At 45.7% G+C, this 127,845-nt stretch overlaps 2 protein-coding genes across 7 annotated transcripts; both read left to right on the top strand.

Moving 5' to 3' along the window:
- Positions 1–14,576: 14,576 nt before the first annotated feature.
- Positions 14,577–95,042, top strand: SLC38A10 (solute carrier family 38 member 10). 6 transcript variants are annotated; one of them, XM_056549721.1, is made up of 18 exons: positions 14,577–14,638; positions 30,429–30,520; positions 33,216–33,333; positions 40,142–40,187; positions 41,048–41,141; positions 42,895–43,038; positions 46,980–47,104; positions 53,979–54,081; positions 57,077–57,259; positions 57,991–58,102; positions 61,518–61,624; positions 75,094–75,247; positions 79,644–79,811; positions 82,462–82,902; positions 86,319–86,408; positions 88,830–88,853; positions 91,936–92,085; positions 93,373–95,042. In XM_056549721.1, exons 2-18 carry the CDS (start codon positions 30,431–30,433, stop codon positions 94,461–94,463), a joined length of 3,240 nt encoding a protein of 1,079 aa, XP_056405696.1. In that variant the 5' UTR covers positions 14,577–14,638; positions 30,429–30,430; the 3' UTR covers positions 94,464–95,042. The 6 variants fall into 6 exon arrangements, with proteins under 6 accessions (XP_056405696.1, XP_056405697.1, XP_056405695.1 ...); XM_056549722.1 differs by lacking the exon at positions 14,577–14,638 and adding an exon at positions 29,465–29,482; XM_056549720.1 differs by lacking the exon at positions 14,577–14,638 and having other exon boundaries at positions 29,971–30,520.
- An 11,025-nt stretch (positions 95,043–106,067) lies between these two features.
- On the top strand, positions 106,068–121,765 carry TEPSIN (TEPSIN adaptor related protein complex 4 accessory protein). Its single transcript, XM_056550058.1, has 13 exons — positions 106,068–106,144; positions 108,996–109,068; positions 110,855–110,946; positions 111,654–111,747; positions 114,180–114,247; positions 114,452–114,533; positions 114,625–114,687; positions 115,979–116,167; positions 116,243–116,420; positions 118,388–118,501; positions 119,096–119,174; positions 120,412–120,546; positions 121,014–121,765. Exons 1-13 carry the CDS (start codon positions 106,109–106,111, stop codon positions 121,485–121,487), a joined length of 1,677 nt encoding a protein of 558 aa, XP_056406033.1. The 5' UTR covers positions 106,068–106,108; the 3' UTR covers positions 121,488–121,765.
- Positions 121,766–127,845: the final 6,080 nt, after the last annotated feature.

A 127,845-nucleotide genomic window follows, 5' to 3' on the forward strand; every position in this document is an offset into this window, starting at 1 on the left:
GTTGGTTGCCTTCAAAACTTAGTAACCAGTCACTTTCTATAAAAAATTTAAAAAAATCATACGTTTTAGAAAATTTTGTCCACTTTTAATGGGGGGAGTGTTGGGTGGGGACTTTAGGATGCAAATGAGCATGTGCAAAGTAAAAACTGTATACGGTTTCCCGTATGGAACCATATACATGTCCGTTTCCCATTGAAGTCCATGTTAAAAGAAAAACTTTGCGGTTGCAGTACGGTTTTTAAACCGGAGTCAAAACCGTGGTTGACACATGTGGCTTCTATAGGGGTCAGGTGGGGTCTGTGTTGCAGATGTGGCATGGATGCCTCAGCCAATATTCATCTGGCCCTGATTGTGAACATATCAAGGGCTAACCAAGGGCGTCTGTGGCATCTCTTTGGGGCTCTGACTAATGGCTGGTGCTAATGGGTGGTAAGAATTTACCAGGAAATGTCCTTTTCTGCTTTTTTTTTGTGCCCATACCCCCTGATAGACAAATCCTTAGCTGACATTCTACAGATTTTAAAAATACCAGACGCGTTTTACGGGAGAATGACGCATAAACATTAATCCAAGCAAAACACTTCCCTAAATTTCAGTTAAACTGAGTAAACATTGTTCTTACACAAAACACACAGGATTTTTTTTCAGACTGACTTTAATTGTGGGAAGGGAACAGCATAGAAACCATGTCTCCAGTGTGGGCTGCGGCTTTCATACCAAGCTGCTGTATGAGTGATTTGTTCATTGCAATGAAATCAATCACGTGTTGCAAGGCTCAGCACATCACTGATGTCCTTGTGGACTCACTCCCTTCTTCTTATGAATCCTGAACACTGCTAGAATTAATGATTCCTCCACTGGCAAGGAACGGCTTAAGAGTGTTGATGTATTACACATGTGGAACACAATTATCAGGTTGTGGAAAGTGAATACACAATAGGACTTGTATCAATCTTATCTATGAGCTTCTGTAGACCAGTATGGAATCTGTCTCTAGATCTGTTAGAATACCCCAAGGATGTAAAGCATGATGAGTAGAATCTTGGTCACGGTGGATATGTTCTTACACTAAGAAAAGTAACTTCTCAGAGACTTGACTTTGAATTGCCTTTCTATATGGAGACCCTACATTGTCTCTCCCAGAGCTGGTTCTGGATGGTCTTAGCAAGACATGACTTTGGACAGTCTTTCCAAGAGTTGTCCCTTTATAAATGATCTCTTGGTTGTTTTGTAAAGGCTTGCCTCTGGTTGTTTCTACCATGTCTGACTCCAGGTGTCTCTCCTGATGCCTTTTGGTTGTCTTCCCAAGAGTTGACTCTTCAAAGAGATATGGGGATAAGTTTCAGATTACGGGGGGCCTGACCGTTGGTGCCCCCCCCCCCCCGATCTCCTGTACGGGGCCCCGACAGTCCGTGGGAATGGGGCGTGTTGACCAATGCCGGCTATGCCATAGCAATGTACTGAGGGGGCGTGTCAGCTGCCGCTTCGTGCGGTGGTCGACACCCGCTATCTGGCCAGAGAGCCAGGGTCCCGTACAGAGAGATTGCAGGGGGGCCCCAGTGGTCAGACCCCCCGCAATCCGAATGACTTAGTAGGCTGAACTTAAAGGGGTACTCCACTGGCCAGCATGAGGAACATTTAGTTCAGAACGCTGGGTGCATGATGCGGACGTCGGCCACTACTTCCCCCCCTAGACATCTTATCCTCTGTCCAAAGGATCTCGGCTGCGTCACCCCAGACATCCGGTGCTCCTTGCCGGATGACTGGCGATGCGGGGCGGAGGCTCGTGACATCACGGTCATGCCACACTCATGAAGTCACACCACGACCCCTTAATGCAAGTCTATGGGAGGGGCATGACAGCAGTCACTCCCCTCCCATAGACTTGCATTGAGGGGTGTTGTGTGACATCACGAGGGGCGTGGCTGAACCCCGCATCGCGCACACAGCGTTCGGAAATAAATGTTCCTAACGCTGGCCAGTGGAGTACCCCTTTAAGTTCTTTTGTACCCTGATTATGTCAATATGAAACTGGACAATCTGGAAGAAATCCAACCATAGAGGGCACAATGAAGGTCAAAATGTCCTCCAGCATTTTATTCACAAAAAAAGTAGATCGGAGTTGGTTAATGGGACAGCAAAAATATTTAGGGTGTCTTGACAACTGTTAGTGTAGTCCCTTCCATCCTAACAGAACTGTGTAAACTAAAATTCTGTAAAACCAGAATTAATGGAGCCTTTGGCTAAGTTTATAAGGCCAATGCCATGCAGAATGTCCGCATGGAAAATCACGGACGGACATTCTACACATCTGAATGATCTGGCGGGCACTAGGACTGCTTGGAAATGCACTGTCTTATAGATGGCAATGCGTTTGGGAGCGTAATCTGTAGAAAGAACAGGCATGATTGTTCTTTCTGTGGACGCCGGAATCGGGATTATGCCGCAGAAATTTTGCCGTGTTCACAGTGCAGCAGAATCCCATTGAAATCAAACCAGCAGAATGCGGACATGGATGTGATGATGGATTATGAGATATTAGTAATGAAACACTATTAGATTCTGGATTAAAGGGGTACTCCACTGGAAAACATTTTTTTTTTTTTATCAACTGGTGCCAGAAAGTTAAACAGATTTGTAAATTACTTCTATTTAAACATCTTAATCCTTCCAGTAATTATAAACTTCTGTATGCTCCAGAGGAAGTTCTTTTCTTTTTGAATTTCCTTTCTTTTCTGACCACAGTGCTCTCTGCTGACACCTCTGTCCAGTTTAGGAACTGTCCAGAGTAGGAGATAAATCCCCATAGCAAACCTCACCTGCTCACACAGAGGTGTCAGCAGAGAGCACTGTGGTCAGACAGAAAGGAAATTCAAAAAGAAAACCACTTCCTGTGGAGCATACAGCAGCTGATAAGTACTGGAAGGAGTAAGATTTTTTTAATAGAAGTTAGGGATCGACCGATTATCAGTATGGCCGATATTATCGGCCGATAATCACGATTTTGGGCATTATCGGTATCGGCAATTACCTTGCCGATAAGCCGATAATGCCCCGCCCCCCGCACCACCCCCACCGCACCGCGATCGCCCCCCTGACCCGCCGCACCGCGACCACCCCCCCGACCCACTGCACAGCGTCGCACCCCCCACCGGTGTGGATTTTTGCCCATACCGCTATACCGGTCGGGCCCCTCCCCCACCCTCCGAGTCAATAAAAAATTTTTTAACTTACCCGTAATGGGGGTGGTCCGGGCCATCCATCCTTCCTTCCTGTAGTGTCCGGTGGCATTCCGGGTCGAGGGTGAACCGGTCCGGGCTGTCCTTCTCCGGGGGTCATCTTCTCCACTCCGGTCAGGCTCCGGCCTAGTACGCTGCATAGACTCTGCTACGCCGTGACGTCAGGTGCGTCGTTGCGCACGGGCGTCACTGCACAGAGGCGTCTATGCAGTGTACTAGGCCGGAGCCTGACCGGAGTGGAGAAGATGACCCCCGGAGAAGAAGGACAGCCCGGACCGGTTCACCCTCCACCCGGAATGCCGCCGGACACTACAGGAAGGATGGATGGCCCGGACCACCCTGACAGGCAGGGGGAGAGAAGCGGGTGGCGGCGGCGGCCTATGGCACCGCAAAAGCCACTGCAGTGCATTGATTTAAAGCGCCCGCTTTAAATCAATACTCTGAAGCGTTGTCGCGGGGGGATAAATAGCCGATAACTTATACCGGAATATCGGTATAAGTTATCGGCTATCGGCCCTAACCTCCACCGATTATCGGTATCTGCCCTAAAAAAACGATATCGGTCGATCCCTAATATATATATATATATATAAATGTTAAAATAATTCAAAACGGTGAAAGTTGACAAAAAAATAAAAACATTTCTTCTATTAGAACTGCTTTTAATTTTTGCAAAAGTGTTAAAAAAAAATGCATGTTCTATACTTGGATTTTTCAACATTTTCAAAGCCTCTGCTTGCTGTCAGTGAATGGTGACAGAGGCCAAACACGGATACTACTCTAATGTGGTCTGACAGCTGAGAGTTTATTAAAATTGTATCCAGACTAGACAGTCTTCTGTGAGCTAAACAGGCGGGACTCCAGACAGATACATTATACCTGCGCTGATACATTGTAGCACACCCTCGGGACAGAAGATATATTATACTGATATATTTAGATCACTGATGACTGCCTAGGCTGGATACAATTGTATCAGTGGTCTCCAATCTGTATACTTCCCAATAGTGCAAAACTACAACTCCCAACATGTCCGGACGTTACTGGAAGTTGTAGTTTTCCAACAACTGGAGGCCCACAGTTAGGAGACCACTCCTTTAGATTTAAAGGGGTACTCCGGTGAAAACCTTTTTTCTTTTAAATCAACTGGTGGCAGAAAGTTAAACATATTTGTAATTTACCTCTATTAAAAAATCTTAATCCTTCCTGTACTTATTAGCTGCTGAATACTACAGAGGAAATTCTTTTCTTTTTGGAATGCTCTCTGATGACATCACGAGCACAGTTCCCTCTGCTGACGTTATTATAATAATAACACTTTATTTATTGTTGTACTTAGTGGGATTTGAACCCAAGTCCCCAGAACTGCAAGGCAGCAGTGCTAACCACTGAGCCACCATGCTGCCCTTAGCCTACATCTGCTATGCATGGTTGCTAAAATGGGCAGAGATGTCAGCAGAGAGCACTGTGCTCGTGATGTCATCAGTGTTTCAAAAAGAAAGGAATTTCCTCTGTAGCATTCAGCAGCTAATAAGTACTGGAAGGATTAAGATTTTTTTAATAGAAGTAATTTCTTTCTGCCACCAGTTGGTTTAAAAGAAAAAAGGTTTTCACCGGAGTACCCCTTTAATGTAGATTCCTTGTGTATGTCCACACGGCAGGACATCTGCCCAGAAAATTTTGTGGTGGAAAACAATTTTTTTTTTTTTAAATCAACTGGTGCCAGAACGTTAAACAAATTAGTAAATTACTTCTATTTAAAAATCTTAATCCTTCCAGTACTTATCAGCTGCTGTATGCACCACAGGAAGTTGTCTGACCACAGTGCTCTCTGCTGACACCTCTGTCCATGTCAGGAACTGTCTAGAGTCCATGCAAGTCCCCATAGAAAACCTCTCCAGCTCTGGACAGAGGTGTCAGCAGAGAGCACTGTGGTCAGACTGGAAAGAATTCCAGAAAGAAATACAACTTCCTGTGGAGCATAAAGCAGCTGATAAGTACTGGAAGGATTAAGATTTTTAAATAGAAGTAATTTACAAATTTGATTAAAGGAAAACTCACATATTTTCTCCCACACTATCCACTGGTACTGTTGTATAGTGCGGGAGACGCTTTTTAAAACGAGCCCTACCTTGGTCTAATCCTCGGCCGTTCACCCGCAATTGTAGTTTTAATCTCTATGTATATCCTGCTGTAACTGGCACGGGCGGGGCTTCTGCGGGTTAACTGGCACTGACATCAGCGCTGCTCATGAATATTCATCCCCCCTCCTGGTTAGGAGCGGCGAAGAGAGGGAGAACAGGAGGGAGGGGGGATGAATATTCATGAGCGGCGCTGACGTCAGTGCCAGTTAACCCGCAGAAGCCCCGCCCGTGCCAGTTACAGCAGGATATACATAGAGATTAAAACTACAATTGCGGGTGAACAGCCGAGGATTAGACAGGGGTAGGGCTCGTTTTAAAAAGTGTCTCCCGCACTATCCACCAGTACCAGTGGATAGTGTGGGAGAAAATATGTGACAGCTTTCCTTTAACTTTCCGGCACCAGTTGATTTAAAAAAAATAGTTTTCCACCGGAGTACCCCTTTAACGCAACAAGCCAGCGCTGGGACCGCTCTGAAATGCGCCATCTCCCTGGACGGCAATGCATTTCCATTATGATTTTGCAGACTTGACAATCACAAGGCGGAAACTCCATCGTGTAAATGGGGCCTTAAAGGGGTACTCCACTGGAAAACATTTTTTAAATCAACTGGTGCCAGAAAGTTAAACAGATTTGTAAATTACTTCTATTATAAAATACCAGAATATCGGTATACGTTATCGGCTATCGGCCTGAAAGTTCACAGATTATCGGTATCGGCCCTAAAAAAACAATATCGGTCGATCCCTACTATGTTCACGCGTAAAATGCGTAGAATATCTGTCCTGAAAGCATGGGCGGACATTCCACACATTTTCATGTTCCATCAGCGCTAGAACCGCTCCGAAATGTTCTGTCTACATAGACGGCATTGCATTTCCCAGCGGTGTCCGCAGAAACAATTAACGGGTTCATTGTTTCTGCAAACGGCAAACTTGGGATATCTGCGTCACATTCCAACATGCACAGAATTCCGCTTGAAAATTCCGCTGTGTAAACATGGCTTCACTCAAAGGATAGGGGATAAGATGCCTGATCGCGGGAGTCCCGCCGCTGGCGACCCCCGTGATCTTGCTCGCGGCACCCCGTTTGTTATCAGTCCCCGGAGCGTGTTCGCTCCGGGTCTGATTACGGGTGACCACAGGGCGGGCGGCGTGTGACGTCACGCCTGCGCAGGGGCGGATCCAGAGTCGAGGCTCGGGAGGGGCACTATTAGAGTATTTTGTGTTGGCGGACAGAAAACAAGGTGTTGCTTACGGAACTTACAATATTATTAAATGTATCATACAGTCCTAACCTTGTTTAAGACTCTTAGGCCGTGTTCACATGTCAGAATAATTATCAAATATACCAATTGCCACAGAATGGGAAAGTGCTAAAGAAGTTTTTACCATTTAAAACTACAGCTCCCAGTATGACCTAAGTAGTGGTAAGGGGATGCTGGGAGTTGTTGTTTCACCCATCATTACTGCAGAACTTCTTCAGTGACTACAGCTCTGATGGGACACACACAGGAGGATACAGAATGATATCAGTGACTACAGGTGACGTCTTCTCTATAGTCTTGCCTTATCTAATTCAGATGTACATACCATGGGACTTGTTCCAGCTAAATGCTCTCTCTGCAGAACTTGATGCCCAGACGTCTCCTCACTATGTCAGCGGATTCTGATCCTCTATATGAAAACAATAATTATTATAATACTGCCAAACACTGTATTCTTCGAATATAATACTGGCACATACCTTCTGAATATAATTCTGACACACTGTACCTCCTGAATATACAACACACTGTACCCTCTGAATATAATACCGCCACACACCGTACCCTCTGAATATAATACTATCACACACCGTACCCTCTGAATATAATACCACCACACACTGCGCCATCTAAATATACTACCACACATTGTGCCCTCTGAATATAACACTACCACACACTGTGCCCTCTAAATTTAATACTAGCAAACACTGCACTCTCTGAATATAATACTACCACACACTGCACTCTCTGAATATAATACTACCACACTGTGCCCTCTAAATTTAATACTACCACACACTGCACTCTCTGAATAGAATACTACCACACACTGTACCCTCTGTATATAATACTACCAAACACTGCACTCTCTGAATATAATACTACCACACACTGCACTCTCTGAATATAATACTACCACACACTGTGCCCTCTAAATTGAATACTACCACACACTGCACTCTCTGAATAGAATACTACCACACACTGTACCCTCTGTATATAATACTACCACACACTGCACTCTCTGAATATAATACTACCACACACTGTACCCTCTGAATATAATACTACCACACACTGTACCCTCTAAATTTAATACTACCACACACTGCACTCTCTGAATAGAATACTACCACACACTGTACCCTCTGTATATAATACTTCCACACACTGCACTCTCTGAATAGAATACTACCACACACTGTACCCTCTGTATATAATACTACCACACACTGCACTCTCTGAATATAATACTACCACACACTGTACCCTCTAAATTTAATACTAACACACACTGCACTCTCTGAATATAACTTGCTGTGCAGTGCACCCTCTGAATAAAATACCCAAATGTATTGTGGCCCATAAAAAAACGTACCACCCCAGAAATTCCTCATAATCTACAATATACTTCTGAAATGCAGAACACTCTGTGCCTTCACATATAGTAATAATGCCCCATCTTGTACCCCTACATGTAATAATTATGACCCGTCCTGTTCCCCCCACATAATAATGCCCTGTGCCCCTAACATATATTGCCCCCTGTGCTGTGCCCTTCACATATAATTCCCCGTTCTTTGCCCCTCACATATAATGCCCCCATCATGCGTCCCTCACATATAATGCCCCCTGTGCTGTGCCCCTAACATATAATGCCCCCGTGCTGTGCCCCTCACATATAATGTCTCCTGTGCTGTTCCCCTCACATATAATGCCCCCTGTGCTGTGCCCTCACATATAATGCCCCCCATGCTGTGCCCCTCACATATAATGCTCCTGTCATATGCCCCACACATATAATGCCCCCTGTGCTGTGCCCTTCACATATAATGCCCCCGTTCTTTGCCCCTCACATATAATGCCCCCATCATGCACCCCTCACATATAATGCCCCGTGCTGTGCCCTTCACATATAATGCCCCCGTTCTTTGCCCCTCACATTTAATGCCCCCATCATGCGCCCCTCACATATAATGCCCCCTGTGCTGTCCAGTCAGGGGGCATTATATGTGAGGGGCACAGCACAGGGGGCATTATATGTTTGGGGCACATGACAGGAGCATTATATGTTAGGGGCACAGGACAGGGGGCATTATATGTGAGGGGCGCATGATGGCGCATTATATATGAGGGGCACAGGATGGGGGCATTATATATGAGGGGCGCATGATGGGGGCATTATTTGTGAGGAGCACAGGGGGCATTATATGTGTGGGGCACAGCACAGGGGGCATTATATGTGATGGGCACAGAACAAGGGGCATTATATGTGTGGGGCACAGCACGGGCATTATATGTGAGGGGAACAGCACAGGGGACATTATGTGTGGGGCACAGCACAGGGGGCATTATATGTGTGGGGCACAGCACAGGGGGCATTATATGTGTGGGGCACAGCACAGGGGGCATTATATGTGTGGGGCACAGCACAGGGGGAATTATGTGTGGGGCACAGCACAGGGGGCATTATATCATATAATGCCCCCGGTGCTGTGCCCCACACATATAATACCCCCTATGCTGTGCCCCACACATATAATACCCCCTGTGCTGTGCCCCACACATATAATGCCCCCTGTGCTGTGCCCCACACATATAATTTATATGTGTGGGCACAGCACAGGGGGCATTATATGTGAGGGGCACAGCACAGGGGGCCCCCCTGTCATGTGCTCTTAACATATAGTGCCCCCAGTGCTTTGCCCTGCAGCACCTCACATTAAGAATTCCCCTTTCTCCCCCCCCCCCCGCCTAAGTTTTTAAATCCCCCTCCCCCTCCGATACAGTGCCCTTAACAATGGCACATATTCGGTCCCCCAAATCCCCTGGGCCCTGAGCATACTCTAAGTACTTACAGTATGCAGGCCGCGGGGACGGGATTTCCGGGCGCCGGCGCGATGATGTGACGTCATCGCGCCGGCCTGCAGAGGATCGCGTCCCCGCAGCTCACACGCTGTGTACTCACAGCGTGTGACAGCCAGGGTTAGTGAATGGTGGAGCGGAAGCTTACAGCTTCGGCTCCACCATTCTAGGGGCGGGGGGCAGCAATCTCGGGGGGGGGGGGGGGGGCAATTGCCCCGTTGCCCCTCCCTGGATCCGCCACTGCGCCTGCGCCCCCGTGTGACTTCACGCTCCGCCCCTCAATGCAAACCTACGGGAGGGGGCATGATAGCTGTCACGCCCCCTCCCATAGGCTTGCATTGAGGGGGTGGGGTGTGACGTCACGAGCTCCCGGTGCCTTCTCCAGCTTTCGGAACAGTTTGTTCCAAACGCTAAGCAGCGGAGTACCCTTTTAATTAGTAATCAGTAGTGTTGGGCGTGAATATTCAAAATGCTAATTTTTCCCGCGAATATCAGCACTTGACAATTTCGTGAATATCTAGAATAGAGTCATATATATTCGTTATGCGAATATCGGCACTTTCAGACTGGATACTGATCCCTCCCTTCTTTGAGGTGAAAGATATAATCGCGCCTGCGCACTATGCGAATTTCATTCCGAATTTTCGCATAAAAAAAAAAGAACGAACATAGCGAATATGTAAATTTCGTGAACATAGGACGAATATTTGTCCATTTATTCGTGAAATATCGCGAATTCGAATATGGCCCCTGCCGCTCATCACTAGTAGTCAGCCCCTTCCACCACTTTACCATTGAGCTTCCTACCTTAGAGGGTGGTCAGGGTGCCTGGGTAGGACTGTCAGAACTACGCCACCGCTTGTGAGTTCCGGAAAAGAGCGATGTGATGGTGCGTACCAGTACTTAGAATCCAAGATGGCACCCTCTGCCCAGCGCTGTGTCCACTGCGGGGTAGGCACCAACACTGAAACGCATCTGGACTTCGCGGGCCACATAAAACGACATGTTGGGCCAGATTCAGCCCTGCGGGCTTTGAGCTTGACGCTAGGGATTCCACCTTTCTTGCAGAAAAATACCGGCCATGGTAATTTGCATAATTAAAGGGGTACTTCGGCGCTTAGACATCTTATCCCCCATCCAAAGGATAGGGATTAAGATGTCTGATCGCGGGGGTCCCGCCGCTGGAGATCCCCGTGATCTTGCACGCCACACCCCGTTACAATCAGTCCCCGGAGCGTGTTCGCTCCGGGTCTGATTACTGTCGATCACGGGGCCGGAGCACGCCCCCTCCCATAGGCTTGCATTGAGGGGGCGGAGCGTGACGTCACTATGCTCCGGGGACTGATTATAACGGGGTGCGGCGTGCAAGATCACAGGGGTCCTCAGCGGCGGGACCCCCGCGATCAGCCATCTTATCCCCTCTCTTTTGGATAGGGGATAAGATGTCTAAGCGCCGGAGTACCCCTTTAACTATATATGTATGATCTCACAGGAAGCTCCGGCCGTGCCCATACACGTCGCGTCTCATACAAGCGAGCGTCAGCAAATTGACCCCTCAGCCACCCGAGTGAGGTCGGAGCGGTCAACAGCGGGGTGCAGGGGTAGATTGACAACTCATGGGGACCCTGGGCAAGAGTGGATCATGGGGGCTCCATGTGCTGCTCATCCATGTGTGAGCCACACCTATATACTGTAGGTACACTTCCCACATCCAATAAGATGTATTTCTACTACCTTAAATAATACTGTAACTGAATATCCCTACACCATGACTGGATAACACCGTCATAACACTGCTGAACAATACCACCATACCAAGACTAGATAAAACCGCCATACCAGAATTTAAAAATACCACCATACCAAGACTAGATAACACTGCCATACCAGAACTAAGCAATACCACCATACCAAGATAACACCGCCATACCAAAACTGGATAAACACCACCATACCATGACTGAACAATACCACCATACCATGACTGAACAATACCACCATACCAAGATAACACCACCATACCATGACTGAACAGTACCACCATACCAAGATAACACCACCATACCATGACTGAACACTACCACCATACCAAGATAACACCACCATACCATGACTGAACAATACCACCATACCAATATAACACCACCTTACCATGACTGAACAATACCACATACCATGACTGAACAATACCACCATACCAAGATAACACCACCATACCATGACTGAACAATACCACCATACCATGACTGAACAATACCACCATACCATGACTGAACAATACCACCATACCATGACTGAACAATACCACCAGACCATGACTGAACAATACCACCATACCATGACTGAACAATACCACCATACCATGACTGAACAATACCACCATACCATGACTGAACAATACCACCATACCATGACTGAACAATACCACCATACCATGACTGAACAATACCACCATACCATGACTGAACAATACCACCATACCATGACTGAACAATACCACCATACCCTGACTGAACAATACACCATACCCTGACTGAACAATACCACCATACCATGACTGAACAATACCACCATACCATGACTGAACAATACCACCATACCATGACTGAACAATACCACCATACCAAGATAACACCACCATACCATGACTGAAAAATACCACCATACCATGACTGAACAATACCACCATACCATGACTGAACAATACCACCATACCAAGATAACACCACCATACCATGACTGAACAATACCACCATACCATGACTGAACAATACCACCATACCATGACTGAACAATACACCATACCATGACTGAACAATACACCATACCCTGACTGAACAATACACCATACCATGACTGAACAATACCACCATACCATGACTGAACAATACCACCATACCATGACTGAACAATACCACCATACCAAGATAACACCACCATACCATGACTGAACAATACCACCATACCATGACTGAACAATTCCACCATACCAAGATAACACCACCATACCATGACTGAACAATACCACCATACCATGACTGAACAATACCACCATACCAAGATAACACCACCATACCATGACTGAACAATACCACCATACCATGACTGAACAATACCACCATACCATGACTGAACAATACCACCATACCATGACTGAACAATACCACCATACCATGACTGAACAATACCACCATACCATGACTGAACAATACCACCATAACAAGATAACACCACCATACCATGACTGAACAATACCACCATACCATGACTGAACAATACCACCATACCATGACTGAACAATACCACCATACCATGACTGAACAATACCACCATACCATGACTGAACAATACCACCATACCATGACTGAACAATACCACCATACCATGACTGAACAATACCACCATACCATGACTGAACAATACCACCATACCATGACTGAACAATACCACCATACCATGACTGAACAATACACCATACCCTGACTGAACAATACCACCATACCATGACTGAACAATACCACCATACCATGACTGAACAATACCACCATACCATGACTGAACAATACCACCATACCATGACTGAACAATACCACCATACCAAGATAACACCACCATACCATGACTGAACAATACCACCATACCATGACTGAACAATACCACCATACCATGACTGAACAATACCACCATACCATGACTGAACAATACCACCATACCATGACTGAACAATACCACCATACCATGACTGAACAATACCACCATACCAAGATAACACCACCATACCATGACTGAACAATACCACCATACCATGACTGAACAATACCACCATACCAAGATAAAACCGCCATACCATGACTGAACAATACCACCATACCATGACTGAACAATACCACCATACCATGAATGAACAATACCAACATACCAAGATAAAACCGCCATACCATGACTGAATAATATCACCATACAAGGTTACATTGACACGTGTATATTTTACTGCTGATTTTCATACTCATTAAAGTTAAAGGCAAGCGAAATCAACTGCAGAAAATCAGCAAAGGGCAGCAAAATATGTGTTCACACGGGTGGATTTGTTTTCACACTTGTACCGTGTTTCCCGCTGTGAGTGTGAATGGGGACGGGCTCTCTGAGGGTTGTCTGCGGAAAATTTACAGCGGCGGAATTTCCACTACGGAAAAAGTCCACCACAGACCTCATTGCAGTCAAGTCAGTAGGGTCTGTGGCGGATTTTCCACAGAGGAAATTCTGTTGAGGACGCAGAGAGCCCGTCCCCATTCACACTCACAGCGGGAAACACAGTACGAGTGTGAAAACAAATCCGCTCCTAAGGGGCAGTTCACACTGTGTAATTTCCGCAGCAGATTTTGCCGCCAAAAGGCAGCAAAATCTGCAGCATAAATAAGGCTGTGTGAACTGACCCCAAGGCTGAACCTCATAATTCTACAGAAGCTGCAGAGTCAGAGGGAAGTACTACAACTCCCAGAGTGCTCTGTCTGTGCTCCCCTAAGGCTCAAGGCTGGAGGAGGCACAGGCTGAACAGACACACCACAATGGGAGTTGTAGTCCTGAAGTTGTAGAACAGTGGTCTCCAACCTGCGGACCTCCAGATGTTGCAAAACTACAACTCCCAGCATGCCCGGACAGCCGTTGGCTGTCCGGGCATGCTGGGAGTTGTAGTTTTGCAACATCTGGAGGTTCGCAGGTTGAAGACCACTGTTGTAGAAGATCCTGAACACAAATCTCTGCCATCTCCCCCCTTTTCAGACACTGTGTGAGGACTTACAGGGACTGCAGTCACTTAGTGTAGGATCAGGGTGGCCAGGAGGGGATTCATTTTCTCCTTCACTGTGTTTGCTGAGCTCAATGCAGACAGATGACAGGCCTGTGTGTGAGGGAGAAGTCTCCACCAATCAGAACTCAGCTGGCAGAAGTCTCCACCAATCAGAGCTCAGCTGGAAGAAGTCTCCACCAATCAGAGCTCAGCTGCCAGAAGTCTCCACCAATCAGAGCTCAACTTGCAAAGGGAGGGGGCGGGGTTAGCTCACTCCTCTCCTCCTAGTACAGAGGGCTTAGAAAAATACCGGCCTTTGCATTGCCGGCTGTGCAGGTAAAATACGGGCCAGGTGGCAACCCTACTTAACGCGTATGCTTTATTGCTGTTATCCAAATAGTGTGTCTCCAGCTGTTGCAAAACTACAACTCCCAGTATGCTCTGACAGCAGAAGGCTGGAGACACTGGGGGAGATTTATCAAAACCTGTCCAGAGGGCAAAGTGCTGAGTTGCCCATAGCAACCAATCAGATCGCTTCTTTCATTTTTCTGAGGCCATTTCAAAAATGAAAGAAGCGATCTGATTGGTTGCTATGGGCAACTCAGCAGCTTTTCCTCTGGACGGGTTTTGATAACTCTCCCCCACTATCTCCAGAAAACCCCCTATGGAGGAGACTTCTAGGGCAGTGTTACCTAACCGTTGTACCTCCAGCTGTTGCAAAACTACAACTCCTAGCATTCCCGGACAGCCGAAGGCAGGAGATACTCTCTTCAGCAAACCCTCTGTGGAGGAAACCTCTAAGGCAGTGTTGCCCAACCATTGTGCCTCCAGCTGTTGCAAAACTCCCAGCATGGGGAGATTTATCAAAACCTGTGTAGAGGAAGAGTGGTGCAGTTACCCATAGCAACCAATCAGATCGCTTCTTTCATTTTTAAACCGCTTGACGATAATGGACATAAATTTACATCATGGTGCGGTGGTATTTAAAGGAGTAGTCCAGTGGTGAACAACTTATCCCCTATCCTAAGGATAGGGGATAAGTTGCAGATCGCACGGGGGTCCAACCGCTGGGGCCTCCCTAGATCTCCTGTACGGAACCCCGACAGCCCGCGGGAAGGGGGCGTGTCGACCTCCGCACGAAGCGGTGGCCGACACGCCCCCTCAATACAACTCTATGGGAGAGCCGGAGCGCTGCCTTCGGCAATCTCCGGCTCTGCCATTGAGATGTATTGAGGTGGCGTATCGGCCGCAGCTTCGTGCGGTGGTCGACACCCGCTATCTTGCCGAAGAGCCTGGCCCCCATACAGAGAGATCGCAGGGGGCCCCAGCGGTCGGACCCCCCGCGATCTCAAACTTATCCCCTATCCTTAGGATAGGGGATACGTTTTTCACCACTGGACTACCCCTTTAACGCACCATGACGTACATTTACACGGGACAGGTGCTCGCATCATGCACGGCAGGTCCCGGGTGCTGTCAGCAGCCAGGGACCTGCCGGTAATGGCGGACATCAGTGAACGCGCCAATGTCTGCCATTAACCCCTCAGATGCCATGATCAATACAGATCACGGCATCTGTAGCAGTGCGGCACTCAAAATGGACGATCAGATCGTCTGCAGCTCTGCCGCAGGGATCCAATCATTCATAATGGCAGCCGGAGGTCCCCTCACCTGCCTCCGGCCGTCTCCAGGGGTCTTCTGCTCTGGTCTGAGATTGAGCAGACCAGAGCAGAAGATCGCCGATAAAACTGATCAATGATATGCCTATGCATAGCACTGTTCAGTATCTGTAATCAAGTGATTGCAATAAATAATCCCCTATGGGGACATAAAAAATGTGAAGAAAAAAAAAAGTAAAAGATCCCATCCCCCAATAAAAATTTAATATGTCCCTTTTTTCCTATTTTACCCCCAAAAAGCGTAAAAAATTATTAATAAACATATTTGGTATCGCCGCGTGCGTAAATGTCCAAACTATCAAAATATAATGTTAATTATCCCGTATGTGAATGGCGTAAATGTAAAAAAAAATATAAAATATAAAAAAAATGTTTTAAATGTATTTACATTTTTATATACGCAAATGTGGTATCAATAAAAAGTACAGATCATGGCGCAAAAACTGAGCCTCATACCGCCGTTTATATGGAAAAATGAAAAAGTCATAGGTCGTCAAAATCAAGGGATTTTAAACGTACTAATTTGGTTACAAAGTTTGAGATTTTTTTTAAGCGGTATAATTATAGAAAAGTATATAATCATGGGTATCATTTTAATCGTATTGACCCACAGAATAAAGAAAACATAATTTTTCATGTAAATTGTACAGCGTGAAAATGAAACCTTCCAAAATTTATAAAATTGAGGTTTTCTTTATAATTTCCCCACACAAATAGTATTGTTTTGGTTGCGCCATACATTTTATGTCATGATGTCATGAGCTACATCATTACAAAAGACAAATGGCGCAAAAAACAAGCCCTCATAATCGTCTGGAGGAAAATTTAAATGAGTTATGTTTTTTAGAAGGCGAGGAGGAAAAAAAGAAAATGCAAAAATAAAATTGGCCTGGTCCTTAACGGTGGAAAACTTTTTTTTTTTTTAAATCAACTGGTGCCAGAAAGTTAAACAGATTTGTAAATTACTTCTATTAAAAAAATCTTAATCCTTCCAGCTCTTATTAGCTGATGAATAATACATAGGAAATTATTTTGTTTTTGGAACACAGTGCTCTCTGCTGAATCACGAGCACAGTGCTCTCTGCTGACATCTCTGTCCATTTTTAGGAACTGTCCAGAGCAGCAAATGTTTGCTATGGGGATTTTCTCCTACTCTGGACAGTTCTTGAAAAGGACAGAGGTGTCAGCAGAGAGCACTGTGCTCGTGATTCAGCAAAGAGCACTGTGTTCCAAAAAGAAAATAATTTCCTCCATAGTATTCAGCAGCTAATAAGTACTGGAAGGATTAAGATTTTTTTTAATAGAAGTAATTTACAAATCTGTTTAACCTTCTGTCACCAGTTGATTAAAAAAAAAAAAAAAAAGGGTTTCCACCGAAGTACCCCTTTAAGGCTTGGTCCTTAACCCCTTAAGGACGCAGGACGTAAATGTACGTCCTGGTGAGGTGGTACTTAACGCACCAGGACGCACATTTACGTCCTATGTATAACCGCGGGCATCGGATGCCCGTGTCATGCGCGGCTGATCCCGGCTGCTGATCGCAGCCAGGGACCCGCCGGCAATGGCCGACGCCCGCGATCTCGCGGGCGTCCGCCATTAACCCCTCAGGTGCCGGGATCAATACAGATCCCGGCATCTGCGGCAGTTCGCGATTTGAATGAATGATCGGATCGCCCGCAGCGCTGCTGCGGGGATCCGATCATGCATAACGCCGCACGGAGGTCCCCTCTCCTTCCTCCGTGCGGCTCCCGGCGTCTCCTGCTCTGGTCTGAGATCGAGCAGACCAGAGCAGGAGATGGCCGATAACACTGATCTGTTCTATGTCCTATACATAGAACAGATCAGTATTAGCAATCATGGTATTGCTATGAATAGTCCCCTATGGGGACTATTCAAGTGTAAAAAAAAATGTTAAAAAATTTAAAAGTAAAAGTAAAAAAAAAGTGAAAAATCCCCTCCCCCAATAAAAAAGTAAAACGTCCGTTTTTTCCTATTTTACCCCCAAAAAGCGTAAAAAACATTTTTTATAGACATATTTGGTATCGCCGCGTGCGTAAATGTCCGAACTATTAAAATAAAATGTTAATGATCCCGTACAGTGAACGGCGTGAACAAAAAAAATAAAAAAAGTCCAAAATTCCTACTTTTTTAATACATTTTATTAAAAAAAAATTATAAAAAATGTATTAAAAGTTTTTTATAAGCAAATGTGGTATCAAAAAAAAGTACAGATCATGGCGCAAAAAATGAGCCCCCATACCGCCGCTTATACGGAAAAATAAAAAAGTTAGAGGTCATCAAAATAAAGGGATTATAAACTTACTAATTTGGTTAAAAAGTTTGTGATTTTTTTTAAGCGCAACAATAATAGAAAAGTATGTAATAATGGGTATCATTTTAATCGTATTGACCCTCAGAATAAAGAACACACGTCATTTTTACCATAAATTGTACGGCGTGAAAACAAAACCTTCCAAAATTAGCAAAATTGCGTTTTTCGTTTTAATTTCCCCACAAAAATAGTGTTTTTTGGTTGCGCCATACATTTTATGATATAATGAGTGATGTCATTACAAAGGACAACTGGTCGCGCAAAAAACAAGCCCTCATACTAGTCTGTGGATGAAAATATAAAAGAGTTATGATTTTTAGAAGGCGAGGAGGAAAAAAATGAAAACGTAAAAATGAAATTGTCTGAGTCCTTAAGGTCAAAATGGGCTGAGTCCTTAAGGGGTTAAGGGGTTAAAAGTGAAAGATGGGGAAAGATGAAAGATGCGATCTGATTGGTTGCTATGGGCAACTGCACCACTTTTCCTCTGCACAGGTTTTGATAAATCTCCCCCTCACTCTTCAGAAACCCCTTGTGAAGGAAACCTCTAAGGCAGGGTTACTCAACCATTGTGCATCCAGCTGTTGCAAAACTACAACTCCCAGCATGCCCGGACAGCCTTCGGCTATTCGAAATGTGGCAGTTCGCGATTTTGCGAATATTTAGAATATAGTGATATATATTCGTAATGACAAATATTTTTTTATGCAAATATAGCGCAGAGAACGAACATAGCAAATATGCGAATTTCGCGAACATAGGACGAATATTCGTCTATATTCGGGAAATATTGCAAATTCGAATAAGGCCCCTGCTCGCTCATCACTACTCATCACCCCATCATGTATTCCTCGTCCTCTAGAAGGCCTATACCTGCCTGAGGCACCACGCCGGCATGGATGTCCTTTAGGTTTGTTCAGACGAGCGGATTTACAGCGCGTATTTTGCTGCGGATTTGCCGCTGAAGGACCTCTGTATGCTGCCTTTACATGTGCCTGCTTGGAACGGCAATACGCAGTATACTCGCACGTTGCGGCAGCTCTCGGCCTAGCTCAAAGAGCAGGGGCCGCGGACGCAATGTGTGCAAGTACACCGCGCATGCGCGGCGATTCGCACGTCGCTTCAGTGTGTCTGCATGTAGCTGCGTATTGCCGCTCCGAGCAGGCATATGTAAAGGCAGCATACAGAGGTCCTTCAGCGGCGGATCCGCAGTGTAAAATATACTGTAAGGGTACGTTCAGACAAGCGGATTTTCGCTGAGTATTTCGCTGCGGATCTGCCGCTGAAGGACCTCCTATATGCTGCCTTTATATGTGCCTGCTCGGAGCGGCAATACGCCGATCCGAGCAGACACACTGCAATGTAAGAGTCACCGCGCGCATGCGCAGTATACTCGCACATCGAGGCAGCTCTCGGCCTAGCTCATTGAACAGGGGAAGCCGCCGCAATGTGTGCAAGTACACCGCGCATGCACGGCCACTCGCACATCGCAGTGTGTCTGCACGTAGCTGCGTATTGCCGCTCCGAGCAGGCACGTTTAAGGGCAGCATACAGAGGTCCTTCAGTGGCGGATCTGCAGTGAAAAATACACTGTAAGGGTGCGTTCAGACAAGCGGATTTTCACAGCGGATCCGCCGCTGAAGGACCTCCTATATGCTGCCTTTACATGTGCCTGCTCGGAGCGGCAATACGCCGATCCAAACAGACACACTGCGATGTGCGATTCGACGCGCGCATGCGCAGTATACTCTCACATCGCGGCAGCTCTCGGCCTAGCTCATTGAGCAGGGGAAGCCGTCGTGATGTGTGCGAGTACACCGCGCATGCACGGTGACGCACACATCGCAGTGTGTCTGCTCGGTGCGGCTTATTGCCGCTCTGAGCAGGCAAGTTTAAGGGCAGCATACAGAGGTCCTTCAGCGCCGGATCTAGAGCGTAAAATACACTGTAAGGGTGCGTTCAGACAAGCGGATTTTCGCAGCGCATACGCCGATGAAGGACCTCCTGTATGCTGCCTTTACATGTGCCTGCTCGGAGCAGCAATACGCCAATCCAAGCACACGCGCGCATGCGCAGTCTACTCGCACATCGTGGCAGCTCTCGGCCTAGCTCATTGAGCAGGGGAAGTGGCCGTGATGTGTGCGAGTACACCGCGCATGCACGGCGACTCGCACATCGCAGTGTGTCTGCTCGGAGCGGCGTATTGCCGCTCTGAGCAGGCACGTTTAAGGGCAGCATACAGAGGTCCTTCAGTGGCGGATCTGCAGCGTAAAATACGCTGTAAATCCGCAAGTGTGAACATACCCTTAATCCGCTCATCTGAACGTACCCATACCCTGTACGGTTTCCTCCGTCCCTTCTCTTCTATACAGGGGGGTCCCAAGAGATTGGATTTCCTGCAGATTCTGGGAAATTCAGGGAGAGGCCCTGAGTGCGCCATTAGCAGGAGCTCAATTTCACACTGAACAAATAATTTTATGCAGGGAAATAGCTGCGAGTTGATGTCGAAGCGATGTGAAGTGAAATCTTTGGGGGGAGAGAAAAGCCTTTTGAGAAACATAATTGAGTAAATGAAGTCTAAGTGTTCATTATACAGATGACTGCTTTTGTCACCGTGTCATTTGCATAAGCGCAATTTCAGTCTCCTATTGATTTCTCCTCAGAAGTCGGAGCATTCTGAAGCCATTTCTGAAAGCACCGATGATTAATAATAAAACTGTGTTATCTGCCTCATTACAGAGCAGGAATTTTAGGAAACTTGCAGGACTGGTGATCTGGTGGCCCCTCCTGTGCCGGGTGAACCTGGGAAAATGAAGACTATTACCATCCCTGGAGCTGGGGGACTAGCGAAAAGTCTTCAGAAGAAAACCCTTAGGCTATGTTCACACGGGCCATGTCCGCACAAAAAATGTACCTGCGGACATTGGCACAACAGCGGAGAGTCGGCGGGACATGCCGGGGCTAGGACTGCTCGGAATTGCTCCATCTCATAGACGGCAATGCATTTCTGTGCTGAATCCGCACAAAGAATAGACATGTCTATCCTTTCTGCAGACTCCGGAATCGAGATTTCTGCAGCAGAAACAACTTCTGCGGAAATTCCGCAGTGTGCACAGCGCAGCAGAATTCCATTGATCTGGATCAATGCTCCAGAATCTGGATCAATCGGCGCTGCCCACATTCGGGATCTCTGCCAGATTTTAGGGTATGTTCACTCAATGGAATATCCGTGCCGAATTCTAATGCGGAATTCTGCACGAAAATTCCATAGAGTGAACATACCATGAAATCCAGACGGAGATCCTAAATGCGGACAGCCCCGACTGGACCGCGCAGACATTGCCATCCCCACAAACGGTAATGTTCTGGCGGAATGTTTTGAGGGGAATAAACTCTGCAGTGTGTATTTTGCAGTGGAATCCCTTTGCCAGCAATGGGACTCTGCTCTATTGTTAATTTCCGAGCAGAATTTCGAAACGGAATTCTGCTCAGATATTCCATAGTGTAAACCCGGCCTAACAATCACAAGAAGCAGAGTTACAACAAGCTTTGGTAGGGTTCTCATCAATGCCAAAATACACTAAGAGGAGTTGTCTACTTTAGAAAGCCCAATTTCATATACCTTATAACGGTAGGGTCACACATAGCCCATACGCAGCATATTTAAACGCTGCGAGAAATCCACCGGGCAGCCGGAAATATGTTGCACATTTTGATATGAGCAGACACACAGGGCTTCCCGCCTCCAAATCTTACTGTCCACACAGGTCTGTGGCGGGGAAGCCCTGTGTGTCTGCTCATAGCAAAATGTGCAGCGTATTTCTCGTTGCCCAGTGTATTTTTTTTTCGCAGCGTGAAATATGCTGCGTATGGGCTATGTGTGACCCTACCCTTAGGGAAATCTAGGTGAATAGAGGGTGGTCACTGTTTAGGATCCATTTGACTAGAGTGTTTTTCTCTCTCTGGAGGACCTGTCCTGTCCTTCATTAGGCCTCCTTCAGACCACGATTTGTGCCTCTGAGGTAAAGATGCGTTTGTAAAATGTCAAAATGACATGCTGATGTATCCGTGCTCGGACAGGCACGTGCCCCATTTATTTCAATGGCCCGAGCATAGTCAGCTAGTTTCCTGAACGTATACAAGTTTTGGCTCAGACTGCAGCAATTTTCAGTCCGAGATAAAACTCGGATACGCTGTGAAAATGACTAGAACGTAGTCACCAACTGACTATGCTTGGGTCATTGATATAAATGTGGCCTGTGCCTGTCTGAGCTTGGACATGTTGGCATGACATTTCAACATTTTCCCGATGTATCCGTGCCAAATGTTGGTGTGAACCTAGTTATACACAGACAATGAAATGTCAGGGGTTGGCTGTCACCAGTGTGTAATGTGTCCTGGTGATTACCTCGGCTAACTTGGCTCCTCTTCCCCGCTGCATGCTCTGGATATCCTCTGGATGTGCTTTTACAGTTTTTGGCACATGCCATAGAGACAAGGCACATGCAGGGGCTGTCTCTAAGGGTCCGTGTGCATCTCTGACTCCTGACCACCCCCCCCCCAATCCCTGCCAGGCACCACCTATGTGAGAGTGCTCCTCTCTTTCTGTTGCGCCTGAGCAATATTGTAGTTTTTACAGCAAAGGTGTCTGATGTGTTCCTGTGAATGATTTCTCAACCCTGACTGATTTCTCTGGACCCTGCCGATTCTCCAGTGTACCCGGACTGTTGACCACGTCTGTGCTTTATCAAGCCTACACCACCTGGCTGCATTTGAGCTACTCAGCTCTGCTATATTACCAACTTGGCTCTGCTACACAATCTCCATCTACTGTTTCAGCCCACCTCAACTGTCTATGTGCTTGGCGCTGGTGCGCTCTGGCCTGCCTGGGCAGCTGCCACCTAACCAGGACCAGTCTTGCGGAGGCAACCTGATATCTACTCTGTAGCAGGATTCCAGCTTTTACGTAGTGGAGTGACATAAAGGATGAAAACCATGGGAATCTATTTATGAGAAATGTGTATTTTAAAATGTAGGCACAAATTATTGCGCAAAGCTTGCCATTTTTGAGCAAACGTACATCAGCCCAGACCTGGCTTGCAAAATTGGTTGTGGAGAGCATTTTTCAAAAAAGTTTTTTTTTTTTTTTTGCACAGTGGGAAAACCATACAATGTGGTACACTGAAGTGTATTTCAGAAAAATGTGCATTAGTACCATATTAATAACATCCTACATGTCTTGAGTTGTGTCAACCCGAGTAACTCCATCTGTTACAAAACTACAATTCCCAGCATGCCTTGACAGCCGTTGGCTGAGTATCTCCGAACATAGGAGTCCTCTCCATTGCATTTTTGAGCTTAGGAGTCCTCTCCATTGGATCTTCAAGTTTAGGAGTCCTCTCTATTGTATCTTAGAGTTTAGGAGTCCTCTCCATTGTATCTTAGAGTTTAGGAGTCCTCTCCATTGAGCCTTCAAGGTTAGGAGTCCTCTCCATTGTATCTTCGAGTTTAGGAGTCTTCTCCTTTGTATCTCTGAGCTTAAAGGGGTACTCCGGTGCTTACACATCTTATCCCCTATCCAAAGGATAGGGGATAAGATGCCTGATCGCGGGAGTCCCGCAGCTGGGGACGCCCGCGATCATGCACGCGGCACCCCGTTTGTAATCAGTGCCCGGTGCGTGTTCGCTCCGGGTCTGATTACGCTCGACCGCAGAGCCGGCGGCGTGTGATGTCACGCTCCGCCCCTCAATGCAAGCCTACGGGAGGGGCGTAATACCTATCACGCCCCCTCCCGTAGGCTTGCATTGAGGGGCGGAGCGTGACGTCACACTGGGCGGGGGCGTGACGTCACACGCTGCCGGCTCTGCGTTCGAGCGTAATCAGACCCGGAGCGAACACGCACCGGGCACTGATTACAAACGGGGTGCCGCGTGCATGATCGCGGGCGTCCCCAGCTGCGGGACTCCCGCGATCAGGCATCTTATCCCCTATCCTTTGGATAGGGGATAAGATGTGTAAGCACCGGAGTACCCCTTTAAGAGTCCTCTCCATTGTATCTTTGAATTTAGGAGTCCTCTCCATTGTATCTTTGAGTTTAGGAGTCCTCTCCATTGTATCTTTGAGTTTAGGAGTTCTCTCCATTGTATCTTTGAGTTTAGGAGTCCTCTCCATTGTATCTTTGAGTTTAGGAGTCCTCTCCATTGTATCTTTGAGTTTAGGAGTCCTCTCCATTGTATCTTTGAGTTTAGGAGTCCTCTCCATTGTATCTTTGAGTTTAGGAGTCCTCTCCATTGTATCTTTGAGTTTAGGAGTTCTCTCCATTGTATCTTTGAGTTTAGGAGTCCTCTCCATTGTATCTTTGAGGTTAGGAGTCCTCTCCATTGTATCTTTGAGTTTAGGAGTTCTCTCCATTGTTTCTTTGAGTTTAGGAGTCCTCTCCATTGTATCTTTGAGTTTAGGAGTCCTCTCCATTGTATCTTTGAGATTAGGAGTCCTCTCCATTGTATCTTTGAGGTTAGGAGTCCTCTCCATTGTATCTTTGAGGTTAGGAGTCCTCTCCATTGTATTTCTGAGCTTAAGAGTTCTCCCTATTATATCTCCAAGTTTAGTATTCTTCTACATTTTAATTCTAAGGGTAGGAATCCTCTCTGTGCAGCAGCATACATCACACAACCGGTTTGCTGGCATACAGTGAGGGAATGCAAGCGAGTAAAAAGACAAAAATAACAGTTTCCAAGTCAACAAATTTTACACATTGCTGTAGTTTTGGGGGGTTTCCAGGCTCTTTAATGCTTATTGCCCCTAATTCTAAACAATTTTATACAAAAATGTGTGAAAAGTAACCCCCCCATCTTGGTGCAGATAGAGGGGTGATAACCAATCAACCCCCACTGATGTCCTCTAGAAGATATTACCTAATAAAATGATGACAATGTCGACATTATAATTACACCAATATAATACAGTATATAAACACAGCGAGAACATGAGGTATTCTATGTACATATAAAATGAGGCTCGTGCCAATGCCAAAGGCCTGGATGCCAAGGAAAGAATACAGACGTCCTGCTCAGTACTGCACCCTGCTTTATTGGTGTTTCGGCACATTATCACAGTGGCCAAACCCAAAAGATTTATGATAATGTGTTAGGGGCAGTGGTTCCCAACCAGGGTACCTCCAGCTCTCCAGGCATGCTGGGAGTTGTAGTTTTGCAACAGCTTGAAGCACACTGGTTGAGATACACTGGTATGGGGGCATCTAGTTCAAGTGGTGCTTGGGAGACTAGCAGCTACTTATTTCCCTTTCTATACTGCAGATGATGTCTTGGCTGTGTGTTTAGTGTCCTTGTCTTGTTAGAAGGTAAACCTTCAGCGCGGTCTGAGGTCCAGGGCACTCAATCAGGTTTTCATTAAGAATATCTCTGGATTTGCTCTGAATATCTCTGGACTTAAACTTCACTCATCCTTGACAAGTCTCCCTGTCCCTATGCTTCACTGTAGGGATGGTATTGGGCAGGTGATGGGCAGTGCCTGGTTTCCTCCAGACATAATGCTGCCCCCACCATGATCACTGTAGGGATGGTATTGGGCAGGTGATGGGCAGTGCCTGGTTTCCTCCAGACATGATGCTGCCCCCACCATGATCACTGTAGGGATGGTATTGGGCAGGTGATGGGCAGTGCCTGGTTTCCTCCAGACATGATTCTGCCCCCACCATGATCACTGTTGGGATGGTATTGGGCAGGTGATGGGCAGTGCCTGGTTTCCTCCAGACATGATGCTGCCCCCACCATGATCACTGTAGGGATGGTATTGGGCAGGTGATGGGTAGTGCCTGGTTTCCTCCAGACATGATTCTGCCCCCACCATGATCACTGTAGGGATGGTATTGGGCAGGTGATGGGCAGTGCCTGGTTTCCTCCAGACATGATGCTCCCCCCACCATGATCACTGTAGGGAGGTATTGGGCAGGTGATGGGCAGTACCTGGTTTCCTCCAGACATGATGTTGCCCCCACCATGATCTCTGTAGGGATGGTATTGGGCAGGTGATGGGCAGTGCCTGGTTTCCTCCAGACATGATGCTGCCCCCACCATGATCACTGTATGGATGGTATTGGGCAGGTGATGGGCAGTACCTGGTTTCCTCCAGACATGATGCTGCCCCCACCATGATCACTGTAAGGATGGTATTGGGCAGGTGATGGGCAGTGCCTGGTTTCCTCCAGACATGATGCTGCCCCCACCATGATCACTGTAGGGATGGTATTGGGCAGGTGATGAGCAGTGCCTGGGTTCCTCCAGACATGACGCTTCCCCCCCCACCATGATCACTGTAGGGATGGTATTGGGCAGGTGATGGGCAGTGCCTGGTTTCCTCCAGACATGATGCTGTCCCCACCATGATCACTGTATGGATGGTATTGGGCAGGTGATGGGCAGTACCTGTTTTCCTCCAGACATGATGCTGCCCCCACCATGATCACTGTAGGGATGGTATTGGGCAGGTGATGGGCAGTGCCTGGTTTCCTCCAGACATGATGCTGTCCCCACCATGATCACTGTAGGGATGGTATTGGGCAGGTGATGGGCAGTGCCTGGTTTCCTGCAGACTTGATGCTCCCCCCACCATGATCACTGTAGGGATGGTATTGGGCAGGTGATGGGCAGTGCCTGGTTTCCTCCAGACATGACGCTCCCCCCCACCATGATCACTGTAGGGATGGTATTGGGCAGGTGATGGGTAGTACCTGGTTTCCTCCAGACATGATGCTGTCCCCACCATGATCACTGTAGGGATGGTATTGGGCAGGTGATGGGCAGTACCTGTTTTCCTCCAGACATGATGCTGTCCCCACCATGATTACTGTAGGGATGGTATTGGGAAGGTGATGGGCAGTGCCTGGTTTCCTCCAGACATGATGCTGTCCCCACCATGATCACTGTAGGGATGGTATTGGGCAGGTGATGGGCAGTGCCTGGTTTCCTGCAGACTTGATGCTCCCCCCACCATGATCACTGTAGGGATGGTATTGGGCAGGTGATGGGCAGTGCCTGGTTTCCTCCAGACATGACGCTCCCCCCCACCATGATCACTGTAGGGATGGTATTGGGCAGGTGATGGGTAGTACCTGGTTTCCTCCAGACATGATGCTGTCCCCACCATGATCACTGTAGGGATGGTATTGGGCAGGTGATGGGCAGTACCTGTTTTCCTCCAGACATGATGCTGTCCCCACCATGATTACTGTAGGGATGGTATTGGGAAGGTGATGGGCAGTGCCTGGTTTCCTCCAGACATGACGCTGTCCCCACAATGATCACTGTAAGGATGGTATTGGGCAGGTGATGGGCAGTGCCTGGTTTCCTCCAGACATGATGCTGCCCCCACCATGATCACTGTAGGGATGGTATTGGGCAGGTGATGGGCAGTGCCTGGTTTCCTCCAGACATGATGCTGCCCCCACCATGATCACTGTAGGGATGGTATTGGGCAGGTGATGGGCAGTACCTGTTTTCCTCCAGACATGATGCTGTCCCCACCATGATTACTGTAGGGATGGTATTGGGAAGGTGATGGGCAGTGCCTGGTTTCCTCCAGACATGACGCTGTCCCCACAATGATCACTGTAAGGATGGTATTGGGCAGGTGATGGGCAGTGCCTGGTTTCCTCCAGACATGATGCTGCTCCCACCATGATCACTGTAGGGATGGTATTGGGCAGGTGATGAGCAGTACCTGGTTTCCTCCAGACATGATGCTGCCTCCACCATGATCACTGTAGGGATGGTATTGGGCAGGTGATGGGCAGTGCCTGGTTTCCCCCAGACATGATGCTGCCCCCACCATGATCACTGTAGGGATGGTATTGGGCAGGTGATGGGTAGTGCCTGGTTTCCTCCAGACATGATGCTGCCCCCACCATGATCACTGTAGGGATGGTATTGGGCAGGTGATGGGCAGTGCCTGGTTTCCTCCAGACATGATGCTGTCCCCACCATGATCACTGTAGGGATGGTATTGGGCAGGTGATGGGCAGTGCCTGGTTTCCTCCAGACATGATGCTGCCCCCACAATGATCACTGTAAGGATGGTATTGGGCAGGTGATGGGCAGTGCCTGGTTTCCTCCAGACATGATGCTGCCCCCACCATGATCACTGTAGGGATGGTATTGGGCAGGTGATGGGCAGTGCCTGGTTTCCTCCAGACATGATGCTGTCCCCACCATGATCACTGTAGGGATGGTATTGGGCAGGTGATGGGCAGTGCCTGGTTTCCTCCAGACATGATGCTGCCTCCACCATGATCACTGTAGGGATGGTATTGGGCAGGTGATGGGCAGTGCCTGGTTTCCTCCAGACATGATGCTGTCCCCACCATGATCACTGTATGGATGGTATTGGGCAGGTGATGGGCAGTGCCTGGTTTCCTCCAGACATGATGCTGCCCCCACCATGATCACTGTAGGGATGGTATTGGGCAGGTGATGGGCAGTGCCTGGTTTCCTCCAGACATGATGCTGCCCCCACCATGATCACGGTAGGGATGGTATTGGGCAGGTGATGGGCAGTGCCTGGTTTCCTCCAGACATGATGCTGTCCCCACCATGATCACTGTAGGGATGGTATTGGGCAGGTGATGGGCAGTGTTACATAACCGGACAGCCCCATGCCAGCTCTCTCCATTCTCTAACAACCTGCATCTCTCCAAAGGAGGTAAAACTAAAACGTCCATCCTGCAGCAGTCAGGACATGGTGGGAGCTGTGGTTTTTGCAACAGGTTGGAAAACATTGATACAATGCATGTATGTACGTAGTGCCCCCAATGGATAGAGAACGAAAATGAGAAAGTGAAAGAAGGAATGAGAGAGAGAGAGAGAGAGAGAGAGAGAGAGAGAAGGAGAGAGAATAAAAGTGAAAAGGAGAGAAGGAAAGAAATGTCAACCTGCTGAAGACATTCTGCTCCCTCCCTCCTCTGTCACTTCCCCTTTAAACCACTAAGTTCCCCCAGGCTGTAGATGTCGCTCTACTCCCCAGCTCCATCCATTAGACGCTCTGTCCCTACGTTTCCATCTCGTTGGTTCCACACATTTCCTGGATACAGTCAGAGGAGGGGAACCCCGGAACTGAAGGAAAGTGGACGCCAGGGTGGCCGGTCTATACACACGCCCCGTATGGTGACCTAAGGACGGGTGTGCGGGTCTCCGGGTGTACAGTCGGGGGTCGTCAGCTGTCCCCCCCCACCGACCACGCTGTGTATCTGGCGCCACGTCAGTCTGTGTTTACGTGGACACGTTATCTGAAGCCTGGTCACGTGACTGCTCCTGTGTCCAAAGCAGCCCTGACCAAGAGGGGGCGCCCACTAGCTCAACAACCGCCCCCCTCTACGGACCCTCAGTCACTGCCACTAAATCTCTTGCACCTCCCTATTTGCTCCATTTTTGGGGGATTTATTTTTTAGTTTTTTTTCTGTCAACCCAATTATCCATATTTTTTTCAGCACAGTTTACCCCCCTTGTCGCGTCATTTTGGTTCGTTCCATTTGGATTTGTGTTCTGATTAGCCTTAGTAATCAGATTTTTTATTTATATATATATATATATATATATATATATAATATATATATTTTTTTTATGTAGTTTTTTTTTTTTTTTGTTTATTTGTGGACCCAAAAATATTTTAGTGTAAAATTATTTTCTTTTTTTACCCATCTCTAAATCCACTTACTGCCTTGGAATTTGTGAAATTTTTTTATTTTTTTGATCCGGTTCTCACCCACTTTCGGGTATTCTTGTATTGACTTGGTAGCTGTGATCCGTCCGGACCGGTACTGACCAGGACATTATTGGCGTGTAATAGACTCTCGTGACCATTCCTTGTGATCCGTGTATATGCCGTCTTCTGCCAATCAAAAGCACCGTACAGCGCTACGGAATATGTTGGCGCTTTATAGATAAAGGAGCGTATTTTGTGCATTTGGTTTCGTTTTTTTTCCTATTTTTTTGTTTTAAAGAGCCGGACTAAGATATTTTTGTACATTTTTAATATAAATATATATATTTTGAAATCTTTAATATAAGTAATTTATATATATCTCTAGCTGTTATTTTTGGCGCAGACATGGCGGCTTCCAACTGGGGACTTATCATGAATATAGTGAACAGCATTGTGGGGGTGAGCGTGCTGACCATGCCGTTCTGCTTCAAGCAGGTGAGTTCTTGGGGTTGTGGCGGGGCGATGTGTGTGTGTGTGTATATAGAACAGTGTTTCCCAACCAAGGTGCCTCCAGCTGTTGCAGAACTACAACTCCCAGCATGCCCGGACAGCCAAAGGCTGTCCGGGCATGCTGAGAGTTGTAGTTTTGCAACAGCTGGAGGCACTCTGGTTGGGAAACACAGGCTTTTTGAAGAGTTTGTAATATTGTCATGCCGGAAACAGCGCCTCCCCTGGCCATAAGCTGTACTGCGCTCATTGTATCATGTCAAGTCCCATTGAACAAATCGGAAATCCTGCAAGTGTGAACAGGTCTCTAGGACCGCATCGAAATGCGCCGTCTTCATAGACTGCAAGGCATTTTTCAGAGCATCCCGCTGGAATAATGAACAATTTTTCGGCGGAGTCTGGGGTCCGGAGTATCCGCTGGGGAAATTCCGTAGTGTGAATGGTGCGTTGAGAACAATGGGAGGCTGCTGCACTGGATGTTTCCAAGTATAATCCGTCGTGTGTGCCCTAAGGGTACATTTACACACATACAGTCATGGCCATAAAGGTTGGCTGCCCTTAAATTTTTCAAGAGAATGATGTATTTCTCACAGGAAAGGATTGCAGTAACACATGTTTTGCTATACACATGTTTATTCCCTTTGTGTGTATTGGAACTAAACCAAAAAAGGAGGAAAGAAAGCAAATTGGACATAATGTCACCAAACTCCAAAAATGGTCTGGACAACATTATTGGCACCCTTAACTTAATATTTGGTTGCACACCCTCTGGAAAAAATAACTGAAATCATTCGCCTCCTATAACCATCAATAAGCTTCTTACACCTCTCAGCCGGAATGTTGGACCACTCTTCTTATACAAACTGCTCCAGGTCTCTTATTGGAAGGCGCCTTTTCCCAACACCAATTATAAGATCTCTCCACAGGTGATCAATGGGATTTAGATCTGGACTCATTTCTGGCCACTTCAGAACTCTCCAGCGCTTTGTTGCCATCCATTTCTGGGGGCTTTTTGAGGTATATTGGGGTCATTGGGGGAGATTTATCAAAACCTGTGCAGAGGAAAAGTGGCCTATAGCAACCAATCAAATTGCTTCTTTCATTTTGCAGAGGCCCTGTCAAAATATAAGGGATCTGATCGGTTGCTATGGGCAACTGGTCGATTTTTCCTCTGCACAGGTTTTGATAAATCTCCCCCCTTGTCCTGCTGGAAGACCCAAGATCTCGGACGCAAACCCAGCTTTCTGACACTGGGCTGTACAGTGCGACCCAAAATCCGTTGGTAATCCTCAGATTTCATGATGCCTTGTACACATTCAAGGTACCCAGTGCCAGAGGCAGCAAAACAACCCCAAATCATCATTGAACCTCCACCATATTTCCCTGTAGGTTCTGTGTTCTTTTTTTTTGTTTCGGTAAACAGTAGAATGATGTGCTTTACCAAAAAGCTCTATCTTGGTCTCATCTGTCTACAATACGTTTTCCCAGAAGGATTTTGGCAAAATGTATTCTTGCTTTTTTTATGTCTCTGTGTCAGCAGTGAGGTCCTCCTGGGTCTCCTCCATAGCGTTTCATTTAAATGTTGATGGATAGTTCGCGCTGACACTGATGCTCCCTGAGCCTGCAGGACAGCTTGAATATCTTTGGAACTTGTTTGGGGCTGCTTATCCACCATCCGGACTATCCTGCGTTGACACATATCATCACTTTTTCTCTTCCGTCCACGCCCAGGGAGATTAGCTAGAGTGCCATGGGTTGCAAACTTCTTGATAATGTTGCGCACTGTGGACAAAGGCAAATCTAGATCTCTGGAGATGGACTTGTAACCTTGAGATTGTTGATATTTTTCCACAGTTTTGGTTCTCGGGTCCTCAGACAGTTCTCTTCTCCTCTTTCTGTTGTCCATGCTTAGTGTGGCACACACAGACACACAATGCAAAGACTAAGTGAACTTCTCTCCTTTTTATCTGCTTTCAGGTGTGATTTTTATATTGCCCACAACGGTTACTTGCCCCAGGTGAGTTTAAAGGAGCATCACATGCTTGAAACAATCTTATTTATCCACAATTTTGAAAGGGTGCCAATAATTTTGTCCAGACCATTTTTGGAGTTTGGTGACATTATGTCCAATTAGCTTTTTTTCCTCCCTTTTTTTGGTTTAATTCCAATACACACAAAGGGAATAAACATGTGTATAGCAAAACATGTGTTACTGCAATCCTTTTCTGTGAGAAATACTTGATTTTCAAGAGAAATTTCAGGGGTGCCAACTAGAGATGAGCGAACTTACAGTAAAATCGATTCGTCACGAACTTCTCGGCTCGGCAGTTGATGACTTATCCTGCGTAAATTAGTTCAGCTTTCAGGTGCTCCCGTGGGCTGGAAAAGGTGGATACAGTCCTAGGAGACTCCTTCCTAGGAATGTATCCACCTTTTCCAGCCCACCGGAGCACCTGGAGGCTGAACTAATTTACGCAGGATAAGTCATCAACTGCCGAGCCGAGAAGTTCGTGACGAATCGAATTTACTGTAAGTTCGCTCATCTCTAGTGCCAACATTCACGGCCATGACTGTAGGTGCGGACCCAGGTATGAATGCAGCATTACGCATTGTATGAAATGTTAGCTAATGCCATAACCTTTACCCTGCGGCCACCCTAACCTTCCCTTGTCTTCTTTTGCAGTGCGGCCTCGTGCTGGGCACCCTTCTTCTCATGCTGTGTTGTTGGATGACCCATCAGTCCTGTATGTTCCTTGTGAAAACGGCCAGTATGAGCAAGCGCCGGACGTACGCAGGCCTTGGTAATAATCAACGTCATTCTTTGTACCCACGTTGGGTCGTTTTTGTTCCAGTAGTAAGGACGTATAAGTTAAAACATATTAAAAAATACTTGCTATGGCAAATGCTCAGGTCAGTGTTACTCAACCAGGGTGCCCCCAACTGTGGCAAAACTATAACTCCCAGCATGCCCAGACAGCCTTCGGCTGTCTGGGCATGCTGGGAGTTATAGTTTTGCCACAGCTGGAGGCACCCTGGTTGAGTAACACTGTCTCTGGTGATGGATTCTTCATAAGTGCCCAGACCTGCATGACTCTTCCCCCTCCTCTAAATGGCACTGTCAGCAGTTTTGATTCTGTTTAAAGGGGTACTCTGGTGGAAAATATATATATATATTTTTTTAATCAAATCAAACAGATTTGTAAATTTACTTCTATATAAAAATCTTAATCCTTCCAGTACTTATTAGTTGCTTTATGCTCCACAGGAATTTCCATTCTTTTTTAATTCCTTTTTTGTCTGACCACTGTGCTCTCTGCTGACACCTCTGCCTGTCTAAGGAACTGTCCAGAGCAGTAGCAAATCCCCATAGCAAATCTATGCTGCCTGGGACAGTTCCTGACATGGACAGAGGTGTCAGCAGAGAGCACTGTGGTCAGACAGTAAATAAATTCAAAAACAAAAGAACTTTCTCTGTAGTATACAGCAGCTGATAAGTACTGGAAGGATTAAGATTTTTAAACAGAAGACATTTTCATGTCAGGCATATTCTCCGTTGTGCATACGTACAGGACTACCTGGCGGCAGCCCTGTGTGTTCAATGAGGTTTGGAGGCGGGGCCGTGCATCACAGTCACTCCGCCTTGACCCCGCTTAGGTTCGAGAGCAACCTGGATCCCCTAAAAAAAAATCTAATATAACTGTTATCATTGCACAACAACGACATGACATTCAGCACCAGTGATATCCCCTGACATCAGAAGACACATTGTTGCTTTATGAAGCGGGGATTGATGCCATTGAAAGCTCCATATTTGAGCTTCAAAAGTGACTGCAAATCGGTGTCAGTAGTTCGGGTTTGGCTTATGATTCAAGGCTCTTTATAGCGTCTCTGTCATATCAAAAAAACTTTGCATAACATTTTGATTGGTCGAGGTCTCGGTGCCGAGACCCTTACCGATCAGGAGAACAAGCAGGGAGAAGTGGACGCTTCGGTGCTTCGCTTCCCGTCTCACAGCGATTTCTGTTCTTCGGCCCCATTGACGTATTTTGGGGCCTCGTGACAGAGATCGCTGCCAGCTGGAGAATGAAGTGCTTAAAAGGGTACTCCGCCCCTAGACATCTTATCCCCTATCCAAAGGCTAGGGGATAAGATGTCTGATTGCTGGGGTCCAGCCGCTGGGAACCCCCACGATCTCTCCTGCAGCACCCAACATCATCTGCTGCATGGAGCGCCGTGCCTGATGACAAGTGATGCAGGGGCCGGAGTATTGTGATGTCACGGCCCTGCCCTCTCGTGACATCACACCCTGCCCCCTCAATGCAAGTCTATAGGAGGGGGCGTGGTGGCCGTCACTCCCACTCAGTAGAGATGCGTGGCTTCCCAGCGGCGGGACCAACGCTATCAAACATCTTGTCTTCTATCCTTTGGATAGGAATAAGATGTCTAGGGGCAGAGCACTCCTTTTTAAGTGTGTTTTTTTTTTTTCTTCTCTCTCTCCCTATTCTCGTGGTTGGTGGGGGCCACAGCACTGAGACCGAGACCGATCCAAACTTTTGACATGTCTCTGTGAAATGACAGGAACACTCTATTGCATCAGGCATTGACTTACAGGGTAGCTACCTATACGTGGCAGTAGACAGACACCTTTTATCCCTCTGGAAAATAACTAATTTGCATACCTTTTCCCAGGAAGCATTGCTTGTAAGACTCACTACACCAGCTAGAATTGCCTTGAGCAGGCGTGGCTGTGACGTCACGAGCCTCCGGCACAGAGCAAAGTTCGCTCCGTGCACTGGATGTCTGGGGTGCCGCAGCTGAGATCGTGAGGGTCCCCAGCGGCGGGACCCCCGCGATCGGACATCTTATCCCCTATCCTTTGGATAAGGGATAAGATGTCTAGGGGCGGAGTTAGTGCTGGGCGGTATGACCAAAAATGCATATCGCAGTGTTTTTGTAAGTTATGGTGGTTCCACGGTATTTAACGGTATCCCCCCCCCCCCCCAACCAAACTAATCTGCTTCTCTAAACAACCGGCAATTTAAATGTACGAGTTGCGGGCCGCAGTGCTGGAAACGATTAAGTTGCGAGCCGGAGGCTGTCACCTCAGCTTCTGGTTCGCAACTTAATCGTTTCCAGTGCTGCGGCCCGCAACTTAATCATTTAAAGCACCGGCGGCTCACAGGAGGACGGGGAGAACATATGATTAGTTCCCCCACGTGGGGACAGCCGCTGCGGCTGATAATTCATTAATTCGAGAAGGGGGGGGGGAGGGGCCCAACCAGTATTGCGGTATAGGAAAAATTTACATTGTACAGAAAAAAAAAAAATACCAGTTTTCGATATGAACCGGTATACCAGCCAGGACTAGGTGGAGTACCCCTTTAAATGCATGTCCTATCCTTAATTACACAGAAAACTTTTTTTTTTTTTTTTTTTAAATGAGCACTGTGTAATGTTTTCCTCCACCTGTGGGGGTGCTGCAGGGAAATCAAACATATGCTGCCGGGGTCCCAGTAGAAGAACCTTTTGCGATCATCTTATTGTCAAAGAAGTAACATTTTCTCCAAGGTATAGAACCTATTTAGGAACATAAGACATAACCCGCCCCATGTCTGTCCACCGTCCTATTATTTGGGTTGGCGGGGGGCCTGCAGTACACGCTCTCACACTATCCGGTTGCATTTTAGGAAGGGTTGTATAATTTGGATGTAAGTACATGTGGTTCTGTCCATGGGGCGGCTCAGGTTACCGCTTCATACAAGTCTATGAAATCACAAGGCCGCGAAGTGAAACGTTAATCCGGGGTTGTCACCGTCATCGGAAAGTGCGCCGTGTCCATGGCGATGACATAAAATAAATATTTGTCTGTCATCCTCTGCATTTCTTTACATGACAGGAGCCGGCTCTTAAAGCGACACCACATTCTTACACCGTCCTCTTTGTGTATGTGGAGAATATTATTGTTATATAGGATTTTATGTTGTTTCTTGTATGCTGTGGGTTGGTCCTTTTTTGTATAAGCTTAGGGGTGTGGCCTAACAATTTAGGGGTGTGGTTAGTTGGGCAGGTAATGGCCTTTAAAGGGGTACTCTACTGCCCCAGCATCCAGAACATTTAGTTCCGAACGCTGGGGGTGGGCTGCAGGGGTCGTGATGTCATGGCCACGCCCCCTCAATGCAAGTCTATGGGAGGGGGCGTAGCCCCCTCCCATAGACTTGCATTGAGGGGGGCGTGGTGTGACGTCACAATCCGCACCCATCGTTAGGAAATTAATGTTTTGGACGCTGGGGCAGTGGAGTACCCCTTTAAAGAGGCAGTACTGGATTATATTTTCTTATATTGCAGCACAGGCTATTATTAGAGAATAATGTAGAGGTCCTTGTGTATGCCTTGTGCTTACCCATTGTAGCTGATGTTGCAGGCATGGGTTTTAAGCCATGTCTGATCGCAAATTCATCACTGAAATGACTTAATAACGCTGCCTACTTTTCGCATGAACTTTCTGGCTTGGAGTGTGGTGTTTGATCATTGCACCTGTTCGTCTAATTTGGCTGCTGGTTCTGGAGTTCACCCAGTTAAACCAATTCGAATTGTGGGCTGGTGTCAGTTCACATTACCTGCAGTTTTGATGCCTTTGCTTTATTTCTCAGTTTGAATAAGAAATCAGGCATAAGTGACTTGATCTAGAATTACAATTGAGGTGTTTTACAGCGATTTGAAGTCTTTGGGCTGTGTTCATACAGAAACGGTTTTCATTTTGGCAGTCTCTACTTTTAGATTTTTTTTTTTTTCAAAATTGTGATAAAAATTTTTAACTGTAATTTGCTCAATTGCAGCAAAATAGCACCATGTTTTGCAACGATTTGGGGAAAATCATAGCAGAAAACAGAAAAATGGCAGGAAGAAACGCAATGGGGGAGATTTATCAAAACCTGTCTAGAGGTAAAGTTGTCTTGTTGCCCATAGCAACCAATCAGATCCGTTCTTTCATTTCTGAAATGACCTCTGAAAAATGAAAGAAGCGATCTGATTGGTTACTATGGGCAACAAGACAACTTTTCCTCTGGACAGGTTTTGCTAAACCTCCCCCAAATGTGACCTCAGGGAAGGGGTATAACTACGATATGTCCCGACCCCATAGAGAGAGAGAGAGAGAGAGAGAGAGATGGGGAGGGGGGGGGGGGGGAGATGTATATCTACTTTATATCCTGATCCCATAGAGATAGCAGCAGTATACAGAGAGAGCTGGAGGAGAAGTGTATAACTCCTATATATCCTGGGCCTATAGAGATTTAAGCAGCAGTATACAGAGAGAGCTGGAGGGAGATGTATAACTACTGTATATCCTGATCCCATAGAGATAGCAGCAGTATACAGATAGAGCTGGAGGAGAAGTGTATAACTACTATATATCCTGGGCCTATAGAGATAGAAGCAGCAGTATACAGAGAGAGCTGGAGGAGAAGTGTATAACTACTATATATCCTGGGCCTATAGAGATAGAAGCAGCAGTATACAGAGAGAGCTGGAGGAGAAGTGTATAACTACTATATATCCTGGGCCTATAGAGATAGAAGCAGCAGTATACAGAGAGAGCTGGAGGAGAAGTGTATAACTACTATATATCCTGGGCCTATAGAGATAGAAGCAGCAGTATACAGAGAGAGCTGGAGGGAGATGTATAACTACTGTATATCCTGATCCCATAGAAGTAGCAGCAGATGGAGGGGATGTGATTAACTACAAAATGTCCTGATCCCATAGAGATAGCAGCAGCATTATACAGATCTTGGTGGGAAGGGATCTAAGAGGTAGTAGGAGGGATCTGGTAAGTGATTGTCATCCTGTTTTTCACAGGAGTTCAGCTGACCCACGACTGACATCCTGTTCTGACACTTTAAACACTGCATACGGAAGTCAGACTGGTGATCACATGACCAAGTTATTTACAGGGGTTCTCCGGGGAACTAAACTCGTAGCTCATCCTTATCCTCTCACCAACCTATGTATTTGTCTAAATATAATTCATTAGCTATATACAGCAGTCTTTTAGCTGTCACTTACATGCAGGGAGAGAGAGAAATACATAATTCTCAAATCCACCGTGTCTTGGTGTAAACCCCTCACTGAGACCTAGCGCCCACCCTTCAGGACAACACCCCGTGATGATTCCTGTCTGGTCTAGAGCTCCTGCTTCACTACCACACCTTCTCTTCCCTTCCCCTCCCTGTGTGCGATTCTCAGTCTCCTCAGCACATAATGCTGCTATTTTCCTCTGTAGATCTTATCACCGACTGCTGCTATTCAGAGCACAGCCTGATTTATTGCTGGAGGAAGGGTAGTCTGAAAGAAAAGACCTGTACAGTGTGTGTGAGCATGTACACAGATAGTGAAAGCAATTGGCTGGCAGCCATTACACAGAACTGCACTGACTGCTGGGAGTTGTAGTCTGTGTTGCAAGCAAGAAAACCGATTTAGGCAACATCAGGGGCCAAATACACATGGATAACTACAGGGGACACAGAACAGGTAGGCATTGTGGTGTCTTTGGGGCATTTTTATTTTTCTTAAAGGGGTATTCCAGGAAAAAACTTTTTTTTTTATATCAGCTGGCTCCAGAAAGTTAAACAGATTTGTAAATTACTTCTATTAAAAAATCTTAATCCTTCCAATAATTATCAGCTTCTGAAGTGGAGTTGTTGTTTTCTGTCTGGCAACAGTGCTCTCTGCTGACATCTCTGCTTGTCTCGGGAACTGCACAGAGTAGAAGAGGTTTGCTATTGGGATTTGCTTCTAAACTGGGCGCTTCCAGAGACAGGTGTCATCAGAGAGCACTTAGACAGAAAAGAACAACTCAACTTCAGCAGCTCATAAGTACTGAAAGGATTAAGATTTTTTTTTATAGAAGTAATTTACAAATTTGTTTAACTTTCTGGAGCCAGTTGATAGATATATATATATAAAAAAAGTTTTTCCCTGGAATACCCCTTTAACTTCCCCGGAGTACCCCTTTTAAACGAAACATATTGATGCAGCTGTGCCAGAATAAAACAAATAGCGCTGTAGGAATAGTAAAAGGAGTGCTTCTTAAACTCTTGCCCATAGCATGCCCTAAATGTCCAGACATGTGTCATGTGATGCTTCTAAACCAAAAGCATGGTCATTTGACAAGTATTTGCATTGGCAGCAGAAAGAAGTTCTAGTTTTGCAACAGCTGTAAGTCCACCATTTGGAGACCACTGGTCTAGACTGTCTAGATTTGTTAGAATTTTTAGGTTTGTACAGGTTTTCATTGCCGTTCACTGACAGTAAACAGAGATCTTGAGAATCGTGAGATATGGTCACACAAAGGATATTGGGAAGCTGACGAAACCACTTTAGCTCAGGTTGGAGCTTATATTTTACATTATACCTGATTGTTATATGTAGACTGGGGATGTCTACCATACGACCTATTTCAAGAAAAACGAAAAATAACAGCGCTGATTGTAACAACCAATGGGATTGCAGCTTTCATGAGAATAAAATAACAAGATCTGATTGGCTGGCATCACTGTATGTATTACCTGCATGGGTTTTTATGATGGTTCTCATTCTTCTTTTCTGCAGCCTTTCATGCCTATGGTAAGGCGGGGAAAATGTTGGTGGAGACCAGGTAAGAGTCGTTCGGGCAGATTGAGTTATTGTATTACTTTCTATCAATTGTTTAGTTGCTTTGCTGTTGGGACCTCTGACAATTAGCTGTTGAGAAATGTTTATTTTCCCTATAGCGCCACCACAGGGGAAATTAAGCATTGCACAGCAAGTCTACTGTACATACTGTCCCTTACCACAAAACACTTCAGCACTCCACATGCCTTATGTTAAAGGGGTATTCTGGGTTTATACATCTTATCACCTATCCAAAGGATAGGAGATAAGATGTATGATCGCAGGAGTCACGCCACTGGGGACCCCCGCGATCTCGATGCAGCCCCCGGCATTCTGTGCCAGCCTTTTGATAGGAGATAAGATGTATAAACTCGGAATACCCCTTTAAGGTTTAAAGGAGTATTCCAGGAAATAAATATAATTTTTATCAACCGGCTCCAGAAAGTTAAGCAGATTTGTAAAATTATTCTATAAAAAAATCTTAACCCTTCCAATAGTTATCAGCTGCTGAAGTCGAGAAGTTCTTTTCTGTGCTCTCTGCTGACAACTCTGTCTCAGGAACTGTCCTGAGCATAAGAGGTTTGCTATGGGGATTCGCTCCTACTCTGGACAGTTCCCGAGACACGTGTCATCAGAGAGCACTTAGACAGAAAAGAACAACTCAACTTCAGCAGCTCATAAGTACTGAAAGGATTAAGATGTTTTTTTTATAGAAATAATTTACAAATCTTTTTAACTTTCTGGAGCCAGTTGAGATAGCTAGAGATATATATATATATCTCTGTGTTTTTTTTTAACTTTTTGTTAGTGTTTTTCCTGAGCCGTCCCCGCTTTATTCCTCTCACTGTCCTTTGTTGTTCACAGTATGATTGGACTCATGTTGGGGACCTGTATCGCTTTCTATGTTGTGATTGGAGACCTTGGTTCCTCCTTCTTCGCCCGGTTGCTTGGACTGCAGGTACATTAAGTTGGAGCTATCAAATAAATGCTAAGGACTATGCCAAGTTTTGTCCTGCAGGATATGTTTAAAATTCCCGGGGAATCTTGTGGCCCACGACTTACCCCCCCAAAAAAATTCCAAAGTCCAAAATAGCGTATATTTGGTAACTTTTTTATACCATAAAAAAAGAATAAAAAGCGATCCAAAAATCCGATCGAAACAAAAAATGGTACCGATTAAAACTTCAGATCACGGTGCAAAAAAATTAGCCCTCATACCGCACCTTATACGGAAAAATAAAAGTTATAGCGGACAATTTTAAATGTATTAATTTTCGATCATGTAGTTATGATTTTTTTCAAAAGTTTTTTCCAAAAGTACAACAAAATCAAGCCTATATAAGTAGGGTATCATTTTAATCGTATGAACCTACAGAATAGAGAGAGTGTGTCATTTTTTACCGAAAAATGGTCTACGTAGAAACGGAAGCCCCCCAAAATTTACAAAATTTTATTTTTTCTTCAATTTTGTCTCACAATGATTTTATTTCCCGTTTTACCATAGATTTTTGGGGTGAAATGACTGATGTCACTGCAAAGTAGAATTGGTGGCGCAAATAATAAGCATCATATGGATTTTTAGGTGCAAAATTGAAAGGGTTATGATTTTTTAAAGGTGATGAGGAAAAAACGAAAGTGCAAAAAAACTGAAAATAAGCTTGGTCCTTAAGGGGTTAAATAGGTTGATGAGAGGGAAAGGATGGGCTAGGGGTTTAGTTCCCTGGAGTACCCCTTTAAGGATTGCCCGGGAGTTATAAACCTACATTATGCCACTGGACATCATGACAGGTACTCTTTAAATGAATGGTTACCATAAATACAAGCTGTATCTTACCTGGTTACATCTTATAAGAATTGCCTTTTTGTTTCTCCAAGTGTCAAGGAGGTGGAGCTTAGCTGGCATGGCTCTTTGCTCACCGTCACCTCGCAACCACTTCTTCACTGACCTACAGATCTCTGTGCATCAATGAAGGAGGTGCTGAAAGTTGATGGAACCAAATACAGCTGACAAATCTTTAAAGGGGTACTCCGGTGGAAAACTTTTTTTTTTTTTTTTGTAATCAACTGGTGCCAGAAAGTTAAACAGATTTGTAAATTACTTCTATTGAAAAATCTTGATCCTTCCAGTACTTATTAGCTGCTGAATACTACAGAGGAAATTCTTTTCTATTTGGAACACAGAGCTCTCTGCTGACATCATGACCACAGTGCTCTCTGCTGACATCTCTGTCCATTTTAAGAACTGTTCAGAGTAGCAGAAAATTCCCAAATGCTGCTCTGAATGGACAGAGATGTCAGCAGAGAGCTTTGTGCTCGTGATGTCAGCAGAGAGCTCTGTGTTCCAAAAAGAAAATAATTTCCTCTGTAGTATTCGGCAGCTAATAAGTACTGGAAGGATTAAGATTTTTTTAATAGAAGTAATTTACAAATCTGTTTAACTTTCTGGCACCAGTTGATTTAAAAAAAATCCCCTTTTTAAAGCAGTGATCTCCAAACTGTGACCCTGTAGCTGTTGCAAAACTACAACTCCCAGCATGCCCAGACAGCCAACGGCTGTCTGGGCATGCTGGGAGTTGTAGTTTTGCAACAGCTGGAGAGCACTGCTTTAAAGTACTATGGCGGCCAAAAGTTGGGTTTGAATATTCAAGGTTACTATATTAATTAATAAAAATTTTTAATATTTTGCGTCTTTTTTGCGTCTTCTTCTCCAGTTGACAGAAGGTTTCCGCATCTTCCTTTTGTGTGCGGTTTCGTTGTGCATCGTCCTCCCCCTCAGCCTGCAACGCAACATGATGGCCTCTATCCAGTCGTTTAGTGCCATGGCGCTTATGTTTTACACCGTTTTTATGTTTGTGGTAAGTGTTGGACCCCCATAGGAATGTACCTACTATATCTAATGCCGCATATGTACATGATTCGGTATAATATTACTATTTGTTTCCTTTTTTAATTTGCAAATATTTTCTGTATTTACCTTGCCATTAATTGGGGGGGGAGGTACTCAAAATATTTTATATTGGCGCAAGGAACAACAGAACTAAATGTAAAAAAGTCATAGGTTAAAAAAAAAAAAAAAAAAAAAATGTATCCCCTATCCGCAAAGTGATCGGGAGGGTTTGACCGACTGGACCCCCCCCCCCCCCCCCCCGCGTTCTCCCGTACAGTACCCCGACTCTGTTTAAAGGAAATATGAAGTAAAATAAACTTATCCCCATCCAAAAGTCTCTGATTGCGTTGGGGGGGGTTCCGAACGCTGGGACCCCGCACAATCTCCTGCACAGGGCCCCGGCTCTGCCACGGCTCTCCAGTGCAGAAAGAGTGCCAGCCGCAGCATGACGCCGCAGCCGACACTCCTCCTGCATGTATCTGTATGGTAGAGGTGGGGATGCAATGTTTGTGCCTCTCCCATAGAGCTGTATTGGGGGGGGGGGCATGTCCAGTGAGTTCGACGACACGCGCATTAGCCGGCGCACAGCGTGGCAATGCCGGGGGCCCTGTTCGGGAGATCCCTTCCTTCATCTCTATGGGACAGACAGAGACACAGCATTCCCATTGAGATGAATGAAGGGGGTGTCTTTCGACCAGTTTCCATCCTGGTTGGCAAACGTCTGAGATCACGGGGGGTCCCAGTGGTCGGACCATCTCCCCACGATCAGACACTTTTATCCCCTATTCTGTGGATAGGGGAAACATTATTATTATTATTATTATTAGAATTTTTTTTAATGTAAATTATTATATATATTTTTTTTTTACTGAACATTTTTTTAATGCACTATAATTACTATACGTTCAGCATTTTTTATTAAGTATCGTATACTTTTAAATGGAGTCAAGTTTTGTATACCAGAATACCCCTGTATCCAGCCTTGTTCAGAGTAGATGATCTGATCTCCAGGGTTCAAACCATTAAAGGGGTACTCCGGTGGAAAACTTTTTTTAATTTTTATAAATGAACTGGTGCCAGAAAGTTAAACAGACTTATCAATTACTTCTATTAAAAAAAAAATGTATCCTTCCAGTACGTATTAGCAGCTGTATGCTACAGAGGAAATTCTTTTCTTTCTGAATTTCTTTTTTGTCTTGTCCACAGTGCTCTCTGCTGACACCTGATGCCCGTATCAGGAACTGTCCAGAGCAGGAGAAAATCCCCATAGCAAACCTATGCTGCTCCGGACAGTTCCTGACACGGACAGAGGTGTCAGCAGAGAGCACTGTGGACAATACAAAAAAGAAATTCAAAAAGCAAAGAATTTCCTTTATAGCATACAGCTACTAGTAAGTACTGGAAGGATAAATATTTTTTTTTAATAGAAGTCATTTACAAATCTGTTTAACTTTCTGGCACCAGTTCATAAAAAAAAAAATAATTAAAAATAAATTTAAAAAAAATGTTTTCCACCGGAGTACCCCCTTTAAGCTTGTGAGAAGTCCGAAACCACGTTGGATAATGTAAGAGGTACAAATAAAATCAATGTCGAAAGTTGACATGATAAAAAAATAAATAAATAATTCAAGGTTTATTTAATTTGCAACGTCCCATATCAGAACAAATAATTTTGAGGCTAAATATAGATACTCTGTGTTTGTCAGGAGCCTAATGTGGTGGCAGATGTTCCCGTTCACCTGTGGTTAGTGACCGGACAGTGTACGGGGGACAGCGGGAGGCAAACAATACAGATACAGAGTGTCCACATGGAGTATTTGGGCTGACGAGGCTTTATAGTTATAATGGGGGGCTGTGTAATGTGCCGGCTGGAATAGACTTCTGGGAGGAGCATTGTCTGTCCGCTTCAGCCAGTGACCATATCTGGGAACACGTATCAATGGGAATAAGATCAGAGGTTGCAGTGTGTCTCCAGCTGTTGCAAAACTACAACTCCCAGCATGCCCGGACAGCCGAAGGCTGTCCGGGCATGCTGGGAGTTGTAGTTTTGCAACAGCTGGGAGCACCCTGGTTGGGAAACACTGCTTTAGATGGATGACCGGCACAGTTTTTGCAATATATGGGTGTGAGGATAAGGATTAAAGGGGTACTCAAGTGGAAAACTTGGTTATTATTTATTTATTTTTTTTCTTAAATAAACTAAATCAGATTTGTAAATGACTTCTATAAAAAAAAATTAATCGTTTTAGTACTTATTAGCAGCTTTATGCTACAGAGGAAATTTTATTCTTTTTGAATATTTTTTATTTTAATTTTTTTGTTTGTCTTGTCCACAGTGCTCTCTGCTGACACCTCTGTCCGTGTCAGGAACTGTCCAGAGCAGCATAGGTTTGCTATGGGGATTTTCTCCTGCTCTGGACAGTTCCTGATACGGCCATCAGAAACTGTGTGGACAAGACAAAAAAGAAATTTAAAAAGAGAAGAATTTCCTCTGTAGCATACAGCTGCTAATAAGTACTGGGAGGATTAAGATTTTTTGGAATAGAAGTAATGTACAAATCTGTGTAACTTTCTGACACCGGTTGATTTAAAAACATTTTTTTTTCCACCGGAGTACTCCTTTTTAAAGGGGGTTCTATTAACTAGAGCTGATTTCTTCCAAAAAACAGCACCACCTCTATCCTCAGGTTGTGTGTGGTATTACAACTTGTCTCCTTTCACTTTAATGGAATTGAGCTGCAATACCATATACAACCTGAGGACAAGGGTGGCGCTGTTTTTTTGGGGGGGAAAATGCTCTGGTTTTCTATTTATCTCTGGTCTTTTATCTCCTAGTACCATGTTTCCCTTTCTGGTTGCCTCCAGTGGTTGCAAAACTTCAACTCCCAGCATGCCCGGAGAGCCGAAGGCTGTCTGGGCATGCTGGGAGTTGTAGTTTTGCAACAGCTGGAGGCACCCTGGTTGGGAAACACTGCTATAGATGGATGACAGGCACAGTTTGAGCAATAGATGGGTGTGAGGATGAGGGTTAAAGGAGTAGTCCAGTCGTGAAAAACGTATCCCCTATCCTAAGAATAGGAGATAAGCTTCAGATCGTGGGGGGTCCAACTGGAGGGACCCCCGCGACCTCCCGTACAGGGTGCCGACAGCCCGCGGGAAGGGGACATGTCGACCACCGCACAAAGCGACGGCTGACACTCCCCCTCAAACAACTCTATGGCAGAGCCGGAGCGCTGTATTGAGGGGGCATGTCGGCCGCCGCTTTATTCGGTGGTCGACACACATTATCGGGCCGGAGAGCCAGTGCCCCGTAGGAGAGATCGCGGGGGTCCCAGCAATCGGCACCCCCCCCCCCCCCCCCCCCCCGGTATCTGAAACTTATCTCCTATCCTTAGGATAGGGGATAAGTTTTTCAGGACTGGATATCTCCTTTTAAAGGGGGTTTTATCAACTAGAGCTGATTTCTTCCAAAAAACAGCACCAACCCTGTCCTCAGGTTGTGAGTGGTATTACAACTTGTCTCCATTCACTTTAATGGAATTGAGCTGGAATACCATATACAACCTGAGGACAAGGGTGGTGCTGTTTTTTGGGGGAAAAAATTGGTTTTCTGTTTCTTGGCAAAGCTTCATACTTCTCTATCCTTCCAGGGTGGTCTTTTATCTCCTTGTACCATGTTTCCCTTTCTGGATACCTCCAGCGGTTGCAAAACTACAACTCCCAGCTTGCCCGGACAGCCTTCGGCTGTCCGGGCATGCTGGGAGTTGTAGTTTTGCAACAGCTGGAGGCACCCTGTTTGGGTAAGAGTGCCCTAGTATAATACCTGGAACACGTTTGTTTGGTAATTTACAGTAAGGGGGATACATTATCCTGATGTAACTCCATAGCTTTATTTTCTTCTGCACACAGATAGTGCTGTCCTCTTTCAAGCATGGCCTATTCGGGGGTCAGTGGATGAACGAGGTCAGTTATGTCCGCTTTGAGGGCGTCTTCCGTTGCATACCGATTTTTGGCATGTCCTTTGCCTGCCAGTCGTAAGTATCTCCAGCTTTTGTTTTTTGTTTCCCTGCCTCTGACAATACAAACCTACACCCGGCCTCTGGTTCAGTCACATGGGACATGTGCTTGGTCACATGACACATGCAGATCATGTGACTGGTGTCATGTTTAGATGTCGGCAATGGTCTGTTGGAGAATTTTGTAGAGACAAGCTTTCGGGATTCCTCCCTTTTATCCATAAAGGGAGGAATCCCGAAAGCTCCCACTAAGCACTCCGCAGGCATTCTGGGTAGGGGAATATGCAAATCAGCTCATTACATCACCTTTTCAGGCAATGTTCCCTGGTATCAGCTTAGCTCCAGTTACGGAATATGAAAAGCTAATCGGGATTAATGCCAAGCCAGAACACTCTCTCCAGAAGGAAAGAGCACCCATGTATATGTATGTATTTATGTATATATATGTGTGTGTGTGTATATATATATTGAGCATGTAGGGTTTGTGGGTGATTACAGGGCACTAAATAAGAAGAAAAATAACTATTACCAACACACTGACATATTGTACAGGTCAAGCACATAATACAGGGAGTAGGATTTTAACCCCTTGCCGCAGAATGACTGGTATACCCGTCGCTGCGGCATGGGAGGAGCTGAGCTCACGTCATACCCACACGGTCCCGGCTGCTATCAGCAGCCAGGACCCGTGGCTAATGCCGGACATCGCTGTTCCGACAGTTGTCCGCCATTAACTCTTTAGACGTGGCGATCAAATTTGATCGGCGCATCTAAAAGTGAAAGTAAAAGCATCCCGGCAGCTCAGTCAGGCTGATCGGGACATCGCGATAAAATCACGATGTCCCGATCAGCTAGGATGCAGCAGGAGGGTGCCTTACCTGCCTCCTGCACGTCCTAACGGCTTGAAATCCAGGTTTGAGCAATCAACTGCCGATAACACTGATCAATACAAAGCTATGGCTTTGCAGTGATCTGTGTAAAAGATCAGTGTGTGCAGTGTTATAGTCCCCTATGGGAGCTATAACATTGCAAAATAAAAGTGCAAAAAAAAATGTTAAAGGGGTTATCCAGGAATTTTTTTTTAAATATATCAACTGGCTCCAGAAATTTAAACAGATTTGCAAATTACTTCTATAAAAAAAACGTAATCCTTTCAGTACTTATGAACTGCTGAAGTTGAGTTGTTCTTTTCTGTCTCTCTGATGACACCTGTCTCGGGAACCGACCAGTTTAGAAGCAAATCCCCATAGCAAACCTCTTCTACTCTGTGCAGTTCCCGAGACAAGCAGAGATGTCAGCAGAGAGCACTGTTGCCAGACATAAAACAACAACTCCACTTCAGCAGCTGATAAGTACTGAAAGGATTAAGATTTTTTAATAGAAGTAATTTACAAATCTGTTTAACTTTCTGGAGCCAGTTGAGATATGTATATTCAAACTTTTATTAGGGAAGGAGTATTCCAGGAAAAATTATTATTTAATTTTTATATATATATATATATATATATATATATATATATATATATATATATAAAATTATATAATAATAATAATTTTTCCTGGAATACCCCTTCCCTAATAAAAGTTTGAATCACCCCCCTTTTCCCATAAAAATAAAATAAACATATGTGGTATCGCCGCATGCGTAAATGTCCGAACTATAAAAATATATATATTTTTAATTTAACTGCACGGTCAATGGCGTACGACAGACAGGGCACTAAATAAAAAAAATTAAAAAAACACAATACAGGGAATAGGATCAGGTTCGGTTAGACCAGTGGTCTCCAAAGGTTTAGAGACCTCTGCATCAGACCATGTAAGGACCGGAAGGGGGGAATAACACAGTACAGGAAGAAAGAATCGGACATGACATGTGCCACCCCTAGACACATTAGACCAGGGTGCCTCCAGCTGTTGCAAAACTACAACTCCCAGCATGCCCGGACAGCCTTTGGCTGTCCGGGCATGCTGGGAGTTGTAGTTTTGCAACAGCTGGAGGCACCCTGGTTGGGAAACCCTGCATTAGACTGTCATCTGGTTTGGCCAACATTCGCCTATTGTGTATGGCTGCCTTCCTATGGGACTGATGCGTGGGCTGCACCGGGGACAAGTGGAATATAGAGGAGTCATGGGATACAAATCTCCTAGTTAGGGGGTCTGAAAGAAAAGCGTGCGTCATGGTGTCAGAACGACTTTGGTCAGTGTCACACTTGCAGTTTGATGTCGGTCACAGCTTTTTAGTCAGAAGACCCTCAGCCCAAGTCGTCCGTCACACATCACGGCTCACAGGCCGGTACAGTCAGACCCCCACGTTCCTGCAGCCGGGGCCATAAAATGATTAGAAAAGTTCTTCAAAGTGATAGCTTTATGGGGTCTCCCGGTGGCAGAGCCGTGGGCGCGCTTCCCATTTTGGTGTCACCGGGATCGGATTTCACGGCCTGGCTCGTAGAACTCCATCCTGTTGCTGGGCTTTTGATTGTAAAGGGATCAGGGCTTTACGATGGGGGGGTTGGGAGATGCCGTATGTCTCTCGGCACCTTCCCTAAGTGTTTTGCAATCCTGGAAGTCCCGCTGACAGCTCTCATTCAGCATTGGTGAAAAGAGGTGGCAATGAGACCTCTGCCCATCTCCCTCCTCCTAGAAGTGCGTCACATGGGATGGAGGGCGTATGCTGATGGCGCCACCCTAAAAGCTGTAAACCCCCCCCCCCCCCCCCCCCGGTGTCCACTGTGCCCATTTTCCCATAGGTGGTTACAAGCATGATCAGGCTTCACAGAAAGCTGGGTGGCTACCTCTTTGTAATTACGGCTACCCTAATAGTTGCCATTTAGCTTTCTTGAATTGCCAGTATGGCGTATGACAAAGCAGATAGTGTATATTGCTGGAAGTTATAGTTTTGCAACAGGTGGAGGCACACCGGTTGGGAAACACCGATATACTGTGTCCTTTTAATGACAGCCATATTAGTTGTCACCAAGCTTTCCCAGTTAAAATATAAACCCCCTACTCTGTTGGCTGAAAGTCTGTTTATCCCAAATTTATCTCTTACAACCTCCCCATACACATGAGTGGGGCTATACCTTCAGTGTTGTCTATGGGAGGTAAAAATCCAACATGTCTGACCCTTCTCTCCACCTGCATTATCTGTTGTTGGAGAGTCTGAATCTATCTCATCTCATATCATCTATCTCATATCTATCTATCTATCTATCTATCTATCTATCTCATATCTATCTATATCTCATATCTATCTATATCTCATATCTATCTATCTATCTATATCTATCTCATATCTATCTATATCTCATATCTATCTATCTATCTCATATCTATCTATATCTCATATCTATCTATATCTCATATCTATCTATATCTCATATCTATCTATATCTCATATCTATCTATATCTCATATCTATCTATCTCATATCTATCTATCTCATATCTATCTATCTCATATCTATCTATCTTTCTCATATCTATCTATCTATCTATCTCATATCTATCTATCTATCTATCTCATATCTATCTATCTATCTATCTCATATCTATCTATATCTCATATCTATCTATATCTCATATCTATCTATATCTCATATCTATCTATCTCTCTCATATCTATCTATATCTCATATCTATCTATCTCTCTCATATCTATCTATATCTCATATCTATCTCATATCTATCTATATCTCATATCTATCTCATATCTATCTATCTATCTCATATCTATCTATATCTCATATCTATCTATCTATCTCATATCCATCTATCTATCTATCTATCTCATATCTATCTCATATCTATCTATCTCATATCTATCTATCTATCTCATATCTATCTATCTCATATCTCATATCTATATTGGATATTTATCTCATATCTATCTATCTCATATCTATCTATCTAATATCTATCTATCTATCTAATATCTATCTCATATCTATCTATCTATCTATCATCTATCTATCTATCTATCTCATATCTATCTATCATATCTATCTATCTATCTAGCTCATATCTATCTGTCATATCTATCTCATATCTATTTATCCATCTCTCCATCTCTCTATTTATGTCTGTCTCTCGGTGTCTCTCGGTCTCTGTCTCTCTCTTTTTCTCTCTCTCTATCTCTTTCTCTCTCTCTCTCTATCTCTCTCTATCTCTCTCTTTTTCTCTCTGTGTCTCTGTCTCTCTGTGTCTCTCTCTCTCTCTCTCTCTCTCTCTCTCTCTCTCTCTCTCTCTCTCTCTCTCTCTCTCTCTCTCTCTCTCTCTCTCTCTCTCTTTTTCTCTCTCTCTCTCTCTCTCTCTCTCTCTTTCTTTCAGTTTCCTGCACTGAGGATCAGTCCTTCTCACCCTCACGGGAGGTCCCAAGTCCACACAACATCTCACTTATTGCTGGGGTACTGGTACCTTACAAATACAGTTTTCTATGACTATATGACAATCCAGATAAGGTGGTAATCCCGGCCCCCTGTAATGTGCAGTCCCATCCTGCTAGGGGCGCAGTAGGACCATTACCTGTATCGGAGGCTGTGTAAATCCTTGGTGCTGTAGCCGCTCCTTCCTCTTCCCAGCACAGCCATTTGCCATTAGGCCGCCCCGTCATCTGTCAGCGCCTGCCCCGGCCTCTCACATCCAGCGGCAGCTCGTACATTTTCTCACACGTTGATAATGAAATGTTAACATTGCTCAGTCGCTTTACGTCTCAGGAGGAGAGGAGGGAGCCGAGGGGTGAATGCTGCACTATGGAGGGGACAACGCTGGATCTGGGTTAAAGGGAGGGGACGACCATCACTGTGTAATACAGTGTTTCCCAGCCAGGGTGCCTCCAGCTGTTGCAAAACTACAACTCCCAGCATGTTGGACTATATAGTAGTAAATAGTATAGGTCAGTGTTTCCCAACCAGGGGTGTCTCCAGCTGTTGCAAAACTACAACCCCCAGCATGCCCGGACAGCCGTTGGCTGTCCGGGCATGCTGGGAGTTGTAGTTTTGCAACAGCTGGAGGCACCCTGGTTGGGCAACAATGGTGTAATAGGAAGGTCAACAAATTTATAATACGTGTAAATGGGAACATCATTTTTCTTTCTCAAAAAAAATGTCTCATAGCTGATTGTTTACTACGTTTGTGCTCTGTCTAGAGCAGTGTTTCCCAACCAGGGTGCCTCCAGCTGTTGCAAAATTACAACTCCCAGCATGCCCTGTGTAGGGCAGTATCATACATTGAGATAGAAATGTCAGGTTCTGGTAGATTAGTTAATGGAGGAAATACAAGAAGTTTTAGAAGGGTTTAGTTGTCGATAGAGGGAGGACATGATGTTTGAGACAGCAGAGAGACAGTCCTGGGGTCATGTCATGGGAAGAGGTATTTATATTGTTCAGGGCCTGAGTGTTAAAGGGGTATTCCAGTGAAAAAATGTTTTTTCATATCAACTGGCTCTGGAAAGTTAAACAGATTTGTAAATTACTTCTATTAATAAATCTTAATCCTTCCAATAATTATCAGCTGCTGAAGTTGGGTTGTTCTTTTCTGTCTGACCACAGTGCTCTCTGCTGACACCTCTGTCTGTCTCAGGAACTGTCCAGAGTAGGAGCAAATCCCCATAGCAAACCTATCCTGCTCTGGAGAGTTGCTGAGACAGACAGACAGGTGTCAGCAGAGAGCACTGTGGTCAGACAGAAAAGAACAACTCAACTCCAGCAGCTGATAAGTACTGGAAGGGTAAAAAATTTTATTGAAGTAATTTTACAAATCTGTTTAACTTTCTGGAGCCAGTTAATATGAAAAAAAAAATGTTTTTTACTGGAATACCCCTTTAAGCCCCTGCCTGATCAATACAATGACTGGGAGACTGGGCGGCTATGAGCTTCGATCCCTGCTGTGTTTATGTGAATGGGACGGTCCCATAGACTAACATTATAAGACTGTCCCAGTCACGTTACACAGAGAACACGCTTAAGACACACTTCGCACGGCCCGTACTACTGAGTGGTTGTGATCTGAATACTCACATAACACACTTTTTTTTGGCTGTGCCCATTTAAAGTGTAAGGGTAGGGTCACACGTAGCACATCCGCAGCGTATTTGATGCTACGGATGCGCCACTGACCGTCCCTACAGTGTGCCTCCTGCTGTGCCCGTGTGTCTTGCTTGGTGTGCTCGTAGCAATAATCCGCCGCTACGTGCAGACACACAGTGATCTGTGAGTTGCCGAGCACATGCGCAGTGTACACTCAGTCATTGCAGATGCTCTCGGCCTAGCTCAGGGAGCATGGGAAGTGTCCGTGATGTCTGTGAGTACACTGCGTATGCGCACGGCAACTTGTGTATCACTGTGTCTCTGCTGGTAGCGGCGTACTGCTGCTACGAGCACACCAAGCAGGGCACAGAAGGAGGCTCACTCAAGGGACGGTCAGTAGCACATCCGCAGCGTCAAATATGCTGCTGATGAATTACATGTGACCCTAGCCTTACTGTCTTTTAGTAATACTTTTGCCCTTTTATCTATGACAAGTCAAAAGTTTATATTGCACAAAGTCTAATTGTACTCGTGAGATATAGATGGGTGAAGCATACGGCAGCGTGCTTCACTCCCCGCCTGGCTGGCCAATCCGACTGAAGTACTAGAATATAATGGAGCGCATCAGTTGGGCTGGGCTGCCGGCTGGGGGATTGAAGCATACAGCTGGGCTCTTCATCTGGGGACGTAATGGAAAGAGTGAAAGGAATAATAAATATATAAACAATATAGATACATATAAGAGAAGTTTTTGTGATGTGGTTATGTCCATTATTGCCCAATGATTTAGCAGTATTTGTAAGGTTTAAACTCATGGAAGCGTCAGATCTTCTTCTTATCTTTGTGTTTTCTTGTTTGTCTCCACAGCCAAGTCCTTCCTACGTATGACAGCCTGGACGAGCCCTCGGTCAAAACCATGAGCTCCATCTTTGCCTCCTCTCTGAATGTTGTGACCGGATTCTATGTGTTGGTGAGAACACTGAGGAGGGAAGCGCCAACACATGATAACACTCCTGCATCAGTTCTGTTCCTCAACATGGCGTCTGTTCAGGAATATGGCGCCTATGCCATGAGAACTGTTATGTATCAGAAACATTACGGGAAATTCCTAAAATCAACTTTAAAGGGGTACTCCGGTTTTTTTTTTAAATGAACTGGTGCCAGAAAGCTAGACAGAGTTGTAAATTATTTCTATAAAAAAAATCTCAATCCTTTCAGTACTTTTTAGCAGCTGTATGCTACAGAGGAAAATCTTTATTTCTTTGAATTCCTTTTTTGTGTTGTCCACAGTGCTCTCTGCTGACACCTCTGTCCGTATCAGGAACTTTCCAGAGCAGGAGAAAATCCCCATAGCAAACCTATGCTGCTCTGGACGGTTCCTGACACGGACAGAGGTGTCAGCAGAGAGCACTGTGGACAAGACAAAAAAGAAATTCAAAAAGTAAAGAAATTCCTCTGTGGCATACAGCTGCTAATAAGTACTAAAAGGATTAAGATTTTTTAAATGAAGTAATTTACAAATCTGCTTAACTTTCTGGCACCAGTTCATAAAAATAAAAAAAAAGTTTTCCACCGGAGTACCCCTTTAACACCTTGCCGCAAATGGACGTACATTCACGTCCATTTGCGGCTCCCGAGGTATGACGCACGCTCAGCAGGTGAGTGCGCATCATACCCAGTGTGTTCCGGTTGCTAATGCCGGACATCGCCGATCGGGCTGATGCCCGGCATTAACCCTTTAGACGCTCAGTGGAGCTGTTTGAGACCAGATTTCACTGCGGTGTTCCGAACAGCTTGCTGACTCTCCCACGGTGGCACAATTCAGGGAAAAGAAGGATCGGGCTGATGGATATTGTTTTGCCCGATCTGTTTGTCCCCAGGGGAGATAAGCTGCTGCCAGAAGAGTCAGTCATTCAGATCACATGCACGCTCGGCTAAGCCGACTGTGCTAGTAAATAGGGGTATAAATAATAGCTTCACTTTCCCGAATTAAATTGTGCCTGTTCATCCACACACATGTTGATAAATTGTCAATATGTGTATGGGGACAGCCTTCCTGCTGAGGGTTTAAAGGGATACTCCACCCCTAAAAATCTTATCCCCTATCCAAAGGATAAGTGTCTGATGGCAGGGGGGTCCGAACGCTGGGACTCCCCTGCGATCTCCCATACTGGGTCCCGGCATTGCCGCGCTGCGCGGCGGCTAATGCGCGTGTTGTCGACTTCACTCAAACACGCGCCCCCAATACAGCTCTATGGGAGAGGCGGGGAGGCACCAACACTGCATCCCCAGCTCTACCATAGAGATACATGGAGGAGGCGTGTCACGTCATGCTGCGGCCGGCACGCCTCGTGCCGGCCGCAGCATGACGCGACACGCCTCCTCCTTCAGACCCCCCTCGCGATCAGACCTTTATCCTCTATCCTGTGGATAGGGGATACGTTTATTTCACTGCATATTTCCTTTTTAAGGGGCCACTCCTGAAACCCCCACCTCCGCACACATCCAGCTGTTCACACCACGTTTTTGCAATAAAGTTCCCGTATCAGGTTTTTGAATGAAAAACTGATTCCTCAAAACCGGACTAAACTGTATCAAAACGTGTGTGCAAATTTTAATCCGTATACGGTTTAAAAACTGATGTCCGGTTGCATCCGTCTTTTAAGAAAAAAAACAGTTCACATTTTTAACTTTTCATTTCATTATGAATAAAGTTTCACTTGTTTGATTGAAATTCCAAGAAAAAAAAAACTGTGCAAAATCAAAAACTGTATGGTGAAAACCGGATGGAACCGTACGCACATACAGTTCCCATTGACTCCCATTAGAGATGAGCGAACTTACAGTAAATTCGATTCGTCACGAACTTCTCGGCTCGGCAGTTGATGACTTTTCCTGCATAAATTAGTTCAGCTTTCCGGTGCTCCGATCGGCTGGAAAAGGTGGATACATTCCTAGGAAAGAGTCTCCTAGGACTGTATCCACCTTTTCCAGCCCACCGGAGCACCTGAAGGCTGAACTAATTTATGCAGGAAAAGGCATCAATTGCCGAGCCGAGAAGTTCGTGACGAATCGAATTTACCTTAAGTTTGCTCATCTCTAACTCCCATGTTTAAAAAAAAAAAAAAAGTATACGATTCAATATGGTTTTTCACCTGGACCAAAAACCAAGGTAGGCTGCGGTTTTGGTTACGGGGAAAAAAAATGACAAAACCGAACAGGATGCTAAATGGACACAACCGGATGCATATTTTGGCGTACGGTTTCCAATGGGGAGTCAATGCATACGGTTTCCAATGGGGAGTCAGTGCATACGGTTTCCAATGGGGAGTCAATGCATACGGTTTCCAATGGGGAGTCAATGTATACGGTTTTCAATACGGTTCCGTACGGTTTTCTAATTGAAAACGTATACGGGAACTGTATTACAAAAACGTGGTGTGAACCCGACCTTATCTGGGGGGAGAACTTCTCAGTCATGTGATGGCTATTTCCAGTTTTGCCCAGAAAATTGTGCATAAATAGGCAAACATGCTGGGAGTAGTAGTTTTGCAACAGCTGGAGGCACCCTGTTTGGAAAACTCTCATCTACTGAGACATTAAAAAATAAATAAATCAAAAAACCATAATTTCCATGACTTATCCCTGCCCCATGACTTGTCATCCGTTGTCATATGTGGAGCCTGAAATAGCAACAGCGCCCTCTACATTCAACATCATGATACTGCAAGATGTACATGGTGCCTGTATTTGTATGTCGTGAATTGGTATTTTGGATTGTAAAAGATTATTATTATTATTATTATTATTATTATTATTATTATTATATATATATATATCTATATCTATCTATCTATCTATCTATCTATCTATATATATATATATATATATATATATATATATATATTTTTTTTTTTTACCAGTCAACACCAACACATTTAATGCCCTTCTATTCTTGTTGCCAGGTTGGTTTTTTCGGCTACGTCAGTTTTACGGAGACCATTGCCGGTAACGTGCTGGTAAACTTTCCCTCCAACGTGGTGACGGAGATGATCCGGCTGGGATTCGTGATGTCTGTGGCTGTGGGTTTTCCTATGATGATCCTGCCCTGCAGACAAGCCCTGAACACAATGCTGTTTGAGCAACAAGTACGTACGACATTTATTTTATTTATTTTTTTTATTTATTTTTTATTGAGTTTTTACATAAGAAACAAAAAAACAACAACAATACAGAGAGAAAATAAAATATAAAAAAAAATATTTAAATCCAGCTGTTGCAAAACTACAACTCCCAGCATGCCCGGACAGCCAACGGCTGTCCGGGCATGCTGAGAGTTGTAGTTTTGCAACAGCTGGAGGTCCACCTGGCTATAGACCAGTGTTTACCAATCAGTGTGCCTCCAGCTGTTGAAAATAGAGATGAGCGAACTTACAGTAAATTCGATTCGTCACAAACTTCTCGGCTCGGCAGTTGATTACTTTTCCTGCATAAATGAGTTCAGCTTTCCGGTGCTCCGGTGGGCTGGAAAAGGTGGATACATTCCTAGGAAAGAGTCTCCTAGGACTGTATCCACCTTTTCCAGCCCACCGGAGCGCCGGAAAGCTGAACTAATTTATGCAGGAAAAGTAATCAACCGCCGAGCTGAGAAGTTCGTGACGAATCGAATTTACTGTAAGTTCGCTCATCTCTAGTTGCAAACTACAACTCCCAGCATGCTGGGAGTTGTAGTTTTTCAACATCTGGGGGTTCACAGTTTGGAGTTCACGGTCATAGTCCATAAAACAGATTTGGAAATGGCCGATAACAGGAAGCAATACCGCGCCCGCATGTTATGTCTCTGCTGCTCAAAAATCTTATCTGTTTTATTTTCTTATAGCAAAAAGACGGCACCTTCGCTGCTGGGGGATACATGCCACCATTACGCTTCAAAGCCTTGACCTTGGTTGTCGTGTTTGGCACCATGATTGGAGGAATCCTGATACCGAATGGTAATTCCCAGAACTGTTCTCTGTTAGAAGAGGCGATAGGTCGCCCATTATATTTGGACTCAGTCACTACATTTTGTTGCAGTTGTTACATTTAAAGTTCTACTCAGTGGGAAACAAATAGTTTTTTTAAATCAACAGAAAGTTAAACAGATTTGTAAATGACTTCTATTAAACAATCTTAATCCTTCCAGTACTTATTAGCTGCTGAATACTCTGGAGGAAATTCATTTCTTTTTGGAACACAGAGCTCTCTGCTGACATCAAAAGCACAGTGCTCTCTGCTGACATTTCTCTCCATTTTAGGAACTGTCCAGAGTAGGAGAAAATCCCCATAGAAAACATATGATGCTCTCGAAAGTTCCTAAAATGGACAGAGATGTCAGCAGAGAGCACTGAGGTCGTGATGTCAGCAGAGAGCTCTGTGTTCCAAAAAGAAAAGAATTTCCTCTGTAGTATGCAGCAGCTAATAAGTACTGGAAGGATTAGGTAATTTACAAATCTGTTTAACTTTCTGGCACCAGTTGATTTAAAAAAAATAAATAAATAGATAAATTTCCACCGGAGTACCCCTTTAAGGACTCTTTTTTTCAAAGATACTTAAAGGAGTACTCCGGGATAGGGAATAATTGTACGCGATCTCCCATACAGGGCTTTAGCTCTTCTTCTAAATGGAGCATGTCACAACCCGAAGCGGCAGGCGACAAGCCCCCTCAGTGCAGCTCTATCAGCAATCTCCGGCATTCCCATAGAACTGCATTGATGGGGCGTGTCGGCCGCTGCTTTGTGTAGTGGTGACATGCTCCGTTTAGAAGAAGAGCCAAAGTTTTTGTATACCGAAGTACTCAGATAAAAAAAAATGTAAATACATTTCAAATCGACTAATGGCAGAAAGCTATATACAGATTAGCAAATTACATCTATTTAAAAATCCTAAAGGGGTACTCCGCCCCTAGACATCTTATCCCCTATCCAAGGGACCCCCGCAATCTCCCTGCTGCACCCGGCATTCGTTTAGTGTCTCGGGTGCATCACGCCCCCTCCCGTAGACTTTAATTGAGGGGGCGTGGCTGTGACATAGCGAGGGGGCGTGGCTGTGACATAGCGAGGGGGCGTGGCTGTGACATAGCGAGGGGGCGTGGCTGTGACATAGCGAGTGGGGGCGTGGCTGTGACATAGCGAGTGGGGGCGTGGCTGTGACATAGCGAGTGGGGGCGTGGCTGGGACATAGCGAGTGGGGGCGTGGCTGGGACATAGCGAGTGGGGGCGTGGCTGGGACATAGCGAGTGGGGGCGTGGCTGGGACATAGCGAGTGGGGGCGTGGCTGGGACATAGCGAGTGGGGGCGTGGCTGGGACAGAGCGAGTGGGGGCGTGGCTGGGACAGAGCGAGTGGGGGCGTGGCTGGGACAGAGCGAGTGGGGGCGTGGCTGGGACAGAGCGAGTGGGGGCGTGGCTGGGACAGAGCGAGTGGGGGCGTGGCTGGGACAGAGCGAGTGGGGGCGTGGCTGGGACATAGCGAGTGGGGGCGTGGCTGGGACATAGCGAGTGGGGGCGTGGCTGGGACATAGCGAGTGGGCATGGCTGTGACCGTGACGTTACGAGCCTCCGCCCCACATCGCCAGTCATCCAGCACGGAGCGAAGTTCACTCCGTGCATCGGATGTCTGGGGTGCCGCAGCAGAGATCGCAGGGGTCCCCAGCGGTGGGACCCCCGCTGTCAGACATCTTATCCCCTATCCTTTGGATAGGGGATAAGATGTCTAGGGGCAGAGTACCCCTTTAACCCTTTCATCCATCTTTATCCTTTATGTCCTGGAGGAAGTCATGTAGTCTTTCCAGCAGTGCTCTCTGCTGCCGCCGCTGTCAGAGGCTGTCCGTAGAAGGAGAGGTTTGCTATGGGGTTTTGCGCCTGCCCTTGGTAGTTCCTGACATGGACAGAGGTGGCAGCAGAGGGCACTATGTCTTCTGTTAATAGACAGTGCCCCCTTGGTGTGTTCTCCAGGTATTGCACAAATATAAGGTACAAAGTTACGCTCCAAGTGTGTCCATGTCATCGTCTTCTACTCTATGCACAAGGGTGAGAACAGACTGTGCTGCTGCTTGTGCCAACACTGACTTGGCCCAGAGAGTGTGTGAGGTTACAACACACGTCTGGCAAAGACAATCAATAAAATACATTGGCAGCGCTGAAGTGACTCAGCCAAACAGACTCATAGTGATGTTGGGTAAATGTTGACTTCTATCTAAGCTACTCTCTAGAGTAGTGTTTCCCAACCAGTGTGCCTCCAGCTGTTGCAAAACTACAACTCCCAGCATGCCCGGACAGCCTTTGGCTGTCCGGGCATGCTAGGAGTTGTAGTTTTGCAACAGCTGGAGGCACCCTTCTTGAAAAAACACTGCTTTAGAGTCACTTGGTATCAACGGTGATGGGTGGAGTGGGTCTGAAATCTATGAGAATTTTAAAAAACTGAGTTTACAGTAAAACGGGCAATTGTCCAGTTGGATCCAGTGGTCATTGGTTTAGTAATTGTAAATTCATACAAGCATTTGATAAATGGTGTAGTACTACGTGGAGCCAGGTAGGGAGCCTCCCGCTGTCCTCTCAGCTGTTCGAGACGCCGCGGCGCACCTGGCGCTACCGGCAACATATTCTCCCGTTTTAAACGCCGCGATCGACTCTGATCGCGACGTCTAAAGGGTTAATACCGGACACCAGCCCCGTCGGCAATTTCCAGTATTAGCCGCGGGTCCTGGTTACTGATAGCAGCCGGGACCCCACAGATCGGGAGCCGGCCAGGGACATAAATATACATCTGTGGTCGTTTAAAGGGGTACTCCGCACCCCTAGACATCTTATCCCCTATCCAAAGGATAGGGGATAAGATGTCAGATCGCTGGGGTCCCGCTGCTGGGGACCCCCAGGATCTCGGCTGCAGCACCCACCTGTACGGCTTCCGGCAACGCTGGAGGCTTCGGATCCCGACCACAATGGCAGAAGAGCGTGACGTCACGACTCCGCCCCGTGTGACGTCACGCCCCGCCCCCTCAATGCAAGTCTATGGGGGGTCCGTCACGCCCCCCTCCCATAGACTTGCATTGAGGGGGCGGGGTGTGACGTCACACGGGGTGGAGTCTAGGGGTGCGGAGTACCCCTTTAAGGGGATAAATGTGCTTTCTATAAGCACAACCACTGTCCATTTGCCTATTAGGATATAGGGGTATCATAGGGGGTTAGAGTGGTGCACAGCCATACCATCAATTAATGGGGGGTGCTGTGACAAGGTTGGATTGTATTAGCTTAATTGTCTCCTTTTGAGGGAGCTGGATTGTCAAATATTCAGGATTTTTAGATAGTGATAGACTAATATTTAGTATGTGTATATATGCAATGATCATACTACTCTTTGATTTTCCTTAGTGGAGACCATCCTCGGACTTACTGGAGCTACTATGGGGAGCATGATCTGCTTCATCTGCCCTGCCATCATCTATAAGAAGATCCACAAGAAGGGCCTAACATCTCAGGTCTGTGTTCCCCAATCCGATAGAAGGAAGTTATGTGTATCTAATCAGCAGGATTAAAGGGGTACTCCACTGGAAAACATATATATATAGACAAACACAAAACAGAGGGCACTGCTGTAAAGAGGGACCGACACCTATATCCCAGCTGTATAACAGCATATAATATGGAGCCTAACGAACTATCACTGTGGCCACGCGGAGTCCTAGTGCCCTTGAGTCCGGGGGTGCTGGGGACCAAGAAATCCAAAGTCACTCAACAATATACAAATAGAGATAAACAGGTACCCGCACTCACCGCGAGGAAACAGCAGACCGACTCTCCTGGATTCTAGGATATACCCGGCATCAAGCTGGTAGCAGGGCGCTCAGAGTGGAGGCGACTGCCGGAAAAGTTTTGCGCAAGACGCGCTTCTTCTGGACTCGTAAGAAGCGTAAGAGGCCGGAAGAAGCGCGTCTTGCGCGGAACTTTGCCGGCAGTCGCCTCCACTCTGAGCGCCCTGCTACCAGCTTGATGCCGGGTATATCCTAGAGTCCAGAAGAGTCGGTCTGCTGTTTCCTCGCGGTGAGTGCAGGTACCTGTTTATCTCTATTTGTGTGTGTGTGTGTGTGTGAATATATATATATATATATATATTATATTATCATATATTTTATATACAGTGGTCCCTCAACATACCATAATAATCCGTTCCAAATGAACCATCGTTTGTTGAAACCATCGTATGTTGAGGGATCCGTGCAATGATAAGTATCGGAAGTCATACTCACCTGTCCCCGCCGCTCTGGATTGTCACCGCTGCCCTTGATGTCGCTCTCCATCGCTGTGGCCGCGTCCCCGACTTCCTCTGCTTCTCCAGGATCCTCGCTCTCCGTCGCCGCCATCACGTCACTACGCACGCCGCTCCTATTGGATAACGGGACGGCGTGCTTGGCGATGTGATGACAATGATGCAGAGCGCCGGCGATGCAGGGGATCATGAAGAGGACGCTCCGGAGCCCTGAGGACAGGTAGGAGACCATCACCAGAGCACACGGGGCACCGTAAACGGCTATCTGGCGGCAGCTGAAGCAGTCTGCGCTGCCGGATAGCCGTTTATGCGATGGCCCCGACATACAAAAGCATCGTATGTTGATGCTGCCTCTGAGAGGCCATCGCATGTTGAAATTATCGTATGTCGGGGCCATCGTAGCTCGGGGGGACACTGTATTTTTTATTTATTTATTTTTTTAAATCAACTGGTGCTAGAAAGTTAATCAGATTTCTAAATTACTTCTACTTAAAAAAAAATGTATCCTTCCTGTACTTATCAGCTGCTGTATGCTCCACAGGAAGTTCTTTTCTTTTTGAATTTCCTTTCGGTCTGACCACAGTGCTCTCTGCTGACACCTCTGTCCATGTCAGGAACTGTCCAGAGCAGAAGAGGTTTGCTATGGGGATTTGCTCCTACTCTGGACAGTTCCTAAAATGGACAGAGGTGTCAGCAGAGAGCAGTGTGGTCAGACAGAAAAAGGAAATTCAAAAAGAAAATAACTTCCTGTGGAGCATACAGCAACTGATAAGTACTGGAAGGGTTAAGATTTTTAATAGAAGTAATTAACAAATCTGTTTAACGTTCAGGCACCAGTTGATTTAAAAAATGAATAAGTGTTTTCCAGTGGAGTACCCCTTTAAATAGACTGCCTAGTGCAGTGTTTTCCAACCAGGGTATCTCTGTTGGGTCTGGTCCTGGGTGTGAAATTTTGAAGTCTAGTTTGAGGTCTGTAATATTTTTTGGGGTTGGGGGTCTTAACGTTTTACCTTTACAGCAGTGTTTCCCAACCAGGGTGCCTCCAGCTGTTGCAAAACTACAACTCCCAGCATGCCTGGACAGCCGAAGGCTGTCCAGGCATGCTGGGAGTTGTAGTTTTGCAACAGCTGGAGGCACCCTGGTTGGAAAACACTCTCCTAGTGTTATGTGTATATAGACATCCAGCAGGATTAAATAGACAGCCCTGTGTTATGTGCAGCTGTGAGCTCCTCAGGTCCCTGTGCAGTACAGATGTTACAGCCAGGCTCGCCAACGCCTTGTAATTCTGCCAACGAGTAGTTAATTACACCAGTTCCGGAAGCCCTGGGCCTTGACTTGGCTTAGTTAAGAGCGAGAGAGATGCCTAAGTCCTTACAGGCGAGCGGAAGTTGAAAAGGGCAAATTATCAGGGCTGTGAAGAGATGAGAACCTGCGACTGTCCCTTTAAATTGTTAGCGGCCCTCAATTCCAGCTGACAACGTGATCACTTAGTGACCCCCTGAAGGCCAGCGACACCTGGATCCTGCTTCTAAAACCTGATGAGGAACCACACTGAGCAGTCAGACTTGTAAAGTTCAGTCATTAAAGGGTTCGTCTGGTTTAGAAAATTCTCCACGTCTGACAATCCTTAGGCCGGGTTCACACCACGTTTTTCAAATACAGTTCCCGTATACATTTTCAATTGGAAAACCGTACGGAACCGTATTGAAAACTGTATGCATTGACTCCCCATTGAAAACCGTATGCATTGACTCCCCATTGAAAACCGTATGCACTGACTCCCCATTGAAAACCGTATGCATTGACTCCCCATTGAAAACCGTATGCATTGACTCCCCATTGAAAACCGTATGCATTGACTCCCCATTGAAAACCGTATGCACTGACTCCCCATTGAAAACCGTATGCACTGACTCCCCATTGGAAACCGTATGCACTGACTCCCCATTGAAAACCGTATGCACTGACTCCCCATTGAAAACCGTATGCACTGACTCCCCATTGAAAACCGTATGCACTGACTTCCCATTGAAAACCGTATGCACTGACTCCCCATTGAAAACCGTATGCACTGACTCCCCATTGAAAACCGTATGCACTGACTCCCCATTGGAAACCGTATGCATTAAATCCCCATTGAAAACCGTATGCATTGACTCCCCATTGGAAACCGTATGCACTGACTCCCCATTGAAAACCGTATGCACTGACTCCCCATTGAAAACCGTATGCACTGACTCCCCATTGAAAACCGTATGCACTTACTCCCCATTGAAAACCGTATGCACTGACTCCCCATTGGAAACCGTATGCACTGACTCCCCATTGGAAACCGTATGCACTGACTCCCCATTGAAAACCGTATGCACTGACTCCCCATTGAAAACCGTATGCACTGACTTCCCATTGAAAACCGTATGCACTGACTCCCCATTGAAAACCGTATGCACTGACTCCCCATTGAAAACCGTATGCATTAAATCCCCATTGAAAACCGTATGCATTGACTCCCCATTGGAAACCGTATGCACTGACTCCCCATTGAAAACCGTATGCATTGACTCCCCATTGAAAACCGTATGCACTGACTCCCCATTGAAAACCGTATGCACTGACTCCCCATTGAAAACCGTATGCATTGACTCCCCATTGAAAACCGTATGCACTTACTCCCCATTGAAAACCGTATGCAAAACCGTATGCACTGACTCCCCATTGAAAACCGTATGCATTGACTCCCCATTGAAAACCGTATGCACTTACTCCCCATTGAAAACCGTATGCAAAACCGTATGCACTGACTCCCCATTGAAAACCGTATGCACTGACTCCCCATTGAAAACCGTATGCACTGACTTCCCATTGAAAACCGTATGCACTGACTCCCCATTGAAAACCGTATGCACTGACTCCCCATTGAAAACCGTATGCACTGACTCCCCATTGAAAACCGTATGCACTGACTCCCCATTGAAAACCGTATGCACTGACTCCCCATTGGAAACCGTATGCATTAAATCCCCATTGAAAACCGTATGCATTGACTCCCCATTGGAAACCGTATGCACTGACTCCCCATTGAAAACCGTATGCATTGACTCCCCATTGAAAACCGTATGCACTGACTCCCCATTGAAAACCGTATGCAAAACCGTATGCACTGACTCCCCATTGAAAACCGTATGCACTTACTCCCCATTGAAAACCGTATGCAAAACCGTATGCATTGACTCCCCATTGAAAACCGTATGCACTGACTCCCCATTGAAAACCGTATGCACTGACTCCCCATTGAAAACCGTATGCACGGACTCCCCATTGAAAACCGTATGCACTGACTCCCCATTGAAAACCGTATGCACTGACTCCCCATTGAAAACCGTATGCACTGACTCCCCATTGAAAACCGTATGCACTGACTCCCCATTGAAATCCGTATGCATTGACTCCCCATTGAAATCCGTATGCATTGACTCCCCATTGAAAACCGTATGCATTGACTCCCCATTGAAAACCGTATGCATTGACTCCCCATTGAAAACCGTTTGTATTTACTCCCCATTGAAAACCGTATGCAAAACCGTATGCACTGACTCCCCATTGAAAACCGTATGCACTGACTCCCCATTGAAAACCGTATGCACTGACTCCCCATTGAAAACCGTATGCACTGACTCCCCATTGAAATCCGTATGCATTGACTCCCCATTGAAATCCGTATGCATTGACTCCCCATTGAAAACCGTATGCATTGACTCCCCATTGAAATCCGTATGCACTGACTCCCCATTGAAAACCGTATGCATTAAAAACCGTATGCATTGAAAACCGTATGCACTGACTCCCCATTGAAAACCGTATGCACTGACTCTCCATTGAAAACCGTATGCATTGACTCCCCATTGAAAACCGTATGCATTGACTCCCCATTGAAAACCGTATGCATTGACTCCCCATTGAAAACCGTATGCATTGAATCCCCATTGAAAACCGTATGCACTGACTCCCCATTGAAAACCGTATGCACTGACTCCCCATTGAAAACCGTATGCACTGACTCTCCATTGAAAACCGTTTGCATTGACTCCCCATTGTAAACCGTATGCATTGACTCCCTATTGAAAACCGTTTGCATTGACTCCCCATTGAAAACTGTATGCAAAACCGTATGCACTGACTCCCCATTGAAAACTGTATGCAAAACCGTATGCACTGACTCCCCATAGAAAACCGTATGCACTGACTCCCCATTGGAAACCGTATGCACTGACTCCCCATTGAAAACCGTATGCATTGACTCCCCATTGGAAACCGTATGCACTGACTCCCCATTGAAAACCGTATGCATTGACTCCCCATTGAAAACCGTATGCATTGAAAACCGTATGCATTGACTCCCCATTGGAAACCGTATGCACTGACTCCCCATTGAAAACCGTATGCACTGACTCCCCATTGGAAACTGTATGCACTGACTCCCCATTGGAAACCGTATGCACTGACTCCCCATTGAAAACCGTATGCACTGACTCCCCATTGAAAACCGTATGCACTGACTCCCCATTGGAAACCGTATGCACTGACTCCCCATTGGAAACCGTATGCACTGACTCCCCATTGAAAACCGTATGCACTGACTCCCCATTGAAAACCGTATGCACTGACTCCCCATTGGAAACCGTATGCACTGACTCCCCATTGAAAACCGTATGCACTGACTCCCCATTGAAAACCGTTTGCATTGACTCCCCATTGAAAACCGTATGCACTGACTCCCCATTGAAAACCGTATGCACTGACTCCCCATTGAAAACCGTATGCACTGACTCCCCATTGAAAACCGTATGCACTGACTCCCCATTGAAAACCATATGCCAAAAAATGCGTCCGGTTGTGTCCATTTTGCATCCTGTACAGTTTTGTCAGTTTTTTTTCCTGTCCCCAAAACCGTAGCCTACCACCCGGACCAAAAACCATATTGAAACGTTAATGGGAGTCAATGGGAACCGTTCAGGAAATTATCATATCGGCCTAAAAAGGTCACAGATTATCGGTATTGGCCCTAAAAAATCCACATCGGTCGATCCCTAGTGAAAACCGGATGGAATCGTACGCATAGAGTATGCGTACGATTCCATCCGGTTTTCACTAGGGATCGACCGATGTGGATTTTTTAGGGCAAATACCGATAATCTGTGACCTTTTTAGGTCGATAGCCGATAACTTATACCGACCCACGCAGCGCGCCCGAACACTGACCAGTGGAGTACCCTTTTAACGGGTTGGAAGAGAAATGCTGGGAGTTGTAGTTGGGCAACAGCTGGAGGCACACTGGTTGGGAAACACTTGCTTAGGCTGTAGTAGGCTTAGCCTACTCCAGGTTGGAGGGGTATAGTCTGCCAACACTTTTGCCTAATTCACCTCCTAGTGCCTAGTGTTGAACGTGAATATTCGAATTGCAAATTTTTACCGCAAATATCGTCACTTCGCGATTTCCCGAATATTTAGACGATAGCGAAATATATTCGTTATTGGAAAACTGCATAATCGTTATACAGTATAATAGAGAGTTACATATAATGTACATTAAAGGGGCACTCCGGTGGAAAAGTTATTTTTTTATTATTATTTTTATTTATTTTTAAATCAACTGGTGCCAGAACGTTAAACAGATTTGTAAATTACTTCTATTAAAAAAAATCTTAATCCTTCCAGTACTTATTAGCTGCTGAATACTACAGAGGAAATTCTTTTATTTTTTGAACACAGAGCTCTCTGCTGACATCATGACCACAGTGCTCTCTGCTGACATCTCTGTCCATTTTATGTAGGAGAAAATCCCCCCCCATAGCAAACATATGCTGCTCTGAACAGTTCCTAGAGGCACCTTGGTTGGGAAACACTGATCTATCTTAAAGGGGTATTCCAGGCCAAAACTTTTTTTTTATATATCAACTGGCTCCGGAAAGTTAAACAGATTTGTAAATTACTTCTATTAAAAAATCTTAATCCTTTCAATAGTTATTAGCTTCTGAAGTTGAGTTGCTGTTTTCTGTCTAACTGCTCTCTGATGACTCACGTCCCCATAGGAACTGCACAGCTCCCGGGATATTCTCCCATCATGCACAGCTCCCGGGACGTGACATAATCATTGAGCAGTTAGACAGAAAACTTGAGAAGCTAATAACTATTGGAAGGATTAAGATTTTTGAATAGAAGTAGTTTACAAATCTGTTTAACTTTCTGGCACCAGTTGATTTAAAAAAATAAAATAAAATAAGTTTTCCAACGGAGTACCCCTTTAACCCCTTAAGGACTAAGCCCATTTTGGCAATTTAATTTTTACGTTTTCATTTTTTCCTCCTCGCCTTATAAAAATCATAACTCTTTTATATTTTCATCCACAGACTAGTATGAGGGCTTGTTTTTTGCGCGACCAGTTGTCCTTTGTAATGACATCACTCATTATATCATAAAATGTATGGCGCAACCAAAAAACACTATTTTTGTGGGGAAATTTAAACGAAAAACGCAATTTTGCTAATTTTGGAAGGTTTCGTTTTCACGCCGTACAATTTATGGTAAAAATGACGTGTGTTCTTTATTCTGAGGGTCAATACGATTAAAATGATACCCATTATTATATACTTTTATATTATTGTTGCGCTTAAAAAAAATCACAAACTTTTTAACCAAATTAGTACGTTTATAATCCCTTTATTTTGATGACCTCTAACTTTTTTATTTTTCCATATAAGCGGCGGTATGGGGGCTCATTTTTTGCGCCATGATCTGTACTTTTTTATGATACCACATTTGCATATAAAAAACTTTTAATACACTTTTTATAATATTTTTTTTAATAAAATGTATTAAAAAAAAGTAGGAATTTTGGACTTTTTTTATTTTTTTTTCGTTCACGCCGTTCACCGTACGGGATCATTAACATTTTATTTTAATAGTTCGGACATTTACGCATGCAGCGATACCAAATATGTCTATAAAAAATGTTTTTTACGCTTTTTGGGGGTAAAATAGGAAAAAACGGACGTTTTACTTTTTTATTGGGGGAGGGGATTTTTCACTTTTTTTTTACTTTTACTTTTACATTTTTTTAAATTATTTTTTACACTTGAATAGTCCCCATAGGGGACTATTCATAGCAATACCATGATTGCTAATACTGATCTGTTCTATGTATAGGACATAGAACAGATCAGTATTATCGGTCATCTCCTGCTCTGGTCTGCTCGATCACAGACCAGAGCAGGAGACGCCGGGAGCCGCACGGAGGCAGGAGAGGGGACCTCCGTGCGGCGTTATGAATGATCGGATCCCCGCAGCAGCGCTGCGGGCGATCAGATCGTTCATTTAAATCGCGAACTCCCGCAGATGCCGGGATCTGTATTGATCCCGGCACCTGAGGGGTTAATGGCGGACGCCCGCGAGATCGCGGGCGTCGGCCATTGCCGGCGGGTCCCTGGCTGCGATCAGCAGCCGGGATCAGCCGCGCATGACACGGGCATCGCTCCGATGCCCGCGGTTATGCTTAGGACGTAAATGTACGTCCTGGTGCGTTAAGTACCACCTCACCAGGACGTACATTTACGTCCTGTGTCCTTAAGGGGTTAAAACAGCTTCCTCTCTGTAATTCATGGCCATGTCCTTCATCTTTATAGCACTTTCCTGTGAAACTTATGGGAGCTCCACAAGTAAGTGAATATTTCAGTGTTGAACCACAGGTCCCAGCAGGCCCAGGCAGAAGCGCCTGTTTGTTACGATGACCTTATTTTACCTCCACATCCCATTTGTAACCATGCAGCAGCTATACAGGGTAAAAGGGGAATCCGCAGCCGCGGTCTTAGGAAATTTAGGTCATTGCACTAATAACTCTCGCGCCCAGATTACACCATGGGAGGGAAGACCTTCCTAATTTACAGCAAGAGTAGGGATCCCAAAGGAAACGATTAACCCTCGATAGCAGTGGTCTTCAACCTGCGGAGCTCCAGATGTTGCAAAACTACAACTCCCAGCATGCCCGGACAGCCGTTGGCTGTCCGGGCATGCTGGGAGTTGTAGTTTTGCAACATCTGGAGGTCCGCAGGTTGAAGACCGCTGCTCTATAGGTTACATAGAGCTAGGAGAGAATTGATGTCTGTTCATTTGCTCCGGGATGTAGATGGCATTGGGGTCGGTAGGTGCGTCCTGTGTCGTCAGATCATCCATGTGACTTCCTGTAAAACATTGTGCTATAGCCCCAGGCTCAAAATATTTAAAGGGGGTACAATTTATTTTAAATCAACTGGTGCCAGAAATTTAAACAGATTTGTAAATCTTAATCCTTCCAGTACTTATTAGCTGCTGTATACTACACAGGAAGTTCTTTTCTTTTTTAAATTATTTTCTATCTGTCCACAGTGCTCTCTGCTGACACCTCTGTCCATGTCAGGAACTGTCCAGAGCAGGAGAGGTTTGCTATGAGGATTTGCTCCTACTCTAGACCGTTCCTAAAATGGACAGAGGTGTCAGCAGAGAGCACTTGTGGTCAGACAGAAAGGAAATTCAAAAAGAAAAGAACTTCCTGTGGAGCATTCCACAGCTGATAAGTACTGGAAGGATTAAGATTTACAAATCTGTTTAACTTTCTGGCACCAGTTGATTTAAAATGAATTGTTTCCCACCGGAGTACCCCTTTAATGGAGCAGATTAGTGAGTCTGACTGCCATGAGGGTGGCACATTGCAGTGTCAGAGATTTCCCAGAGTTTCTGTGTACTATATCATTAGAACAAATTTCTGATATGTCATAGTGACATGTGAGAAGTTTGCATTGGTGGGGGTCTGGGTGCGAAGTCCCCCACTGATCGCTACAATGAAGGGGAAGAAGCATGTAGCTGCACACACTGTGCCCCCTTAAAGGGGTACTCCGGTGGAAAACTTTTTTTTTTTTTTTTTTCTTTATCTACTGGTGCCAGAAAGTTAAACAGATTTGTAAATTACTTCTATTAAAAAATCTTAATCCTTCCAGTACTTATTAGCTGCTGAATACCACAGAGGAAATGGTTTTCTTTTTGGAACACAGAGCTCTCTGCTGACATCACGAGCACAGTGCTCTCTGCTGACATCTCTGTCCATTTTAGGAACTGTCCAGAGCAGCATATGTTTTCTATGGGGATTTTCTCCTACTCTGGACAGTTCTTAAAATGGACAGAGATGTCAGCAGAGAGCACTGTGGTCATGATGTCAGCAGAGAGCACGGTGTTCCAAAAACAAAAGAACTTCCTCTGTAGTATACAGCAGCTAATCAGTACTGGAAGGATTAAAACATTTTAATAGAAGTCATTTACAAATCTGTTTAACTTTCTGGCACCAGTTGATTGAAAAAAATAAATAAAAATAAATTTCCACCGGAGTGCCCCTTTAATCTCCGCTCAGCGCTGCTATAACAAGTGGTATATGGATTTACAATAGAAGTCTGAGACTTCAGTAATTTCTCTATTCTGTAAGTCACGTAGACTTTTTTTTGCCATATACAGCCCAGTGTGCAGACATGAAGGGGTGCAGCGCGCGCAGCTGAGCACTTTTGCTGCTTTGTTCTAGGAGTTAGTGGGGGTCTTGGCACCCAGACCCTCACCGATGCAAACTTATGACTTGTCACAATGGCATGTCAGAAGTTTGGTTATAATGATGGGTTCACTTTAAAGGGGTACTCCGCCCCTAGACAAAGGACAGGAGATAAGATGTCTGATGGCGGGGGACTGATGCGGCACCCCAGACATCCGGTGCACGAAGCGAACTTCGCTCCATGCCGGATGAATTGCGATGTCACGGCCATGCCCTGCTTGTGACATCACGGCCACGCCCCCTCAATGCAAGTTTATGGGAGGGGCGTCATGCCCCCTCCCATAAACTTGCATTGAGGGGGCGTGGTCGTGACATCACGAGCGGGGTGCGGCCGTGACATCACGAACCTACGGCGCTGCACCGGACGCTCTAAACGAACGTAGATGTGTTTTGCCATAGAATGTGATAGGGTGACTCAGCCCCCTTTTCAGTCCTTGAGCATTGGTTACAGCGGGGGCGGGGAGGTGGGTGTGCGCGTGTCACGTGACCTATATATATATTCATCCCCAAACACCACTCACTGCAGTGCAACTTCAGCTACCACAGCAAGAGGATGTCTCTTGCTGTGATAGCCGAAGCTTCATGGGGGGACAAGATGACAGCGGGAGGATGGAGCATGTCTCCTCACGCTGTCAGCCCTGCGCTCACGGGGGGAATCCGCGCTTGTGGCTGACATTTAACGTGTTCCCCGCCATGAGGACCATGCCCCTGCGGGGGGGAATATCACCGCAGCGGCTAACGTGTAGCTCAGGTCAGGATCTCCCTTTTAGGTGGATTTCCCATTAGCTTTATAAAATGCCTAATTTAAAGGAGTATTCCAGGAAAAAATGTATTTTTAAATATCAACTGGATGCAGAAAGTTAAACAGATTTGTAACTGACTTCTATTAAAAAATCTTAAACCTTGCAATAATTATCAGCTGCTGAAGTTGAGTTGTTCTTTTCTGTCTGGCAACAGTGCTCTCTGCTGACATCTCTGCTTGTCTCGGGAACTGCACAGAGCAGAAGAGGTTTGCTATGGGGATTTGCCTCTACTCTGGACAGTTCCCGAGACGGGTCATCAGAGAGCACTTAGACAGAAAAGAACAACTCAACTTCAGCAGCTCATAAGTACTGAAAGGATTAAGATTTTTAATAAAAGTAATTTACAAATCTGTTAAACTTTCTGGAGCCAATTGAGATTTATATAAAAAATTTTTTTCCTGGATAACCCCTTTTTAAGTAAAAATTGTCAGGAGAATCATTGTAGCTAAAAAGGGATACCCCGGAGCCTCACTGGGGATTGTAGATACCCTGGAGCCTCACTGGGGATTGTAGATACCCTGGAGCCTCACTGGGGATTGTAGATAACCCCAAAGCCTCACTGGGGATTGTAGATACCCTGGAGCCTCACTGGGGATTGTAGATAACCCCGGAGCCTCACTGGGGATTGTAGATACCCCGGAGCCTCACTGGGGATTGTAGATACCCTGGAGCCTCACTGGGGATTGTAGATAACCCCGGAGCCTCACTGGGGATTGTAGATACCCCGGAGCCTCACTGGGGATTGTAGATACCCTGGAGCCTCACTGGGGATTGTAGAGAACCCCGGAGCCTCACTGGGGATTGTAGATGACCCCGGAGCCTCACTGGGGATTGTAGAGAACCCCGGAGCCTCACTGGGGATTGTAGAGAACCCCGGAGCCTCACTGGGGATTGTAGAGAACCCCGGAGCCTCACTGGGGATTGTAGAGAACCCCGGAGCCTCACTGGGGATTGTAGATGACCCCGGAGCCTCACTGGGGATTGTAGATAACCCCGGAGCCTCACTGGGGATTGTAGATAACCCCGGAGCCTCACTAGGGATTGTAGATGACCCCGGAGCCTCACTGGGGATTGTAGAGAACCCCGGAGCCTCACTGGGGATTGTAGAGAACCCTGGAGCCTCACTGGGGATTGTAGATAACCCCGGAGCCTCACTGGGGATTGTAGATAACCCCGGAGCCTCACTGGGGATTGTAGATAACCCCGGAGCCTCATTGGGGATTGTAGATAACCCCGGAGCCTCACTGGGGATTGTAGAAAACCCCGGAGCCTCACTGGGGATTGTAGATAACCCCGGAGCCTCACTGGGGATTGTAGATAACCCCGGAGCCTCACTGGGGATTGTAGATAACCCCGGAGCCTCACTGGGGATTGTAGAGAACCCCGGAGCCTCACTGGGGATTGTAGAGAACCCCGGAGCCTCACTGGGGATTGTAGAGAACCCCGGAGCCTCACTGGGGATTGTAGAGAACCCCGGAGCCTCATTGGGGATTGTAGAGAACCCCGGAGCCTCATTGGGGATTGTAGAGAACCCCGGAGCCTCACTGGGGATTGTAGAGAACCCCGGAGCCTCACTGGGGATTGTAGAGAACCCCGGAGCCTCATTGGGGATTGTAGATAACCCCGGAGCCTCATTGGGGATTGTAGAGAACCCCGGAGCCTCATTGGGGATTGTAGAGAACCCCGGAGCCTCACTGGGGATTGTAGAGAACCCCGGAGCCTCATTGGGGATTGTAGATAACCCCGGAGCCTCACTGGGGATTGTAGATAACCCCGGAGCCTCACTGGGGATTGTAGATGACCCCGGAGCCTCACTGGGGATTGTAGATACCCCGGAGCCTCACTGGGGATTGTAGATACCCCGGAGCCTCACTGGGGATTGTAGAGAACCCCGGAGCCTCATTGGGGATTGTAGATAACCCCGGAGCCTCATTGGGGATTGTAGATAACCCCGGAGCCTCACTGGGGATTGTAGATAACCCCGGAGCCTCACTGGGGATTGTAGATGACCCCGGAGCCTCACTGGGGATTGTAGATACCCCGGAGCCTCACTGGGGATGTTGGCTAGACAGCTGATTTGATATACTCAAGTTACTTCATATGCAGCCTGCAGGTGGCGCTACGTATACCCATCAGTGGCGTGAATATGAACTGCCCCCGTTTACATTGCCAATATTTAGACTCCAGTAAAGCGGCAGGTTGTGCCCCCATCTCCTGTGCCTGCTGCTTACCTGGCCTTCTCTCCTTTCTATCTAGTTTATCTTTGGAGTCGGCCTGGTGATTCTGGTTATCAGCACTTACGCCACATTGACCGTCCCTGAGGAGCCGGCCGTACAAAACAAAGCAGATCTTCAGGAGAGAGAAGGGTTTAAAGATGCCGAGCTGGAACCGAACATTCCCAAAATATCAGGTCAGGTTTGTGTGTTATGGTCATTCAAATGAATTGTTGATAATCTAATACAGTGTTTCCCAACCAGGGTGCCTCCAGCTGTTGCAAAACTACAACTCCCAGCATGCCTGGACAGGGTGCCTCCCAACCAGGGGGCCTCCAGCTGTTGCAAAACAGCAACTCCCAGCATGCCCCCCCCCCAATCTCTGGGACCCCATATTACTAAGGGGTTATCCAGCTGTTAAAAACATATCCCTTATTTCCAGAACAGGGCCTGACTCTCCCTGTTGCACGCTCCAGCCCCCACCTTTCGACACCTACTCCTCTCAGCAGTGACGGCTCACTCGACCAATCACCGGCCACAATGATATCCCGCCTCAGTCGGTGATAGGCTGGACAGGCCATCCCTGCCGAGAGGAGTACGTCTCAGAAGGTGCGGGCCGGAGGGTTCATTGGGGAGAGTCAGGCCCTGTTCTATGGATAGTGAAGACGTTTTTAATAATTGGATAACCCCTTTCAAACAGCAGATCTTATTCAGAAGCAGACAGTCTGTTATATTAAAGGGGTACTCCACTGGAAAACTTTTATTTTATTTTTATTTTTTTAAATCAACTGGTGCCAGAAAGTTAAACAGATTTGTAAATAACTTCTATTAAAAAAAATCTTAATCCTCCCAGTACTTATCAGCTTCTGATCCTTTCTGTCTGACCACAGTGCTCTCTGCTGACACCTCTGTCACCTGCTGTCCAGAGCAGGAGAGGTTTTCTATGGAGATTTGCTCCTACTCTGGACAGTTCCTAAAATGGACAGAGGTGGCAGCAGAGAGCACTGTGGTCAGACAAGAAAGGAAATTCAAAAAGAAAAGAACTTCCTGTGAAGGATTCAGCAGCTGATAAGTACTGGAAGGATTAAGATTAAGTAATTTACAAATCTGTTTAAATTTCTGGCACCAGTTGATTTAAAAAAAATATATATATATTTTCCAGTGGAGTACCCCTTTAAGGATTGCCTACGCCGTGGTGGTGTAGGCAATCCTTAAAGGAGATATCCAGTGGTGACTCAGTGGTGAGCAACTTATCCCCTATCCTAAGGATAGGGGATAAGTTTGAGATCGCGGGGGGTCCGACCGCTGGGGCCCCCTGCGATCTCTCTGTACGGAGCCCCGACAGCCCGCGGGAAGGGGGCGTGTCGACCTCCGCACGAGGCGGCGGCCGACACGCCCCCTCAATACAACTCTATGGCAGAGCCGAAGCGCTGCCTTCGGCAATCTCCGGCTCTGCCATTGAGATGTATTGAGGGGGCGTGTCGGCCGCAGCTTCGTGCGGTGGTCGACACCCGCTATCTGGGCCGAGAGCCGGGGCCCCGTACAGAGAGATCGCAGGGGGCCCCAGCGGTCGGACCCCCCACGATCTCAAACTTATCCCCTATCCTTAGGATAGGGGATAAGTTTTTCACCAGTGGACTACCCCTTTAAAGGGGTACTCCGCTGGAAAATATATAAAAAATTTATCAACTGGTGCCAGAATGTTATACAGATTTGTAAATTACTTCTATTATTCTTCTTATGTATTGCACTATTCCAGTGGATGGTAGTGAGTAGAGATGAGCGAACTTATAGTAAATTTGATTCGTCACGAACTTCTCGGCTAAGCAGTTGACTTATCCTGCATAAATTGGTTCAGCTTTCCGGTGCTCCGGTGGGCTGGAAAAGGTGGATACAGTTCTAGGAAAGAGTCTCCAGCCACCAGAGCACCTGAAAGCTGAACTAATTTATGCAGGAAAAGTCATCAACTGCCGAGCCGAGAAGTTCGTGACGAATCGAATTTACTGTAAGTTCGCTCATCTCTAGTAGTGAGCAATACAAATGCACAAACAAAAGTGGTGCAAGAGTTGCACCATTTGGAATCACCTAACACATTGTTTCCCAACCAGCTTTAAGCAAAACTACAACTCCCAGCATGCCCAGACAGCCTTTGAATGTCCAGGCATGCTGGGTATTGTAGTTTTGCAAAAGCTGGAGGCAAAATGGTTGGGAAACACTGTTATATATATATATATATATATATATATATATATAATCTCTTACAAGACCCTATTACTGTATATAAGTTTGTCTTGCGCAGTCTGTTTACGTCAGGTTGTCATAGAATCGCCAGGACAAGCGCCGTGGGAATAGGACGGCTATTTCATTGTTTGCGTCCGCAGGTCCTAAAATATTCACAGCTGATCTGTACTGTGGATCTTACCAGATTAGACCCGCAGACGACTTGTAATGGAAGGTCAAGACACAAGGACACTGCATTGATTTGGGAACGTTGGGGAGTCTTCTGGTTGCAGATCATTGTTTATGATCAGGGCTTTCCAGCTGCTTCCTGAAATTGTGCAGAAAATACAGTGAGGAAACCGGGGTCAAAGCTGCTACCTGGATATCCTCAAATAGGAAGAGAACATCAGGGAAAATCACTTGTGTCCTGTTTACTTCCCCCCCTAATTCTGGTAAATCATATATATGTAGACTGATAACACAACAGGCAAAAAAGACTATAATCATCCATTCAAACCTAAAAGGGTTTACTAATATGTCTTGGCAAGGGATATCATTTTCCCAATCTAGACTTCTTTTTCCTTGTTTATGAACTACATCAGTGGTCTCAAACTGTGGCCCTCCAGATGTTGCAAAACTTCAATTCCCAGCATGCCCGGACAGCCAGCGGCTGTCCGGGCATGCTGGGAGTTGAAGTTTTACAACATCTGGGGGGCTACAGTTTGAGACCACTGATCTACATCATTGCTTCTTACTAGAGATGAGCGAACTTACAGTAAATGCGATTCGTCACGAACTTCTCGGCTCGGCAGTTGATGACTTATCCTGCATAAATTAGTTCAGCTTTCAGGTGCTCCCGTGGGCTGGAAAAGGTGGATACAGTCCTAGGAAAGAGTCTCCTAGGACTGTATCCACCTTTTCCAGCCCACGGGAGCACCTGAAAGCTGAACTAATTTATGCAGGAAAAGTCATCAACTGCCGAGCCGAGAAGTTCGTGACGAATCGAATTTACTGTAAGTTCGCTCATCTCTTCTTCACACCACAGCCCTGTTCTCTATATATAGATATGTGTGTGTGTGTGTGTGTGTGTGTGTGTGTATATATATATATATATATATATATATATATATATATATAATGTGTGTGTGTGTGTATAATATTGACCGTGGTTTATTTACACACATACTTTAAGGGGTATTCCAGTAAAAAACTTTAACTTTCTGGAGCCAGTTGATAAAAAATAAATAAAAAATAAACAGATTTGTAAATTACTTCTATTAAAAAAATCTTAATCCTTCCAGTACTTATTAGCTGCTGAATACTACAGAGGAAATTATTTTCTTTTTGGAACACAGAGCTCTCTGCTGACATCACGACCACAATGCTCTCTGCTGACATCTCTGTCCATTTTAGGAACTGCCAGAGCAGGAGAAAATCCCCATAGAAAACATATGCTGCTCTGGACAGTTCCTAAAATGGACAGAGGTGTCAGCAGAGAGCACTGTGGTCATGATGTCAGCAGAGAGCTCTGTGTTTCAAAAAGGAAAGAATTTCCTCTGTAGTATTCAGCAGCTAATAAGTACTGGAAGGATTAAGATTTTTTTCATAGAAGTAATTTACAAATCTGTTTAACTTTCTGGCACCAGTTGATTTAAAAAAAATATATAAAAATTTCACCGGAGTAACCCTTTAAACTGATTTGTAAATTACTTCTATTAAAAAATCTTAATCCTTCTAGTACTTATTAGCTGCTGAATACTACAGAGGAAATTATTTTCTTATTGGAACACAGAGCTCTCTGCTAACATCACGGTATGATGCTACTCTGGACAGTTCCTAAAATGGAAGATGTCAGCAGAGAGCTCTGTGTTCCAAAAAGAAAAGAATTTCCTCTGTAGTATTCAGCAGCTAATGAGTACTGGAAGGATTAAGATTTTTTTAATAGAAGTAATTTACAAATCTGTTTAACGTTCTGGCACCAGTTAATAAAAACAAAAAATAATGATAAAATAAAAAAAATTTCCACCGTAGTACCCCTTTAATGTACATTTTATGTAACTTTCTATTATACTGTATAATGGTTATGCAGTTTTCCAATACATCGTCCAATACAATGAAATATTCGTGAATAGCGAAGTGCCGATATTCGTGGTAAAAATTAGCAATTTGAATATTCGTGCTCAACACTAGCCACTAGGAAGTGAATTAGGCAACACTTTCTGGCATCAGTTGATTTAAAAAAAAATACAAAAATAAAAAGTTTTCCACCGGAGTACCCCTTTAAAGACGGTATTATACTCCAGAGCTGCATTCGCAGTTCTGTTGGTTTGGCAGCTAGTATCTAGTATTGACTTCCCTTTCTTCTGTCTGCAGTTCAGAAACCAATTGTGGAAGAACCAGCAGATGACCGGGACAAACCCAAGCTGCCTCCGAAGCAGGTAGAGGTGGAGCAACCCCAAATTAAAGGACCTATTGATGTTCCACAGAAGGAGGAGGAAAAGAGAAAGCAGCAAGAAGTACAACTTGACCGACCTGATCAAGGTATCCTTATTGCTCATCGTTCATTGCAACGTGTTTCACAGGTATTGGCCGCTTCCTCTGGTCTCATGCCTGAGGAAGCGTCCATTAGCTGCGAAACGTGTTGCATTCTGGGAAATAAACCTGTTTGTCTTCTGACTTGTGGAAGTTCTCTCAGCGCTTAATGGATCCCGTTACTTTTCAGAGGAAATTTTAATCATTAATCTTGTCTGTTTTCCAAAGTTCTAAAGACGGTCAAATAATAATGGCTCCATTGAGTCAGGCCATAATTGACTTTGTATTTATGATTGTTGGGTGTCCAAGCGGTTGGTTCCCCTTTATTGTCCCCAATCCTGTGGATACATATTTACTCTTACATACTGACACTGTAAACTCAGAGTAGGAACTTACCCTACAGATTGGGGTATACCCAGCTGTCAATTTATTCATACGTTTCCAGGAGGAACAATAGAGGAATGGCACAATGCAGAGTTTATTTAATTGGAAAAACAAGTATTCACCAAACAGATAAGACAGGAGAGCTGAATGGGTTAAAATATGTGAATTAATGATTTCTATCTTAGTGTAGAGAGAGATGATCTGTAGATGGAGTTTTCATCCTGTAGGGTTAGATCTCTCTTTCTGCAGAGCTGCCCGAATGATAAATGCAATTCACCAGGCTGATCCTCTAGGACTCAATGTATGATTGACTATTGTTTACTGAGAGAGTAGTGGATGCATGGAACAGCCTTCCTGCAGAAGTGGTCTCTGCAAATACAGTGAAGGAGTTTATGCATGTATGGAATAGGCATAAGACTATCCTTCTTCATATAAGATAGAAATAGGCATAAGGCTATCCTTCTTCATATAAGATAGAAATAGGTATAAGGCTATCCTTCTTCATATAAGATAGAAATAGGTATAAGGCTATCCTTCTTCATATAAGATAGAAATAGGTATAAGGCTATCCTTCTTCATATAAGATAGAAATAGGTATAAGGCTATCCTTCTTCATATAAGATAGAAATAGGCATAAGGCTATCCTTCTTCATATAAGATAGAAATAGGCATAAGGCTATCCTTCTTCATATAAGATAGAAATAGGTATAAGGCTATCCTTCTTCATATAAGATAGAAATAGGTATAAGGCTATCCTTCTTCATATAAGATAGAAATAGGTATAAGGCTATCCTTCTTCATATAAGATAGAAATAGGTATAAGGCTATCCTTCTTCATATAAGATAGAAATAGGTATAAGGCTATCCTTCTTCATATAAGATAGAAATAGGTATAAGGCTATCCTTCTTCATATAAGATAGAAATAGGTATAAGACTATCCTTCATATAAGATAGAAATAGGTATAAGGCTATCCTTCTTCATATAAGATAGAAATAGGCATAAGGCTATCCTTCTTCATATAAGATAGAAATAGGTATAAGGCTATCCTTCTTCATATAAGATAGAAATAGGTATAAGGCTATCCTTCTTCATATAAGATAGAAATAGGTATAAGACTATCCTTCATATAAGATAGAAATAGGCATAAGGCTATCCTTCTTCATATAAGATAGAAATAGGTATAAGGCTATCCTTCTTCATATAAGATAGAAATAGGCATAAGGCTATCCTTCTTCATATAAGATAGAAATAGGTATAAGACTATCCTTCATATAAGATAGAAATAGGTATAAGGCTATCCTTCTTCATATAAGATAGAAATAGGCATAAGGCTATCCTTCTTCATATAAGATAGAAATAGGTATAAGGCTATCCTTCATATAAGATAGGGATAGACATAAGGCTATCCTTCATATGAGATACGGATAGACATAAGGCTGTTCTTCATATAGGATAGAGATAGGCATAAGGCTATCCTTCATATAAGATAGAAATAGGTATAAGGCTATCCTTCATATAGGATAGAGATAGGCATAAGGTTATCCTTCATATAAGATAGAAATAGGTATAAGGCTATCCTTCATATAAGATAGAGATAGGTATAAGGCTATCCTTCATATAAGATAGGGATAGGTATAAGGCTATCCTTCATATAGGATAGGGATAGGCATAAGGCTATCCTTCATATAAGATAGGGATAGGTATAAGGCTATCCTTCATATAGGATAGGGATAGGTATAAGACTATCCTTCATATAAGATAGAGATAGGTATAAGGCTATCCTTCATATAAGATAGAAATAGGTATAAGGCTATCCTTCATATAGGATAGAGATAGGCATAAGGTTATCCTTCATATAAGATAGAAATAGGTATAAGGCTATCCTTCATATAAGATAGAGATAGGTATAAGGCTATCCTTCATACAGGATAGGGATAGGCATAAGGCTATCCTTCATATAAGATAGGGATAGGTATAAGGCTATCCTTCATATAGGATAGGGATAGGTATAAGACTATCCTTCATATAGGATAGGGATAGGCATAAGGCTATCCTTCATATAAGATAGGGATAGGCATAAGGCTATCCTTCATATAAGATAGGGATAGGTATAAGACTATCCTTCATATAGGATGGGGCCAGGGACTATTCATAGTATTTAGAATACTGGGCAGACTAGGTGGCCAAATGGTTCCTATCTGCCCACACATTCTACGTTTCTATACTTGGTAATCATTGGTGCCGCCCTGATCCTTTCTGTTTCCCCCTCCCAGCAGGCATCGCAGTCCCAGTTGGTGAAGCTCACAGACATGAACCTCCTGTCCCACGAGATGAAGTCCATGTAGATGAACAGAAGGACCAGGAGGAGTCTGAGGAGAAGAACCTGCCCGATACTGGGGTTGGTGCCGCTCAAAAGGATGAACAACAAGAGAAAGAAGTTAAACCTGAACAAAAAGAGAAACTTCCAGCAGAAAAGGAGGAGAAAGACCCGGCCCCTCAGCAGCCACCACAACAGGAAGCCTTACCCAAGATGGAGCCGGAGAGGGTCCCAGGAAAGGACGTCCAGGATGTCCAACCAGCGGAAAAAGATCAGCAACCAGGAATTATAGTCGATGCTGTCAATGATCTGAAGAACATAGGAATCGTAGCTGGAGAGCCACCTAAAATTGATCTTGCTTTGGCCGAAAAAGTCCTTGAAAAGCAGCTTAGAGAAGGTAAGGAGGAGGAACAGCGACATGTAAGGGATTGGTCCAAGCCAACCAGACCAGATAATCACTATCACCAGTCCCTGCTAGGACCCCACTTGGACAACCAGGAGCCTTGTGAAGGCCTTATATCCGGCCATGTTTATGCTCCTGGGTGTAATAGAGGATTGACCATGTACCACAACACTGCAATGCCTAGTCACGTCCTCTAGGGGGAATGTGTCATCAGGAAATTATACATTGTTTAACCCCTTAAGGACTCAGGGTTTTTCCACTTTCGTTTTTTCCTCCTTACCTTTTAAAAATCATAACCCTTTCAATTTTCCACCTAAAAATCCATATTATGGCTTATTTTTTGCGTCGCCAATTCTACTTTGCAGTGACATTAGTCATTTTACCCAAAAATGCACGGCGAAACGGAAAAAAAAATCATTGTGCGACAAAATCGAAAAAAAAACGCCATTTTGTAACTTTTGGGGGCTTTCGTTTCTACGCAGTGCATATTTCGGTAAAAATTACACCTTATCATTATTCTGTAGGTCCATACGGTTAAAATGATACCCTACTTATATAGGTTTGATTTTGTCGGACTTCTGGAAAAAATCATAACTACATGCAGGAAAATTTATACGTTTAAAAATGTCATCTTCTGACCCCTATAACTTTTTTATTTTTCCACGTACAGGGCGGTATGAGGACTCATTTTTTGCGCCGTGATCTGAAGTTTTTATCGGTATGATTTTTGTTTTGATCGGACTTTTTGATCACTTTTTATTCATTTTTTAATGATATAAAAAGTGACCAAAATACGCTTTTTTGGACTTTGGAATTTTTTTGCGCGTACGCCATTGACCGTACGGCTTAATTAATGATATATTTTTATAGTTCGGACATTTACGCACGCGGCGATACCACATATGTTTATTTTTTATTTTTTTTACACTGTTTTATTTTTTTTATGGGAAAAGGGGGGTGATTCAAACTTTTATTAGGGAAGGGGTTAAATGACCTTTATTAACACTTTTTTTTTACATTTTTTTTGCAGTGTTATAGGTCCCATAGGGACCTATAACACTGCACACACTGATCTCTAATGCTGATCACTGGCGTGCATTAACACGCCTGTGATCAGCATTATCGGCGCTTGACTGCTCCTGCCTGGATCTCAGGCACGGAGCAGTCATTCGTCGATCGGACACCGGGGAGGCAGGTAAGAGCCCTCCCGGTGTCCGATCAGCTGTTCGGGACGCCGCGATTTCACCGCGGCGGTCCCGAACAGCCCGACTGAGCAGCCGGGTCACTTTCACTTTCACTTTAGAAGCGGCGGTCAGCTTTGACCGCCGCTTCTAAAGGGTTAATACCGCACATCGCCGCGATCGGCGATGTGTGGTATTAGCCGCGGGTCCCGGCCGTTGATTAACGCCGGGACCCACGCGATATGATGCGGGATCGCGGCGCGATCCCGCTTCATATCGCGGGAGCCGGCGCAGGACGTAAATATACGTCCTGCGTCGTTAAGGGGTTAAATCAAATTATTATGTTAAAGGGGTACTCCGGCGCTTAGACATCTTATCTCCTATCCAAAGCCGCACCCTGTTTAAAATCAGTCCCCGGAGCGTGTTCACTCCGGGTCTGATTACTGACGATCACGGGGCCCCCCTCAATGCGAACCTATGGGAGAGGGCGTGACCGCTCCAGATGTGTAAGCGCCGGAGTACCCCTTTAAATCATATTTTTAAGCAATTTGGTTTTTTTCCTACTTCTTCATATCTATTTTATTATATAATCCAGAAATCTTGCAGCGTTTATTCTGACCTCTAAGACTATACCATGACTTCTCATCTGTCTGTGATAAGGAAGAAGCTGCTGGAAAGTGATGTCTACATCACGACAGTAAAACACAATAGACACAGCTCACAGCTCAGCCTCCCCTTCCCTGTGGAATGACCTTTGCAAAGGTCACAAAGGATGCCCAGTATGGTTTCCCAGTCGTGTGATTAAGGGCAGCTCCTGTCTATTGTTGCCTAAGTCCATGGGTCTTGCTGTAAAGCCTATCTCTAATTGTTTAAAAAAAATAATAATAATAATACACTAAAAATAAAATACAATAAATTACAGTCAGAAAAAAAATAGAACCAGAGTAGAAAAAAAAATAAGAAATAAAAACCTTTTAAAGAAATGGTTTTTATTTTGTGAGAAAAAAAATCCCATTATTTAAAAAAACCTAAAATAAAATCTCACTAATTAAAAAAAAAATTTTTTTTTACATAATTGCTACACGCGTACTATTTCAAATATAATATTATTTACCCTGGACTGTAAATGCCATAAATAGGGGGGGGGGGGGGGGGGGCTAACACACTCATTACCAGAATTTCATTTATTTATTTTTTTGGACACATTACATACGGGGGGGGGGGGGGGGGGGGGATGTAATGTGCCCAAAAAAAAAAGAAAGAAAGAAATGAAATTCTGGCAACCCACCCCCCCACAAAAAAAATTTTTTGATTAAAAAATCGAATTTACCCCCAAATGATGGCAACAAAGACGACAAGGAATTGCTATGAATAATAAGCTAAACACAAGAACAAGGGGACACAATCTGGGGGAAGATCAAAAGCTAAGTCAGGAATTATTATGTCTATTACAGTGTTTCCCAACCAAGGTGCCTCCAGCTGTTGTAAAACTATAACTCCCAGCATGCCCGGACAGCCGTTGGCTGTCCGGGCACGCTGGGAGTTGTAGCTTTGCAACAGCTGGAGGCACCTTGGTTGGGAAACACTGATCTATCTTAAAGGGGTATTCCAGGCCAAAACTTTTTTTTATATATCAACTGGCTCCGGAAAGTTAAACAGATTTGTAAATTACTTCTATTAAAAAATCTTAATCCTTCCAATAGTTATTAGCTTCTGAAGTTGAGTTGCTGTTTTCTGTCTAACTGCTCTCTGATGACTCACGTCCCCATAGGAACTGCACAGCTCCCGGGATATTCTCCCATCATGCACAGCTCCCGGGACGTGACATAATCATTGAGCAGTTAGACAGAAAACTTCAGAAGCTAATAACTATTGGAAGGATTAAGATTTTTTTAATAGAAGTAATTTACAAATCTGTTTAACTTTCCGGAGCCAGTTGATATATAAAAAAAAGTTTTTGCCTGGAATACCCCTTTAAGTAATTGCTTCAGCTGGGAAGGGTTAAGCTCTGTAACCTTCCATACAAGAGCTATGGAAAGACTATGCAGTACACTCGGTCTTCAGCAGGGGGCGCTCAGTTACAGGACATTAAAGTGCATCTTCAGCGAGCAGTAGGTGACTTTGTATATATGGCTCCCTCGCCGCACATTCAGAGAGCTATAACAAGATTAGATGCGCATAGAAAGAAGCCAACGTCTTCTGAATGTGACCTTTTCACTGCCTTTCCAGATGAGAAGAAAGAGCAAGCACTTGGCGACACAGGACCGGAGCAGCGTGATGTGAGAAATGCCGAGATGAAGGCCGCCGAAAACCAAGAAGGTTGGTGCTTTTCTCTGTGACTACCCCGCCATGAAACATTCGGCCTTGTGAGAAGGTTTCCGCATTGCTGAGCGTGACTCCTGATCACAGTTCAGCTCCGGCCGCGGTGATGTCACTCCAAGCCCAAGTTCATTCTGTTACTCAACGAATTCTACTTTTCTGTCAAATTGTTTAAAATAGACTTTTACCTCCGGGGATCTTGGGTTACAACCAGTATTGTCATAATTACAGCTTTCTATAGCTTTCCTAGCCTCCAGAATGGCATACAGTATATACGTATTTATGGCAGCTGTTGGATTACTATAATACTTCCTTTAAACAGGAAAGTATAATACTGCCCCCATGTACAAGAATATAACTACTATAATACTGCCCCCTATGTACAAGAATATAACTACTATAATACTGCCTCCTATATACAAGAATATAACTACTATAATACTGCTCCTATATACAAGAATATAACTACTATAATACTGCCCCCTATATACAAGAATATAACTACTATAATACTGCTCCTATATACAAGAATATAACTACTATAATACTGCTCCTATATACAAGAATATAACTACTATAATACTGCTCCTATATACAAGAATATAACTACTATAATACTGCCTCTAATATACAAGAATATAACTACTATAATACTGCCCTCTATGTACAAGAATATAACTACTATAATACTGCTCCTATATACAAGAATATAACTACTATAATACTGCTCCTATATACAAGAATATAACTACTATAATGCTCCTATGTACATGAATACAATTAGAATAATACTGCCCCCATGTACAAGAATATAACTACTATAATACTGCCCCCTATGTACAAGAATATAACTACTATAATACTGCCCCCATGTACAAGAATATAACTACTATAATACTGCCCCCTATGTACAAGAATATATCTACTATAATACTGCCCCCATGTACAAGAATATAACTACTATAATACTGCCCCATGTACAAGAATATAACAACTATAATACTGCCCCCTATGTACAAGAATATAACTACTATAATACTGCTCCTATATACAAGAATATAACAACTATAATACTGCTCCTATATACAAGAATATAACTACTATAATACTGCTCCTATATACAAGAATATAACTACTATAATACTGCCTCTAATATACAAGAATATAACTACTATAATACTGCCTCCTATATACAAGAATATAACTACTATAATACTGCTCCTATATACAAGAATATACTATAATACTGCCTCCTATATACAAGAATATAACTACTATAATACTGCCCCCATGTACAAGAATATAACTACTATAATACTGCCCCCATGTACAAGAATATAACTACTATAATACTGCCCCTATGTACAAGAATATAACTACTATAATACTGCTCCTATATACAAGAATATAACTACTATAATACTGCTCCCATATACAAGAATATAACTACTATAATACTGCTCCTATATACAAGAATATAACTACTATAATACTGCTCCTATATACAAGAATATAACTACTATAATACTGCTCCTATGTACAAGAATATAACTACTATAATACTGCTCCTATGTACAAGAATATAACTACTATAATACTGCTCCTATATACAAGAATATAACTACTATAATACTGCTCCTATATACAAGAATATAACTACTATAATACTGCCTCCTATATACAAGAATATAACTACTATAATACTGCCTCCTATATACAACAATATAACTACTATAATACTGCTCCTATATACAAGAATATAACTACTATAATACTGCTCCTATATACAAGAATATAACTACTATAATACTGCCTCCTATATACAAGAATATAACTACTATAATACTGCCTCTAATATACAAGAATATAACTACTATAATACTGTTCCAATATACAAGAATATAACTACTATAATACTGTTCCAATATACAAGAATATAACTACTATAATACTGCTTCTATATACAAGAATATAACTACTATAATACTGCTCCTATATACAAGAATAGAACTTCTGTAATACTGCCTTCTATGTACAAGAATAGAACTACTATAATACTGCTCCTATATACAAGAATATAACTACTATAATACTGCCCCTATATACAAGAATATAACTACTATAATACTGCCTCCTATATACAAGAATATAACTACTATAATACTGCTCCTATATACAAGAATATAACTACTATAATACTGCTCCTATATACAAGAATATAACTACTATAATGCTCCTATGTACATGAATACAATTAGAATAATACTGCCCCCTATGGAGCAGTATATGTATCTGTATTAATTTTAGTGTAGCCTGGAGTTGATGGTAGACTGTGTGCAGCCTGGATTAGGGTTTCCTGACACGTTTTTGTGATGTCTTCTCTCTGTCTCCTTCCTTCATGCTTTCCTGGATCCCTCACAGCTGAGCTTAGGAGACTAGCAGAACGTAAGCACGGATCCACGATGCATGTCTAGTGTAGAACTCTGTGTGCCGTATGATGATAATCTTCTTTTTTTTTTTTTTTTTTTAAGTATTTATTTAGAATTTGCAATTTAATAACCTACAACACCAACATGGTGAAACAACAAAGGAACCATAGTCTCCATAGGTCTCAGAAATCAATATCACAACTAACACAGGGATGTAAAGTAGGATTAAACAGATGCCATCAGCTTATAAAGGCCTGTTCTGAGACCCGGCTGGAGAGAGGCCCAACACAGACAAAAACAGACACTCACACATCGGGAGGGCGCTTCCACAGGCGTCGGGAGGGGTAGGAGAGATGGGACGACGTCCATTTCGCAGCTTTTGCCGCTTCCACAGGCGTCGGGAGGGGGAGAAGAGATTGGACGACGTCCGTTTCGCAGCTTATGCCGCTTCCACAGGTGTCGGGAGGGGGAGAAGAGATTGGACGACGTCCGTTTCGCAGATTATGCCGCTTCCACAGGCGTCTGGAGGGGGAGAAGAGACGGGACGACGTCTGTTTTGCAGCTTACGCCGCTTCCACAGGTGTCGGGAGGGGGAGAAGAGATTGGACGACGTCCGTTTCGCAGCTTACGCCGCTTCCACAGGCGTCGGGAGGGGGAGAAGAGATTGGACGACATCCGTTTTGCAGCTTATGTCGCTTCCACAGGCGTCGGGAGGGGGAGAAGAGATGGGACGTTCGTTTCGCAGCTTACGCCGCTTCCACAGACGTCGGGAGGGGGAGAAGAGATGGGACGACATCCGTTTTGCAGCTTATGTCGCTTCCACAGGCGTCGGGAGGGGGAAAAGAGATGGGACGTTCGTTTCGCAGCTTACGCCGCTTCCACAGACGCCGGGAGGGGGAGAAGAGATGGGACGACATCCGTTTTGCAGCTTATGTCGCTTCCACAGGCGTCTGGAGGGGGAGAAGAGACGGGACGACATCTGTTTTGCAGCTTACGCCGCTTCCACAGGTGTCGGGAGGGGGAGAAGGACGTCTTCCCATCTCTTCTCCCCCTCCCGACGCCTGTATGTACCTCTACCGGGATTAAAGGCTTTTAAACTGCATCCTGAACGAGTGCCGTGAGTTTCTGATACTACTACCTGTAAAGTGAGTTGGTAAGAGCTTCGTAGGAGCCCATAAGCACCAGTCAAGGCTGTAGCAGAATTCAAAAGATCCAGGTCAATCCACTACGCTGCATAAACCAGTTGGGAAGCAAGAAAATAGTTATAGACATCAGGGGCGGCCAGGCCGCTATACTTTTTAGGGGCCTGAAGGAGAGTCTAGGAGGCCTGCCCTGCCAATAGAAGGATCCCAGAGCACCACATAGTGTACTAAAATATTTCTTAGGAGGAATGAGAGGAGCTAAGTGAAACGGATAAAGAAACTAAGGAAGGTAAATCATTTAAAATATATTAATCCTGCCGGCTAGGGACAAGGGGAGCGAGAACCAGGCATTCAACCGTTCCACAGTAGAGCTCAAAAGTGGATCCAAATTGAGGGACATATACTCAGCAAGGGAAGCAGTAACCTCCACCCTAAGATATCTAAAGCGAGTAACCACCTGCAAACCCGCTGGGAGAGCAGAGGGAAGGGGAACCCCAGGACAAAGCGCCATCAGGGAAGACTTAGTCCAGTTGACCCGTAAGCCCGAAACCAAGCCAAACCGGTCAAGTAGGTCAATTAAAGACAGAAGAAAAGCCTCTGCATCCGCCAAATACACTAAAGTATCATTGGCATATAAGGATACTTTTTCAACAATAGAACCTCTAGGAATACCACAAACAGAGGGATCCATATGTATGGCCACCGCTAAAGGCTCTACCGCAAGCGCAAATAGGAAAGGGGACAGCGGACATCCCTGTCTCATCCCACCACCTAGGGGAAAGGGTGCAGATACATCCAGATTAGTGCGAATGCAGGCTCTAGGGTGATCATGTAACAGGTGGACCCAAGCACAAAAACGGGGACCAAACCCAAGGGCTCCCAAAACCTCCCAGAGACAGGGTCATACCACAGAATCAATGGTTTTGTAGACATCCAAACTAACCACAACACCAGAAGGAAATCCGCCCCTACCACTGCAATAATAAGTTGTAGGCGCTCAGTGGCTCTAACTGGCATAAACCCAGTTTGGTCGGGATGAATGACAGAGGTAATGATGCCGTGCAGGCGCGTAGCCAATACTCTAGCTGAAATTTTTATATCCACGTTAAGGTAAGTGCAAAAACGGAAAATGAAGGGGTTAATATAAATAATGGCACATGTTACAGTACCTGCACATCATTGGGAGTGTTGCCCGCTGTGCTAAAATCCAAGTCTATGTCAGATTTACAGACTGGGAAGGGGTGTTCCCCAGCAGGCGTGACATCATCTGAAGCCATACAGGGGAGAACTTCCTCCCTCACTCTGCTACACACAGCCCAGAGCAGTTCAGTGTGAGATGAGATATGATTGGCTAAGGCTGCACACACACCCCTCAACACTCCAGACTGCATTTCCTGATTTTGGACTCAGGCCAGCAGGAGTCCAAAGTCTGTGCAAGAGATGGGGGGTTAATGTGCTCTGGACAAGTAGGGAGACACCTAGTGGCAGCTTTTTTAAACACAAATAAAACATAGAAAACTTCATTTTTTTTTTAAAGCAAAGTGCATTAGAAAGATTCTTTATTTACCATAAGGAGTGCAATAGCAAAAATTTGTTTTAACAAGAGTGCCCATTTAATGTCACCTGTAACGAGTGGCTTTACTTAAAAGATAAGCAGTGCCGGCTTGTGTGGCAGCTCTCTATCCCACTCTCTAATTGCAAAACTGCAACTCCGAGCATGCCCGGACAGCCTTCGGCTGTCCGGGCATGCTGGGAGTTGTAGTTTTGCAACAGCTGGAGGCACCCTGGTTGGGAAAAACTGTTTTAATGGCAGTATGCCTTCTGGAAGGAATCTGGAGTCTTGTGATCTGAAGGTGGAATCCTGTAACATCTTGATTTATCACAATAGACAGATATTTGGCTGCGTGTATCGGGCTGCATTCAATTCCTGGATGTTCTGTGCTTTTTGTCTTGCAGAAGCTGGCAAGGCCGAGATGTTGGACCACGCCATCCTGTTACAAGTCATCAAGGAGCAGCAGGTGCAGCAGAAGCGCTTGCTGGACCAGCAGGAGAAGCTTCTGGAAGTGATCAAAGAGCAGCACATGGAGATTCACCAGGATCAGCAAGGTGAGACCTGTCTGAGGGTGAGACTGTCACTGCCAGATCTGTCTATTATACCATTACTTGTCCCTTTTCAGTATGTTTGGCAAAAGAGGCAATGCTTAAAGGGGTACTGGTGCCAGAAAGTTATACAGATTTGTACATTTCTTCTATTAAAAAATCTTAATCCTTCCTTTTTGAATTTCTTTCCAGTCTGACCACACTGCTCTCTGCTGACACCTCTGTCCATGTCAGGAACTGTCCAGATGTGAATCATATGCCCATAGCAAACCTCAGTTCCTGACAGCAGAGAGCACTGTGTTCAGACAGAAAAGAACTACACAACTTTCTCTGGAGCATACAGCAGCTGATAAATACATGAAGGATTAAGATTTTTTTTAATAGAAGTAATTTACAAATCGGTTTAACTTTCTGGCACCAGTTAATTAAAAAAAAATAGTTTTCCACTGGAGTACCGCTTTAAAGCAGTGTTGCCCATCAAAGGTGCAAAACTACAACTCCCAGCATGCCCAGAGAGCAGACCGCTGTCCAGGCATGCTGGGAGTTGTAACCTTGCAACAGCCGGAGGCACCCTGGTTGGGAGACACTGCTCTATGACAGTGGTCTCCAAATTGTGGACTTTTAAATGCTGCAAAACTACAATTCCCAGCATGCCTGGACAGCTAAAGGCTGCCTGGGAATCCTGGGAGTTTTGGTTTTGCAACAGCTGGAGGCACCCTGGTTGGGACGGTATGGGCAGTATGAGACGTCTCCCCCTGATGCTATGACATGACCAAAAATAAGCCAATACTCCTTTGGAGTTCCCCCTATTACTCTTCCTAGAAATGTATAAATTGAATAAGGGAATGGTATCACCCATTTCTCAGTCTTTAAGCCAAAGGCTGTCTGGGCATGCTGGGAGTTGTAGTTTTGCAACTGCTGGAAACACTCTGTTTGGAAAACACTTCTGTAAGACTCGCTTGTGGTCTTCAAGTAGAAACAGTCCCGCCCCCATAGACCTGTATGCCTCATTAACGCTTGCTTGTCCATAGGCCCACAAACACAGGACCTGACCCTCCAACACAGATGACCAGGCAGGTTGAAAGGGCACCAAATTTTTTTTTAAATGATATTTCCATGGTTTAAGATAATAGATGGTAAATCTTCTCCTGTGCTGAAGCAGCTGTCTTGACAGTGTTTTGACACTTGGGGCAGCGCAGCAGCACAGCCATCAGTACAGAAGAATTGGGGTGAATAAAATGTCCTATTTATTTATTTATTTTTACTAACCACTGCAACTTAATATTGTCCTAGGTGACAAACCAGAAGGACGCGCTGTGGAGCATCCCAAGAGTAAGGAAGACTCGAAGGTTGGAGAAGTCGACAAAGACCTGGTCATAAAGAAGGATCCGGCTGTAGACTTACAACAAGAAGGACTAAAAAAGGAGGCAGATGAAGTTGCCGTTCCAGCACCTGACAAAAAGCCAGCAGCGGAGAACACAGAGCTGGAGAACGTGGTGAAGATTCAAAAGCCGGAGGTGAAAAAGAGTGAGGATAATCCAGTCCTTCAGAAAGTGGAGCCTCAGAATAACGAGGCCCCCGACCTCAGACAGGTAGGTGTACCAGCAGAGAAGCAGTCTGTGGAAAGGTTCAATGTACAGAAACCTGCACAGCAAGAGAAGGAAGTGATCCAAGACCAGATTCATCCTAAAGGTGAAGACGTTGAGGTAGTAAAAGCAAAGGAGAACAATGTGGTGCTGGACTCTCCAGACAGGAAGATCAAGACAAAGGAAGAGCAACATACTATTATTAAAAACCTAAAACCAGGACATGAGTCCTTAGAGAAGCAGAATGCTGGACAGGTTCCCAAGGGACAACTTCAGGATGGAGCAGTGGTCAAAGTTCAGCATTCAAATCGGGACCTACAGCATCAAGACCAAGATCTCAACCTAGTGAAAAAACAGGCAGAACCCAGAGACTCCATACACCTCGCTGGAGGGAGTAAAGTAGAGGCTGGAGGGAGTAAAGTAGAGGCTGGAGGGAGTAAAGTAGAGGCTGGGCAGAGTAAAGTAGAGGCTGGGCAGAGTAAAGTAGAGGCTGGGCAGAGTAAAGTAGAGGCTGGGCTTGAGAGTAATGTAGATGGTGCCGTGCCGGACAATGACCAGGGAAAGCCCAACAGGGACCTGAAACTTCAAGATGAACTGGACCTTAGAAGAAAGAAGAGGGACCTCGGGAATGAATACATGGACGAAGATGGAGCTCATATTATTAGTTTTAACCATGCGCCCAACCCGAGAGTTAATGACCTACACGCCGCCCTAGAGACTCATCTCAACGCCGAGGCCGGACTGCAGGTGGTGTACAGCCGGCAGATCAAGCAGATCAAAGAACAAGAGGAAAGATGATGATAATGGAAGGTGGTGCCACGGTATGTGAGCGGAGGACTTAACAGGCGTTTAATGGACCTAACGGGACTCTGTTTTGGCTCATCGGCCTCTCCTAGTGATATAGGTGATCGGGACGGAATGAAGAACTAATATGCTGCAAACTCTACCGGTACTGTATTTCTCAGGAATTGTTACTCCCCAGGTCAGATCGTGAGAAAAGCACAAGATTGGTGCTGCAGTCCAATGTCCGCCCTTCTTACCGTTCTCACATTATCTTCTGGAGGTGTCTCGACTTGGACATTTAATCACTTGTAGAATGAGTTGTGCTCTGTACGACAAGGAGGTGATCACTTCCTAACCCTTGTGCCTTTTATCTAAAGACAGCGTTTCCCAAGCAGGGTGCCTACAGCTGTTGCAAAACTACAACTCCCAGCATGCCCGGACAGCCGTTGGCGCTGTCTTTATGTTATCCTGTGATGTGCTTGAACGTTTCTCCTCCCAATTCCATATTAAACATAGCCACGTGATGTCTGACCCTTAAAGGGGTATTCCAGGCCAAAACTTTTTTTTATATATCAACTGGCTCCGGAAAGTTAAACAGATTTGTAAATTACTTTGATTAAAAAATCTTAATCCTTCCAATAGTTATTAGCTTCTGAAGTTGAGTTGTTGTTTTCTGTCTAACTGCTCTCTGATGACTCGCGTCCCGGGAGCTGTGCAGTTCCTATGGGGATATTTTCCCATCATGCACAGCTCCCGGGACGTGACATCATTATTGAGCAGTTAGACAGAAAACTTCAGAAGCTAATAACTATTGGAAGGATTAAGATTTTTTAATGGAAGCAATTTACAAATCTGTTTAACTTTCCGGAGCCAGTTGATATATAAAAAAAAGTTTTTTGCCTGGAATACCCCTTTAATGCTGTCCTATTATGGCTTCATGTCACAGCCCTCTGCCATCCACTCTTACATATTTTTTTTTTTTTTTATATATAGGGTTCTATGCACAATAAGCAGAATCCTTATGGTATGTTCATACTATGGAATTTCTGAACAGAATTCCATTAGGAAATTATGGTGCAGCAGCCTCCCATTGTGTTCTGTGTATTCTAATTTGCTGCATTCTGCACACTGCTGAATTTCTGGACCTACCAAAAGAATGAATGTTCGTTCAGTTGACAGAATTCCACGCGGACTGCATTGCCATCGGTAGTGACGGTCCATGTCTGGGTGGTCCTCTGGCCAAAGGATTTTGGCAGTGCTCGCAGCAGAAGGCCTTTCTGCCTGGAATATCTACGGGCGGAGATTCTGTAGTGTGAACATAGCCTTAAAGGGGTACTCCGCCCCTAGACATCTAACCCCTTATCCAAAGGATAGGGGGATGAGATGTCTGATCACGGGGTTCCTGCCGCTAGGGACCCCAGCAATCTCTGCTGCAGTACCCCAGACATCCGGTGTACAGAGCGAACTTCGCTCCGTGCCGGATGACAGGCGATGCGGGGAGGAGGCTCATGATGTTACGGGCACACCCTCTCAATGCATGTCTATGGGAGGGGGCATGACGTCCATCACGCCCCCTCCCATAGATTTGCATTGAGGGTGCGTGGCCATGATGTCACGAGCTTCCGGCGCTGCCCCCGACGCTCTAAACGAACTCCGGGTGCAGCAGGGGCATCTGGGGGGGGGTCTCCAGTGGCGGGACCCTCACGATCAGACATCTTATCCCCAATTCTTTGGATAGAGGATAAGATGTCTAGGGGCCTTTAAACCCCTTTAAACTCTCCTGTAACTGCTCTGTGCGACTTAGAGGGATCTGTGCAGCTCTCCATCCCTGCGTCGCATTGATCTGTGTGATTGGTGCTGGGAAGCATTAGAGCAGGGTCACAAACAGCGCATTTGCAGCGTATTGTATGTTGCAGATGTGCAGAACGTGCTCCCAGCTGCGGCAGGGTAGCTCTATGTTTCAGCTTGTGTGTGCCGGCAGGAAATGCGCCTCTTCGAGTGTACGCACAGAGCTACCCTGCTGCAGCTGAGAGCTTGTTCTGTGGTCGCTCTATGACTGTCGGCAGCGGGTGCATCCGCAGTGTAAAATATGCTGCGGATGCGCTGTGTGTAACCCCACCCATAACCGCTTTTCTGCAAGTAAACTCTTTTCTGCCTTAGACCCCCAGGTCTGTTAAAATAAACCCATCCAGGAAGTGATTTGGGCTTTGATAATGGGTTGTCACTAAGTGGAGGGGGTCAGACACTGGACCATTGTAGGACATTCCCTCCTTTAAAATAAATGGAAATATAAGCACCAGCGTTTTTTATTTGTGTGAAGTCTGTTATTTTATTTTGCAGATTATGCTCCTATTCATCTTATGTCTCGCAGGTTTCCTTTGTTTGCTCTCCACATCCTTTCAGTTTGTCTGCCCCTTGAGCTCCTCTCAGCCCTGCAACTTTATACAACAGTAATAGTGGAGGTAGCCTCTCTGCTGAGACAGAAATCATTATCCTGTATCCTCAGGTTAGGAGATACAGTCGTCCCTCAACATACGATGGTAATCCGTTTCAAATGAAACCATGGTTTGTTGAAACCATCGGATGTTGAGGGATCCGTGCAATGTAAAGTATAGGAGGTAATACTCACGTGTCACCGCTGCCCTGGATGTAGTCCTCCATTGCTGTCGCTGCATCCCCGGGGTGTCCCCGTTGCTCCGGACGTCTCTGCTGCCCGGGATCCTCGCTCTCTGTCGCCATCACGTCGCTACGCACGCCGCTCCTATTTGATGACGGGACGAAGTGATGATGTTGAAAAAGAGCACCCGGCGTAGCAGGGGACCCCAAAGAGGACGCGCCGGAGCCCCGAGGACATGTAAGTGATCGTCGGGGCATACCGTAAACTGCTATCCGGTGGTAGCTGAAGCAGTCTGCGCTGCCGGATAGTCGTTTTTGCGATGGCCCCGACATACAAAAGCATCATATGTTGATGCTTCCTCTGAGAGGCCATTGTATCCTGAAATTATCAGAGCGCATTTCATTTTTCTGAGGCCTATTTAAAAATGAAAGAAGTGATCTGATTGGTTGCTATGGGCAACTGGGCAACTTTTCCTCTGGACAGGTTTTGATAAATCTCCCCCAATTTTTGCTGCTGAAGTAGATGGTTTTTCCCAGACAACTCCTACATTATGTAAGTTTAAATTTTGGCACAGATGAGGAAATCCCAAGTTATTAAGGGCCACTGTGACAATAGATGGGTCCACATCAAGGGGTGACTTGGCTGGAGCAATCATGGTTGTCCATCATGTAACCACTGCTGCAGTGAGATGATCACCCCCATTCTCAGTGGTAATTAGATCTTTGTTACAGCAATGGTCTCAAGTGTCAAGGAGGCAGGGCCAAGCTGCTTAAGTGCCACAGTATCGGGTGGGATTCAGAGACGGGGCTTGGCGCCCTGTAAGTCAGTCAGCCAGGACAGGGAGGGGGGATACCTTGGTAGCCTCTAATATCTGTGCCATGTCTCCACCTAACTTTGCATGTCCAGAGCTGCTGACATGACGTAGTAGTGCCGATCACTGTCCACAGCGAAGTCACGCCTCAATTAGTGATGGCTAAGCGGCACTGCTACGTCAAGTCAGCAGCTCCTTAAAGGGGTACTCTGCTGCTCAGCATTTGGAACAAACTGTTCCGAACGCTGGAGCCGGCAGCTCGTGACTTCATAGCCCCGCCCCCTCAATGCAAGTCTATGGGAGGGAGCGTGATGTCATGAGGGGGCGTGGCTATCATGTCATAAGCTGCCGGCTCCAGCATTCAGAACAGTTTGTTCCAAACGCTGAGCAGCGGAGTACCCCTTTAAGGGGGAAGTTCAGTTGAGACCCTGCATAGATATCGAAGGTTGTGAGGGAGGTAATTTATAAGCTTTATTTAGGCCAGGGTGCCTCCAGGTGTTGCAAAACTACAACTCCCAGCATGCCCGGACAGCTTTTGGCTGTCCGGGCATGCTGGGAATTGTAGTTTTGCAACATCTGGAGGCACCCTGGTTGGGAAACACTGGGCTTCATTTACACCGGACAACCCCTTTTTAAGCAGCTTGGCCCCACCTCCTTGACACTAGGGAGAAAAATCATACTTTTATAAGTTGTGGCAAACCCATCAACACTAATAAAGGTAAGTATTATACAATGTGTTGTGTTCATGCTTGACCACTGCAGGGCGCCAGAAGCGACTAAATGGGAAAAGATTCAATATAACTTATATTTATTTACATCCCTGCTCAGGTGTCCAGTGGGCGGTCCTAGTGATTGACAGCCTTTCTTATGACTCGTCATACAGACATAGCGGTCACCTGCTGAAAAGACTGTGTCCGGTGGGTGGTCTTAGTGGTGATTGACATCATCTCTGTATGCAGAGTCCTATAGGTGGGGCTTTCAATCACTGAGTAGGACCGCCCACTGGACTCTTAAACATAGAAAAAGCAGACATGTAAATAAATGAAATGCAAGATATACTAAATTTATATGAATCAATCTGCTCAGCTCCTCCTGCTTTAGAACAAGATGTCTGAAGATCAACAGGACAGGATCTTTTTAAGGCAGTGTTTTCCTTAACAGTGTGAATCCAGCTGTTGCAAAACTACAACTCCCAGCATGCCTGGACAACCGTGGGAGTTGTAGTTTTGCAACAGCTGGAAACCTCTGCTTTAAAGAACTGTTATGGAGATTACATGGTTATCCGAAAAAGTCCACACAGACCGACTCTTCCTGTTCTGTAGAGATCACTTCTCTGCATTGTATTACTAGGTGTGTGTGTGTATGTATATATATATAAAATTATTATTTTATATAATTTTTTATAGATATATAAATATACATAAATTATATAAAAAATTATATTATATAAAAATATATATATTTTTTAATATAATATTTTTTTTTTTTTTTTTAAGCCATTGACTTTGATGGGAGAGTGAGTATACACAGTGTGGAGTGACCATCACCTATTGTAGATGGTGGATCCTGTAGAAAACAATGACCTTTACTGTCCAATACCATTACAGGATCTCTTATGCTCCATGGCTGTCTCTAGTGTGGAATAAAGAAATAAAAACTTGAAAATATTTAAAAGAAAAAAAATATTACACTATACTATCAATACCTGGTTTTAATTATTATTAAAAAAAAACATTCCATTTGAAATGACAGCTCTTACTCTAATACATAGTAGTTTTGCCCATTACAATGACTGTAGATCCAGTTTCCATGATGTATACAGACTAGTAAACTGGCCCGGCATCATATATATATATATATCTCAGGAGAATCAGGAGTCCGTGTGACACACCAGTCCTGTATTTTGTGTTGATAGCCATGTCGGGCCGGGTTGTGACCACAGGACGCAGTGATTTACGTTCTGTCACCTTGCGCTGCGCTTCACCTGTAATAAAACATAACAATCCTATTAATAATGTCACATGTCTAATACCAACACATTCTCATCCCCATCCAAAGTGTAATGGAAAAATAGTTCTCCTTATAAGTGCAGGTGTCAGGCTCCGCCCCTACGGTAAGTGTAACGCTACATACTACCTCTAGCCCTATAATAATAAGATCTAGGGCGTTCTCATAATCTTTTACTAGCAGAGTAGATGCACTGCCCCATCTTCCTACATAAACCTTGTGGAAGAGGAAAGGCAACAAGGACGCTCTTGTTATCATCATCATCATATCCCGACCTCCTATCAGCATAACTTGTCCTCATATATCATCCTTATATCCTGCCTACTATCTCATCCTCCTAGCCCATCATCCTATTCCCCCCTCCTCATCCCATCATCCTATTCCCCCCCCCCCCTCCTCATCCCATCATCCTATTCCCCCCCCCTCCTCATCCCATCATCCTATTCCCCCCCCCCTCCTCATCCCATCATCCTATTCCCCCCCCCCCTCCTCATCCCATCATCCTATTCCCCCCCCCCTCCTCATCCCATCATCCTATTCCCCCCCCTCCTCATCCCATCATCCTATTCCCCCCCCTCCTCATCCCATCATCCTATTCCCCCCCTCCTCATCCCATCATCCTATTCCCCCCCCCCCTCCTCATCCCATCATCCTATTCCCCCCCCCCTCCTCATCCCATCATCCTATTCCCCCCCCCCTCCTCATCCCATCATCCTATTCCCCCCCCCCCTCCTCATCCCATCATCCTATTCCCCCCCCTCCTCATCCCATCATCCTATTCCCCCCCCTCCTCATCCCATCATCCTATTCCCCCCCCTCCTCATCCCATCATCCTATTCCCCCCCCCTCATCCCATCATCCTATCCCCCCCCCTCCTCATCCCACATCCTATCCCCCCCCCCCTCCTCATCCCATCATCCTATTCCCCCCCCTCCTCATCCCCATCATCCTATTCCCCCCCACCACATCCCATCATCCTATTCCCCCCCCTCCTCATCCCATCATCCTATCCCCCCCCCTCCTCATCCCATCATCCTATTCCCCCCCCTCCTCATCCCATCATCCTATTCCCCCCCCCTCCTCATCCCATCATCCTATTCCCCCCCCTCCTCATCCCATCATCCTATTCCCCCCCCTCCTCATCCCATCATCCTATTCCCCCCCCTCCTCATCCCATCATCCTATCCCCCCCCCCTCCTCATCCCATCATCCTATTCCCCCCCCTCCTCATCCCATCATCCTATTCCCCCCCCTCCTCATCCCATCATCCTATCCCCCCCCCCTCCTCATCCCATCATCCTATCCCCCCCCCTCCTCATCCCATCATCCTATTCCCCCCCCCCTCCTCATCCCATCATCCTATCCCCCCCCTCCTCATCCCATCATCCTATTCCCCCCCCTCCTCATCCCATCATCCTATTCCCCCCCCTCCTCATCCCATCATCCTATTCCCCCCCCTCCTCATCCCATCATCCTATCCCCCCCCTCCTCATCCCATCATCCTATTCCCCCCCCCCTCCATCCCATCATCCTATTCCCCCCCCTCCTCATCCCATCATCCTATCCCCCCCCCTCCTCATCCCATCATCCTATTCCCCCCCCCTCCTCATCCCATCATCCTATTCCCCCCCCCCCCCTCACCCATCATCCTATTCCCCCCCCCCCTCCTCATCCCATCATCCTATTCCCCCCCCCCCCTCCTCATCCCATCATCCTATTCCCCCCCCCCCCTCCTCATCCCATCATCCTATTCCCCCCCCCTCCTCATCCCATCATCCTATCCCCCCCCCCTCCTCATCCCATCATCCAATCCCCCCCCTCCTCATCCCATCATCCTATTCCCCCCCCCTCCTCATCCCACATCCTATTCCCCCCCCTCCTCATCCCATCATCCTATTCCCCCCCTCCTCATCCCATCATCCTATTCCCCCCCCCTCCTCATCCCATCATCCTATTCCCCCCCCTCCTCATCCCATCATCCTATTCCCCCCCCTCCTCATCCCATCATCCTATTCCCCCCCCCTCCTCATCCCATCATCCTATTCCCCCCCCCCCTCCTTCATCCCATCATCCTATTCCCCCCCCCCTCCTCATCCCATCATCCTATTCCCCCCCCTCCTCATCCCATCATCCTATTCCCCCCCCTCCTCATCCCATCATCCTATTCCCCCCTCCTCCTCATCCCATCATCCTATTCCCCCCTCCTCATCCCATCATCCTATTCCCCCCCTCCTCATCCCATCATCCTATTCCCCCCCCTCCTCATCCCATCATCCTATTCCCCCCCCTCCCATCCCATCATCCTATTCCCCCCCCTCCTCATCCCATCATCCTATTCCCCATCCCATCATCCTATCCCTCATCCCATCTCCCCCCCTCATCCCATCATCCTATTCCCCACCACCTCCCCCCATCCCATCTTCCCGTCATCCCATTCTCCCCCATCACATCATCCTATCCCATTCCCCCCCCTTCACATCATCCTATCCCCCATCCCATCTCCCCCCCATCCCATCTCCCCCCCCATCCCATCTCCCCCCCTCATCCCATCATCCTATTCGCCAGCACCTCCCCCCCCCCCATCATCCTATCCCTCCCATCCCATTCCCCCCCTCTCCTCATCCCATCCCCCCTCATCCCATCATCCTATTCACCACCACCTCCCCCCTTCTCATCAACCCGTCCCCCCCATCCCATCATCCTATTCCCCACCACCTCCCCCATCCCATCTTCCCGTCATCCTATTCCCCCATCATCCTATCCCCCATCCCATCATCCTATTCCCCCCCCTCCTCATCCCATCATCCTATTCCCCCCCTCCTCATCCCATCATCCTATTCCCCCCCCTCCTCATCCCATCATCCTATTCCCCCCCCCTCCTCATCCCATCATCCTATTCCCCCCCCTCCTCATCCCATCATCCTATTCCCCCCCCTCCTCATCCTATTCCCCCCCTCCTCATCCCATCATCCTATTCCCCCCCCTCCTCATCCCATCATCCTATTCCCCCCCCTCCTCATCCCATCATCCTATTCCCCCCCCCTCCTCATCCCATCATCCTATCCCCCCCCTCCTCATCCCATTCCCCCCCCTCCTCATCCTATTCCCCCCCTCCTCATCCCATCATCCTATTCCCCCCCTCCTCATCCCATCATCCTATTCCCCCCCTCCTCATCCCATCATCCTATTCCCCCCCCTCCTCATCCCATCATCCTATTCCCCCCCCTCCTCATCCCATCATCCTATTCCCCCCCCTCCTCATCCCATCATCCTATTCCCCCCCCTCCTCATCCCATCATCCTATTCCCCCCCTCCTCATCCCATCATCCTATTCCCCCCCTCCTCATCCCATCATCCTATTCCCCCCCCTCCTCATCCCATCATCCTATTCCCCCCCCTCCTCATCCTATTCCCCCCCCTCCTCATCCCATCATCCTATTCCCCCCCCCTCCTCATCCCATCATCCTATTCCCCCCCTCCTCATCCTATTCCCCCCCTCCTCGTCCCATCATCCTATCCCCATCCCATTCCCCCCATCACATCATCCTATCCCTCATCCCATCTCCCCCCCCCTCATCCCATCATCCTATTCCCCACCACCTCCCCCATCCCATCTTCCCGTCATCCCATTCTCCCCCATCACATCATCCTATCCCATTCCCCCCCCCCCTCACATCATCCTATCCCATTCCCCCCCCCTCACATCATCCTATCCCCCATCCCATCTCCCCCCCCATCCCATCTCCCCCCCTCATCCCATCATCCTATTCGCCAGCACCTCCCCACCCCCCATCATCCTATCCCTCCCATCCCATTCCCCCCCTCTCCTCATCCCATCCCCCCCCTCATCCCATCATCCTATTCACCACCACCTCCCCCCTTCTCATCAACCCGTCCCCCCCCATCCCATCATCCTATTCCCCTACCACCTCCCCCATCCCATCTTCCCGTCATCCTATTTCCCCCCATCATCCTATCCCCCATCCCATCATCCTATTTCCCCCATCAACCTATCCCCCATCCCATCATCCTATTTCCCCCATCATCCTATCCCCCATCCCATCATCCTATTCCCCACCACCTCCCCCAATCCCATCATCCTATCCCCCATCCCACCACCTCCCCCAATCCCATCATCCTATCCCCCATCCCACCACCTCCTCCAATCCCATCATCCTATCCCCCATCCCATCATCCTATTCCCCACCACCCCCCCCCCCATCCCATCTTCCCGTCATCCCATTCCCCCCCATCCCATCATCCTATTTCCCCCCTCATACCATCATCCTAAACCCCCCCCATCTTGTCATCCTATCCCCCCTTCCCTCATTCCATCATCCTATCCACCCCCACATCCTATCCTCGTATTCAATCCCCATATCCCGACTGCTCCACAGGACGGGGGATAAAATTGCAGCTCGGTTCCATTGAAGTGAACAGAGCCAAGTTGTAATACCACACACAACCTGAGGACGGGTGTGGTGCTGTTTTTCTATTCCTGTATAACCCCTTATAAGTGTTTTGCTGGCACAGGATTGTCTGCACTGAATACATAACAAACCCTCAGCTGTGAGAAGGATGAGGACTGTACAGGGTCTCGGGACGTTTCCTACATGTATCTGGCAGACGCCACTCACCACTTTCCTGACGCACTGTTTTAACTCTTCAAACTCCTTGGCGCACGCCCCTTTCCGCAGCTCGGTTTTTCCAGTGGCGTCGGCCGACACACATCTCCCATAGGCTGCTGCCTGGAAACAAAAGGGTTAATTATTTAGTATTATAGAGGAGCAGGTCATACCCCACTACTCCTGGAGTCCCTCTGTTATCACTCCTGGAAATATGTGAAGGATCTGATTCTTCTAGGTCAGTCCTCTCTGGCTGTTGTAAAACTACAACTCCCATCAGGCCATGACAGCCGTAGGCTGTCATGGCCTGATGGGAGTTGTAGTTTTACAACAGCCAGAGAGCCACAGGTTGGAGTATGCTGCAATAGGTCATGCTGAAGGCTGTCAGGGAATGATGGGAGTTGTAGTTCCACAAAGGTTGGGAAAAACTGCATTATACCATGCTGAAAGAGATCAGGGAATGATGGGAGTTGTAGTTCCACAACAGCCAGAGAGCCACAGGTTGGAGTATGCTGCAATAGGTCATGCTGAAGGCTGTCAGGGAATGATGGGAGTTGTAGTTCCACAAAGGTTGGGAAAAACTGCATTATATCATGCTGAAAGAGATCCGGGAATGATGGGAGTTGTAGTTCTACAACAGTCGGAGAGCCAAAGGTTGGGGAAAACTGCATTAGATCATGCTGAAATATGTCAGGGCATGATGGGAGTTGTAGTTTTTACAACAGCCGGAGAGCAACAGGTTGAAGTATGCCGCAATAGGTCACGCTAAAGGCTGTCAGGGAATTATGGGAGTTGTAGTTCCACAAAGGTTGGGAAAAAACTGCATGAGATCATGCTGAGAAAGGTCAGTGCATGATGAGAGTTGTAGTTCCACAACAGCAGGAGAGCCAAAGGTTGGGGGAATACTGCATTAGATCATGCTGAGAAAGGTCATGGCCTGATGGGAGTTGTAGTTCCACAGAGGTTGGGAAAAACTGCATTAGATCATGCTGAAAGAGGTCAGGGCATGATGGGAGTTGTAGTTTTCCAATATCATGCCAACACTGCTCTAGGCCAATATGATGTGTGTGTCCAAGTGTCATTGGACACAAGACGAATGGTAACGCCCAGTTGTCAACTTATTCATACATTTCCAGGAGGCGTAACAGAGGGTCCAACTGTAAGCCACTGTGACTGGCTTCTCCTTATGGGAGTTGTAGTACAATTGCCTACAATGAACTTCACAAATCCCGGCATGCCCTGCACAAAGCTGCAGTATGACGCCGGCAGCGCCCCCTACTTGCTCACCTGCACCCTGCACTCCGCCATCAAACGGGTGGTCGTCTCCAGCCTCCATCTCCCCGGGGTCACCGTCCTTGCGCTCATGATAACGCCGACAGCCTCTTTCCTATGGGCGCAGCCATATTGGCCTCTAAGCCAATCAGCACCGCCGAGACGCCTCACCCGCGTCCTGATTGGTCCTTTCTTAAGAGCGGCGCTTATTGGCTGTACTCTGGGCAGGTGCGCGCCGATTGGCTGATGGGGGAGGAGTCTGCGCTGTGATTGGTGGATTCCGGTTCCGGCTGTCAAAGAGGCCCCGGCTGCCTGGACAGGAGGGAGGATGGCAGTGCTGGGCAGGCTGACGTTCCTGCAGCAGGTACCAGGGATTGGGGGGTGTTAGGTGGGCACCGGGCTTTCACCTCCCTCTGTATACAGCTCCTGCGCATGTATTAGGCTTGTTTTATCTGCCTGTGTGAAATCCTATAACTCTCCGTTAAAAAGGGTCTGCCATGTCACGTGAGGTTTGGGGATAAACCAGTGTTTCCTAACCAGAGTGCCTCCAGCTGTAGCAAAACTACAACTCCCAGCATGCCCGGACAGCCTTCGGCTGTCCGGGCATTCTGGGAGTTGTAGTTTTGCAACAGCTGGAGGCACACTGGTTGAAAAACACTGCTCTACAGCTTCACATTAGCCCAATTACGTCCATATTTCGACTCAGTGACAGGTGGCATGCTGGGAGTTGTAGTTTTGCAACAGCTGGAGGCACACTGGTTGGGGAAACGCTGTCCTATACACTTCTATCACTCCGATCCCTATGTCAGGAATGTGACCCGACAAGTCACCCTCTGTGATTCATCGTCTTATCTTTTAAATTGGTGTTCTCCACCCGGTGACTCTCTAGATGTTGCAAAACTACAACTCCCATCATGCCCAATTTAAAGGGTAAGGAAGTGAATGTCTGTCCATGGCTTGTCGGGTCACATTCCTGACCTAGGGATTGGAGGAAGTGATGGAAGTGTATAGGAGGACACTTTATTGTGTATTGCAGGGCTAGACAAATCCCAGGCGCCAGGTTGCCGTGGCCACTGTTTTACTTAATTCTATCTCTGCCTAATTCCCTCTCCCTATTCTGCCTCTGCTGTTACATAAGCAGCGCATGTCAGGTGACCACGACAGCCAATCAGCTGCATCGTCGGTCACTCTTTGTACCCAGGGGTGACCAGTGAGGCTGCTGATTGGCTGCAACGTGTCACATGACACGGGGGCTCTAAAGTCTGGGCCACAGGGCAAATTAAGGGACTCTAATGACTGACATGGAGAGATGAGGGGACACTAATTACTGACACAGGAAGAGATGAGGGGACATTAATGACTGTGACATAGAAAGAGATGAGGGGACACTAATGACTGTGACACAGGAAGAGATGAGGGGACACTAATGACTGTGACACAGGGAGAGATGAGGGGACACTGACTGACATAGGAAGAGATGAGGGGACATTAATGACTGTGACATAGGAAGAGATGAGGGGACAGTAATGATCATGTGACACAGTGAGAGATGAGGGGACACTGACTGTGACATAGGAAGAGATGAGGGGACACTAATGACTGTGACACAGGAAGGGATGAGGGGACATTAATGACTGTGACACAGTGAGAGATGAGGGGACACTAATGACTGTGACACAGGGAGAGATGAGGGGACACTAATGACTGTGACACAGGGAGAGATGAGGGGACAGTAATGACTGTGACACAGGAAGAGATGAGGGGACACTAATAACTGTGACACAGAGAGAGATGAGGGGACACTAATGATCATGTGACACAGGGAGAGATGAGGGGACACTAATGACTGTGACACAGGAAGGGATGAGGGGACATTAATGACTGTGACACAGTGAGAGATGAGGGGACACTAATGACTGTGACACAGGGAGAGATGAGGGGACACTAATGACTGTGACACAGGGAGAGATGAGGGGACAGTAATGACTGTGACACAGGGAGAGATGAGGGGACACTAATGACTGTGACACAGGGAAAGAGGAGGGGACACTAATGACTGTGACACAGGAAGAGATGAGGGGACACTAATGACTGTGACACAGAGAGAGATGAGGGGACACTAATGATCATGTGACACAGGGAGAGATGAGGGGACACTAATGACTGTGACACAGGGAGAGATGAGGGGACAGTAATGACTGTGACACAGGGAGAGATGAGGGGACACTAATGACTGTGACACAGGGAGAGATGAGGGGACACTAATGACTGTGACACAGGGAGAGATGAGGGGACAGTAATGACTGTGACACAGGGAGAGATGAGGGGACACTAATGACTGTGACATAGGAAGAGATGAGGGGACACTAATGACTGTGACACAGAGAGAGATGAGGGGACACTAATGATCATGTGACACAGGGAGAGATGAGGGGACACTAATGACTGTGACACAGGGAGAGATGAGGGGACACTAATGATCATGTGACACAGGGAGAGATGAGGGGACAGTAATGATCATGTGACACAGGGAGAGATGAGGGGACACTAATGACTGTGACACAGGGAGAGATGAGGGGACACTAATGATCATGTGACACAGGGGGAGATGAGGGGACAGCAATGATCATGTGACACAGAGAGAGATGAGGGGACACTAATGACTGACACAGGAAGAGATGAGGGGACACTAATGACTGTGACACAGGGAGAGATGAGGGGACAGTAATGACTATGACACAGAGAGAGATGAGGGGACACTAATGACTGTGACACAGGGAGAGATGAGGGGACACTAATGACTGTGACACAGGGAGAGATGAGGGGACACTAATGACTGACACAGGGAAAGATGAGGGGACACTAATGACTGTGACACAGGGAGAGATGAGGGGACAGTAATGATCATGTGACACAGGGAGAGATGAGGGGACAGTAATGATCATGTGACACAGGGAGAGATGAGGGGAAACCAATGATCATGTGACGTGCTGTCTCCTGGCTCCAGACATTTTTCAGGCCCTGGTATATTATGTTCGTTGTTTATTAGTCAGATCTGATTCTGGGACGACCAATATGGAGACCACTGGCCTCCTAGCCTTTATATGGCTTCTGTAATTGCCCTGCCTTCTTTACATTGACTATATCGCCCCCTGGTGCTGGAGCTGTTAATGGCACTATAGCTCCTTTCTAATGCTTTGCTTTTTTTTTTCCAGCTTCCAATGCTATTAAAGGGGACCTCCGATGATGAAACCCCCTGCCCTGGATACCTGTACGAGGAAATGTCCAGTATCCTTCATTCTTCTAGATGCCCTGCAGGGTTCATCATAGCTGCAATACCAACATATGACACAGAGACTCTCCTGTTGGCCTCATTGGGATCCTAAAGTCTTACAAAGGGGGATAATAAGCTGATCGATGGTGGTCCGACCCATTTTGTGCCTCCAGCTGTTGCCACCCCCGCTTCGCTCCGCCCCTGGCCTGCTCGCAGCGGCAATCCACCGCTACGAGCAGCCACACAGAGGGCCTGCGAGTCGGCGAGTGTACTCGCCGACTCGCAGGCCCTCTGTGTGGCTGCTCGTATCGGCGGATTGCCGCTGCGAGCAGGCCAGAGGCAGGGGAACGAAGGTGGCAACAGCTGGAGGCACAAAATGGGTCAGGTCACCGGCGGATCTGCAGCGTAACATACACTGCGGCTCCATTACGTGTGATCCTACCCTTAAAGGGGTATTCCAGGCAAAACCTTTTTTTTATATATATATCAACTGGCTCCGGAAAGTTAAACAGATTTGTAAATTACTTCTATAAAAAAAATCTTAATCCTTCCAATAGTTATTAGCTTCTGAAGTTTTCAGTCTAACTGCTCAATGACTATGTCACGTCCCGGGAGCTGTGCATGATGGGAGAATATCCCCATAGGAACTGCACAGCTCCCGGGACGTGAGTCATCAGAAAGCAGTTAGACAGAAAACAACAACTCAACTTCAGAAGCTAATAACTATTGGAAGGATTAAGATTTTTTAATAGAAGTAATTTACAAATCTGTTTAACTTTCCGGAGCCAGTTGATATATATAAAAAAGTTTTGGCCTGGAATACCCCTTTAAGGGGTTATTCAGGAATAGAAAAACAGAGGTAATTTCTCTCAAAAACAGCTCCTCCTCTGTCTCCAGGTTGGGTCTGGTATTACAACTGGGCTCCATTCATTTCAATGGAACTGGGCTGCAGGACCACAACCAACCTGGAGACAGACAGGAATGGGATGGGGGTGAATGTCCTAAAACAGAATCTCATGACATGACCTCATTTTCTTTCATTGATCTCAAGCATTTTTGGCAACATGGTCTCTCCTCCCATAGGCCTATTCCTGGAATGTATATCTTCTTTCATGCCCATGATACCACTTCAGGATCTACAGGACATTTAAAGGGGTTATCCAGGAAAAAATGTTTTTTATAGATCAACTGGCTCCAGAAAATTTTTAATCGTTCCAGTACTTATCAGATGCTGAAGTTGAGTTGTTCTTTTCTGTCTGACAACAGTGCTCTCTGCTGACACCTATGTCTATCTCGGAAACTGCACAGAGTAGAAGAGGTTTGCTATGGGGATTTGCTTCTACTCTGGACAGTTCCCGAGACAGATGTCATCAGAGAGCACTTAGACAGAAAAGAACAACTCAACTTCAGCAGCGCGTAGGTACTGAAAGGATTAAGATTTTTTTTAATAGAAGTAATTTACAAATCTGTTTAACTTTCTGGGGCCAGTTGATATAGTTATATAAAAAAAAAGCAAATGTATTGTACCTCATGGAGTTTGCATGTTCCTTAGATGCTTCCAGAGCTCAAGTCCTGCAGGAACGCGTGGGAACTGAGTTCCTGTACTTTTTCCACAGCAGAAACACCATTCCCATTAACAGGAATCCTGTGGGGCCAGCCTTTGAGTGGAAATCTAGGGTCAGTTCCCTCACTTTTTTTCCCTCGACTTGACCCCTGGATGCTTCAGTGGCCCCAAGTATGTATGGGGGAATGTAATGCGTAAATTCCTTCCATGATTATCCCCCCTAACGTAGTATTCAGAGATCTCCTATGAGTCTTCTTCGAGCTGCCAGTGCCTCCTGGAGTATCTTCTGAACCGCCTCCAGAACAACTCGTGTCATGTCAAGTTGAAGGTTGGTACAATGCAGTAGACCAAGGCTGATGGGGGCAGCTTGATGGCTTATGAAGCCTCCTAAAGGGGTACTCCAGCGAAAAACAACTTATCCCCTATACAAAGGATAGGGGATAAGATGTCTGATCGCGGGGGGGGGCATCGCTGGGGACCCCTGCGATCTCCGGGCCGGCAGTGGCAGCATACTGAATATGGAAGCTTGGAGCTTCCGTGTTCGTGACGCCATACCTCCTCCATTCATGTCTGTGGGAGGGGGCGTGAAGGTTACAACGTAGCCGTCAAGCCCCCTACCATAGACATGAATGGAGGAGGTATGGCATCACGAACACTGACTACAGCCGCCATGCCCCCTCCATTCATGTCTATGGGAGGAGGAGGTATGGCGTCACAAACACGACTACAGCCGCCATGCCCCCGCCATTCATGTCTATGGGAGGAGAAGGTATGGCGTCACGAACACGACTACAGCCGCCATGCCCCCTCCATTCATGTCTATGGGAGGAGGAGGTATGGCATTACGAACACGACTACAGCCGCCATGCCCCCTCCATTCATGTCTATGGGAGGAGGCGTGACGGCTACGTGGCAGCTGTAGTCACCAGTCATCCGGCACGGAGCAGAGTTTGCTCCGTGCATGGAAGACCGGATAGGGATATGGAAAAAGATGTTTTCCGCTGGAGTACCCCTTTATTGTTGTGTCCCGTCCAGGTCCTGAAGATCCTGCTCTACCTGTGTTCTCACGGCTCCGATCAGATCGTTCAAGATCTCCGACGTAACGCGGTGTATATACAAGAAGCTTCAGGTAGGACTATCGTATACTGTATAGAAGCAAGTGTGAGCATATGTGCAGGTTATAGGTCAGATGCCCCGCTATAAACAGGTCACCATGACAACCTGGGCTTGGTCACAGTGCTACAACCACCATGACCGTATCCTCACTGGCCTGAATGACGGGAGATGCAGTATGTGTGAACAGAGGTGTACATGGAAGATGCAAGGCCCCAATGAAAAATCTGTAACAAGGCCCCCAATTATAATGCTTCATTTTGGATACTGGTCTTCTCATTATGGAAATGGGACCCTCCTGGGCCTGGGTGCCTTCACACCTTCTGTATCCCCTATAGTTACATCACTGTGAATATGTTTTGTTCTGTGTAGAGTGAACCACTAGATGGTGGTTGGTCCTTATAGTGTGAACATGTGGATGGTGGTTGGTCCTTATAGTGTGAACATGGGGATGATGGTTGGTCCTTATAATGTGGATGGTGGTTGGTCCCTATAGTGTGAGCATGTTGATGATGGTCGGTCCTTATAGTGTGAACATGTGGATGATGTTTTGTCCTTATAGTGTGAACATGTGGATGATGGTTGGTCCTTATAATGTGGATGGTGGTTGGTCCCTATAGTGTGAGCATGTTGATGATGGTTGGTCCTTGTAGTGTGAACATATGGATGATGGTTGTTCCTTATAGTGTGAACATGTGGATGATGGTTGGTCCCTATAGTGTGAACATGTAAATGGGGGTTGGCTTCTATAGTGTGAACATGTGGATGATGGTTAGCCCCTATAGTGTGAACACGTGGATTATGGTTGGTCCCTATAGTGTGAACACGTGGATGATGGTTGGTCCTTTATAGTGTGAACATGTAAATGGAGGTTGGCTTCTATAGTGTGAACACATGGATGGTGATTGGTCCTTATAGTGTGAACATGTCGATGATGGTCGATCCTTATAGTGTGAACACGTGGATGATGGTTGGTCCTTATAGTGTGAACATGTGGATGATGGTTGGTCCTTATAGTGTGAACATGTGGATGATGGTTGGTCCTTATAGTGTGAACATGTAAATGGGGGTTGGCTTCTATAGTGTGAACACGTGGATGATGGTTGGCTTCTATAGTGTGAACATGTGGATGAGGGTTGGTCCCTATAGTGTGAATACCTGGATGATGGTTTGTTCTTATAGTGTGAACATGTGGAAGATGGTTTGTCCTTATAGTGTGAACATGTGGATGATGGTCGGTCCTTATAGTGTGAACATGTGGATGATGGTTGGTCCTTCTAGTGTGAATATGTAAATGATGGTCGGTCCTTCTAGTGTGAACACGTGGATGATGGTCGGTCCTTATAGTGTGAACATGTGGATGATGGTTGGTCCTTCTAGTGTGAACATGTAAATGATGGTCGGTCCTTATAGTGTGAACATGTGGATGATGGTTGGTCCTTCTAGTGTGAACATGTAAATGATGGTCGGTCCTTATAGTGTGAACATGTGGATGATGGTTGGTCCTTCTAGTGTGAACATGTAAATGATGGTCGGTCCTTATAGTGTGAACACGTGGATGATGGTCGGTCCTTATAGTGTAAACATGCGGATGATGGTCGGTCCTTATAGTGTGAACATGTGGATGATGGTTGGTCCTTCTAGTGTGAACATGTAAATGATGGTCGGTCCTTATAGTGTGAACATGTGGATGATGATTGGTCCTTCTAGTGTGAACATGTAAATGATGGTCGGTCCTTATAGTGTGAACATGTGGATGATGGTCGGTCCTTATAGTGTGAACATGTGGATGATGGTTGGTCCTTCTAGTGTGAACATGTAAATGATGGTCGGTCCTTATAGTGTGAACACGTGGATGATGGTTGGTCCCTATAGTGTGAACATGTGGATGGTGGTCGGTCCTTATAGTGTGAACACATGGATGATGGTTGGTCCCTATAGTGTGAACATGTGGATGATGGTCGGTCCTTATAGTGTGAACACGTGGATGATGGTTGGTCCTTATAGTGTGAACATGTGGATGATGGTTGGCCCCTATAGTGTGAACACGTGGATGATGGTCGGTCCTTATAGTGTGAACACGTGGATGATGGTCGGTCCTTATAGTGTGAACATGTGGATGATGGTTGGTCTCTATAAGCATGTTAAGTTAGTTTGTAGATGTAAAGTCAAACCTGATAATATAAAGGACTGGATTGTGATCTCCTCCTCAACCTTCAATCCTGTGTGATTACATAAGCATCAGCCTTTTCTCCCTCCTTATGCAGCACGTACAGTATAGAGAGGCAGACTGAGACCACACTACTAAACCGTGCAGGATTAGCCATAACCCCTACCAAATAGAACATGGACATTTCATGGGGCAGGAAGGTCCTGGCAGGATTATACCTAGACATTCATTCCAAACATTAAGAGTCTGCCTTCACTTTGGTCTGTTTCTCTTTACAGCTGTTAGTGGACCCCCAGACCCCCTTCATGGTATCAGTCTGTACCAGAAGGTACGGTCGGCTGGACAGGTAAGTCTGTACGGTAAAGCTTGTATAAGACCCCAAAAGATTACAGTCACATGTTCCATGCACTGATCTGCTTTCCTGTCTGGGAGAGTCCTATATCTTTGCTCATCCTGTTCTTCCTGGTTCCTCAATAAAGTGGAGAACTGTACACATGCGGAAGAGGGGATCCATATGGCAATTTTATCCACATTTTCTTTTTTTCCCCAGGAACTTGTCGGAAGCTTATACACAGATCCCCCTAACCCTCGTACATCCAGTATGGTGCCAAACAAGGAGAGGTGCCAGCCCGGTAAGGTGCCAGGACAGGGCGTATTCCTATAACCCCCGTTCATAGAGGAGAAGTTTCTTTCTTTGATTGTCCTCTTGTCATTTTCTTATAGGAATGGGGTCTCAGGTCTCCCGCTCCCAAGGCTTTGGCTATTCCCAGGAGAAAACTAATTTAGGTAAGTCCCTCCGTGTTATATTGTTTTTGTAGTAAGAGGGGTTCCAGTTTTATATGTTCAACTCCATTTGATCTGTGGGGGTCCCATCTCAGAATGAGGGGCCCTGGTTCTTGGTATTGGCCATGAAGTCAATGCCATTGAAGCAGATGTGAGACCACCCCTCAGAAAAGCATAGGGGGTCCTACAAAGACCACCGGGGGTCCTACAAAGACCACCGATAACCCTTTTATGACATGTCTCTTTTAGGCTGCATTCACACCACGGTTTTGCAATACAGTTCCCGTATCAGGTTTTTGATAAAAAAAACTGATTCCTCAAAACCGGTCTAAACTGTATCAAAACGTATGTACAAATTTTAACCCCTATATAGTAAAAAAAATGTACACGGTTTGAAAAATGATGTCCGGTTGCATCCGTTTTTTAAGAATAAAAAGGTACACGTTTTTAACTTTTCACTCCATTTTGAATAAAGTTTCACTTGTTTGAAATTCCAAGAAAGAAAACTGTGCTAAATCAAAAACCGTATGGTGAAAACCGGATGGAACTGTACGCACATACAGTTCTGTATGGTTCCCATTGACTTCCGTGTTAAAAAAAATACGTATACGGTTTAATACGGTTTTTCACCTGGACCAAAAAACGTGGTAGGCCACGGTTTTGGGTACGGGTAAAAAAACAGACAAAACAGTACAAGACGCAAAATGGACGCAACCGGATGATGCGTTCCATACGGTTTACAATGTTAAGTCAATGTATACGGTTTTCTATACGGTTCCGTACGGTTTTTAACTTGAAACCGTATTCGGGAACTGTATAACAAAATCGCGGTGTGAATGCAGCCTTACTAATGTTTAGTAGACACAGGAAAATTTCTCCTTAATGTACAGCACAGATCAGGCCTATGCTGGCATAGGAGGCCCCAAAGCTTGAGGCTGCACCACTGACTGCATGCTACTCTTTTAAATAGGTTATCCAGTAATACAGTGGTCTCCAAACTTTGGACCTCCAGATGTTGCAAAACTACAACTCCCAGCATGCCCGGACAGCCAACGGCTGTCCGGGCATGCTGGGAGTTGTAGTTTTGCAACATCTGGAGGTCCACAGTTTAAAGACCACTGCAGTAATAGAATAACAGAGCTAATTTCTTCTTTTTAAAAACAGCACCACATCTGTCCTCCAGGTTGTGTGTTGTATTACAACTGGAACTGAGCTGCAATGCAACCTCTGCTGTGAGGAGCGTTAGGTCTGTTTCTGTTCACTGACATCAAGCAGTGTGGTTTTTCTCCTACAGGTAGCGAAGCCCTGCTTAGCGGCATACAGAGAGCAGCCGTAGCCGTGACCCAGAAGGTGCTGGTTGGAGCAGGGTCACCGTCTCCTTGTCTCAGAGATCAGACAGATGACACCTACAAGCCGGTGGCAGTGCCCTTGCGCCCGCCGTCTGCCGGAAAGGCTGTGCCCGCTGCTGCTCATGGCTTCCGAGGTGACTACCATCTGGTTCACGCGTCGTAGTCATCCCCCTGTGGGTAGGTGCTCATGTATTTTTTTTTTCTTCCAGGCGGTCACCGCATAGGACTTCCCGGGGGAGGGTGGGACGACAGCGACAGTGGCCACAGCTCCCAAGACTCCTTACAAGACAAGTCTTCACGTAGCCTGTCCTCGGACGCCGGCAGCAAAACGGGCAGCGATGGACAGTCTCGCAGCAGCAACCGAGAGAGTACAGAGATTGCTGAAAGGTAGGATCGTATGATGAAAAGTTCGGCACATTTCTAAAACACCTTGTGCCTTAAAGGGGTACTCCGGTGGAAAACTGTTTTTTTTTTTTTTTTTTAAATCACTTGGTGCCAGAAAGTTAAACAGATTTGTAAATTACTTCTATTAAAAAATCTTAATCCTTCCAGTACTTTTTAGGGGCTGTATAGTACAGAGGAAATGCTTTTCTTTTTGGATTTCTCATCTATCATGACCACAGTGCTCTCTGCTGACCTCTGCTGTCCATTTTAGGAACTGTCCAGAGCAGCATATGTTTGCTATGGGGATTTTCTCCTGCTCTGGACAGTTCCTAAAATGGACAGCAGAGGTCAGCAGAGAGCACTGTGCTTGTGAAATCCAAAAAGAAAAGCATTTCCTCTGTAGTATACAGCCCCTAAAATGTACTGGAAGGATTAAGATTTACAAATCTGTTTAACTTTCTGGCAGCAGTTGATTTAAAAAAAATAAATAAAAAAGTAAAATTCCACCGGAGAACCCCTTTTAATTATTCATTAATTTTAAGACCTCTGCTTGCTGTCAGTGACTCAACACAGTCATATTCACATCCAACAGCTGAAAAGCTGTTCTGACCTACCTACTTCTTACAGCTCAGGGTTTGCTGCACTGACACCGACACTTTACACCCCAAGCGAGTGTCTCTCAACCAGGGTGCCACCAGCTGTTGCAAAACTACAACTCCCAGCATGCCCGAACAGCCGTTGGCTGTCCGGGCATGCTGGGAGTTGTAGTTTTGCAACAGCTGGAGGCACCCTGGTTGGGAAACACTTCTCTAGGGGAATACATTTTACTTGCACTGATACATTGTAGCAAACTAGCAGCACAGTATAGAGATTAATGCATTAAGTTGACAGGAGGTTTTTCTATTCTGGATGTGAGTGTAACAGACCCTCAGCCGTGAGAAGGATTTTATCTGCACAGGTTTTCCAGGCCCTGGATTTCTACATTTAATGTTTCTCATTCACTGACAGAAAGCAGAGATGGTGAGGAATTGATGCAAAAAGTATGTTAGGAAGTTGTCAGAGGTTTAAAGAGGTATTCCAGCACCTAAGAACTAAGGCTAGGTTCACACTGTGGAATCTCTTTAGCTGGCGGAACTAGGACTGTATAGACTGCGTTGCCGTCCCCATGGACGGCAATGCATTTCTGGGTAGATCTTTTGGGAGATCTGCTCAGAAATGCATTGAGATCTATGGGGGCGGCAATGCAGTCCTAGTGCCGCCAACTAAATCTCCGGCAGAGATTCCACAGTGTGAACCCGGCCTAATACCCAAGTACAGCAGCCAGGCATCTCTGGAGGTGCCATAGGTAATGCATGAAGTGTGTGTGTGTGTGTGTCAGCCCGTGCTCCATGCAGATCCCAATTCTGGAGATTGCAGGGGGTCCCAGAGGTCAGACACCCCTCCCCCCCCCATGATCAAACATTTATGTCCAATCCCGTGGATAGGGGATGTGTTTCTAAGTGCTGAAATGCCCCCTTAAAGGGGTAATCCCCTGGAAAACTTTTTTTTTTAATCTTTTACAGATTTGTATATTACTTGTATTAAAACATTTTAATCCTTCCAGTACTTATCAGCTGCTAAATGCTCCACAGTAAGTTCTTTTCTTTTGGAATTTCTTTTCTGTCTGACCACAGTGCTCTCTGCTGACACCTCTGTCCATGTCAGGAACTGTCCAGAGCAGGAAAGGTTTGCTGTGGGGATTTTCTTCTACTCTGGACAGTTCCTAAATTGGACAGAGGTGGCAGCAGAGAGCAAAAAGAAAAGAACTTCCTGTGGAACATATAGCAGCTGATAAGTACTGGAAGGATTAAGATTTTGAAATAGAAGTAATTTACAAATCTGTTTAACTTTCTGCCACCAGCTGATTTAATAATAATGTTTTCTAGTGGAGTACCCCTTTAATCAGGCAGCCATGTATCTTTCTCTTACAGAGTGGAACCTGCTCATCCGGGTGACTGTCTACAGGAGGCACAGTTGGTTTTCACCATCACCAGGGGGCAAAAAGTTTTCCTTACCCAAGAGGAAGTGCAGCATTTTGTTAGAGGGTAAGTTTGGGCTGGATACAATTGTGGCGGCTTCAGCCACCCCTACACTGCAGACAGATTCATTACTAAGGTCCGTGACTGTGTGTTCTCCTCCGTTTACAACCAAAGCTGCATGAAAGGTATTGAAAGAGCTTTATTCGTCATTCAGTTGTCATTACAAGTCATAAAATTAAATTACAATCCCACAAAGCATGACGGTACAATATACAGTACAGGTACCCTAAGCTTTACACTGTACCACATGCTACGCTAACACTCCGCTCCATCACTCCATATCGAAGAAACAGAAAGTAATAAAACAACAACATATTACAGTCTGTGATCGGGGAGGGGCATGGGATCAATGGGGGTAGGGGGAGGGCTGATCATAGGGTCAAACTACTGGGCAAACGTATGGGAAGGTAGGGGCGTCAATCCTCTTCTTCATCAACGTCCAAGATGGAATAGTCTCTAAGCCAAAGCTGCATGAAAGTCTGTTCTTTGTGGATATATCCCAGTGCAGTACAGCAGGGGGCGCTCTGTACAGGCAATGAGAGCGGCAATGGCCGTGACTATGACACTTCTCAGGTCACTGACTTGTGACTTTCCACCCAGGTGTTCACTGCTGAACTGCGAAGTCGTGTTCGAGATGTTAAACCGCTCGCTGGAAGACGACGACACGTGCGCCCGACTGGTGAGAAAACTCACTTTTACCTGCCGCCATTTCCTTTAATTTATACCTGCCGCCAGAGTGGTGCATTATGGAAGCTCAGAATTGCTTTATTTTGAAATCTATGCAAATACCAAACTAGAAGCCGACAGGCATTAGGTTTTTGTTAAAGGGGTACTCCGGTGGAAAACTTTTTTTTTTTCTTTTCTTTAAATTAACTGGTGCCAGAAAGTTTTAAACAAATTTGTAAATGACTTCTATCTTCTATAAAAAAAAAATCTTAATCCTTACACTACTTATTAGAGGAAGTTCTTTTTTCTTTTTTAATTTCCTTTCTGTCACGAGCACAGTGCTCTCTGCAGACACCTCTGTCTATTTTAGGAACTGTCCAGAGCAGCATATGTTTGCTATAGGGATTTTCTCCTACTCTGCACAGTTCCTGACATGGACAGAGCAATGTGGTCGTGACATAAAAGAAATTCAAAAAGAAAAGAATTTCCTCTGTAGTATACAGCCGCTGATAAGTACAGGAAGGATTAAGATTTTTAAATAGAAGTAATTTACAAATCTCTTTAACTTTCTGGCATCAGTTGATTTAAAAAAAAATAAAAATAATAATAATTTACACCGGAGTACCCCTTTTAAAGGAGAAATGCGTCAAAAATAAACTTATCTCCTATCCACAGGATAGGGGATAAGTTGCTGATCACGGGGGGGGTCAACTGCTGCGATTACCAAGATGGGACCCGGCGCTCAGTGAGGAGCAGTGTACATAGAAAGGAATGGAGCGCGTGTCTTCTACCGGTAGCCACTAAGAGTATCGGGGTCCTGTCCTGACTGCTGGGAGCCCCCGCGATTAGCTACTTATCCCTTATCCTGTGGATAGGGGATAAGTTTATTTTTGACGGATTTCTCCTTTTAAAGGGGTACTCCGGTGGAAAACTTTTTTTATTAAAAAATTCTATTTAAAAAATCTTAATCCTTTCAGTACTTATTGGTGGCTGTATTCTACCGAGGAAACTCTTTTTTTCTTTTTGAATTTCTATTATGTCACGACCACAGTGCTCTCTGCTGACACCTCTGTCCATGTCAGGAACTGAAGTTCTCTTTTTAAGGCTATTTTCTGCCAATTTAATATCCATAGCATGGATAAGTGGCACCAGCAATGACTGGCAGCCGCTCGTCTCCCTCGACTATAGGCCGGTTTGGCTGCTCCCTTGTCCACGTATGAGTACATTTCTTGCATTTGGTTTCCTTGCAGCGGTCCATGTGCGCTATCGCTTCCCTCATGACCTCCGACCTTCTGTCACATGACCACATGCTGGCAGTGGTTAGGAACAACCTGCTGAAGCTGAGCCAGGGACCTTCAGGACCAGTGAAGGACAAGGCCAGGAAGGTAATAGTGTTTCCCAACCAGGGTGCCTCCTGCTGTTGCAAAACTACAACTCCCAGCATGCCCGGACAGCCGTTGGCTGTCCGGGCATGCTGGGAGTTGTTGTTTTGCAACAGCTGGAGGCACACTAATTAGGAGACACTACATTATAGTCTTTTATATAGAGATGAGCGAACTTACAGTAAATTCGATTCATCACGAACTTCTCGACTCGGCAGTTGATGACTTTTCCTGCATAAATTAGTTCAGCTTTCCGGTGCTCTGGTGGGCTGGAAAAGGTGGATACAGTCCTAGGAGACTCTTTCCTAGGACTGTATCCACCTTTTCCAGCCCACCGGAGCACCTGAAGGCCGAACTAATTTATGCAGGAAAAGTCATCAACTGCCGAGCCGAGAAGTTCGTGACGAATCGAATTTACTGTAAGTTCGCTCATCTCTAGTTCTTATATCTTACATAATTCTCTTTTTCAGATTCTTCTCCAGTTTGAAGCCCTGACACAAACCTCTCCTAAACATGGCGCCGCCCTCCAGTCACCCCCCTTGCCCGTTTCCCAAACCAACGAGCCCTTGGACCTTCTTACGGACGCCTTCCCCCAAACAGGAGCCGAGAATCTACTGATCCCTACTTGGCCGACTGCAACGCCAGATCCCCCAGTGCCTACCAGCTGCCAGAACGGGAGCCAACAACATACAGACGACGGCGGCGTGCCAACCAGCGAGGAGGGCCAACGTGGCCACGGCGATACAGAGCCGTCTGCCCAGACTAATCAACATGGACGGTTGTCACTTTTTGATGGCATGGAGTTAGTGACCCCAGTAAGGAGACATGGGAAGGATGGCAAAATGCCAAGTCTGACGCCACCTGATAGGACCCCTGTCCAGACAACATCACGGGAGAGGACTTCTCAGCCCGGCCTATCAGCTTTCTCCTTCCTGAACAGTTAGCATTGATGGTGGTGCCAGCGCCAAGTCAGACAGGTGCCAGGTGACCCATACTTTGTGCCCATTTGGTCTCCTTCCCGTGGGGACTGGCATTGTAGGCTGGCAGCAGAACTATGCAGAAGAAACCTGCAAACACCAACTGATATTTAAAGGGCTCTGTATCTATCATGGTACTATACAGTGTGGATTCTTAAAGGGGTACTCCGGTGGAAAACCTTTTTATTTTTTTTATTTTTTTAATCAACTGGAGCCAGAAAGTTTAAACAGATTTGTAAATTACTTCTATTAAAAAATATTTACCCTTTCAGTACTTTTTAGCAGCTGTATGCTTCGAGGGAATTCTTTTCTTTTTGAATCTTTTTGTCTTATCCACAGTGCTCTCTGCTGACACCTGCTGCCCATATCAGGAACTGTCCAGAGCAGCATAGGTTTGCAATGGGGATTTTCTCCTGCTCTGGACAGTTCCTGATACGGGCAGCAGGTGTCAGAAGAGAGCACTGTGGACAAGCAAAAAAAAGAATTTCAAAAAGTATAGAATTCCCTCTGTAGCATACAGCTGCTTAAAAGTACTGGAAAAGTAAAGATTTTTTAATAGAAGTAATTTACAAATCTGTTTAACTTTCTGGCACCAGTTGATTTAAAAAAAAAAGTGTTCCACCGGAGTACCCCTTTAATAAACGCATTGGTACTATAGAGTTCAAGGAGGTCATCCTAGAGGGCAAAGGATTAAAGGGGTACTCCGGTGGAAAACTTTTATTTTTTTATCAACTGTTGCCAGAAAGTTAAACAGATTTGTAAATTACTTCTATTAAAAAATCTTAATCCTTCCAGTACTTATTAGCTGCTGAATACTACAGAGGAATTTTCTTTTCTTTTTGGAACACAGAGCTCTCTGCTGACATCTCTGTCCATTTTAGGAACTGATAAAGGATTATTTTTTTGTCCACCATTACTTATGCATATTGGTCATTTTCTTTGAGAAGACCACTTCTGAAAGAGGTTTCAGTGTATATAGTGCTCATCTGTACCCATATGCCTCACAGAACTGGTGTAAAATTTTAAAGGGGTACTCCGGGGGAAAAGAAAAATATTTCAAATCACTTGGTGCCAGAAAATTAAACAGATTTGTAAATTACTTCTATTAAAAAATCTTAATACTTCCAGTAGATATTAGCTGCTATATAAAACAGACATTTGTGAATTTCTTTCCAGTCTGACCACAGTGTTCTCTGCTGACACCTCTGTCCGTGTCAGGAACTGTCCAGAGTAGAATCCTATCCCCATAGAAAACTTCTCCTGCTCTGAAAAGTTCCTGATACTGACAGAGGTGTCAGCAGAGAGCACTGTGGTCAGACTGGAAAGAAATTCACAAATGTCTCTGTTTTATATAGCAGCTAATAACTTCTGGAAGGGTTAAGAATTTTTAATAGAAGTAATTTACAAATCTGTTTAACTTTCTGGCACCAGTTCATTTGAAAACATTTTGTTTTCTACGTGTTTCCACCAGAGTTCCCCTTTAAGACTATGCTCACACGTTTGAATTTCAGTGTAGAATTCCACATTGTGCATGGAGATTCCGCAGATTGACTTCAATGGGATTCTGCTGCGCTGTGCATTGCCGTCTATGAGACTGTGCATTTCCATGCGGTCCTAGTGCCGGTGATATGAAAAAACTGTGACCCATAGCTGAATGTGACCTGAGATCAGGGCTGATAGCTATTAGGGGTTAAGATTAATGGTTATGGATAGGGTTTACGATTATGGATAGGGGTTAGGATTAGAGGTTAGGGGTTAAGATTAGAGATAGAAGTTAGGATTAGGGGTTAGGATTTGGAGTAGGATTAGGGATAGGGGTTAGGATTAGGGGTAGGATTAGGGATAGGGGTTAAGATTAGGGATTGGGGGTTAGGATTGGGGGTTAGGATTAGGGATAGGGGTTAGGATTAGAGGTTAGGGGTTAAGATTAGGGATAGGAGTTAGGATTGGGGGTAGGATTAGGGATAGGGGTTAAGATTAGGGATAGGGGGTAGGATTAGGCATAGGGGTTAGGATTAGAGGTTAGGGGTTAAGATTGGGGGTAGGATTAGGGATTGGGGTTAGGATTAGGGGGTTTGGATTAGAAGTTAGGGGGTAGGATTGGGGTAGGGTTAGGATTAGAGGTTAGGGGTAGGATTAGGGATAAGGGGGTAGGATTAGGGATTGGGGTTAGGATTAGAAGTTAGGGGGTAGGATTGGGGTAGGGTTAGGATTAGGGGTTAGGATTAGGGATATAGGTTAGGATTGGGGGTAGAATTAGAGATAGGGTTTAGGGGGTAGGATTAGGGATAGGGGTTAGGATTAGAGGTTAGGGGTTAAGATTAGGGATAGGGGTTAGGATTGGGGGTAGGATTAGGGATAGGGGTTAAGATTGGGGTAGGATTAGGGATTAGGGTAGGATTAGGGATAGGGGGTATGATAAGGGGTAGGGGTTAGGATTAGAGGTTAAGATTAGGGGGTTGGGATTTGAGGTTAGGGGTTAAGATTAGGGATAGGGGTTAGGATTAGGGAGTGAGAGGGAGCCGTCTGTAAAGCAGAAGAGTGTCCCTGTGCGCAGGGTAACATTCCACGACAGGGACACAGTTTTCTCCATTACAGAACATGCAGGCGCAAGGACCACTCGGAAATGCAGCGTCTCCTAGAAATGTCTATTCTTTCTGTGGACACCGGAATTTGAATTTCCGTGCCAGATGTTTCCGGCGTGAAAATTCTGCTGTGTGAACAGCACAGCAGAATCCCATTGAAGTCAATGTAAAGTTGTTACTCCGGAATATGCAGGATATAATTTCATAAGGCTGAGGAAGGATTGTTCATATTTAGTCATTAATGGGTCAATGAGGAGAAGTATATGGTCTCGTTACACATGTTTCACATATAGCAAGCACTTAAAGCCTTTTCTGGAAGAAAAGGGTTGTCATATATATATATATATATATATATATATATATTTTTTTTTTTTTTTAATAATAAAGTATTTAAAAAAATTAATAAATAAATAAAACCTTTTCTGCTGGAAAACCCTTTAGACACAATAAAAAGATGCTATAATGGAACTGCCACCGGAGGGCGCTGCTACTGCTTATGTTTACACAACTATTCATACCACTAGGTATGGAGCAGGCCAGGCTGCCATACCGGTACATTAGGGCAGACTTTTCCAAAATGTGTGCCTCCAGCTGTTGCAAAACTACAACTCCCAGCATGCCTCGTGTGATGTCAAACCCCGCCCCCTCAATGCAAGTCTATGGGAGGGGCGTGACAGCTTTCACGCCCCCTCCCATAGACTTGCATTGAGGGGGGGGGGGGGGGGTGTGACGTCACGATCTTCTGTTCTCGTGGTCGGGATGGTATTAGCCTGAGGGCTTCCAGCGGTTCCGGAATCCATTACAGGTGGGTGCCGCATGGTAGAATGCGGGGGTCCCCAGTGGCGGGACCCCCGCCATCAGACATCTTATCCCATATCCTTTGGATAGGGGATAAGATGTCTTTGGGTGGAGTACCCCTTTAAATAGCACCCAGGCTTCTTTATATAGTACCAGCCCTACTGTAACCTAATGCGCTGGTTATGGCCCTACTCCAATCTAATTTCATTGCGAAGACCCCCAACCCCACTGGCCCCTGTGCAGCTATACACACTATAGGTCTGTCCCTCTTATCAAACCACAGCTGCTGTGTGTAAAGCAGATTTACAGGAATAGTTGTCATAGGGACAACTGCTATCTAATGCTTATATAGAAAAGTATGTGTGTGTCTTATCAACTATTTTTACTTCTAACCATTGATAGATCACTGTGCCCCCTATATGTCCACTGTACCTCCTATACAACCACCGTACCCTCTATACAACCACTGTGGCAATATTTTCCATTATCACCGGGGCAGAATATAAGAGATCCGCAATGAATGGAACAAATAACCATTGAGCGGCAACACACAAGCAACGCCTCTATTACCCGTATGGTTGGTGCCAAAGTGAGCCTATAAACAGTGCCAGGGTATGGCTATAACCAGAGTGAGTGCCCATAAAATCTGTTCCTAGTGTCCCTATTAACAGTGTAAGGGTACGTTCACACGAGCTGATTTTTTTGCGGGTTTTCCGCTGCGTATTTGAAAGTGGGCGGGCTCTTCTTGGCTGTCTGTGGCAGATTTTCCATGGCGGAATTTACGCTGCGGAAAATCCGCCGCAAGCCCCATTTAAGTCAGTAGGGACTGCTGCGGATTTTCCGCAGCGTAAATTCCACCACAGAAAATCTGCTGCAGACAGCCAAGAGCCCGCCCACTTTCAAATACGCAGTGGAAAACCCGCAAAAAATCTGCTCGTGTGTACGTACCCTTAGGGTGCCCTATTACCAGTGCCAGTGCTACTATAAGCTGTACAGAGTGTCCCTATAAACAGTGCCAGTGTACTGCTAGTGCCCCTATATTATGTACCAAAGTGTCCCTATATAATGTGTTAGGTTATGTTAACACGTTAGAAAAAATACAGCGCGAAAACATGGAAATAATAGACATGTCTGCTGCGGAAATTACATCATGTGAACAGTGCAGAAGAATCCAGTTGTAATGAATGGGACTCTGCTGCAGCAGAATGTCCATGTGGAATATTCTGGGGAAATTCTGCACGAACATTTCGCTGTGTGAACATAGCCTCAGGGTGCTTCTATAACCAGAGCCAGTGCCACTAGAATCTGTGTCCCTATAAACAATGGGGTGCTTCTAGAATTGGAATCAGTGTCCTATAAATAGCACTAGATGCACTGTGTGGTAGGTGGGCAAACAACCTACCTCCTATCTATAGGTACCATGCACCTGGATCACACTATTTACGATACTGCTAGGCTTCTTTCACACTACAAAATCCTCCGTTTTTAAACATCTGTAGGAAGATCCGTGTGAAAATCATCTGAAAACGGCAGTAACAAAATTCTATACGTCTGTTAGAAAATCCCATTATAGTCTATGGGATTTTCTAATATCCGTATGAATCCGTTATAGTCAGTTATTGAGAACGGACGTTAGTTTGTTGCGGAAGATAGTTACGGAAGAAATAGTTCATGATATTAGAAAATCCCATAGACTTTAATGGGATTTTCTAACAGACGTATAGAATTTTGTTACTGCCGTTTTCAGATGATTTTCACACGGATCTTCCTACAGATGTTTAAAAACGGAGGATTTTGTAGTGTGAAAGCAGCCTGACGTCACGTAGTATGTACACACCCATTGTAATGTCCTGCCACCACCAGTTCTGGCGTACGATTCGGGATAGTCCACTTTCTCAAGTCAGTGCCCATGTGGAAGGCAATGAGGCAGCGGCGGTGGTGGTCGGACTAGGGAGGACCCCAGGATAGGCAGGGGGAGAGAAGCGGGTGGCGGCGGCGGTCTCTGGCCCCGCAAAAGCGCCCGCTTTAAATCATTTATCTGCAGCGGCTTCTGCGTGGCCGGGTGGGGGGAGGAAATAGCCGATAACGTATACAGAAAGGTGACAGATTATCGGTTTCGGCCCTAAAAAATCGATATAGGTCGATCCCTAATGAGCACCTCTGCCAGTTCCGATATGCCAATTACATCTTCTACCCCAACCCCCATCAACTAGATTCACAGTGGTCTCCAACCTGCGGACCTCCAGATGTTGCAAAACTACAACTCCCAGCATGCCCGGACAGCCAACGGCTGTCCGTGCATGCTGGGAATTGTAGTTTTGCAACATCTGGAGGTCCGCAGGTTGAAGACCACTGAACTAGAACCCCCCCCAATGAATTATTATTATTATTCCTTGTGACTTCAGAATATCACCAGGCCCGACCTTCAGGGTGTGTGACCTGTACCATGACACAAGGCCCAAAACAGCTGGAGGCTCCCCAGATAATCTTCACACCCTGAGCATGGGCCCCAAATACTATAATAGATGCCCCAAACCTATAGAAGCCGCTGAGCAAAATCCAGCTTCACCCCCTACTTTCTATTGGGTATTATTGCAGGTTATGTGGACACTGTGGAGATTTATCAAAACCTGTTTAGAGGAAGAGCGGTGCAGTTGCCCATAGCAACCAATCAGATCGCTGCTTTCATTTTTGAAAAGGCCTCTGGAAAATGAAAGACCCAATCTGATTGGTTGCTATGGGCAACTGCACCACTCTTCCACTAAACAGGTTTTGATAAATCTCCCCCATATCGCCAAAATGTGATGTGAACAGTCCCCAACAAATAGTGATACACAGGGGCACCGGGGCCCTGGTACCTAAGGGGGCCCCAAAGCACATCTTCCCCATAAGAGACCGGCATTATACTTGGCATATGGGGCCTGGTTTCAGATTTTGCATCG

Source organism: Hyla sarda, chromosome 13, assembly GCF_029499605.1.
Source record: "Hyla sarda isolate aHylSar1 chromosome 13, aHylSar1.hap1, whole genome shotgun sequence".
In the NCBI taxonomy this organism is placed as follows: Eukaryota; Metazoa; Chordata; class Amphibia; order Anura; family Hylidae; genus Hyla; species Hyla sarda.

What these genes read in the sequence shown, in the direction of transcription:
- TEPSIN (XM_056550058.1), top strand. Translation starts at nt 106,109, where the DNA reads ATGGCAGTGCTGGGCAGGCTGACGTTCCTGCAGCAG. An exon ending in GTATATACAAGAAGCTTCAG is followed by an intron (nt 111,748 to 114,179) that starts GTAGGACTATCG and finishes TTCTCTTTACAG; the next exon opens with CTGTTAGTGGACCCCCAGAC. An exon ending in GTGCAGCATTTTGTTAGAGG is followed by an intron (nt 118,502 to 119,095) that starts GTAAGTTTGGGC and finishes CTTTCCACCCAG; the next exon opens with GTGTTCACTGCTGAACTGCG.
- SLC38A10 (XM_056549721.1), top strand. Translation starts at nt 30,431, where the DNA reads ATGGCGGCTTCCAACTGGGGACTTATCATGAATATAGTGAACAGCATT. An exon ending in CCCGGTTGCTTGGACTGCAG is followed by an intron (nt 41,142 to 42,894) that starts GTACATTAAGTT and finishes CTTCTTCTCCAG; the next exon opens with TTGACAGAAGGTTTCCGCAT. An exon ending in TGAAAAGCAGCTTAGAGAAG is followed by an intron (nt 82,903 to 86,318) that starts GTAAGGAGGAGG and finishes CTGCCTTTCCAG; the next exon opens with ATGAGAAGAAAGAGCAAGCA.